The sequence below is a fragment of the Papaver somniferum genome, unplaced genomic scaffold (assembly GCF_003573695.1).
Source record: "Papaver somniferum cultivar HN1 unplaced genomic scaffold, ASM357369v1 unplaced-scaffold_115, whole genome shotgun sequence".
Classification (NCBI taxonomy): domain Eukaryota; kingdom Viridiplantae; phylum Streptophyta; class Magnoliopsida; order Ranunculales; family Papaveraceae; genus Papaver; species Papaver somniferum.
The window spans coordinates 361425-470692 of record NW_020620492.1 but is presented as its reverse complement, the minus strand read 5'-3'; the positions used below and the strand labels follow the sequence as shown (position 1 = coordinate 470692).

The 109268-nt window shown below is 35.5% G+C and overlaps 4 protein-coding genes, 1 long non-coding RNA gene, 21 other non-coding genes and 7 pseudogenes across 27 annotated transcripts; all 33 read right to left on the bottom strand.

Moving 5' to 3' along the window:
* Nucleotides 1–4502: 4502 nt before the first annotated feature.
* On the bottom strand, nucleotides 4503–10873 carry LOC113329064 (heat shock 70 kDa protein 18-like). The gene is made up of 7 exons (XM_026576034.1): nucleotides 10665–10873; nucleotides 7575–7716; nucleotides 6904–7483; nucleotides 6313–6520; nucleotides 6081–6154; nucleotides 5139–5375; nucleotides 4503–5032 (listed from the first exon to the last, which is right to left on the bottom strand). The coding sequence occupies exons 1-7, from the start codon at nucleotides 10871–10873 to the stop codon at nucleotides 4503–4505; spliced, it is 1980 nt and encodes a 659-aa protein (XP_026431819.1).
* An 802-nt stretch (nucleotides 10874–11675) lies between these two features.
* On the bottom strand, nucleotides 11676–17252 carry LOC113329010. Of its 2 annotated transcripts, XR_003349695.1 has the most exons (3): nucleotides 16993–17252; nucleotides 14993–15219; nucleotides 11676–14864 (listed from the first exon to the last, which is right to left on the bottom strand). It is a non-coding gene; the product is annotated as an uncharacterized LOC113329010 (long non-coding RNA). The 2 variants fall into 2 exon arrangements; XR_003349694.1 differs by having other exon boundaries at nucleotides 11676–15219.
* On the bottom strand, nucleotides 14948–15038 carry LOC113329316 (annotated as a pseudogene).
* Nucleotides 15613–15696, bottom strand: LOC113329328. The gene has a single exon (XR_003349835.1). It is a non-coding gene; the product is annotated as a small nucleolar RNA R11/Z151 (small nucleolar RNA).
* Nucleotides 15812–15929, bottom strand: LOC113329343. The gene has a single exon (XR_003349845.1). It is a non-coding gene; the product is annotated as a small nucleolar RNA SNORD14 (small nucleolar RNA).
* On the bottom strand, nucleotides 16037–16145 carry LOC113329311. Its single transcript, XR_003349822.1, has one exon. It is a non-coding gene; the product is annotated as a small nucleolar RNA Z103 (small nucleolar RNA).
* LOC113329317 lies at nucleotides 16400–16496 on the bottom strand. Its single transcript, XR_003349825.1, has one exon. It is a non-coding gene; the product is annotated as a small nucleolar RNA R64/Z200 family (small nucleolar RNA).
* Nucleotides 16705–16786, bottom strand: LOC113329301. Its single transcript, XR_003349814.1, has one exon. It is a non-coding gene; the product is annotated as a small nucleolar RNA SNORD25 (small nucleolar RNA).
* A 30483-nt stretch (nucleotides 17253–47735) lies between the features above and the next one.
* LOC113329315 lies at nucleotides 47736–47834 on the bottom strand (annotated as a pseudogene).
* Nucleotides 47835–48963: 1129 nt separating this feature from the next.
* On the bottom strand, nucleotides 48964–49045 carry TRNAS-UGA. The gene has a single exon. It is a non-coding gene; the product is annotated as a tRNA-Ser (tRNA).
* A 92-nt stretch (nucleotides 49046–49137) lies between these two features.
* LOC113329324 lies at nucleotides 49138–49262 on the bottom strand. The gene has a single exon (XR_003349832.1). It is a non-coding gene; the product is annotated as a small nucleolar RNA snoR86 (small nucleolar RNA).
* Nucleotides 49263–49484: 222 nt separating this feature from the next.
* LOC113329326 lies at nucleotides 49485–49607 on the bottom strand. Its single transcript, XR_003349833.1, has one exon. It is a non-coding gene; the product is annotated as a small nucleolar RNA snoR86 (small nucleolar RNA).
* Nucleotides 49608–49778: 171 nt separating this feature from the next.
* Nucleotides 49779–49867, bottom strand: LOC113329329 (annotated as a pseudogene).
* A 203-nt stretch (nucleotides 49868–50070) lies between these two features.
* Nucleotides 50071–50195, bottom strand: LOC113329319. The gene has a single exon (XR_003349828.1). It is a non-coding gene; the product is annotated as a small nucleolar RNA SNORD14 (small nucleolar RNA).
* Nucleotides 50196–50341: 146 nt separating this feature from the next.
* Nucleotides 50342–50439, bottom strand: LOC113329294. The gene has a single exon (XR_003349810.1). It is a non-coding gene; the product is annotated as a small nucleolar RNA R30/Z108 (small nucleolar RNA).
* Nucleotides 50440–50529: 90 nt separating this feature from the next.
* Nucleotides 50530–50634, bottom strand: LOC113329344. Its single transcript, XR_003349846.1, has one exon. It is a non-coding gene; the product is annotated as a small nucleolar RNA Z107/R87 (small nucleolar RNA).
* Nucleotides 50635–50836: 202 nt separating this feature from the next.
* On the bottom strand, nucleotides 50837–50939 carry LOC113329333 (annotated as a pseudogene).
* A 108-nt stretch (nucleotides 50940–51047) lies between these two features.
* On the bottom strand, nucleotides 51048–51136 carry LOC113329320 (annotated as a pseudogene).
* Nucleotides 51137–51163: 27 nt separating this feature from the next.
* On the bottom strand, nucleotides 51164–51312 carry LOC113329290. Its single transcript, XR_003349805.1, has one exon. It is a non-coding gene; the product is annotated as a small nucleolar RNA snoR136 (small nucleolar RNA).
* Nucleotides 51313–51349: 37 nt separating this feature from the next.
* On the bottom strand, nucleotides 51350–51431 carry LOC113329300. The gene has a single exon (XR_003349813.1). It is a non-coding gene; the product is annotated as a small nucleolar RNA SNORD25 (small nucleolar RNA).
* Nucleotides 51432–51977: 546 nt separating this feature from the next.
* LOC113329331 lies at nucleotides 51978–52102 on the bottom strand. Its single transcript, XR_003349837.1, has one exon. It is a non-coding gene; the product is annotated as a small nucleolar RNA SNORD14 (small nucleolar RNA).
* A 327-nt stretch (nucleotides 52103–52429) lies between these two features.
* On the bottom strand, nucleotides 52430–52517 carry LOC113329348. The gene has a single exon (XR_003349849.1). It is a non-coding gene; the product is annotated as a small nucleolar RNA snoR31 (small nucleolar RNA).
* A 201-nt stretch (nucleotides 52518–52718) lies between these two features.
* Nucleotides 52719–52823, bottom strand: LOC113329342. Its single transcript, XR_003349844.1, has one exon. It is a non-coding gene; the product is annotated as a small nucleolar RNA Z107/R87 (small nucleolar RNA).
* A 448-nt stretch (nucleotides 52824–53271) lies between these two features.
* On the bottom strand, nucleotides 53272–53374 carry LOC113329334 (annotated as a pseudogene).
* Nucleotides 53375–53474: 100 nt separating this feature from the next.
* On the bottom strand, nucleotides 53475–53565 carry LOC113329347. Its single transcript, XR_003349848.1, has one exon. It is a non-coding gene; the product is annotated as a small nucleolar RNA snoR31 (small nucleolar RNA).
* Nucleotides 53566–53631: 66 nt separating this feature from the next.
* On the bottom strand, nucleotides 53632–53729 carry LOC113329297. The gene has a single exon (XR_003349811.1). It is a non-coding gene; the product is annotated as a small nucleolar RNA R30/Z108 (small nucleolar RNA).
* An 80-nt stretch (nucleotides 53730–53809) lies between these two features.
* On the bottom strand, nucleotides 53810–53891 carry LOC113329345 (annotated as a pseudogene).
* A 193-nt stretch (nucleotides 53892–54084) lies between these two features.
* LOC113329318 lies at nucleotides 54085–54180 on the bottom strand. Its single transcript, XR_003349826.1, has one exon. It is a non-coding gene; the product is annotated as a small nucleolar RNA R64/Z200 family (small nucleolar RNA).
* A 25-nt stretch (nucleotides 54181–54205) lies between these two features.
* LOC113329291 lies at nucleotides 54206–54354 on the bottom strand. The gene has a single exon (XR_003349806.1). It is a non-coding gene; the product is annotated as a small nucleolar RNA snoR136 (small nucleolar RNA).
* Nucleotides 54355–54391: 37 nt separating this feature from the next.
* LOC113329299 lies at nucleotides 54392–54473 on the bottom strand. The gene has a single exon (XR_003349812.1). It is a non-coding gene; the product is annotated as a small nucleolar RNA SNORD25 (small nucleolar RNA).
* A 24790-nt stretch (nucleotides 54474–79263) lies between these two features.
* On the bottom strand, nucleotides 79264–88134 carry LOC113329063 (cation/H(+) antiporter 14-like). Its single transcript, XM_026576033.1, has 8 exons — nucleotides 87819–88134; nucleotides 86925–87714; nucleotides 81306–82064; nucleotides 80460–80536; nucleotides 80190–80235; nucleotides 79730–79814; nucleotides 79528–79642; nucleotides 79264–79416 (listed from the first exon to the last, which is right to left on the bottom strand). Exons 1-8 carry the CDS (start codon nucleotides 87981–87983, stop codon nucleotides 79264–79266), a joined length of 2190 nt encoding a protein of 729 aa, XP_026431818.1. The 5' UTR covers nucleotides 87984–88134.
* A 10418-nt stretch (nucleotides 88135–98552) lies between these two features.
* LOC113329062 (cation/H(+) symporter 13-like) lies at nucleotides 98553–99152 on the bottom strand. Its single transcript, XM_026576032.1, has one exon. The coding sequence runs from the start codon at nucleotides 99150–99152 to the stop codon at nucleotides 98553–98555; it is 600 nt and encodes a 199-aa protein (XP_026431817.1).
* Nucleotides 99153–99352: 200 nt separating this feature from the next.
* Nucleotides 99353–101149, bottom strand: LOC113329061 (cation/H(+) antiporter 15-like). Its single transcript, XM_026576031.1, has 3 exons — nucleotides 100848–101149; nucleotides 99734–100741; nucleotides 99353–99628 (listed from the first exon to the last, which is right to left on the bottom strand). Exons 1-3 carry the CDS (start codon nucleotides 101001–101003, stop codon nucleotides 99353–99355), a joined length of 1440 nt encoding a protein of 479 aa, XP_026431816.1. The 5' UTR covers nucleotides 101004–101149.
* Nucleotides 101150–109268: the final 8119 nt, after the last annotated feature.

Below are 109268 nucleotides of genomic sequence, written 5' to 3'. Positions count from 1 at the left end.
GGTACATCAATAATTTTTGTGGTGTTAAAGATTTTAATATCGGCAGAGTGAGGAATTGTTGCATCCTGATGGATAGCAAAATTTTGATATTCTTTTGCTATAATAATCTGCGAAATTCAAAGTCGTTCCACCTAAGGTCGGAGAACGATGAAAAATGGACACCGGGTTAACACAGTTAGCCAGTCTCAATCAACGTTCCTTGAAATTACCTACAATTGATATCGAGACATATTATTTTAAGATATCCGATTGTGTTCATATTTGAACTTTGATAAATTAATATTTCATTGACCCTAATAGACAAAGTTGGAGATTTGTCGACATTCTGTTAAAACCGTATATATTACATTTTGAATGTTGTCTTCCTTGGTTTCACCATTGATTTTTGTGGTAAATAGTTCGGCTTGATTTTAGAGAAAATATATGCGCCATATAAAATGTTGCGGCGAGCAATAAGTAGAGCTGCAAACATTTGCGCCCTTATGTGCTTCCGTGAACTTTATGGCTTGCATAATATGCGCCTATTATATGCATCAACGAGCTTTAAAAATCTAGTGTGCAATTTTCACTTTGTATATGTTGTGACAGCAACAACAAGTGTTGTGTATTTTAACTGCGCCTCGTAAATATACAAAAGTCGAGCGATAATGAGTGTTGCATTTCTTTAAATGATATTAAGAGTTAATATCAAATATTCTCGTCGCCTGAGCTATTACTAAAAATTATGAATTTGGTCAATTAAATTTGCACCAATATATGTACATATATTGGTCTATTTTTAAAAAAATGAATAGACATGACAAATGGGAAAAAATGCAATTGTGGTTTGCATATTTAAACATGGGAACCACAGTAGTTCTCGGGTTAAGTACTTAATGAGTACCATACCACCAGAAGTGGAAAAATACAGCACGGTAGCATAAGAAATGGTTTGAATAATCCATCTTTGAGCTTGTTAGAGCATTTCTATCGTTGTGACGTAAAAGACACGGTACGTGCACCTGAAGTGCCGTTTATTATAGTTAATCTCAGTCGGTCGTCTTGGCAGGACTGAAACTGATGTTGAGATAGTGTCTATGTTCACAGAACTTATTTCATAGTTTACTGATAATTTTACATGACAATGTAAATTCTTTAAATTATTCCATCTGGATAGTAAATGAGAGAGGAAACCTGATCAGTTATCTTTCCTGGGTTGTGTGTTATTATAGTATACAACACTCACTTGCTCCCTCGATAGGTGGATTCATGCGGAACTGAATATTCTGTTGATGAGACATTCCCTCCTAAGGATCAGGGGGAGAATCGACGACGATATTGGTTAACTCCAATTATGTCTCATCTAAATTCTCACACCAATAAATGTCTGAGGTGTTGGAGATTACTCCATTGCTAAATTAAGGAGGAATGCACTAGCTATATTTGGGCATAAATTAAAGTCGACCTTGCAAGGAATGCCATGAAATCGCAGCGATTGTTTCGTCTGAAAAATATTCTTACGAGAATAGACGAAAACCTGATATGCCAATCTCAGATAACATCCATATTTTGTTTGAGTTTTGACTTGATATTTCTCCAGACAAGTAGCATATCATAAATATTGGGTTGATATCTCATGAAGGAGAACAACCGCATAATGAAATTTTGCACCATTGGATTAGGATATCCTCATGCATACTCTAGAGAATGGTGTAAGATCGTTTAACTGATAATTAATTTGTTGTCGATAATGTTCAGCGTAGCTACTGAAATTACTGTGGATGTATATCCCCTTTTGCAAATGAGTTATTGACAAAGTTTATATGATTGGAAGGTACGGACCCTAGTTGGTTAGTCCATATTTAGGTGTCTTCTCCCTTGTGTATGCTTTTGGGACCTTAGTCTTAGCATCGGTTTCAAATTTGATGCTTATCAGAAAGTGTGATGAGAAAAATTACGGTCGCTTGTTATTCAGCGCCACGTTTTTGACAACGAGTTTCCACAAAAACTTAATCATGCTGAGGAAGTATGGTTTGGTAATCATAAATGACTAGACATATAACATGTGTGGTAACTGTGTATCTATACCCATACAGATTTTAAATGAAACTCTCTCTTGTTAGTCGTTGATTTTGTATCATCCAAGTGATACTATGGGCATTGGTGGTGAGTATTTTATTGTTCTTTTGCATTCATTAAATGGCTTAGTTGATTCATTCGTAAAGCATTTTGAACTTATTATTCATGAAATCATATATTGTCATGTTTTCTGTTTGAGACGTGTTATATTCCACTGTTGATACTAATCTACTACAAGATTTGCAAATTTTATGAGAAAGTCTTTTCACCGTTTTGGGGGAGGAAAGGTTGTCGCCTGAAAAACGATGTGAAGTATCCTGGTTTGCACAAAGACAAACCAGGATGTATCTTATCTGAATGTTTTCAACAATGAAAGACATGCCGAAGATTTGATATCTTCAAAAATTGCAAATCAAGTTGCTTCCTTGAAAAAATGTGAGTGTAGTAGAAAGTATGTCACTTAAAACACACCTTGAGCGTGGATGACTTGTTGATTTAAAATATTCTGCATCTCCTAAAAAGAAGAACCAGTCACAATCATTAACAGATAGTGCTCTCAAAAAGAGACTATCAAAGGAAGATCTGAATTCTCTGAATATAGTTCTCTTATTAAGAGAACGTCTTGTGGAACTTTAAAATAAGAAGATCACAATAAAACATGCGTGCAATAGAGAATTTGCGATCGTAATACAATGATTGTTGATGACATAGTCAAAGTATCTAATGATGCTGTCGTAGATGTTGTTGGTTTTAAACCACTCTCTATAGGCGAATGTCGTCAATTGAATGATTGGTCGAACTAGAAAGGATAGATCCAAGCGGAATAACGATTTCTCACAAAAATGCATATCCTTGGAACTGCATTCCGAATACTCTATAATGTGTGTCACTCTTGGCCACGGGTGAGTATCTATATTTCTGACATATGATAATGTAACCCCTAGTGGCTACAGGTGGGTGTGTGCATAGTGAGAAAAATCAAATTAAGTCAACTAATATTGGCACAAAATCTTTCACGGAAACCTGAGATGGATTACAAAGAAACATATTCCTTTTTTATGGATGCAACTACTCCTTTGATATTTGTCTGGCAGTCTTTTGAGGAGTCGACGTGCATCTAGTAGATTTGGTTACTTCGAATCTGTATGAAAGACTAGATACAGATAACTACATACAAATTCCTGATGTTTTCACCTATTAGAAGAATTACCATGTCATATGCATTTGCTCAATAAGAACGAAAGTGGTCAATCGTCTAAGTGAATGCTTATATTATCCAGGAATACGTGAACCATCTTATATGCCCATATGTTGTGCATTCACTAGATTTGAAATATACAACGTCTATTTGATTGGAACTCCTGGAGAATTCTCCAAAGCACAAGAATACTGAATGCAGGAGTTCGAGATGAATTATCAGGAAACTTCACTTCTTCGTGCCTATATAAGCGAAGTTGAAAGCTTTATTACTTGTAAACCATTATGTAAATTAGCTGTCATCCATTATGTAAATGCCTATATAAGGGGCAACGGAACAATGTAAAGAGGGTTGAATTATTTTGTAGTCTGAGAGTTATACAGAGAGAGCATATAATTTGAGAGTTAGGGTTTGTGTAAAGTTTAATCCAAATATCATCATCTTCATAGTGAAGTTGTGAGTTTATGTTTAGTATGACTTGAATAACTAGTTGAGTTGATCATTTGAGTGCACCGTAGGATTTACTGCAGTTACAATGGCAGTCACCCGTCGTCGTAATTGAACTCTGACAAATTTTAAAACTAATCAAAAACAACTACAACCATAGAAGCACTAAAGAAAATGTCTGAAAGTTGACATAATAGTAAAATGACCGGAGAAATGTGGCATTTATATATTTTGACACGAGCTGTTGACAAAACTAAGCGAACCAGCAACACTAACACTATCGGAGAGTGTTAAGTTGTAGAGTTTATAGTCTTACAGCTAAACTATATATAAATATGTATTAGAAATTCAATTACCTTTATAAGCCCAATGCATATCCTCTCTTTCCTGAGGTGTTTATTCCCTCAGGAGAAGAAATCAAGTAGCCTTAGTGATAGCTAGGTTAATTTAGAAACTCAAATTATCATTGAAACACATCTGCAGTTTATCCGACAGGCCTATATTAATTGGAAGTACTTCAAAAACTAATGCCATTGAAATGTCTTACTGTTGTTTTGAAGGGTTCACGACATTGGCAAATCACTATTTAGACCTCGACTTTGGTTGGCCCCGAGGCGCGCTTTGTGAAAGTGAAATGATGCTCTCTAGGATATTTGGCAGCTACCAGTCACCAAAACAGCATCTACGTACGTAACAAAACATCAAAGGTTCAGAGCAAACAAGCTATATCTATCTGCCAACAAATCACTGACAAATACAACCTTGAACCAACTATGCCGAGTCGAGCCATAAAGCGCGATCAGAAGAAACCAAACGATCTCAAGATTTTCTGGATTATCCCGATTTTTGGTACAGTACTGGTAGCTGCTCTTTTTAAAGGACCATTATCAGTACAACCCTGCTGGTACAACTTAGCTATGATAGGGTTGCATACATTCTGTAACTCCTTCATCTTGCCATCTGTAACTTTTGAGTGAACTAGTTCATTATGCAACCATTGAATGGCATTATTGACTGCATCCACAATTTTCTTCTTATCATCTGATGCTAGCTTTCCTTTGATATCATTGATCGTGGTCCTCATCTCGTATGCGTAATTCTCAAAGGAGTTCCTTGATTCCACCATATTCCTGTGTTCCGCATCTTCTGACTTATACTTTAAAGCCTCCCGAACCAATCTATCAATCTCAGCCTTAGACAATCTTCCTTTGCCATTGATAATAGTCATTTGATTTTTATTCCCAGTTGTCTTGTCCAGGGCAGACACATTCAATATGCCGTTTGCATCCAAATCAAAGCACACTGTATATTTAGCAACCCCACGAGGTGCTGGCGGAATACCATGACACAAACTCACCCAACAAGTTATTGTCAGTGGCTCTGGTTCTCTCACCCTCATACACGGAAATTCTTACATCATGTTGATTGTCCTCACTTGTATGATACTCCCTTTCCTTTTTGATTGGGATGGTTGTATTCCTTGGGATAATAACATTCATAAGATCTCCTATTACCTCGATACCAAGAGAAAGAGGGGTGACATCCAACAATACTAAGTCCTGCACCTTCTCATTACCCTCACCGCTCAAAATAGCAGCTTGCACTGCAGCACCATAAGCCACGGACTCATCAGGGTTGATGTTCTTGCAGAGCTCCTTTCCATCAAAGAAATCTTGCAATAGACACTGAACCTTAGAGCAACCACAGTCATGAGACGGACCAAACACCAAAAGCCAGACTAAAAGCCAAAAAAATTTGGTATTCTGGGTGTTCAAGCGCAATGGGGACGACCAGAATTTGGTGAAGCGTAACTTATACGAACGCTTGATGCGAGACGGAACTTATACTCACGTTTCTTGACCGAGCGTCTTTATAATATGCGTCTGAGTGAAACGGAGTTATTACGTGCGCCTGATTGAGGCGCAGGTATAATTCACGCCGAACATGGGACGGCGATGGAAAGTGCGTCTACTGGGACGGAGATGTTATGTGCGTCTGATACATACGGAGATAGAAAGTGCGTCTCCGTCGGGCGGACATAAAAGGTGCGTCTGGGTAGGGCGGAGATGAAAGGTGCGTCTGGGTCGGGCGTATACGTGAAGTCCGTCTGAGTGGGGCGTTTATGGAAAGTCCGTCTGAGTGGGCACAAAACTGACGCTCATATTACGTGCGCTCATAATGAGGATGTGGATGATTGAAATACACAAGATCCGGTACCTAAGAAGAAATTCAAGAGAATATGTAATTTCCATTAGCTATCATGGAGCCAATTAGAAAATAAAGATTCACAGCTGACAAGTTGTCAGCAAAGAAATTTGTTTAATTAAGAAGCTAAAAACAGGATGAATTAATCTGTATAAGCTTTTAAATATCTTACATGGGTTGGCATTAACAAGCATCGCAGCACCTCCAAAATCACAGCTAGTAGGTACTGGATTCTTCTGATAGTAACTGTTGAGTAACAAACGCTCATATTACGTGCGCTCAAAACAGACGTACATTAAAATTACGTCTCACACAGGCGTACTGGATTCTTTTGGTCCGTCTCATGACTGTGGTTGTTCTAGTTCAGGCGTAGATGCAATGGCAGAACCAGTCAAGTTTGTAACAGAACACTAGTAGCACCCCCAGAAACGTAAATCGCTTTACACCCACGGTTTGTACTAGCAATCAAACAACCTTCAATAGTAGCCATTGGTACTGAATATTCTCTCCCATCAAGTAACAACGGACCAGCAATACCAACAGACGTTAATAATACGTCCGTCTCCCGCATACGGTCATAATACATGCGCCCGGACCAGGCGCTTTTAGTAACTGCGTCCAAACCAGGCGTTTTTAATAACTGCGTCTGCTATGGGGCGTAGGTTTTATCTACGTATGGCCCGGCGGTGTTTATAATGACGCCTAACTCAAACGCTCTATATACATCCGCCCCATTATCATACGTTATTTATACGTACGCCCGATGTGGAGCGTCCACTATACTTCCGTCTGAAATCATACGCCCACTATACTTCCGTCCCACTATTAATCATTTTAGTCTGGGTTGGCGACCACATTTGGTCGCAAACCCTAATTAACTGGACTAAATATGGTTTTAGTCAGTACCACTGCGGCTGAATTTGGGACCAAATTTGGGTATAGTCCCCAAATTTGGTCATGACTGTGGTTGCTCTTAGGAATATTAGTGGACCCACCTACTAGCACGATTTCGTGAATGTTGTTCTTTTCCATCTGTGCATCTGTCAAACACTTCTCAACAGTCTCTATACATTTCTTGAACAAATCCATGTTCAACTCTTCGAATTTAGCACGAGTTATGGATGCATGAAAATCAACACCTGCATACAAAGCATCAATCTCAATCGTTGTCTGAGTAGTAGATGATAAAGATCTCTTTGCCCTCTCACAAGATGTTCTCAGCCTCCTAAGAGCCTTGGGATTTCCACTAATGTCCTTGTTGTGCTTCTTTTTGAACTCATGGACAAAGTGATTAACCATTCTGTTATTGAAATCCTCTCCTCCAAGATGGGTATCTCCAGCTGTAGCCTTGACTTCAAAGATACCCTCTTTAATGTTGAGTATTGAAACATCAAAAGTACCACCACCAAGATCAAAGATAACAACATTCTGTGAAACAACATTGGTCGCCTTTATAGTGTTTGGATTAGTCGCCTTCCTATCAAGGCCGTAAGTAATTCCTGCTGCCGTTGGCTCATTCATGATACACAGTACATTTATTCCAGCAATTTTTGCGGCATCTTTAGTAGCTTGACGCTGAGAGTCATTGAAGTAAGCAGGGACTGTGACAACAGCATCCAGTTGAACCAAGGTAAGCTTCGGCTGTTTCCCTCATCTTAATGAGAACCATGGATGAGATTTCCTCGGGTGACAACGTTTTAACCTTGCCCATGTATTTGACTTGAATCTTGGGCTTCATGTCAACACCAGCGGTGACTTTGAAAGGCCATAGCTTGATATCACTCTGAACCGTGGTATCGTTCATTTTCCTACCAATTAAACGTTTCGCATCTACATACAAAAACAAAACAAACTCAGAAAACGGAATCAAGATGCTAACTCTAAAAAGCAACGAGCTCATCTCGTAATATTGTCTAGCAATTAATTAATTAATAGAAGCGGCAAAGGTCTTGGATGTTTTTCTCTCTAGTTTTGGGATTTATTGGGTTCAATATGCTAGGTTTCAACAAAAAGAGCTTATCTCAGGGATGGCCATTTGCCCCACCCAAACCCATTCTCGTGGGTACCCGTCCCTATTGGGTAGAGTTTTACCCGTACAAACGGGGTTGAATATGTATAATACCCGAAATTAGTGAAGCGGGGATGGGATTCTAGGTCCCCGCCCCATACCCGCCCCGTACGTTCCCATTTTAAAGTTTTACATTTTTATTAATTATTTATATTATATTTAAACTAAGATATTATATTATATTATATTATAAAAGAAAAGGTAAAAGTATAAGATATCATTAATTATTTATATTATATTTAAACTAGGATTAACCAATTATTTAGAAGAAGATCTTTTACCTAGGATTGGTAATTTTGACATACTAGCATGGTGGAAGACAAATGGGATTAAATATCCAGTCTTGCAGTGTATGGCTAGAGATATTTTAGCGATTCCAGTTTCAACGGTAGCTTCCGAATCAGCTTTTAGTACCGGAGGTAGATTTGTGAGTGTCCAACGTAATAGACTTCATCCAAAAACGTTGGAAGCTTTGATGTGCGCTCAAGACTGGCTATGGGTAGGGATGTGCAACGGACGGACGGTTGCGGATTAGGGGTCACCCGCAACCAAACCGTCAAAGTTGCGGATTTGGAAAATCAAACCGTGACCGGCCCAATCATCCGCGGATTTCATATCCGCGGATTGTACGGACTGGTTGCGGATTAACCGCGGATTTGGTAAAACAAAAAGAAAAAGAAAAAGATTAGCTAGACTGCTAGAGCCGAATTCACAGCCGTAATTGTTGTCTTGAAGTATATAAATTTCCCAGCAATTATGTCTTCCGTGTGTTGATTCTGTAAGGCGGCCTGATACTAGTGCTGTAAATGCTGCGAAGGCCCAAGGGATATATTGTTCTCATCCAAGGATCTGGTGAAGTAATTCCTGAACTATGTGCTTTATAAGTGTAGCACTTACAGATATTCCAAAACAGACGAGGCCCATTAAGAAAGTCCGAGAATATTATAAGCCTCAAAGGTTCTTGGTTGCAATATGCTGCGCTTGTAAGCACTGAAAACAATGCTACTAGCATGAATTTGAACTTGACGTTTCATTGCAAGCATTCAAATAGATAGATAAGTAGGTTGCCCTGCGGTGCGGATAATCCGCGGTTTTTAAAGCCCACCCGTAACCGTAACCGCACCTCATGCGGATTTGAAAATGCATCCATGTCCGGTCCATAACTCTTGCGGATTGGTTTTCACCCGCAATTTTACGGACGGATACGGATAAAATCCGCGGTTACGGATTTTTTTCTCACCCCTAGCTATGGGATATGTTGAATGGTAATGAAATTCTCTTTTTATTGAAATGTTTTTTTTTACATTTAATTAGGGGTGTCAACGGGTCCGGGTCCTCCCGGGTATCACTAGACCCGGACCCGGACCCTACTTATAATGGTCGGGTCCGGTTCCTAACGGTTCCGGGTCCGGTTCCTAAACTTGTGGACCCAGAACCGGACCCGTTTAAATACCCGGGTACCCATCGGTTCCGGGTACCCATTGGGTCTTAGTAAAACTATTTAAAAAACCTCAAAAACTTAATATATTTCTCTTTTTGGCTTGGATTTAAGTAATTTTTATAAAAATTTATTATTATTTCTTATTAATGTACTAAATAAAGGTTAAATGTAAGAGAAAAAATTTAAATGAGTAAAATATCAAAGCTAAAACTAGCAAAAATACTTGTAATTTTGCTAAAAACATGAATAAAAGAATGAATAAACGGGTACCCGATACCCGCGGGTACCCAACGGGTATTACCCGTTTGGACCCGTTTAAATTCGGGTCCAATCGGGTAATTACCCGTCGGGTCCTAAGTAGCTAATGGGTCCAACTTTAGGACCCGGAACCGGACCCAAATATACCGGGTCCGGGTAATGGGTACCCATTGACAGCCCTACATTTAATACATCATTATGGTTATATGATACACTTTCTTATTTTGGCTAGGTGGATCAAAATTCGATGGTGAAACATTTTGGGAAGAAACTGAAGCAGACGATGAGGTGATCAACATGGAGAAAGATACTTGATAAGAAATAATTAAGAACTAAAAATGAGTGATGCTCGTTTATAGACCAATTTGTTTTTCTTTGCTTGTTTTACGATGAATTTATGAGTTTGAAATTTTAAATTATCATTATTATTATTGGTTGAACTTAGGTATTGATTATTAAATTAACTCATCATATTTGAGCTTAATGTTATGGGTAACCAGTAAAAAATCCGCCCCGTACGAGTATTTCCTATACCCGGCCCGTCCCAGATCAAGCGGGTAATGGGGAGGGTGTGGGTTTTTTTTTGAAAGGGGCCGTGATTGGGATACAAGATCCCGCCCCATACCCGCCCCATGACCATCCCTAATCTCATAGGGGTAATTTCATATGGAACCTCCTTCGGTATGTCATTTGTTGGACAATTATGGAAAGAAAGAAATAACTGAATGCTTAATATGGATGCGAAAGAAAACGATACTGAGCAGATTATTCTGGAGATCAAAGCTAACATTCTCTAATACCAGCAAGACACTGATCTATACCTTATCATGTCTTTCACAAGAATCAAGTCGAGTGGTTAACTTTTACATAACCAACTAACCAAATCTTTGTATTTTATCATACAAATAACAAACAGAAATACAAATGTAAAATGTAAAATAGCAAACATGATGATGAAATATATTAGATAATTAAATGTAAATTCTTACCAAAAAACAGTGTTGATAGGATTCATAGCAACTTGATTAAGAGCAGCATCACCGATGAAACGTTGAGTATCAGTAAACGCAACATAAGATGGAGTAGTTCGATTTCCTTGATCATTAGCAATGATTTCAACTCGGCCATTTTGCCATACTGCTACACATGAATATGTTGTTCCTAAATCAATCCCTACTGTTTTTCCTCCTCCACCCATTGAAAAACAGAAACTAGAGAAGTGATCAGTGTGGATCTCTAATTTAAATCTTAATTAAATTTGTATGCCCTTGCTAATTTCTGGATCGATCTAGAGAGTGAGATCTGAGAGAGACGGTGAAGTGAATGATTTATAGACAGAAATGCGGTGTAGCAACAGAGAACAGATATAGTGGAGTAGTACTATATTTGGGATGGGGCTGAGATACCAAGAAAGAGCACAAATTTCCTTAAGCGGGAAAAAATCGGATGCCAAGGTTGTTTTTATATTGTAGTTTGGAATTTCATTTTGCGTCCGGAAAGGGTCAAAAATGAATACAGGGAATTTCGAGGAAGCATCCTAGCTACATTTTATGAGCTTACTTGGTTGTATCTTCAAAAGCTTACTTGGTTAATAATAATGGGTGCTAAAAATGGTTCCACTCATAATCGAGCTTGTCCGTATTTGTTTGAGTCTGACTTGAGATCTGAATCTGACTCGTCATGTAGCTCGGAGTGAATCAGATGTGTTTGAGTCTGACTCGAAATCTGAATCTGACTCGTCATGTAACTCGGAGGGAATCAGATGTCGGTCTTTTTATACTAGTATTTTTGATGTCTTACTCAAGATTTAACTCAGCTCATACACCTGATTAGAGGCTATTTGAGTCAAGTATCTTTTTGTACCTGACTCGTTAGGCATATATCTGACTGGAACCAAAAAGAATTTACTAACTCTACTAATTAATAGTTTTTGAGTCAAATGTATGAGTCTGATTCTGATGTAATGACTCAGATGTATGCCCAGACGAATCAGTTGAGTTAGAAAAAGATAAACAACCTGCAAGCTGCTTCATTATTATAAGAATGTTTGGATGAACTCTCAAAAAATTCTAGAAGCAAAAATGTCAAGAAATAGGTTGGTAATTACGTTTTTTTTTTTTTGTTAAATGCAACATCAGTGGTCTTAGATTTTGTTGAAGGCATCAATATCCCAACAGCTCTGGATGTAATAGCCGGCAGGCTCCAATGTGATCGATGACAGTGTCCACTGAGACAAGGTAATCATGATTGTCAGTTTCTTGATATCTCAACCAACAGCAATCAGCATTGCTTCTTCATGTCAGTCTCCGTCTCACTGTTTCCCTCTCCTCTGAAACTGCAGCAAAAATCTTTACGTCTCTAATGATCTGATCTCCAGAGATATAGATTTTTAGACCAGCTTCAGTGTGGAGATCAGAGAAAGTGACTGCCACTCAACTATAGGCCTTTCTGATGGTTTTCCACCTTGAGATCACTGTCCAAGGAAGCTTACCAGAACTTTGTGCAAACCTCTCTGACAAATCAATTCCAAATCAAAGATAACGGCAAGAATTGAAGATAGCAAGTTAAAAGCAATTCCGACGCCTTCAGCTACCGTTTCCAGAACAACTCCCACAGAACACCTGATGATGAAACCATAGCCTGGTCCTAGATTACCTCTAGTTGCTCTACCACAACAGATTATGAATCGAATAGGGAGGCAAAGCCCAAAAAATCTGCCTAGCTTCAATAGCTTTTACCTGTCTACATCGCAAACCAAAGAACTTGAGGATTTGGAGGTCATAAGCACCATTCCACATATTGCCTTTTATTCAGCTATCACAATCTTAGTAAATGAGCAAATTTTCATCTTCACTGCTCTGCTACTAGGCTGAATTTTTTGTGAAAAGCAACCTTCTTAAGAAGCAAAGCTCTTTCATAGCACAAAGAGCAGCAGTTCACCAAACCTCGTTGAATACTGGACTTCTATGCTTGGCAAAGCTTATAATATCATTAAAATTTCCAGGCATACTCTACTGAAAAAACATCGCACAACCATCTATAAATCTCTTGACTAAAATTACAGCATCACAGCTCCAGAGAATATGATATAAGCTACAAATATCGTGACTACTAACTCAACTGACAAATAACTTAATAAGTTCATATATTATATCTCGTTTGAGTTCCAACACTCCTCAAGAAACAAGAAGACCAAGACCACAAGGGAAACTATTTTATTTTATATTAGCTTCACATGAAAACATATACCACAAGGACAATAACAACTAATGAAGCTGACTTTACAAAAAAGGTTTGACTTCAGATAGTTATCCATGCTTCATCCCTTGTATAATCAGATTGTGCAATCATCTAAACAATCACTAGAGATCCATGGTAGTCACCCATAGTCATTCATACTAATTTAACACTAATCATAAACAACAATTACAACCACAAATGACAAAAGCAGCACTAAAGGAAATATCAGATTCTAGCAAAAATGGTAAAAGAATAGGAGAAATGTGGGAATCTAGCAATATCTTTTTTCACCTGTTCGCAAGTTTTTATGTCTCCTTTGCAGCTAGATTCTGAACAATAGTAATCCCCTTTGTTCATTCAGGAATACAACAGCACATCATTCAAGAATATACAAGGAAAAGAATCACCACAACAAAAGTTACCAAAATGTTACAGACATCCAGAGAAAGAATAAAGCAGCATCAGCTCTCAAGCCCTGTGAAAGGCAACTGAGAATGTTTCTGAGAAACAAGCCTTAGATTTATCATCATAAACAAAGCCACGAAACACGTACAAAGACATTTCACATGGCGGGTTTTATATTCTATTGGAAAACATTAAAGACTAGCTATACAAGTTTTCCATCAACTATGAGGATTAAGAATGCAAGAAACCGAACTGCTCGCGCGACATCATATCCAATTCATAAACCAATTTACACATCCAGTGTCAAAAAGGCATGCGCGACAATACCAAATCCAAATCCAAAGTCTTTTCCAGTAGCAAGTACCGGGTCGACTAGAGAATATCTCCTAAGAGTAGAACATAGGTTTTACGCCGGCCTGTCCGAGCCTCGCACAACTTGCACTACGGCAAGCAACCAATTTACACATCCAGGGTCAAGACTCAATTTTGATTTTGAAAACATCAATTGTTTAAACTAGGAAGGAAACAGAAAGTCCAGAGCTAAGAACTAATGCACGCCACAATCAAATTCACATTCACACTCATCCAAAACCGCACAATCACATTTAATGCTATTTTGGTGGGTTCCATAGCTTTCGTGTGGGACCCACCATTCCCAAAAAGGTTATTCATTTTACACCGGGTCAGCCACTCTAAAAGACTGCCAGCTCAAACACCCAATAATTAACCATTTTGGGGAATGGTGGGTCCCACCCGAATGCCAAGGGACCAACCAAAAAAGTTTCATGTGAGAGGCAGGTTTTGGAAGAGTATAAATTAGAGACCTGTTAAGAGTTTACGAGAACTCCCTGATCAAAAGAAACATAAACGAATCCACAAATTTGAGGAAACATCTTAAAATAAAAGAGAACAACAATGATTTAGGAAGGAACAACAAATAAGTTCTGAAAGTAGATCCATAAGTCAAGATTTAGGCATCAGTGTGTGCAACATTCCCCTTTTAAGATCTTTAATACATGTGCATAGGATATAAAAATGAAATCAAACAGCAAAATTAAGTTAGGGCGTATCATCATCTACACTCTGAATAGCAGTATATCAGACTGATAAAGCTGGATTCATAGATTGATTATTATAAAAAGAAGGCAATAGAGAGTCAAGAAAATTCAAGGAAGAGAATTACAAAGAAAAGTTTGTAACATGTTTCAGACATCCAAGAAATGAAAACGCAGATTTTAGATAGATGTAGGGCCACTCAAACAGCTAAAGAAAATTACTTTAAGTCAAATAAATGAAAGATAAGTTAGGTTAGGTTAGGAGATGTATCCAGTATAGAGCCAATTGAATCAACTCTTGACAAAAGATACAAAGACTAAAAACTCAATAGATCTACTATACATAAAACAACTGTCACAAAATAGTTTAGCATCACTCCACCTTTGAGTGAAAATGTGCAAAGGTCAAAACTCAAAACGGTAGTAGGATTCAGTTATCTGTGTAAGCCACCCACATGCATATCCTATCTTTCCTTTAGGTGCTCATTCCTTCAGTAAAACAAATCAAGTGGTTTTAATGTAAGAAATACTTAAATACTTGCTACCAGACTGCGAGAAATGGCAATCATCACGTAGAATAAAGGAAAACCTCTTCCGTTAAGAAAAACAAAACGCACATAATAATGTTAGTCGATCAGCTGGGGAAAGCATCACCACCTCCACCTTATCATTCTCCTCAAAAAACAAGGGGCACAAGGCAATGACATTAGAAATAAGCAAATTTTAAAAAGATAATCTTCTAAAACTAATAACAAACTTACAGGCAAATTGGAGACAACCAAAAATATGTGTCTGCTCAGAATAATGACATGTCTTCTCATCTTGTCTCCAAAATCTCTCAAGTCTGACATGTGAAATATTCATAATCTGTGAAAAACCATTAACTTGTGGAAAATTCTTTGAAAGCGCCAATTTAAAATACAGTACTCCAAACACCCCCTGAGATAAGATGCTTTTCTGGTGGGTCCCATGACTTTCATGAGAGACCCATCATTCTCAAAATAAGGCAATTTATACCCATTTTATAGAATGGTAGGTCTCACACGAAAGCCATGAGACCCACCAGAAAAAGTATTTGAAGGGAGGGGGATGTTTTGAGGGTGTTCGAGTTGGCGTTCTGTTCAGAATTTCTAAAAGCTACATAATCAAAAGAAAAAATCTTAAACAAAAGGAGAGCACCAATAATTTAGGCAACAACAAAAATAAGTTTTGAAAATAGATCCATAAGACCAGATTTAGGCTCAAGTGTGAGTAACATTTGGATCATTGATAAAACCTCGCTAAAATCGGTAAAATATATAACATTTATCATCATTAGCTCTATCAAATCAATCTACTGACACTTGTGCACTCGATATAAGTAAGAACTTATCATCGTCGAAACTCTAAGATTCAAGCATATACAACAAAAAGATCACAAAGAAAGTCTATCAAAATGTTTCAGACATTCAAGAAAGCAATAAAGCAGCATTAGCTCTCAAGCCTGGCGAAAGCTCTTAGTCGGGAACTGCGAATGTTCTTGAGAAACAAGCCTTAAATTTATCATCACAAACAATCAAACTAAGAAGATGAAAACTGCAACGGTCGCATATGCCATATGTGCAAACACGAAGGCCAAGAACAAAATCTTCTGAAAGATAAAAATGTTTTTGAAAGGAAAGATGGATCAGAGTACTGGCTTGGAAAACCTCTTCTGTTGAGAACGAGATTTAAACAAAACGCATATTATAATCTTAGTCGATCAGCTGGGGAAAGGATCATCACGTCCATCTTATCAGACTCCTCAAAAACAAGAAGCACGAGACAAATAACGAGTTTTAAATACATTAGAGACAACTAAATAGTCAGCCCCTTAGATGTTATAATTGTGCTGTCATCTCAGCAATCAGTACAGGTATATGTATAATCATCTTCAGCATTTAGACTTCTACTAAATTAACACAACAAATATTTCCAATAATCAAATATATAAACATTTAATTTTAAAAGGAAATTACCAGAATCACACTACATCAGCAATCAAATTTCTGCTCAGAATAATGAAATGCCTTCTCATAGATCTTGTTTCCAAGATCTCTGAAGTCTGACATGTGAAATGTTCATAAATCATCCTTGCAAGGCTAATATTTAAAAAGAAAAAACATACAAAATTGTAGTTACACAACATCCAAATGCAACATAGCAAGAAGCACCAGATAGCGAGGGCAACAATTTGTACTGCATCACCATAATAAAAATGCCACTAGAATTGAATTAACCTAGCTACAACAACAATGTTCACAGAACAAAATGAAGCCAATAACATACAACAAAACAATCATAAAATCCATATGCCTCAGCCCCTTAGATGTTATAATTTTGCGGTCATCTCCGCTATCATTACAGGTCTATGTTTAATCATCATCGGCATTTCAATCAAGCAATTTCAATAATCATAAGATCCAGATCTCCAGTGTTTTATGCTATAAATGTATTCTCAGTTGCAACAATTGAGCAAACGAGATTATAAACAAATTATCAATAGCAACAAATTAATATTGCTTCAAGGGAACGAGTCAATCAGGTAATGAAAAAAATCCTGTCGACCAGGAAATAGTAAATCGAGAAAGAATTATACCTGTTAGTTAAGCCTCAGGAAATAGCTCAGTGAAAATGTAAGATATGATTATTCTCTTGAGGTACAGATCCAGATCCTAGTTTGATATGAAGTGAAAATCCAATCTCTTCGGTTTGTCTTAGGTTCAAACTAGGATATGGATCTTCCACCACCGCCGCCGGTTCGCCGCCATCATCTTCACAGTCACTGGCAAAAACACCACCGCGGCCGCAACGAGGAGGAGAAAAGAGAGCGGAGAGAGTTTGAAGGAAGAGAGACAAATAGTTATTAGGGTTTTCTACTTTCTGAGTTTCGAAGAATTTATAAAGGTGTTTTTAGTATTCTAGAGTATTTGACTTTATTGACTTTAATTGACCATTCTTGTTTTTGATTTTTATTTTATTTGCCATCTGTGGAGACAGTCACCTCGTTTGGTATTGGGATCTAATTCGAGGTCAGACTAGGAGATATATGAGTTGTTATTTTGATAGCGAGGGAGGATCCCCACACTCATGTTATCACATTATCTCTATTCGGAGCTAAGGTTTTGAAGATATGTTTCCTCTACATACCCACTAAAAATGAGCACATTCTGAAATACCAAACCTCATCATCTATCAATCTTAATTTAAGCGGTTGAGACTTTGTTGACTTTCCACGGCTGGGTTTCAAAGTAGTAGATGGTGGAGTTATACGTTTCGGAGTGTGCTCATTTTTAGTGGGTATGTAAAGCTTTATAAGAGAAACATATCTTTGAAATCTTAGCTTCGAATACGTTATCGTTTGGTTTTTATTCTTAAAAAGAACATGCAAAGTGTGAGATAATGTGATAATAGGAGTGTGAATGGATCCTTCCTCTTTGATATTTCTTGCCTTTAAATAATTTGAGTCAGATGCAATAAGTTAAATCCAAAAAAATTGAGTCCAATGCAGATGGATCAGATCACATGAGTTAGATAATGTGATTACAGCCAAAATAAGTGATTTATGGGCCTTGTGTCCTTCTTTTAAATTTTAATCCTATGGAAGAAGAAGAAAAAAAGTTGGTCTTGTTATACTTGTGTCCTTCTTTAATCCTATGGAAGAAAAAATAATGTTGGCTTCTAATTACCATATCTTTATCTATAATTTTAAGATTACGGCTTACGTCTTATATTTTATTGTAGGCTAAGTCAAATTCATGTCAGCTCGATCGGTCATAAAAAATCTGATTCATTTTAATCAAGCTTCATTTCTTTTGAATCTGGAAACTCTTCTCAGATATAAGGAAATGAATCAATTCCTGAGCCAAGGATCTTAAATCTCGAACGAGCAGTCGAAAGGATTCTGGAGCATCCTCATATTTAGGCATATTGTTCCTCCAATGATTCTACTACCAAGTACTTCATGTTGAGCTCTAATATGATCAGGAGAATGCCTAAGGGTTATTATGAGAGAGGAAAATTTGATTCCATTTTTAGTAGCTTCAAGAACTTTTAAGTTGTTACTCACAAACAGCACTTTGTGAATGTTCAGTTGTTGTATCCACTTGATTAATGAAGCCGTTTTTTCCTCTATTTCTTTTGTTTTTGACCCTGCAATACATTTGCATCTTGCTCCTGTAAAAGTACCTACATTATTAGATGTAATTAGTGAATAGTGACACATTATCCTGATTCTTATTTTCGTCAAAAGCTAAAGCCATGTTGATCTTAACATTGTCTATGTAAGGTATTAGTTGATCAGGTGACACTGATATTACATTACCATTAATGTTCCCTCATTATTAGAATCTATATATCTTATGCCACTATTGATGATAATTTTTAATACATTTACAATTCTATGAGTATTAGTTTTTAAATTTTTAAACACATGATCATTTCGTATTTTCCAAATACCCCATAGCAAATTACTACCATAAACTCAAGCCAGGAGTGATTACTCATATCCGTTATATCAGTCAACAAATCTTGGAACCACATGCCAAAAACCTATCTGATTACAAAGAAGAAGTATCTAGTTAAAGTCTGTACCTGACAAATTTCAAAACATGAACTCAAGCATTGGATGTTCATAGGTCTTACTACTTTTGTTTAAAAAACTATGTCTAGGAAATATAAGCCTAAAAACATCAAATTATACTTTACTTCACAAACTGAATTTTTTGTTTGTGAACTACGCAATTATTGATGTTATTGAACTCTAAGGTGCACAAGTGTTCACGAAATGGTTTTTTTGTTCGCAAATTATGCAATCTCAAAGTGTTATTGGGCACTTTGTAAATTTACTCGTGTGTTTATGAACTGAATTTTCAATTCACGAACTGTGCACTTTTGACATGTTCATGAACTCCAAAAACATACTAAGTTTGCTAACCAAGTTTTCAAGTTGGAGAACTAGTTATTTTTTGGATGTTACTGAACTCCAAATTGTTTCGTGTTTCATACACCATAATTGGTTATTCTTGAGTTAACTTTTTTGCACGATTCTTTAATCGATAAATACGTGGTGCACATTCTTCTTTGTAATTCAAGGAAAACTTCTCACATGCTTACATGGTTTTCATCCTTTGAAATTAATATATATTGAGAAATTCTGTTTGCTTGGGATCAAAGTAATTCCTAAAACACAAAACAAATTGCTCGAACTTTAAGCAATCTAGCATCTTTCATCATTATAAATAGTAACGGTCAGACATCATTAATACTAATTTACCTCAATAAATTTAACACTAATGGGAAACAACTACAACAAAAAACCTTTCAACTAAAGCTATTCGTTGGTAAAGAAACATTAAACTTCCACTAGATACGTCGAAGACAAACAAAAGCTTTCATAGCGAATATCAAATACAGAAAAAAGAAAAAAGAAAACATTGGTTATTTCATGTATCGAGAAATATAAAGGAAATGCCAGGAAAAACGCTGCTACAAGGGATAAAAATGCAAAATAATAAATAAATAACACATGTTCTTCTTTTTCTTTCGAAATATACACATGGTTCGAATGTAATCGTGAAAACTTTAAGGATAACGAAGTAACACTAAAAACAACACGATTTTTAATTTTATAACTTTATTAAACTTACAAATTTGTGTGAACTTTGCAAAACCAATATATTATAATATATATATATTATAACTTTAAGCACAATTATATCTCATCGCTATATATGGATATATTCGATTAGTGCACACTAATACTAGACTGTTGATTGATATGCAGTTGATGGGTCAATAGACATACAACATAATATTCTTCACAAATCTTTTGATAACCATGGTAATCACACCGACAGTGAAATATTTATATAATCCTTCAGGGAAATACGCAGGATACAAAATACAAACCATCTTAAATTTTGCTGTCAACAGTGAGTTGCGCATACTAGCTTGTGTTTACAATCCAGAAAAAGTTCCCAGATTCCTTAATTTCTTTGAAGCCACTAATCCAGTAACAAAAGATAGCTTTGTATGTATCTATGTTTTGAACCTTGTTAAGATAGTTGGTCCCGCAACTTCCATCCTCATCGAACACAAAAAACAAAAAAAAAGACACGGGATGGAACGTGTAATTCGTCAGAGAAAATTATCAATGCATTCAACCATTTTGAAAAACATAATTAAGGCTTCACAATCGAGTAGTATTTCACTGCCATACCACAATTCTCAATTATGGAAAACGACGTATCTCAGATAGCATTGGAAAAGAGGACGAATCTTTTGATCATACATTTCGGTGACTTAGATGATCATCCTTATACGGCAATCAACTGAACTGTATTTGTTAAAGCATTGCTTGGTCGAACTCGCATGCGTTTCTATCTCAAGCATGTTTGTCAAGTTTAGTTGTCAAAACTATATGTCTTGATTTCTAGACTACTTATAGCTAAGTCTCGGTTTAGGACAGTTTAGTGTAGTTGAGCTCCAGACTCCGTGGCGATCATCTTACGAAGACGAAGAACTACGCAAGGAACCAGTAGAAATTCATCCGACTAAAAGGTATGTGGAGACTTGAACTTATCTATCACTCAAAAGTCTATTTACTCTATCTCCTACTCTTGAGACAAAGTCGTATAAGTATGATAGTTTTCATACATACACATTTGTTATTTCGAACCGAGTTTATTCGACTATTTTTTTCTCGAAATATGTGTTGGTAAGCTTTCGCTTTAAGCACTTTTCATCTTTACGCGTGACGAAATTCATGATGACGTTTCAATCTTGAAAATAGCTTTGATGACGATAGTCGTGAATAACGATTGTTATAACATTATAGAAGAATGTTTCAATGATTGAAATTTAGAGTTGAGATTATGTAACTAACTATGGATATAAGCATATATAGTGTGTTCGCACATTAGTGTATAAATCCATGTGTCATAGACCAAGTGTGTGCATATGTGTGCATACGGTATTGGTGAAGGGGACAAGTTGGGTACACGTACCAGCGGAAGTTTTCGAACCGAAAATTTCTGCTGAGTTTGTAAGTTTGCCAACTGTTAAACCATTCATCTTAGGTACGCATACCCGTACGCGTACCCACAGAAGTTTTCGAACCGAAAATTTATGTTGAGTTTCTAAACTCAAATCCGGTAGCTATGGTACACGTACGCGTACCCAAGATGGTTATATTTCTCAAATCAGAAGTTCACGAACTTAAACAATAAATCAATAAGGAATGCAATATTTGCAAACCGTGGCTATATTGTTCATGAATTGATTCAAGTGAATCAAACTGATTTTGTTTCAATTGTGTCTATTCATAAAGACCTAAGCAATTGAACAACTCTTCAACTAATTCTTATGAGTCATTTGAACTATTTATGTGAAGAAGATGAAAGTACTCATATGGCTAACCATTGGTTAACTATTTAAGAACCCACTAAGTGTACACGTTTAGGTACGGTTACTCAAACTCAAATGAAATACATTTCATTTGTGTATGACAAGCTAAATTTCGATATAACGGTTGAAAGATATTAGCTTGGTTAAATCAGGTTTTTCATCTAACGGTGAATATTGAATGCTTTGTTACCAAGGTAACTTGGATTGCAAACCCTGATTTGAAAACTATATAAAGGAGACATCTAGCAACTGGAAAAACTAATCCCTACACCTCCTATGTGATACTAGTTGGTTTTGCTAGAGTCGATTCTCCTTTAACCTTAGGTTTCTTCTCGAGACCATGTAGGTTAACGATTGAAAGACTTAATTGGGATTGTGAAGCCAGACGAAACTACTTCTCTTGATTCCTCTCTAGTGAATCATAGTAATTCAAGTATTAAACAAAGTACATGATTTGAGAAACTTTATAGAAGGAAGAACTTCTCAAATAAGATTACTGATGTTGGCCCCTATATGTTCCGTGAGTCTCACAATTACGCTCAACATACGTGTACACGTTTTCGCAAAAGTATAAAAGTTGCGAGTAATCTCCACAAGAAAATTGAACAACTGTCTACTTATCTAAAAGGGTGTACAGTACTAACAAGAAATCCTCAACAGGAAAGTAGTGTTAGTATGGGAGCTTTTGCCTTAAATTCAACATCACCCTTTCAATGGTTTTGTGACAGTGGTTGTAGCCGACATATGACTGGAGATCTTTCGTGGTTCGTTTCTACAAGAGACTTTGAAGAAGGACCAGTTACTTTCGGAGATGGGAGTTTTTTCTACATTAGAAAGAAGGGCGCGATCAAGCTTCCCGGTGTTCCAGAAATCCATGATGTAGTATACGTCAAAGGTATGACTGCAAATCTTCTTTATATTAGTTAAATTTGTAACAAAGTCCATAGAGTTGTTTTCAATGCAAATGGATGTGACATTGTAGACAAAACTGGAAAAGTGATTTTTCAGGGAACTCGTGGTAAAAATAAATGTTATCTTCTTGATACTCAGTTTAGTAACTGTTGCAATTTGACTAAGGTGGAATCTACACATCTTTGGCATGAGCGTTTTGGTCACATCAATTATCGTCTCTTAACTAAGATCATTAACAAGGAACTTGTTAGAGGCGTTCCCAAAATTAATGCAAAGATTGGCGGTGTATGTGGTGCATGTCAACAGGGTAAGCAAACGAAAGTTCACCTAAGGATCCACTTGATTTAATTCACATGGATATCTTCGGACCAATTCAACAACCCACTGTTGGAGGAAAAAAGTACGCCTTATTTATGGTAGATGACTACACCATATTCACTTGGGTAGCATTTCTAGCTCACAAGAATGAAAATCTTGGTGAATTAATAGGATCCAGAATGAACAAGGTCGTAAACTAAAGAAAAATAGAAGCGACTGTGGCACTGAATTCAAAGACACCAAAGTATTTGAATTCTGTGATAAACTGGGGATTACTCAACAATACTCACCACTCATTACTCCTCAAGCTAATGGAGTTGCTGAAAGAAAGAATAAGAATATTCAAGAAATGGCCAGGGTAATGCTCCATAACAAAAACTTACCTCTAAGGTTTTGGGGAGAAGCTGTCTTTACAACATGTTACTTGATCAACCGTGTCTACCTACGGTCTAAAACTCTAAACACTCCATATGAGTTGTGGTATGGTAGAAAACCCAACTTACACTGTCTTAGAGTGTTCGAAAGTAAGTACTACATCCTAAAAGATCGAGAAAAAGGAGGGAAATTGGATACTAAAAGTGATGAAGGTATCTTTCTTGGTTATGCGTCTGATAGTCGTGGTTTTCGAGTATTTAATCTCAGAACCCAAGTGATGATGGAATCCGCTAACGTTATCATTGATGATATTAGTGACTTTCACCATGAATTTTCTCCTGCTGAGCTTCCTCCAACCGAGACAACTGAGAAAGTCAAAGAAATTCCGGATTCAGTTGAAGTTATACCTACTGTTACTGATCCTGATCTCTCTAGTAACGAGGAGAAAAATAATGATCAGACTGTGCATGTTGAACAAGAACGTGTCCCTCCACGACACCTCTGGGTTCAAAGAAATCATGATCCAAATAGTATCATTGGAGGAAGAGATTCTACTGCAAAGACTAGAGGAAAACTTCAAAATTTATGCAATTTTGGTTATTATCTGTCACATGTAGATTCAAGAAATATTGATGAAGATCTTAGCGATCCCATATGGGTGAATGCAATGCATGAAGAGTCAAATCAATTTGAAAGACAAGATGGATGGAAGCTTGTACCTTGTCCTCCAAATGTCAACATTGTTGGCATCAAATAGATATTTAAGAACAAGTATGATGAGTTTGGCACTATTGTCAGAAACAAAGCAAGACTTGTGGTTGAAGGATATTCACAAATCCAAAGAATCGACTTTGACGAAACCTTCGCCCATGTGGCACGCCTTGAGTCCATCAGATTATTATTAGCTCATGCTTGTTTTCTTAAGGTAAAGCTATTTCAAATGGACATCAAATTCGCTTTTCTAAATGGAACCTTAAAGGAAGAAGTCTATGTAGCTCAACCTAAGGGATTTGAAAACCCTTACTTCCTAGATCACGTCCTTAAACTTAATAAGGCGCTATATGGGTTGAAACAAGCACCTCGTGCCTAGTTCGAAAAACTGACCTCATCTCTTCTTGGGAAAGTTTTTTCGAGAGGAGGAGCTGATAAAACATTGTTTACCAAGTGGAGCGGAAAAGATGTTGTGATTTCTCAAGTTTATGTAGATTATATCATCTACGGATCAACATCGGAGAAACTTGCACAAGAGTTTCAAGTGTCTCTTGGAAAGGAGTTTGAAACGAGCAATGTTGGTGAATTAAAATTCTTTTTGGGTTTACAAATTCAACAACAGGGATGGAATTTACTTATCTCAAGAGAAATACGCTAAGGATCTTGTCTCAAGATTTGGCCTTAATAAGTCTAACCCTAAACTAACTCATATGCCTACCACTGGTAAACTGCATCGAGATGATAAAGGTGTAAATTGTTGATCAAAAACTTTATCGATCTATCATTGGAAGCCTTTTATATCTCACATCCACTCGACCTGATATTATTTTTGGTGTTGGTTGTTGTGCTAGGTTTCAGGAAAATACAAAGGAGTCTCATCTTGCAGCTGCAAAAAGGATCATACGCTATATTAATCATACTAGAGGGTATGGTCTCTCTTACAGTTTTGATACTAACACTGATCTTACTGCCTATTCAGATGCAGATTGGGAAGGATGTGTGGAAGATAGAAAAAGTACATCAGGGGGTTTCTACTATGTATGACTGAATCTTGTAGCTTGGCATAGCAAGAAAAAAAATTCACAATCCCTCTGAACATGTGAAGCAGAATACATTGTTGCAGGCTCATGTTGTACTCAACTTCTATGGATGAAACAAATGCTTGCTGATTATGGAATCAACATTGGAATAATGAGAATCTTATGCGACAACACCAGTGCAATTCGCATAACAGAAAATCCAGTTGAGCACTCAAGGACTAAGCACGTTGACATAAGGTATCATTTTATTCGAGATCTTTACGAAAATGGTATCATTAATATGGAGTTTGTGCCCTCGGAACAACAATTGGATGATATTCTCACCAAACCATTAGATACTGCTACGTTTCAACACTTACGGAAGTTTATTGGTGTCGTTCTGGTTCATTAGTCATCCATAACTCTTGCCCCTGCTCTTATCTCGAGCTTTTGGGCAATTGAGTTTGGAATGACTTGAGGTGTAAGGCTATATTGCACATTTGTTTCTAGTATATGTATCTTCTAAGTATCTTAGTCTTTTCTTAAAATCCCTCTTTTCTTATAAAAGTAAGGTCGCTCTTGTTGTTCTTTCAGGAATGACATCAAATGGGGGAGAGTTCTTTTGAACTTGCGCTTAATTTCCATATCTTTGTGGGGAGTGCTACTGTGGAATATTTGAGGAGTTATCATGTATCTTTATAAATTCCTTGATGAATGCATTTATCTTCGGCTTTATGATTTCATCTAAAAAAAGTTGATATGTACTTTTCATTGGTCTTGAAGCATCTCCGTGGAAATTTCATTAGGATCTCATTTTCGTACCTTTGCCAATTTTATTGACGAAAAGGGGGAGAATTAATATGTAGTTCACACTACAAATACACATGGTTTACGTGTTTTACGGATCATTATGTAAGGGGGAGTGGTTTTCATGTTGAGATGAAAGTATTGACTAAGAGGGAGTGATACATATCACCATAGTATTGTTGTCGAAGTTGTGATATAAGAACTTTGATACTGTGTACTAATACTATAAGTCTATAACACTGTATAACAATGATCGAGAGCTTTTGTTTTCTCATTGTTATGGCTACAAATCTTCAACAACTATGATGATGAATTGAACGTCTATGGAATCATGGGAGTACTTGGAAAAGACGAAGTTTTTGAGTATTGTTGAAGCACCAAGGAGATCAAGCATGTGAACGAGAAGCTACAAAGTTTTATTTATTTTGTAATCCATATGTATTGATAGTTTTGCCACTAAAATTGACAAAGGGGGAGATTGTTAGAGCATTGCTCGGTCGAACTCGCATGCGTTGCTATCTCAAGCATGTTTGTCAAATTTATTTGTCAAAACTATATGTCTTGATTTCTAGACTACTTATAGCTAAGTCTCGGTTTAGGACAGTTTAGTGTAGTTGAGCTGTAGACTCCATGGCGATCATTTTACGAAGACGAATAACTACTCAAGGAACCAGTGGAATTTCATCCGACTAAAAGGTATGTGGAGACTTGAACTTATCTATCACTCAAAAGTCTATCTACTCTTGAAACAAAGTCGTATAAGTATGATAGTTTTCATACATACAGATTTGCTATTTCAAGCCGAGTTTACTTGCCTATCTTTTTCTCGAAATATGTGTTGGTAAGCTTTTGCTTTAAAAAATTTTCATCTTTACCCGTGACGAAAGTCATGATGACGTTTCAATATTGAAAATAGCTTTGATGACGATAGTCGTGAATAACGATTGTTATAACATTATAGAAGAATGTTTCAATGATTGAAATGTAGAGTTGAGATTACGTAACCAACTATGGATATAAGCATATATAGTGTGTTCGCACATTAGTGTATAAATCCATGTGCCAGAAACCAAGTGTGTTCATATGTGTGCATACGGTATTGGTGAAGGAGTCAGGTTGGGTACGCGTACCAACGGAAGTTTTCGAACCGAAAATATCTGCTGAGCTTGTAAGTTTGAAAACTCTTAAACTAGTCACCTTAGGTACGCATACCCGTACACGTACCCAGGGAAGTTTTCGAACCGAAAATTTATGCTAAGTTTCTAAACTCAAATCCGGTAGCTATGGTACACGTACCTGTACGCGTACCCAAGCTGGTTATATTTCTCAAATCGGAAGTTCATGAACTTAAACAATAAATCAATAAGGAATGCAATCTTTGCAAACCGTGGCTATATTGTTCATGAATTTATTCAAGTGAATCAAACCGATTTTGTTCCAATTGTGTCTATTCATAAAGACCCAAGCAATTGAACAACTCTTCAACTAGTTCTTATGAGTCATTTGAACTAGTTATGTGAAGAAGATGAATACGATTAATATGGAAGTAATCATATGGCTAACAATTGGTTAACTATTTGTGAACCAACTAAGTCTACACGTTTAGGTATGGTTACTCAAACCTAAATGAAATATATTTCATTTGTATATGAGAAGTTAAGTTTCGATCTAACGGTTGAAAGATATTAGCTTAGTTAAATCAGGTTTTCATATAATGGTGAATATTGAATGCTTTGTTAGTAAGGTAACTTGGATTGCAAACCCTGATTTGAAAACTATATAAAGGAGACATCTAGCAACTGGAAAAACTAATCACCACACCTCCTGTGTGATACTAGTTGGTTTTGCTAGAGTCAATTCTCCTTTAACCTTAGGTTTCTTCTCGAGACCCTGTAGGTTAACGACTGAAAGACTTCATTGGGATTGTGAAGCCAGACTAAACTACTTCTCTTGTAGTTGAGCGATCTGATCTTGCCATTTTCTATCGTACGAGTTCAATTGAATAATTGACTTGAGATTATATCTCCGATAGGGAAAGATAAAAAAAAAGAAATCACAAACATCTTCGTCTCATCGTTTGTGATTCCGCAATATCTAGTTTCGCTGCCATACGATTTAGATCATTGTGAGGTGATTGATAATTCTAGGATGTTCTTCGGCAATATAAGTCCGGGTTATCAATTGGTTCCTGTTCACCTTGATTTTATCGAAAGACGGAACAAAACTCATAGGTTTATCTGTGGGAGACAAATTTATCTATCATTATAGACTTTTCTATGTGATACAGATTTGTTTATTAAAGTCTTCGACTTTGGGTCGTACCAACTCTTGGTTGTGGGTGAGATCAGCTAAGGAAATAAAATGCGTAGTATTCTGCTGGGATCAGAGACGTAAGGAGCGCAACTGTACCTTGAATCAGTGTGATATTGATTAGGGTTCAAATACAGTCCAGACCGAAGTTAGTTTGTAGTACACTAGTGTCTGTAGCGGCTTAATACAGTGTGGTGTTCAATCTGGACTAGGTCCCGGAATTTTTCTGCATTTGCGGTTTCCTCGTTAACAAAATTTATAGTGTCTGTGTTATTTCTATTCCGCATTATATTTTGTTATATAATTGAAATATCACAGGTTGTGCGTTAAGATCAATCAATTAGAATATCCAACCTTTGGTTGTTGATTTAAATTGATTGACACTTGGATATTGGTCTTTGGTACCATCCAAGTTTATCTCTCTAGTATTTGATAAAGACTTGCAGTTTTCCATTTGCTTGAGTAAAGATCAAATCGAGAGATAGAGATATTAACTATTTGATATACTTTTATCTAGGTTGAGTCTGACTGTCTAGTTGATTCTCTAGAAAGTATATTGGAGTTAGTCCATAGAGATTGCTAATCGAAATATTGGATGAGGTTGTTAGACCCCCGCTTTTTCAGTTTTAGATAAGGCACCTTGCTCAGTGGGGATTCTCTTTGACCACAAGAATAACTCGATTGTTGTTATTGATGTTTCTGTAAGTTTCCATGATTTTCATTGGAGGCCCTGACGACCGGAAGGCATTAGCATATAGTATGAGAATGGTTGATCAACCCAATTTAAATCTCTCAATTTTCCTATTCACTCATATAAAATTGAATAAAAAAAATAAAAATATGATGAATTGATAAACGACTTGTGGGATAAAATTACGAACACCGAAATCATTTTGTACAAAGAGGAAGAAGTAATAGATTATGCAGATACAACAAGTACTTAGAGAACTCTTATGACTTCATAATTGTTGGGAGACGACATGATAGTAACTCACCAATTCCACATAGACTTGATGAATGGTGTGTCTTCAAAGAACTTGGTGTAATTGGAGACCTTTTCGCTACGTCCATTTTCAAGGGTAATTTTTCAGTTTTGGTAATGCAACAATGAGACTTTACATCCGAAATTTTGGCCATATAAATACCACACAAATACTTAGTTATAGCAGGATTAAATCATTTTCTTTTATATTTGTTTTGTTTCTTTTTATAGGTTTCTTGAAAGATGAAAGTAGCAAATTACACTTTTACGTCCATGTTATTCATCTTTTAAGTCATATTTATAGTCAGTAGTTCCGCTTCTCGAGGTGACCATTACAATGACAAAAAAGAAAAAAGAGAATCCGGGTAGTTTACGTCCTTATTATTTATTTAAGGGCCCTTGATTTGACTAAATTATGATTGTATTAAGTTTTGTTCATACATGTTGTCGAACGAAAAAGTGGATGGTGTACTTGCTCACCTTTTTATTAAGTATCTAAACCATAAACAACTATTCAAGTAGTTGTGTATTTATCTTTAAAAACTAAATAATGAAAGATAAAAAAATTGTCACTACAAGAAACTGAGGATTTAGTGACCGTTTTTTAAACGACAATTTAAATTTGCCACCAAAAGCCGTTGTTTGCGACAACAAAAAAGTTTGACACTATAAAAATTTATTTGCGATAAACTCTTATAATTATCGCTAAATTTGTCGCTGAAAGTAAAATCTAGGACTAAATAATTTTTTCTCACTAATAATGTTTTTTAGTGAATATTTATGTTCGCCACGAAAAACAGAATTAGCGATGACCATAAATATTCGCCGTAGAACCTTATTTTGATGAGAAACTAAATTGTTTGTCGTTAGATATTCTTTTAATAACACCAATTATTTCTCGCAAATTCAATTTTGAGTGACGAAATCAAGTTTTGCCGTTGATCTTTTTTCGCTACACAAAATAAGTTGTCACTGGAAGCACATTTTGGGACTAAAATGTTTTCCGTCACCAATAACTTTTTTTTAGGGATTATTTTTGTTTTCCACAAAAAAATGCAATTAGTGATGACGACAAATGTCCATCATAAAAAATTGTTGATGTGAGAAACTATATCATTTATCGCTAAATAGCGTTTTAATGACATCATTTATTTCTCGCATATTAGATTTTGACTGATGAGTCAATTTTTATCAACCATTAAAAAATATAGATAAATTTTGAAATATCACTAGGATAATGGTAAATTAATTACGAAATATCTATAAGAATGGGTCCTCGCCATCCTTATTGCTCCTTGGATAAATCTGTCAGTTCGTATAGGTACGTGTTTTGTAGGAAAGAAGATTTTTAGGAGTTGCCTATTTTTAACGACCACTATGACTAGTATATAAGATAATGACCGTGTTAGATCTATACATACCTGGTCGATTACCCAGCCAGGTAGGTTGTAGCTGCACCAAACCTTATAGGTTCAAACTAGTCATAGATGTTACCTACCATGCTAAAACTTTGAAATTTATACTTACCATATGTCGACGACTCCGAGATAAAAACTCCTTCCTTACAAAGGGTATACAAATTTATATTTTTTAATTTTTTTGTTTGGCAGATGACAACTTTGTGGGCCAACAAGTCGCCCGAAGCTAACTGAGGAGTTGTACTCATTAGCATGGGGATTTGATTTTCGTGCAAATTCATATTCTGTTTGCAATGTTAATGAAGTGCGCTTTCACACTATTCAAAGGGAAGTTCGCCGGACAACCCAAAATAGTGGTTTGGTAGTTGATAGTGCACATGATGGTTCGGCAATGAACTTTTACGGTACTTTTAGCGATGTTATCGAGTTAGAGTATACGCTGGGTTATTGCGTTGTGTTATTTATGTGCAACTGGTTTGATGTAAACCCAGGGAGAAATTGGATTCGGAAGGACTATAATTTTACATGCTTAAATGTGAGCAATTTCTGGTACGAGGATCAACCATTTATTTTTGCGTACCAAGTTCGGCAAGTATTCTATGTTAATGATCACAAATTCGGATTAAATTGGAAAGTGGTTCAAAAAATGCAACATAGAAATTTGTGGGATATTCCTGAAATTGAGGACCCAGAAGAATTGGAAAATGATGATATTCATGCTGATGTTAGTGAGGCCTATCAGAGTGGGGAGTCGACGATGTTAACAACTGTTGAAGCGGACGATATTCAAGCAAATGAACTCCAACGAGACGATGATGGTGAATCTGAAACGATAGATGTAGACCTTGTAGTTACAGATGGTTCAATCTATGATGAAGAGGAGGAAGATGACACCTTGTTTGACTATACCGATGGTCTTCCTGATGAAGAGGAAATTGTGGTGAATAATGATGACAGACATTGAAGATTGGTTGGTTCAGTTATTTTATCTACTTTGAAAGTTTGAAATAGAATTTCCCTTACTTTTAAAAATTTACTTTAAGAGTTTAGATTAGAATTTCCTTTTTTTTAAATAAATTTAATGTGTTTTATTGGTCTTAGGCTCTTAGCATCAACATTACTGCTATTTTAAATAATTATTGAGATTTTCTCACATATGCGTATGTTTTTTTAAACAAACCACCGTCAACACCTTTTTTTTTTTGATAACCAATCATTTTTTTACACTACTTTCATTTTTTATTTTTTTTGTAATTGATTACCAGTCATTTTGTTAGACTACTTTCATTTTGTAAATAGGCGCTTGAATATGGAAGCTAATGATTTATCGAAATGGGAAAGAATTCAAAAATTTTTTTTTTTTTGTAATAGTAATACACTTTTTGACATCCTCAAGTCTAATGTAATAGTAACATAATGTTGTTTTATTAAAATAAAAATAATAAAAAATATAAAAAATATAGAATTCAATAATTATTATTTTTTTATCAAAAATAGGCTTACATATAACCCATGCTTAAAAAATAAAAAAAAATGAAATCCCTATAAATTAGACCCGTATATCCTTGTAACACATAAGGAATGTCATGATGTATCAAAATTAATTTTATGTGGGTGATATTATAATACATCAAAATTATTTTTTCCATCCCATATCGTTGTAGTACAGTGGTAAAGCTATTAAGTGATGTTATAAGTGACTTACAAAGATCAAAAGTCGTCAGCAAAAAATTCTATATAGATCAAAAATAGAAAATGAAAAAAGTTAGTTAGCTTTCTCAATTATAGCTACTTGAGCACAAACTCGTCAGCAGCAAATCCTATATCGATTGGAAAGGAACAAAAAAAATGAAAAATTAACTTCTTTCCGGAGCACTATGCTTTAGGGTATAGTATCCCATACAAAAACATTCCAAAAAAACATATGTTTTTATTTTTAAAGCATGGATTATAGATAATATTATTTTAGATAATTTTTTTTATTGAATTATATATATATATATTTTAATAAAGCAACATTATATTAAACACTAATTAAGCAAAGTTATATATGTCACCAAAAGAAGGATAAAACATTGACTGTTGACAGTGGGATTACAACCTACGAACAAATCACATTCCAGAAATATGGACAGACCGATATAGTTAACTCCGCATTCCGGTTCGTCTCAGCCAGGAGCATTTTCCCACATAGTTGTATATAGATAATAATGAATTATCACCAATTTTTAAAATAGAAACAAGTATTCATTCAAAATAGTAAAAAACTCAAGATCCATACAAATTTCAAAAATTACAACCAAGATTTCCCGCCCGAATCAACTGAGATTCAACCAAGTTTTCTGGACGATTCCAATTAATTCTGTCTAAATTCCGTCTCGGTGAAATTAAGCATCCTGCTACCTTGAGTGCAGAAACCAGAATTTCCGCCGAGATCTCGGCCATCTCTCACGGCCGAGATCGACTGCATTTGGCCAGAATCAAAATAGATAGCGTAAATCCAGCAATCCTTAGTTGGTAAGCAATTGTAATGCATGCGTGTCCGAAATAGATGGTAAAGTATATGACGAAGTTACATTTCCAAAAAAATCCCAACCGATGGTTATATTGTATATAGAAATATTATGAGCTAGGCTATTATTAGAATAACTCTATCTGGAATCTAGTTGTCCTTCCATATAGATAGTAAACATAATGTTTTTTGCTTATGCCAATCCTCTGAAATATCCTTTTCCAGGAAGGAGCGAGCTTGGTTTAAAATATCCTTTCTCTTAATATTAATACCACCAAGAACCTTAATTTGTCAAAACAAGATGTCTTTTAAGCTCTTGGGATAAAACCCGATATCATTCTTTATTGTCCTTCGTCCAAATTTTTTTTAGGCTGAATCGATCCATTTTAACCTTATTTGGCATAACAAATATAAATAAGTGGTGATTTTTTGTACCTCCTTGTGGAGGTTTAAGTTGGGGTGTGCCAACACCAATAGTTGAGACCACCCCAAGATGTGGCTTAGCATGGCACAACTTGTAGTTTCATGTTTTGTGCTGGGACAGATTAATCGGCATAGTGGCACGGTACAACTAGCACAACATGCTAAGGAAGGACATCATAACATGCATAAAATACTACACAACACATTTTAGAAATTTTATGTTCCTCATTTTATCTTATTTCTTTGACAGTTAATACATATACATATAATATCCAAATATCTGAAAAATATTTTCTTTACATGAAATAAATATGTCTGAACCAACACGGCACGGCTCAACACTTTTATTTTTCTGGCAGCATGTCATCTAACACGGTGCAGTGCGACACTCCTTAATCTCTGGATGGCACAAAACACAAAACAACCACCAGGCTAAGGATCGATGTAACTTCGTTTGTTGAGCCGACACATCTTACACCTCTACCTCACAGCAGGCTCCCACATAGTTAGCTAAGCTCGGTCTTAGCTGGTCGGTTAAGGAACATAGATCTCCAAGCAGCTAATTTACCTCTAAAATTGTAAAATAAAAATCAAATATGTTTGTTTGAAGTAATAAGAGAATTCTTAAATATTTTTCATGCAAATATGTTCATTAAATTGGCGAATATTAAAATATCATTCTTAACATTAATTATGTGATGTGACTAAATATATAGACAGATTTGGCAAAATGCACCAAGATGTCTAGCATCATGCATGGCTTCAATGGATGTCCGAGAACTCCGATATTATTCGAATCCGCATTCGAAATATCAAATATTATTTGAAAATATAATTTTTGACTTCGGATATCCAGATATGTTACCAATCGGATACAAGTTCGGATACCAAGATATCCGCTTCCCGAAATATCCACATATGAAGTAATATACATAAATATATATTTTCTTATTTTTCTTTATATTTATTGAAAAACACTTATAAATATTTTCATCATAATTAATTTATATTATAAGATTCTATTTTTTTACAAAATTACAAATATTTTGTTGTTTTCTTGTTTTATGGTTTTGGATCAGATAACTACCCGATTTATCCGAAGTAAAAAGACTATTCGTTCAGATTTTGAATCGAATTTGGAAAGTTTGTATGATTTTCGGAATCGAATACAGATAGTTCCCTATTCACATCCGTATAAACCTATTTACGCTCTTATGCTAGCATCTCTAATTTTTGTTTTGGTGAAAATAAAATAACCCACATATATCAAGAAATAACTGGGAAACAAAGTGGACTTTCTTAGAAACTTTAAGCCAGAGATTTTGTTTACCTAAACTTAGTCAACTGGTGGAGACGATCAACAAGACATGCAAAGATTCTCCTTGGAACGCGGATAATACTATTCAGGAAGCTTTCTCAATTCAGGAAAATTTTCCACAAGCTCAGGTAAAGTATATAAACAGAAAATATGTAACTATGCAACGGACTACATTGCTAAAGAAGCTCGAATAAAGCATCTTCGGCACATGTCATCCCATCTTCAGCAAAGAGTTTTAAAATCTAGTGTTACTGTAAAACTTTTTTAAAATAATACTCGATAATATAATAGTCTTTCTAAAATAATAAAATTTTCCAGTCACGACTCGGGCCCTTAGTGCTAAATTAATAAATTTGATAAAATTATAATATAATACATTTCAAAAGTTCTGCTTAACATTAATAGGTCCTAAATATTATATAAAATAATGATTCCATATAATTCCATTAAAAAATAAAAAATAATTTTCATACATATTAAAAAAAATTCAAATATAATTCAATGTTGGTTTGTTTTTCTCCGAAGTTCAAACAATTTTCTGTATAAAAATATTTTTTCATCGAAATTAATAAGATTTAATACTTTAAAAACAAATACATATATATCGTTCTAAAAATATTTCCGTTTATGTTTTTGAAAAGGCGAGGGTGTCCAAGCTATGCTCTAACATTTTTTTTTATCTCTTTCAATATTTTCCACTTTTAAAAATCTATTTGTATCCTAAAATATTTTATTTTTATTTTTTTAATATGAAAACTCTCGTTTTTCCCAAAGTAATTTTTTGAATTAAGAATTATTTTTTTAATTAAGTAATATTTCTTTAAAATAATAGATGTTTATAGGTGTTTTATAGATGACCTCATAAATCTCTATTATTTATAGATGTTTTACTGTATTTCCAATGCTTTTGGAAAAATGAGCTCATAAATTTCTTGTACTCTATTATTGGATTAATACAAGTTATCTTTCCATCTATATAATAAAAATAAAATAAAAATATAAGTCAACTGATTAGCCACGAGTTTTGTAAAATCTGCAACCTAAATCGTCGTTTAATGCTTTAACCAAGAAATCAAATTTTTAATGGCATGAGTCCTAATTGTTTATTTTTTAAGAATTCAATTTAGGCGAACAATAAATACTGCTTAATTTAGGTGAACAATAAATACAACAGTTGGTGTATATCTTTGCAGTTAAGAATTATTCGGGGGATAAATAAGGATGACGAATAAGTAGTTCATTGACTTCATTCTTATATATACTCACTGTGCATATACTCACCATATTAAGTTGGCTTTCCCAAGCTATATATAATAGCAGTAGCTATACACCTTACTGCTCAGTTGATTGCTTGGTTAATTAAGTAATTGATTGCTTAGTTGATTAAGCAAGAGTATCCATTTTAATAGCTGGCGAGATATTAAATTTCATTTTTATTTTGTCTTCAATTTGATACATATATGAATATTAGGAAAAATATTCTTTAACAGCTAGCAAGATATTATTCTGCATGCTTAAAACGTGTAACAGAAATGCGATGAAATCTATAACCTATTTAATAATGGCGAGGAAAAATGATAATCAATATTTCATTTATCTCTCTCGGAATACTACATCTTCTGCAACTAATACCCTTTATACTAGGCATCATACACACCTAAAACATACAATAAATCTGTATGCAAAAGTGATAAATCAAGAAACTTAGTGCAAAGATATACACCTAAAACATACAATAAATCTGTTTCAAAGTAAGTTATCATGAGAGGAAAATTCGCTCCCACTAAAATTTCAGTTGAAATGAAAAATCAAAAAAATCTGGCGCGGGATCCTTCCCGCTTGTTGTTGCAGTTATTTGAGCCTAAGATACTTATTTATAGATCGGAAACTGCTAGTCTCTATGATAAAGTTTCAGATTCAGAAAGATTCAGAAACTGTAAGCCATCTTCCTTGATTTTTTTTTAGATTTCTCCATTAGTTCTTTTTTTTTTCATTTTTCACCCTTGTTTCTCTATCTCGTACAGATTTTTTGCTTTGAATATTTTCTGATATTGTTTCTTATTTGTATTTCTGCTAGACTCGTTATGGCTACTGGCATTGCTCGTCGTGTTGTTCCTGGACAGTCACCTCCTGCTGGTTTGAATATGACAATCATTGTTTCTTTATCTTTTATTTTCTTTGAACTTGATTGGAAAAGTTTTGACATGTTTTCTCTTTTTACTGTATCATAGATTCATCAATGCAGAGAAGAAATGTGCGTGGGTTAACCCGGGGGATTGAAATATCAAGAACTATGGCTATGAATAACGGAAATAAGCTTCCCGTGGTTTTTTCTGAAATTGAAAAGCCACCTATTTGTTCAAATGCCCCCAAGTTGTCATCTGAATGTGGAATTATTGTACGTGGTTTAGCTCCTCTTCAGCATGAATCCTGGACGAAAATTCCTGAGCATTATCGAAATGCTTTAATCGAACGTATTAAGGTTTGTTAACATGTTGAATAAATTTGAAATGATAATTTCAAAGTTACATACGATAAAGTTTTCAATTAACAAGTTATGTTTCCAAACAGAGAAAGGCCCAAGAAGTGCAACTTATCTACATACAAACTTTCCATGACACCCATACTCATATGGTAAAAAATTATGATGACGAAGATGAGGTGCAGTGGATAAGCAAGGAAGCCCAAATAAGACATGTATGTTACCATGAAATTTATTTTACTTGTCCTATTTTTTTATGTTTGCTTTGATTAATGTGTACATATGCATATAGGAAAAGATGCTTGAGCTGTATCAAAAAGGAATTGCAGAGGGATCTCAACCTCCCGAGGAATTGGCTATTTTTATTGAAGTGACGGGTGCTAAGAAATACAAAAGACAACGTGTTTCTTCGGCTTCATCTTCTGATGGAGTGGTTAATGAGTTTCGTGATTTAATTGAGATATTGAATGAAAAGATCAAAAGCCAGGAGGACCAGATTTTGAAATATCAAGATGAAATCAAGGAAATGAAAGATGAAAATCAGAAAATGAAGATGATAATGCTGATTTTAAGGAAGATATGATTAGTCGACTGGGTTTTTCTCCCGCTATGTTTAATAACCTTCCCATTCCACCACAGGAGCACAATTAATGCAAGGTCCAGATGAAGTTTGTTTTAGGTTGCAAGTTTATCGTATAGTTTATTTATGTATGTTTTAGGTTGCAAGTTTATCGTATAGTTTGTTTATGTAAGGCAGTTTGTTTATGTAAGGAAGTTTGTTTTAGGGTTTGTTCGCGTTTTATTAGTAAGTTATTTTAGGTTTGCAAGTCTATTTTATGTAAGTTTGTCTTATGGTCCAGTGCCAATGTATGTTACTTTTAATTTCTATATAAGTATCAAGTTTTTATTATTTACTTGCCTTATTATTTTTATTTATTTTCTGAAACATGTTTTATCACATGTTCTTAGACATATTGTATTTATATTTTTATGAATTACTGCCAATAACTGAATTTTTTAAAAATAATTATTATCTTTAATTATCTTTGGAAAGAAATTTTCACCACTTAATCTTATTTTTAGAAACAAGGTATCCGTCACTTTGTTTTAGGCAATAAAATATTTTCTCATCAAAAATAGTTTGGGTAAGAAAATATTTTCCTTACTAAAAGTAGAATCTGTGATATTTTTCTTGGTCACTATATTTTCTCTATATTTTCTCATTAAAGATTGTTTAGGTAACAAAATATTTTTTTCATTAAAATTAGATTCTGTGATTATTTCTTGGTCACAATATTTTCTTATTAATGATAGTTTAGGTAACAAAATATTTTTCTCATTAAACGTAGATTCTGTGATTATTTTTTGGTCACAATATTTTCTCATTAAATATAGTTTAGATAACAAAATATTTTTCTCATTAAAGGTAGATTCTGTGATATTTTTTTGTTATCGTTGAAACCATATTCTGCGATAACTTTTATACTCGTAAAAAATTGTTTTTATGATAAATTAGTTTGTCGGTAAAGTAATATTTAACGAGAATTTAATTTAGTCATTATAGTCTATTTTCGGTGATAAAAAAAATATTTATCGTTAAAATTGCTTTCTGTGATGTACTGACTTTTTAGGCGGCGAATGCTTTTCCTGACGGGGATTTACCGACCACAAGATAAGACAAATTTTTTTCCATCACAAAAAATTTTTAGGGACAAAAAAAAGGCTTTCGTAACAATATAATTTCTCGGTAGACATGGTTTTTTTTGTAGTGTGTATATAGATTAGTATCATTAAGAAATTTTGTTTCGGTTCGAAAAGGGAATTTAACTAGATTTTGATGTGATGATGAGTTGAAACACAGGGGAATGTGTATAGTGCGTTCCGAACGACCTAAATATCTTTTCCGCCAGCCTTGAACCAAAATGACTTCTTCTTTCATTGAGATTTAATGTCTATATATAATTCCTTTTTCGCTTTCATTTATAAGTTTTTGATGATAAGTGCACAGTTATTTATTTTTTATACTTATGGTTTTACTTTGGATAAACTGAACATCTAGATAATGTCATGCCACATCTCAGAAAGATGTTTGTCGCTTCAAAAAAAAAAAAATCACTTGGGAAGCTAGTTGGGAAATTTTGGTTACTTCAACTTGGTTACCCCAGGTAATATGGAAAAAAAAAACTATAAGATATTGTCCTTAGTCAAATGTCCAATATTGCATATGCTATAGCATTAGCCAAGTTTTATCTTAAAAGGCAGTAAACTGTGAAATTAGTTTATCTATATATCATGTGCATCATCCTTCTTTCCTTAGGGTGTGAATCTTTTTTATCATCAAGACTAACTTGATTAGGTTTCCTGAGGGAATAAACACCTCAATGAAATAGTCTCTAGTGTTTATTACGTTCGATTAGCTATTGCCTTGAAGAAATATTTTTGTCTTCGACATGAGTGCGATGACCCATAAGTAGCATTAGCTTTGCATTAGTGTGTTGACCATATAATGTTTTAGTTAAAAAGAAAAACAATGCATAATGGAGAAAGAATTAAGAAAAACGTGAAGCAAGTGAATGAAGTTAAATATCTCTACTATCAAAGACAAGATCAATAAAATCTTATCCTAGTGCTGGAAAAAAATCAGCAAAAACAAAATGTTTTTAGCTCAAAATTAACAAAGAAATGTTTGGGTTTTGAGATAAAAAAATGGCAAGCGGTGGAAACTCAAATCTCTAGATTCAAAAACTTTCGGTATCATTTTTTCAACTATGATTTTTGGTCCATCAAAGTGAAAACTTTGTGTACGACGAATCCGAAGTTACAACAAATATAATATAAGCTCAAAAAGATCTATGATCAAGGAGAATAAAAAATAAAAATGCTAAAGAATCCATGTGTATTCAACAAGGAGTTGGTGACAATTTTCTTCCTAGAGTATTCTATTTACCTAAAGCTATAGAAGCTTGGGTTGTTCTTTGTGAAGAGTATGAAGGAAACAACGAGATAAGTAAATTATAACTTCAATCTTTTGTAAGAAATTTGAAAATCTTAAAATGAAGGATAATAAAAATGTTAATTAGGCAAGGATGTGTGGTGAAAATTTAAAGATTGAAGAAAAAGGAATTTGTGAGAAGATTAGATTTGATTACCGGAAATATTTATGTACATTGAAGTCACAAGAATTATGGGCTTATAATGTTATATGCAAAGGGAGTCACGACACTCTAAGAAGTCGACTGAAAGTATACTTTAATCCAACATCCACTTGAATTCAAAAAAATCAGAAGTGAAGAAGAATAAATACAAGGGAGCAGGATGATGCATCAATAAGTTATAAAGGAAAGGGAAAAAGCAACAAAGGATGAGGAATTTCTAACAACTACAAAAAGGTGATTCTCTACAAGCATCAAAGTATACTTTTTGCAAAATGATTGGTCATTTAAAGAAACATTGTTCAGACAAAAGCCTCGATGTTTCAATTGCAAGAAGTATGGGTATTTAGAAAAAGAGTACAAGGCCAATCAACAATCTGGCAGTGCCAAAGAAAAACAAGATTGAGAAAACTTGTTTAATGCTTGTCAAAGTATTGTAAAGACTACATAACTGAAGTGTGATTTCTAGATAGTGGTTTTACTACTGATATGTGGTGTGATAAGAACATGTTTTTTAATATGGATTCTCTAGAAAAAATGGAAAAGTGAAACACGATTCAAGCTATTAGAAGAGGTATAATACGTGTGCAAACTAGAAAAGACAACATATACATTAAATATGTACATATTATATGTTCCCAGTTTGGCATAAAATTTTATAGTGTCAGGCAACTTGTGGATCTTGATTATATAATCCAATTATTAGATAAAACACTTTTTTAATATACGACCTCTAGTTACAAAAACTTCAAGCATGTTTGGCAATCACAAGAAGGAAGTAGTTTTCAGATGTTAGAAGTAAAGTCTATTTGCATGAGAAAAAAGATACTCTTTTGTTTCTAAGAGATATTCTGATATTCATATTAATTTTTGACTTTTTGAATCAACTATCCCGGCGCCCTCTTCATCTCTAATAGATAGAAATTCTCTGATGCGAAGTCATGAAGGTTAAAAATCGTACACTAGATAGGAAATAAGTTTGTTTAGACAAGAATCTTTTTCGACCCTGACTTATCGATTTGATATGAGGCTCATGTTATATATGATTTAGAAAATACCCTTTTGATGATCCTGTTTTCATATATTACATGCGTTTGGGTTTTGTACTTTACTTCATTACAAAATTATGTACGTGTTTTTGATATCTATAGTTGATTTTCGCTGATAACGGCATAAATAACATAATTGACATCATAACGTGTTTGTGATGCTCGCGGAGCTTGTTAAGGTGCAATATAATTTTTTTTTTCGTTGAGATGGTTGCCTCGTGAAGTTGAATTAGTGATTATATATATATGAGAATCCATCCAATGGTCAATTAGCAACAATAAAATTAGGGTTGGGGTGCCGCCAGGGGAAGATGCAGTTGAAAGCAAGGGTTTGAAGTTGCTTATCTAATCTAACTGGCTTCCAAGCCTCATTTTTCTAAGGAACTTTCAAGCCTGTGTGTTTGCTTTCTTGCACCCCTGGTAGGATTTTGCTTCCCCTTAGTGAAGTTTTTGGCTCTGCTACTGAGTACTGCTTTCATAAAGAGGCAAATATCTTCTCAACCCAATCATCTGTAAAGGCATAAATATCTTTGCGATTTCTAACTTCCCAGATGGAGTTTTTTTTTTAGTTATCACAAGGCCAGAGCAAATACTCCTCAAGATCAAGGAGTTTAAGGGGATGAAAATTCTTGAAGTACTTACACTTAAGAATTGTGACCCACAACCCCTTCAGACAATGAATAAGTCTTCAAGCAGCTTTAGCCAACAAAGCAACATATAAATGCTTAAGATTGCTAAAGACTAAAACCCATGAGGCTTTACTAGGGAAAATTCTTTTCCGCGGTTTCATATAAGTGCCCTGAGATATTTTTTCCCCACCAGAAGACCCTTTGAGACTTCTCCATGACAATGTTGTTAGGAATCAAGAAAGTGTTCATGTGATAAATAGGGGATGATTTAAAGATATGTTAAACTAGAACATGTGTACCGGATTGAGTAAGTTGCTTATCTTTCTAATTCACCACTTTCTTGTCAAAATGATTTACAAGATGATTGAAGGAACCATTTCTAGGCCCATTAATGAAAAAAGAGATTCCTATGTATTTTCATCATGCCCAATCTTCTTAACCCCTTGGGTTCTTACAAGAGAAAAACAATTATTAGGATGCACTTGCTTATTATAATATGACCTTGTTAGAACATTGGCTGAAGTCACTAACGAGGCTCATGAGATTATTAGCCTTAGTATGAGAAGCCTTACAAAAAATAAGACAATCATCGTCAAATAGGATGGAGAATATATTCAGAGAACAGACATGTAAGTAGATTTAAGTACATGTGTTAGAGCATATCTAGGTTGAACTCACCAAGCATTGGTATGTCAAGTTTGGTTGTCATGTTTTAGTATCAAAACTCATCTAGAGTCGCTTGATTAAATACTAGAGTCAACTTCGTTTAGGTTAGACTAGAAAGTCTAGGAATGTTGAGACATACAAGTATTACTCCGAAGACCTGAAGAATGTGAAGAAGTAACGAACTACAACGAAAACATCATCCTTCCACTTGAGGTTAGTAATATTGACTTGAATTGTTCATTCTTAACATATCTTTCAAGTCGTGCTATATTGAAAACATAACTGCAAAGCTGTATATACTGTTTATATTGTATATGATACTCTAGTGATGTGACACGATCATAATAGTATGATCATAGTATTAAGGAATTAGACAACGAAGTATAACGCTTATCTTTTGAACTTCGTAGATACGACATCGACATAATCTTGTATATAGTGTTATGATTATGTGTATGGGTTATGGAGAAGATTTCATTATAGGAAACAATGTTTTACATCTGTTTAAAGGAAGTACGTACATTCATGAACTTGTTTCGTGAATCAAAAGGGAAATCAATAGGCTTATATATTGGTCCGACTATTCATTGCATATCTTTGGATGATCAATATGTGTGAGTTGGCAATCTTAACTCAGTTTATGTATCTTAGTATAACTGATCATGATGCCTAGATTTATGATTTGGTATGATCAGTCTTGGTAATTGGTAACCGATCCTAAGTAATCACCGTATGATGGTATGATCGATCCTTGTAATTGGTGTGACCGATCCTAGTAATTGGTGTGATTATCATAAGTGGTGTGTGACCGATCCTTGTAATTGGTGTAACCGGTCCTAGTAACTGTTGTGACCGATCACAAGTAGATACCATGTGTATATGGAACCGATCCTTGTAACTGATGCAATCGATCCTAGTGACTGGTGTGACCGATCACAAGCAGATACCATATTTAGGTATAACCGATCCTAGCGATTGGTATAACCGATCCGAACCCATGTATGTGACTTGGAAGAACCGATCACAACTAACCATTGTGCTTTAGTATAACCAATCACATAATAGTCTTGCAATATTGGCAAACCAATTCTAAACTTGTTTAGAAGTGTGGTATAACTGATTCTAAGAAAGCAAATCCATGTAAATATGAAATAAGGATTTGCAGTGAAAAGATGTCAACATACTTTGAACATGAGCAGTAACTCTTATCATTTATTGTTCAAAGATATTTCTTGGTATTCAAAGTGATTCTGTGTCGTAATAAATTAAGAATCTTTTAGTTAGGTTTTTAGTTTTATATGCTTTAATTACCAGCAATTAATGCATAGCTCTAGAAAATAAAAAAAAATAGTAATGTGCATTTACTAATTGGAGATTTTCTATTGAGAGATTTCAGAAATATTAGACAAGCATTTATTGGAATTAAGAAAACCGAATTTCGGATTTCATTGTGTATCTTGAGAATAATTTCATTTTTGGAAATTCCTTGGTGTCCAAACATCCATGGTCTATAAATACCTAAGTTTTCATTTCTAGCGAACCATCTTAAGAGCCAGGAAAACTTCATTTCTTGTGGTTTCTGGCGGAGTCGTCTATTCGGAGAGGAAAGTATCCTAATTAGGTGAAACCTCTTACAAACGCTCGTTTCTATAGACTTCTATGGGATCAAGAAGCTCAACGAGTACCGTTGGTGAGAAAATAGATAATTGTAGTGTTATTATTTTTCGACTTGATTTGATTTACTAACGGTTGTTGAAACTTTGATTGTACCTAGTTTGTCTATGCTTGAGAATCTTCACTTCTGATATAATTCACTCAGAATAGATCAAAGTATCGACAAGATCTTTAGAACTGTTGTTAGATCTTAAGAAATCTTGTGATAATCCATTGTTAAAAAAACTTCGTTCTGTGCGCGATTAATCACAAGAGATTCAAGTGGTGTTGTGCAGGTTTTGAAGATAAAAGAACATTTGAAGACGAAGAAGATTTCTTATTAGTTTTCGTATCTTGTGAATTTTTCGCACAAACCTTGATCGGATGGGATCCAACTAAAATCGATTTATCTTTGATAGATATGATAGATTATTAGTTGCGTAAGATCGACATTCTCTATATATCTCTTTGAGATCTATATTGATTAAGTGTGAATCTATACTTGACTATTTCGGTGGTTAAAGTTAGATTGATCTAACCAGACAAAGGAGTTTATTAGATTAAACGGAAGAGACTTTGTCAAAAAATTATATATATCTTGTAGCAAGATTGATTAGAGTGGTAACCAAACAGATTCTTCCTTTGTTGTTTGGAATACGATCCAAAGGAATTGTTATTCACGTGCGTGACTCTAGAAGTCAAAGGCACAGGGATACTGAGGTAACTAAGTATCTAGGGGGAGTCTGCTTGGTCTCAACTATACGAAGTTGGTAATATATTTTGTATAACGGCTTAATTCTGTGAGTATTCAAAACTGGACTAGGTCCCGGGGTTTTTCTGCGTTTGCAGTTTCCTCGTTAACAAAATTTTGTTGTGCCATTTACTTTACTTTTCCGCATTATAATTTTTTATTATAATTAAAGTAAATTGCACTTTACGTTAACTCCGCAATACTTGATAGTGATCCTATAGAATTTGGTTATTACCGAACCTATGATCAAGTAACACACTTTGTTGTCGTATTGTCTTGATCTTGTATCCATAGTCAAGCACACAAGTTATCTTGTTGTTGTATTCTCTCGATTTTGTATCCATAAACAATCACACGAAGTGTGAACCGAATTGTTTCATTGTCTCGACTCTGTCTATAGACGATCACATTCGGTAGGTTGAAACAAAAAGATTGTGGTGTATTTAGCTACCATCATTTTTTTTTAATTGGTATCAGATCTGGCAAACACGAAAAGATCTAACAATTTGTGTTTGGTGCGATACAACCTATAAGATATGAGTCTACAGGTGGAAAAGTAAAAAAGAAACAGACTCAGTTAACGTATCAAAAGATTTGGACAAGTTTCTTCATGGGTTTAATTTTTGCAAATGTTTAAAAGGGGCTTCTTCCACAAGTTCTACTTGCTCTTTTGAAAATATGTAGGTACGCTCTCAAGAAGAGGTTAAGTTAAGCCCTGTATTCACAATTGATAATTCAGATTCTGAAAAATCTTTTCATAATGATAAAGAAGATATTTATTGTGTGAATATAAAAACATCACCGCTAAATGAACTAAGTGAACAATTTCTCTCATGTGCAACTGAACTTACTCTTGCATTAGGAAGAGAAGGAAAGCTTATAAAAGACTTGTGTCGCATGAAAGATGAAACTGATTAACTCATTATTGATCTAAATACCCTAAAAGCTGATTTAGGCTCTCTCAAGATCACATCTTCTTCAAAGATACAATTCTTGGAAGAGAAACTAAGTAAAAGCATAGATCAAGAAAAGATGACTGAGATCTTAAGACAAACAGTAGCATACAAATACAATGCCTTAAAGATCTCATATGATTCTGAGATAAAGACAGTTTCCGAACGTGTCAAAAGGCTAAAAGATGAAAAGCATTCCTTGATTTCAAAATATCAACTGGTTATATCCTCCCCGGATAAATCCATAAAATCTGATTTGATCTTCCCTCAAAAAGAAAGAAGAATGACATCGAAGGCTCTCGAAAGAAATTTTCATCTTCTAAAAGAGCGTTTGTATTCTCTGATGATCCTATGACGAACTACAGACATCAGAGTTTTGCACAACATCATAAACATCATTACAGACGATGTTTTCATTGTGGAATTAAAGGTCGTTGTAAGAGATTGTCAACAATCACCTTGTTCAAGCTCCGAGAAAACAACTTCTAGTCAATATTGTAACATGAAACCTTTTTCCGAAAGAAATCATACCTAACTATGATTATCTAAGGTCAACGAGTTTTCATAAGAATCCTAATAAGGGATCTCAAAGAGTAGTAATCACAAAAGAAAAGACGATCTGAAGACTAACAACTCATGGAAATGGATACCAAAGAAGACAGTGGAACCAAACAAAAATGAATATGGCAAATTCTCCAGCTCATCGATACATAAGGTAATACCAACACATCTTGATGATAGTCATTTTGGATACATAAGGTAATACCTACACATCTTGATGATAGTCTGGTCTGTCTTATCACTACACCATTTTAAGGTTTTAGCAACCCAGATTAGCAACAGCACTGGCGCCGTTGTGAAATTTTCGTTGCTAATATTTCGCAACAGCGAAATTTCTGTTGCGAATAGCAACCGCTAGTTTCCGTGCATGCGTAGCACGCATGTGGTTGGGTACACTTTGACTTGTTTTTACGCCCAAGTCAAAGTTTGGTCAAGTCCTCCTTGTTTTTTTTCCCCACCCCTTCAGCCTTATCCGCCTTATCTTTCCTTAGAATTTTCAGCCACATTTTGTTTTTTCATTCTTTCTTTTTCGAGCTGCAGCTCTGAAGAACCCTGGTTCAACGACTTCAAACCCTTATAACTACCATCACAGGACCACCATCAATCTCTTCACTTCTCAAGATCCCATCTCAGATTCAAAAGCAAACCCTAGTCTCTTATTCAACTAACTTCTTCTTTATCAAGAGCACAAAGTCATCAGAATCAGCTTCAGATCCCCTTTCAAAAAATCGGTTGAACCACATCAACCCTAGTTCGATTTGCAGGTAATAATCGTTTTGTTATGTGTATATGTGGGTTTAGGTTTATGTTTGCTAATGAATTTCAATTTTATTGCATATCCTAGCTTTCCTTGAGGTTCCCTCAATAAAATAAATCAAGTGGTTTTAATGTAAGAAATACTTGTTACCAGACTGCGAGAAACGGCAACTATCATGTAGAATACTGGAAAACCTCTTCTGTTAAGAAAGAGAATTAAACAAAACGCACATTATAATGTTGGTCGATCAGCTGGGGAAAGGATCATCACCTCCACCTTATCATTCTCAGGCACAAGGCATAGACTCGAAATAAGCAAAATTTAAAAAGATAACTAATCTTCCAAAACTAACAAAATTTTAGGCACATTGTAGACTACCAAAAATATGCATCAACTTGTGGAAAATTCTTTAAAGCACCAATTTAAAACACTCAAAACGACCCCTCATATGAGATATGGTTTTGCCGTGGGTTCCATGATTGTCGTATAAAACTTACTCATACACATTTTCGGGAATGATAAGTCTCACATGAAAGCCATGAGACCCACCAAAAAATGCATTTAAAGGGAGGGGATGCTTTGGGAGTATCAGTTCGTGTTCAGTTAAAGAATATCTAAAAGCTACGTAATCAAAAGAAAATCTTAAAACACAAGGAGAAGGTGAATGATTTAGGCAACAACAACAAATAAGTTCTGAAAATAGATCCACAAGACCAGATTTAGGCTCAAGTGCGAGTAACATTCAGATCATTGATAAAATCTCACTAAAATCGCTAATATATAGTAACATTTATTGTCATTAGCGAAACTCTAATTTTCAGGCATATACAACAAACAAAGAAAGTCCATCAAAATGTTTCAGACATCCAAGGAAGGAATAAAGCCCGGTGAAAGATGAAAGTTCTTGGTCGGCAACTATGACTATTCTTGAGAAACAAGCCTTAGATTTATCATCACAAACAATCAACAACAAACTAAATTTTGAAAAAGCATAAATTCCTTCCTTCCATTTATCAGACAAAGAAGATCAAACTGATTCATATCCCTTGCAACAGGCAAGCAAAGGATATGAATCATCCTTTAACTGAAACCCCTCTGTTTGAGGATAAGCAATACCAAGTAACTCATTGTAAATCGGGTTTTAAAACTAAACTTACCAAGATCTGCTGAAAGAACCGAAGGCCACACATTAGCTTAAATTTGAAACCACAAAAACTTGGAAAGACGAGCCAGCATTAGTCTAGATGACAAACAAAAACACAGTGCATTCAATCTTCCTCAATGTTCTTTGGAGCAATTTATAAAATTCCCATCTTTCAAGAAATTTATAAAATTCCTAAACATAAACCAACAAAACAATCAACTACAGAGAAAATTATAAGCTATCAGCTAAAAATTATGAGTTCGTCGACAGCAGGGTTCGAACCTGCGCGGGCGAAGCCCAACAGATTTCAAGTCTGTCTCCTTAACCACTCGGACATATCGACTTTTGGTACTCAAATGTAATAATAATCAATATAAGGAAATGCATGAGAAATCGATTCATGAAGAGAGTGAGCAAAAAACTGCAGTAAAAAGAAATGTATCAACTTGTTCGAGGCCTTATTCAAAACTGAAACTTTGGTAGGCACGGAGAATCGATTATTATTATTGCCAACCTTCAATGCAAATGGAACATCATTATTAATTTGGACGACTTTGCTCCGCAAATTGGCAACTACAACATAAATCCAACACCATAAACAGAAAATGAAACCGGAGAAATCTAGTGTAAACTAAAATAAAGTTAGCACTTAAAAATCATAAACCTGCACGGGTGAAGCCCAGCAGATTTCAAGTCTGTCATCTTAACCACTCGGACATACGTAATGTAGTATAAATAATATAAATCATGAAACATTTGAACAGAAAAATGCAATAAAAGGAAACGTATCAACTTGTTCGAGGCCTTATTCAAAACTGAAATTATGATAGGCATGGAGAATCAGTTTTTATTATTGCCAACCTTCAATGCAAATGTCACATCACCAAAAACAGAAACCAAGGCAGTTTTGGGAGTATAATATAAATTAGGGCCATGTTAAGATTCTGAAAACCCCTTGATCAAAAGAAACATAAACTAAGCCAGAAAATTGAGGGAAATTAATCTTAAAATAAAAGAAAACAATAATGATTTAGGCAAGAACAAAAAATAAGTTCTGAAAGTAGATCCATAAGCCAAGATTTCAGCTCAAGTGTGTGACATTCAGATAATTGATAAAATACTCACTGAAATCCACTAAGATATAAAAATTTATCATTATCAACCCTTTTAACTTCATCTAAATATGCATTGAATATGAAAATCAAATCCAACAACAAAAAAAATTAAGGGCGTATAATCAGCAACACTCTGAATAGCAGTATGTCTGACTCTGATAAAGCTGGATTAAATAGATCAATTGGGATAAAAAAAAGGCAATAAAGATTCAAGAAAATACAAGGAAGAATTACAAAGAGAAGTTCATCAACATGTTTCAGACATCCAAGGAAGGTATAAAGCAGCATTAGCTCTCAAACCCGGCGATAGGCGAAAGCTCTTAGTTGGCAACTGCGCATGTTCTTGAGAAACAAGCCTTGGATTTTTCATCATAAACAGTTAACTACAAACTAAATTTGGAAAAACCACAAGGTCCATTTTTTGATTTATCAGAAAATGTAAAATTCACCCTCATCTGTATAATTTGACTATCAAAAGAAATTAAATCAATAAAACCATAGAAAATTCGGGGGAATTTACAAGATAACTCAGTAGTGGCGATTGTATTAGGTTCGATTCAGCCAGCGGTTGTCCTCAGCTTTGTTTCAGAAGAGGGAGCTTGTTATCCTCATTGCCATCTTATTAAAATTTCCCCATAAAATAACAAAACAAAGAAAGGAAAATCAAGATTTGTAAAAACAGAGAATTGATAAAATTGATAAACTAAGAAGAGATTGCTCAGATCAGCGGGTTATCGACACGCAAATGTTTCCTCGACAGAGAAAAACCTGCAATCCGGTCTGTTGAGCTTGATATTATGGAGTCATCACAGCAATCTCTAAATCAATAATCAATTCACAAATCAAAAATCCTAACAAAGATTCAATTTTGATTTTGAAAACACCAATTGTTTAAACTAGGAAGGACAGAAACTCCAGAGCCGAGAACTAATGACTGCCCGTTTAAACACCCAATAACTAACCCTTTTGAGACATGTGCAAAAACAAAAGCAAAACAGTAATAGACTTATTATATAAAAATCATCATCAGAATAGAAATGTTTTTCTCATCCACAGCATTGGCTTACACTGTGTAGGAAGGTGTCCTGAGATTATAACTTTAACATTTCATCACTTGATAACACGAATTAAATTCACAGTCATCCAAAACCACACACTCACATTCAATGGGACTCGCCCTTTCCAGAATCAATCAAATTTCTGAACCAACAATACATCTAATTCACTAGTGTCTGCTCAGAATAATGAAATGCCTTCTCTTGTTTCCAAAATCTCTGAAGTCTGACATGTGAAATGTTCATAAACCATCCATGCAAGACTAACATTAAAAAAAAAAAACATACGAAAAATGTAGTTACCCAACGTCCAAATGCCACATAACAAGAAGCACCGGATAGCGAGGGCAACAATTTTTATTGCTTCACCAAAAAATATGCCACTAGAATTGAATTAACCTAGCTACAACAACAATGTTCACTGAACAAAATGAAGCCATCAACGTACAACAACTGTCGAAATAATTATAAAAATCATATGCCTCAGCCCCTTAGATGTTATAATTTTGCGGTCATCTCCGCTATCATTACAGGTCTATGTTTAATCATCATCGGCATTTCAATCAAACAATTTCATTGAATCAAATACACAGAAAGGTCTAGATCTACAGTCTTTTATGCTATAAATGTATTCTCAGCTGCAACAATTGAGCAAACGAGATTGTAAATAGATTATCCATAGCAACAAATTAATATTGCTTCAAGGGAACGAGTCAATCAGGTACTGAAAAAAATCCTGTCGACCAGATTAAAGAAGCCTATTCAGTAATTTTAAACACTAATTTCAAGGAATCAAGAACAGATTAACCTGTTAGCTAGGGCAATGATGGACTATCTTGAGTTACAGATCCAGATCGTAGTTTGAGCTGAAGTGAAAATCCAATCTCTTCAGAAACATAAACAAAACCCTAACTTCTAGAAAAATCATTCTTAAAACATGAGGAGAACACCAATGAATTAGGCAAGAACAACAAAAAGGTTCTGACAATTTATCCATCAGACGAGGTTTAGACTACTGGATTAGAAGAACAAATACAATAAAAAGAAGGCAACAGATATTCAAGAAAATACAAGGAAGAGAAGTACAAAGAAAAGTTTGGCAACATGTTTCAGACATCCAAGGAAGGAATAAAGCAGCATTAACTCTCAAGCCCGGCGAAAGGCGAAAGCTCTTAATCGGCAACTGCGAATGTTCTTGAGAAACTAGCCTTAGATTTATCATCATAAACAATCAACAACAAACCAAATTTTTTTTTTGAAAAAAAGAAGTAAAAAGACCATCATTATTTAGAAAGAAGATGAAAACTGTAGGAAATTGCAACCATCGCATGGGCCATATGTGCAAGCAGGATGGACCTTCATAGCCTTTTATGAGCCATCTGTACAATAACCTAACATAGTTGCAGAAACAAAAACGAAAAAATGTGTTTCTCATTCACAGCATTGCCAATGATTATAACTTTCACAATTCATGACACGGAAGAAGAAAAAAAAATAGTGTGGAATACTAAAAGATTAAAAAAAAAATCCAAAAATCAATCCCTAATGTCAAAATTGACAGATTCAGAAGTTCACTATTTAACCTCAAGGGAAACAAATTCCTCAGATCAAGTGTTGGATTATATTATTTAACATTCATCCTCAATAAAACCAATAAAACCATAGAAAAAATTCGGGGGAATTTATAAGACAACTCAGTAGTGGCAATTGTATTAGGTTCGATTCAGCCAGCAGTTGTACTCAGCTTTGTTTCAGAAGAGGGAGCTTTATTTAAATTTCCCCATAAAAGAGAAAGAAAAAAAATCAAGATTTGTAAAACAGATTGAGAATTGATAAACTAAGAAGAGATTGCTCAGATCAGCGGGTTATCGACATGCAAATATTTCCTCGACAGAGAAAAACCTGCAATCCGGTCTGTTGAGCTTGATATTATGGAGTCATCACCGCAATCCCTAGATCGATAATCATTTCACAAATCAAAAACCCTAAAACTGAAATTGCAATATGAATTAAAAAGACTAAAAGATGGTTTCCTAAAAAGACTCAATTTTGATTTTGAAAACAGCAAATGTTTAAACTAGGAAGAAAACAGAAACTCCAGAGCTAAGAACTTACGCACGCCACAATCAAATTCACACGCATTCAAAACTGCACTCACATTTAATACTTTTTTCTTGGGTCAAATAGCTTTGATGTGGTCACCATGCCCAAAAAGGTTCTTCATTTTACGCCTGGTCAGCCACTCCAAAAAGACTGCCAGTTTTAACACCAAATAATTAAGCCTTTAGAGGCATGCGACAGTACCATCATAGCATTTGTACAATACCAGAGACATGTACAGTTGCAAAAACACCATTTGTACATTCACAGAAAAAGAATGGACTTATTTATAAATCATCATCATCATCAGAATAGATATGTTTTTCTCATTCACAGCATTGGCTTACACTGTGTAGGAAGGTGTCCTAAGATTATAACTTTCACATTTCATCACTTGATGACACAAAGTAAATCCAATCTCAATGCCAAAAGAAAAAGATAAAAAAACAGAATGGACTACTAAATGATTAAAAAAAAAACAATCTACTGTCGAAAATAGATGACAGATTCAGAAGGGCATTATTTAACCTCAAGGGAAACAGATTCCTCAGATCAAGTGTGGGATTATGGTATTTACCATTCATCCTCATCTGTATAATTGAGGATCAAAAGAAACTGAACCGAGAAAAACCACAGAAAATTCGGGGGAATTTATAAGATAACTCAGTAGTGGCAATTGTATTAGGTTCGATTCAGCCAGCAATCGTCCTCAGGTTTGTATCAGAAGAGGGAGCTTGTTATCCTCATTGCGATCTTATATAAATTTCCCCATAAAAGAACAAAAAAAAATAAATCAAGATTTGTAAAAACAGATCGAGAAATGATAAACTAAGAAGAGATTGCTCAAATATTTCCTCGACAGAGAAAAACCTGCAATCCGGTCTGTTGAGCTTGATATTATGGAGTCATCACCGCAATCCCTAAATCAATAATCAATTCACAAATCGAAAACCCTAAAACTGCATTTGCAATATGAATTAAAAAGACTGAAAGACAGTTCTCGATCAACACTCAATTTTGATTTTGAAAACAGCAATTGGTTACACGAAGGAAACAGAATCTCCAGAGCTAAGAACTAATGCACACACTTTGAAATTATCTAATCAATTAGTGTGTGCTCAGAATAATGAAATGCCTTCTCATAGATCTTGTTTCCAAAATCTCTGAAGTCTGACATGTGAAATATTCATAAATCATCCTTGCAAGACTTCTATAAAGAATAAAACATACGAAAAATGTAGTTACCCAACGTCCAAATGCCACATAACAAGAGGCACCGGATAGCGAGGGCAACAATTTGTATTGCTTCACCAAAAAATATGCCACTAGAATTGAATTAACCTAGCTACAACAACAATGTTCACTGAACAAAATGAAGCCATCAACGTACAACAACTGTCGAAATAATTATAAAAATCATATGCCTCAGCCCCTTAGATGTTATAATTTTGCGGTCATCTCCGCTATCATTACAGGTCTATGTTTAATCATCATCGGCATTTCAATCAAACAATTTCATTGAATCAAATACACAGAAAGGTCTAGATCTACAGTCTTTTATGCTATAAATGTATTCTCAGCTGCAACAATTGAGCAAACGAGATTGTAAATAGATTATCCATAGCAACAAATTAATATTGCTTCAAGGGAACGAGTCAATCAGGTACTGAAAAAAATCCTGTCGACCAGATTAAAGAAGCCTATTCAATAATTTTAAACACTAATTTCAAGAAATCAAGAACAGATTAACCTGTTAGCTAGGGCAATGATGGACTATCTTGAGTTACAGATCCAGATCGTAGTTTGAGCTGAAGTAAAAATCCAATCTCTTCAGTTTTTATTCAGTTTAAACTAGGAAAATATGGATCTTCCACCAACGCCGCCGCCATCATCTTCAGAGGAACGCCACCATCGCCGCAACGAGAAGGAGAAAAGAGAGCGGAGAGAGTTAGGGTTTTCAACTCTGGAGTCTCGGCGAGTTTAAATAGGTGTTTTAATCCTAGGGTATTTGACTTAATTGACTTTAATTGACCATTTATTTAGAGACGGCGTATCCTAGGGCATTTTATTTTGCTATTGGAAGCATAGTAGCTACTATGCAATGGTGAATTCCATCATTAATACTACTAGTTTATCACCCGTGCTACGCACGGGTTTATTTTTCACTTATGAATTTGTGGATCTATGTTTTTAAATTAATTTCATTAAAAATAAATTATATTATAAAAATTTAATAAGCACTAAACCGTTAAAACTAATAGGACATTTATAAATTTATAAAAATCCAGCGCAAATAAATTTTTTATTTAAGTCATAGACTTGCATTGCACTTTTTTGTCTTCTAAGCCGTATTTGTTCTCGCCTCAGTCTTCCTCCAAATTTTGGTACACCTTAAATTTTCAGAGCTCCTGTTTTTTTCCCATGTATATTCTTATCTCTTTTGGTCCATCAAGTCATCATATGCCTTTACTTCATTAGTAGATTTATAATTAATGTTTAGATTATAATCAAGTCTTTGAGATTATTTCAACTCAACAAAGGATCAATAATAAATGTGTAGATTTATAAGATAGAAGCAAAAAATGCACAAAATTAATCGCTTAGCCCTGAGATCGTTTAAAAACCAAATGTAGCGCCAATAATTTTTGAGAAGGAATAAATCTAAGACTAAGGGAAAGTCTTTAAACATGCTCTTATGTGTGTATAGGTATAAAAATTAGGTGAAGGACTATAAAAAGCTTAAGCTACCATTAAACAATTAATGCTAAAACAAACTTGGATGATTCTTTTCTCCCAAAATAAATAAATAAAGATACTTGGTTTTCTTATAATTTCTCATCAACTCGTGATAATGATCTTATTTTGCATAGATGTGTACTTGTACCCATATTCTGGTGATATATAGATATCATAAAGTCACATAATTGTGGACCCTGAAAATGTATATTGTGACAACGCTTCTTAGCTCGAATTGTGTAATCCTTCTGGTATGCGGTCATTTTCTACAACTCGTAAACTGGCCATCGGTTCATATGATCTATTTGCATTGTCGATCCTTATGAGTAAGAACTAAATTTAAAAAGGTAGGTGAAAAAAAGAGCCAAAACAAATACATGTGAGGCAATCAGTAAAATAAGATAATCTCGAGGGTGGAACTTTTTCAGGTTTTCCAAATCCCATGTACAAAGAATTACTGTATTTTTTGCACCCAGGATGCGAGAAATAAAAATGTTAGTTCATGTAAAGTTTAAGACTTTAAGTGACACATAAAATTAGTACAAATTTTCAAAAGAGTAGCCATAGATCAAACGATGCATAAAATTTGGATAGCTGAATGGTGTTGCTCTTTGACTAATTCTCAACTGTACCAATAGGTTTCAATTGCACTGCTGGTATTACGAAGCTACCGAAAGCATACAGTTCAAGATACCAAAAGCAGCTACATACCTTTATCGAGAGAGACAAAACACAAGCATAGTCAACTAAATAGATATAGAGAGTATGCATTCTAGTTGATTGCAATGGCACCAACTAAATAGATTCTCCAACATGGTGATTCAGCGATATCTCCATCCCCATTGAAAATTAGACACCCAAAGACAATGGAAAATCACAGACATAAAAAAATTCAGGTGAGCACCTTTGAGAAAACACGACCAGGTGAGCACCTTTGAAAAAATTCAGGTGAGCACCTTTGAGAAAACACCAAAGCACATCATCTTTCACCAGTACGGATGCAAGAAATGTTGTTAGTTAGCCTTTTCCAGATTCTTCACCGATCAGTTCATCGCAGTTGAGAAAACACGACCAGGTCATCAACTCCCATATCTACTTAACATTCAAATACGTCTTTATGTTGCTCTTGAATTATTCCGAACAATGACTGCCCCCTGAATTACTTCTGATAATGTTCTTACATCTTAACAGTCTCGGCCTTTTGCCTTTTGGTGTGTCACTTCCCATTGCTGGTGAAGATGAAAATGGGCCAACCCTGTAAATTTTTTTTTTCTTACGTATTTCTCTTCAAGTATTGTATCTGATCATAGAAGTGGAGGAGGTAATAGTTAACATTGTAATACCCTTTTTTTTACTGGTTTTTTTGTAAGCGAACCTATATAGGCGAAAACAAAAATACAGTATATTAATTATTTCAAGTATTGTATCAGATGATAAAAGTCAAGGAGGTAATAATTATCAGTGATTACCCTTCTTAGTGAACCTACAAAGGCGAAAACAATAAATACAGTATATTAATTAATTTTGTTTGATCTTATGATTCAAAACCCAAAATATGTGCAAATAACCAAAAAGTAAGAGTGTTTTTTTTATACATGAAAGCAAGTAAGTGTGGTTATAAACGCAATCTTTAGAGCATTTCTGGTTATTAGTTAGTCGCGAATACAACCTAATATTAATCATCTCAATGATAAGTTGTCACCCATCAATGCATAGTCATACAAAAAATAGAAAATATAATCTCTAAATATTTTCAAATAAAGGAAAGTAAATGTCTAATAATTGATCACTTTTAATGCATTGGTACCTTGCATGGATTTTAAATAAATTGAGTGGCTCGCGTAGCATAAACCTGTAAAACCCTAGGACGAAAGTTTGTTATTTATTCATATAGAGAGTAACGTGCAAAAGTACAGGAGGATCTACCAAAACATATTAAAACTCAAATGAAAAAGGAAACTTGCAATTGCATAAAGGTTCAATAACTCTATATATAGATGAAGGTTTAATTACTTTATGCAGCAAGGCTTGAATTAACAGCAGAAAGAAGAAGATTATTGAGAGAGTTATTGAAGTCAACAAACTGTTAAGCTCCTCAGGTTTGACACGCAGTTTTCTTCAATGTAATTGTTCTCCCTTTCTTCACCATTAGCATACCTTGAATAGGGCGAATATTTGGTAAATGACTAAGATTCAAACATTAAAGACAATTAATATTATTTCAGCTAATATACAGATCGATTAATCCCAACTCCCTACATAAGAAGGTTTCATCAGGCCTTAAAAAACAAAAAAACAGAAAACAATCATATGAACATGATCACTGTATGACCATCCTTGAATACTCTCTCTCATGCTCTGCGAATCGGCGATTGTAACTCAGTGAAATTTTCAATTCTCTCTTGTTAATCTGCGGTCTCACTTTCAATCATTCTATGATTTTTTGCTAACTTTCTCATCATCATGAATCCATGTTACTGCTCTTAAGAAATTATTGTGCTTTCTTTTAAATTTGCATTTCACATTTTTTGAAAAATCTTTTAATTTTAAAATGGTTTTCCTGCTAATGTTTTCTAACTAAACTTTGATCTCTCTAATGTGTTTATAGATTGTCTTCTCCATCATGGTGTTTGTCGTATATGTAGTTGTGATTACAGCGTTTGCTCTGCTAGCTAAGATGCTTTTTGGAAACACAATGTTTATAGTGATTCATCATCTTGAGAGTTACCAACTCAGTCATTACCGATTCGTTGACTATCACAGGAATTTCCAAAAAAAAAAAAGAAGCGGAAAAACAGATTTTTCAAATTTCAAAAAAGTCATAGAGTTATAGGTAACGGTGTCCTTATATTCCTCTGCGGATTAATAGTTCTATATCCTGTTTCTGTTTTTAGATTATCTGGTCATAACTTCCATAGATATTCCAGCCAAAAAATTAGCACAAAAAATCTTTTATCTGGAGTAAGTAACCCCAATCCTCTTAAACCATCACCATATCATAGTCAATCCCAGAAAGACCTAAACTACATAAGAAACCTTCAAATTTTCAATACCATCATGGCTGCAGAAACTGATAGACAAGTGGTGGACCTTGCTAGAAGCAGGCTACTCTCCAATTGGATGAAGACTCGGATTCTGAGAACCAGCAAGTTAATGAAGAAGAAGTTGAACAAGAAGGAGACTGGAATTTTTGCTTAGTGGGTATGATTATTATGGAAGAAGGCAAGATGGGTTTCAAGGAAGTAAAAAGGAACATCAATTTTACCTGGTCTTTCATCCCTGAGGAAGATGTCAAGGTGGCAGAGATTGATGATAACATCATGGTTTTCAAGTTTAAAAGTGAAGATATAAAAAACAAAGTCTATATGACTAGACCATGGAGTATCAATGGTTATTTGGTCATCCTTCGTAGCTATGATTCTGAGGTGTTATATAAAGAACTTGATTGGAATCATCAATATTTCTAGATCCAACTCAAAAAACTTTTACCAGAACACATGAATCCAATCTCAGTTACAAAAATAGGAAAGCTAATGGGAGAAGTTATAGCAATAGAACCAGAAGATGTTATTCCTGTGGACAAAGAAGGGGTTAAGGTATGTGTGGTAATTGATATCAATAACCCTCTAAGAAGAGGTGTCCCTGCTAAGACAAATGCTGGAATCACCAGATGGATAAAATTCTTCTATGAGAGACAGCCTCATAACTTGTGTCCAACATGCTATATAATCAAACATACAAGAGGTGCATGCTATGCAACAGCTGATTATCTAGTGAAAGATCATAACAAGCCATACTGGCTGGGTGAAAATAAGGCTTCTGGAAAAAAGAAGATTGGAGAAAGGAAGGTTTTTGACACTGTACCTATTATTCAAAAAAAGAATGAGACAAAACATACTCCTTTTATCCCCCCAAAGATGGTATTCTTATTAGCTATGGTGCTGATCTATCTGCAATGAATGGGAACAAAAATATGGATACTAGAAGTGGAAAACGCCCTAGAACTGAAGAGGCTGCTGACAAGGAAGACAATGCTGCAAACAACTATCAATACCAAGCTCAAAATAACTCTCAAGATGATACTCAACTGGAAACACAAGCTGCAGACATAATCCCACATACTGAGAAGCAATCTGGCAACACTAATGGGGAGACTAAGGTAACTACTCAAACTTATCTTTTACCAATTCATAAATTGCATTGTTTTGTTTACTTTATAGAGGAAAACAGCCTGCACTGTGTTCAATATTGCATAAATTTTAAAAATCTGCATAACAAAATGAAAATCATTTCCTGGAATGTGTGTGGTTTTGGTAACAAGGATACAAGAAATCATTTGCATATGCTTATCAAATCTCAGAACCCATATATCATCTTCTTGATTGAAACCAAAAACAAACAAAAAAGGATGCAATATCTTTTAGTCAGATACAAATATCCCAATATTTCCTATTTAGAATCAATAAGTTTGTCTGGAGGTTTATGCATCTTATGGAAGGATAAAATTGATCTTAAAATTATTGATATGCAACTGAATATGATTAATTGTCTGGTTAAACTTGACAGTCAAAATAACTACTCTATGTTAAATTGTCTGTATGGTGCTCTTAATAATCAGGAAAGAACTGATCAATGGAATCTTCTTAGTAATATTAGGGTTGTTCACAACAACCCTTGGATAGTTATAGGAGATTTTAATTTTATTCTTGACAGAAACGAAAAGGAAGGTGGTAATGTCCCAGATCAGAATGTTATAGATGCAAATAAACAACTTATCCTTAACAATAATTTGTTTAGCATGGCCTATATGGGAAATCCTTTCACTTGGAAAAATAGAAGAAGTGGAACTGAGTTGATTTTGGAGAGATTAGATAGAACCCTTTTATCATTTGATTGGGCTCATATTTACCCTAATGCTGCTCTTTATCATTTGTCTGTTGTAGGCAGTGATCACTGCCCAATCATGCTGTTAACTTGTAAGCAGGGAAGCAACACTAAGAAGCCTTTTAGAGTGAATACGGCTTGGTTTAGACACTCTAGCTGCTCTGAACTTATAAAAATTGAATGGAAAAGTCATACTAATGGGTCTTTTCCTTTTCAATTTGCTAGCTGTCTCAAAAATACTAAGTTAGTCTTAGGCATTGGAATTATCATCATTTTGGTAATATTCAAACTCAGATTTCTAACATTGAGTCTCAGTTATGTCTTATGACTAGCACTGGTATTTCTCATAATGATAGCAGATTTGAAGAGATGACAAAAAAACTCAAATACTGGTATGACATTGAGGCTGATTTTTGGAAGCAAAAAGGTAAGGATGATGCTCTCTTGTTAGATGATAGGAATACAACTTATTTTCACCAAAAAGCAAATTTCAGGAGACAAAAAACTCAAATTTATTCTCTTCAATCTATTACTGGGATTTGGTTGGAAGATAAATAAGACATAGAAACTGAATTACTAAGACACTTTAGTAGTATGAGTAAGACCTCCAACCCTCCTAACTCTAGAGACTATCTCAGTAGTATGCAAGCTAAAATTGATGATTCTGACAATGCTATGTTAGTTGTTGTTCCTAATGCTGAGGAGATTAAAAAGGTTGTTTTTGATATGAAGCCATGGACTGCTCCTGGTCCAGATGGCTTCCCTCCTGGTTTCTACCAGTTGATGTGGGAACTGTAGGAAATGATGTAGTAAAAATGGTTCAATCTTTTTTTCACTCACATCATCTCCTAAAACAGTTAAACCATAGTTTCACTTCTCTCATTCCTAAGATTTCTTGTCCTAAGAGTGATGTAGACTTTAGACCTATTAGCCTTTGTAATGTGTCATACAAAATAATCTCAAAATTGCTAGCTTCTAGGCTAAAATGTGTGCTTCACAAGATTATTTCTCCTGCTCAAACTGCTTTCATGTCTGGTAGATCTATTCATGATAATATCATCATTGCACATGAATTAATTCATTCCATGAAAAAAACTAAAGCTTTAGATGGTTATGTTGCGATAAAACTAGATATGTCAAAAGCATTTGATAGAGTGGAATGGTGTTTTCTTATTGACTGTCTCAAAAAATTGGGTTTCTCTAATGATTGGTGCAGTATGATAGAACAATGTATCACAACTGTCTCTACATCCATATTGCTCAATGTATCTCCAGGTAGTGTTTATATGCCTCAAAGAGGCTTAAGACAAGGTGACCCTCTGTCACCCTATCTGTTTATCTTATGCATGGAGTGTCTTTCTAGAAGCTTGATAATTGCTGAACAAAACAATCTTATTCATGGTTATAAAGCTAATAAGAATTACCCTTCCATATCTCACTTGTTTTTTTGCAGATGACTGCCTCATCTTCATAAAAGCTAGGTGGTGGGCCCGGAGATGCGTATAAAATTGAAGCGAAATGAAAACGGGGGCCTACAGTAATACCGCAAGTGCACGGTCGTCAGTTGTAGCTCGTGCAAGTACGGGTCGATCCACAGAGACTGGGTGTGTTTTGGAGTTTTCTAGCTATTTTGGGCTCTAAAATGCTATTGTTGGGCTTTGGGTACCAATGGATTTTGGTAACCAATGGGTTATGATTGTGCTTTGGGCCTTTGAGTTCTTTGGGAATGAACTGGGCTTTAGCTTTAGCCTATCAGTACACTAGGCTTTTGGAGAGAACTGTGGACTGGGCTTAACAGTTCACTTGTGAACTGGGCTTGGTAGTGAACTAGGCTTTGGTTTTAATTTGGGCTTGGGATGTGATTTGAGCCTTGGGTTGAGCTGGGGTTTCACAGTGAATTGGTCCTTAGCTTTTTGGAGTGAACTGAGCTTTGGGCTCAGTTGGCTGGGCCTTTAGATTAGCTAGGCTTTAGATCTTAACCTGAACTGTGGTCTGGGCCTAGGAGAGGAAGCAGCAGCAGCAGTGGTGACTTCTGCAGCATCAGAAGCAGTGGTGCATAGCAGCTGCACAAGCAGTGGAGCAAGAGAAAAGAAAGCAGTAACAAGAACAGGAGAAACACAAGAGAAGAAAGAGCAAAACAGTGTGAACAAGATAATGAGTAACAAAACAGTGAACAAAAACAAAACAAAATGGAACAAAGTGAAAATGACACAAAGGCAATTAGCCTAAGGCAAAGAGTGAAGAAAGAACAGGGCACAAAAATGACATGGCAAGATCCTAGGCATACAATTAGAGTGGGAAGAAAACCAGTTTGCTCGCAGTCACTAGTGAGCACTAGTTTCTCCCCACTGCTCAATCAATCCAATGCTTCAAAGGCTTTAGCCTAACATTCGCCTAACATTCACACAAAACAGTTATAAAACAGCTATAAAAACAGTGATAAGAAGCCACAAAAACAGATAGATAACAAAGAAGAGCAGGAAAAAAAGGCTAGGCAGTGGCTGTTTTTGGTTAAATCCTTGTCCCTAATGGAGCTAGGTGGAGGTTCTAGCCTGCCTATGTTCCAGGGCATACATAAATGGAATAGAAGGAGAAGAAGCTTGCTAATGAGCACTAAATTCCTCCATTTCTCAATTAGCTCAATTTACAAGAATTATAACCTAACATTCCACCTCTAACAGTGACTTAAGGCATGATTAAACACAAAACTAAGCCTAAACAGGCACTAAACATGACTCATTACCCTAAACAGTGAATTAAAACAACATCAAAATGAAATTACAACATAACTAAACACTAAACATAACAGTGATTCAAACATGGAATTAAACCTAAACAGGATACTAACATAACATTTGCACAAAATCAAAACAATTAAAATTGAACTGACCTAACATATAACATGAAATTAAAATTAAACATTTCTGAAAATTAAATTGATTCTAAAAGAACTTCATTGAAACTTAAACCAAACAGAAATAACAAAAAACAATTGAAATTGAATTAAATTAAGAACCCTAAAATTTTAACAGTTGAAATTGAAATTGGAATTAAACCTAAAATTGAAATTAAACCTAATTGGTAACTTGGCTAGTCCAAGAACACCCCTAACAGTGATACCCAACCCTCAATTTATACCCAAACATTAAAATTAGGGTTTCCCCCAAAATTCCCAAAAATCCAAAAAAACAGTGAAATTAGGTTTTCTATTTTACCTAATTCGATTGGACAATCCGAGCCCATGCTTCTTTTCTTCTCTCTCGGTCCTTCTCCGCCTCCAATTGTGATCTATAGCCTCATCTATTTCATCAACTCTTCACGCCTAGGGTTCCAGCGAGAAAAGGGGCGTGATGGGCTGATGTAATAGATGGCTAGAGAGTAGGGGATGATGATGATTGAGACAGAGGAGTTGGTGGTAGAGAAGGTGGAGTTGTTGATGGAGAAGGTGGTGGTGATGGAACTGGTGCGGCAGGAAGGTGGTGGTACGGGTGAGGGAGGAAAGAGAAGGAGGATAGAAGAAAAGATTAGGGTTAGGTCTATTTTGGGTTTATATATGCTAGGGTTATTTCGGTGTGAGTCGGTACAGAAAAGTTTGATGTATCGCAAGCTGAAGCCTTAGGATATGGAGATGGTAGGTGGATCGGACGGTGAGATGGAACAGAGTTTGTAGCAACTGTTGGATGTAAAATACAACGAAGTTAACGGTGCAAGATTAGGTTAGGTGTTGTAGTGTTGATCGGAATCATCGGGATTTGATGCACAGGCCTAGAAGCGATCGTTGGATTCAACTACAATCTAATCTGAAGGCTTGGAATTTAGGCGCTGTGGTGTTTGGCAGAGACTTCAGATTTTGATGCTCTATGAATGAGCGACCGTAGGATGATGAGTTGGATCCAATCTGACGGCTGAGAATGGAGGCGGTTTTGGTTATAGAAAATGGGTTTGGGTAAGGGTTTTGGGCCTTGGGTATGCCAAGCCCATATCTTCTTTAAGAACAATTCTTCCTTCTTGAGCCCATTCCTAGCTTTTTGGTCTTGTGCGCACCATTCTTTGCGGCTTCCTTGCGTAATTTCTTCCGGCTTTTCACTACTCTTCAGCTCTTTTCTGCTCCGCAAGTCATCCAGACTTTATTTATTACCTAAAAATGCAAAATTAAGTAAGAAAAATATTTATTCTTGAAAACAATGAAAATACAGAATATGGGATAAAATGTAGAATTAATGCACAAAAGATGAGTTAAATGCCAACAAAAAGGGATAAATATATACAATATTTGGCACTCATCACTAGGAAGAAAGATGCTAGAAACATGTCCACTTTGATTGACCAATTTAGCAAATTTTCTGGTCAGGCTGTGAATTTTGATAAATCCGCTATAGCTTTTAGTTCTAAGGTTCCAACTGCTGTGAAAAATGATATTGCAAATATCCTTAGAATAAAAAGAATGTCTCTGAATGAGAAGTATTTAGGAGTTCCCCTTTTACTTCAAAAAAGAAAATATGATTATTTTGTCCATCTTCTTGACAGTTACAATGGCAGGCTTGATATTTGGCAATCTATTTTCTTAGCAGCACCAGGTAAGACCATTATGACCCAATCTGTCCTAGGAAGTCTAGCTAGTCATCATCTTGATGTATTCCCTATGCCTAAAGAACTGACAGACAAGATGGATAACATACATATGAAATTTTGGTGGGGAAAAAAAGAAAATGTTAATGGCTACTACCATAAAGGATGTAATGATATTTCTTTACCTAAAGAACTAGGTGGCCTCAATATAAGAAAAACAGATTTGTTGAATTTGACGTTGTTAACAAAGCTTGCTTGGAGATTTATTACCAATCCTGATGAACCATGGGATGTTATTATGAAGGAAAAATATTTTTATGCTGTTAATCCTTTAACTGATACTGTGAACAAACAGGGGTCTTGGATTTGGCAAGGCATATGCACAGGTTTGAATATAATTAAAAGACACTACATATGGGAGATAGGTGATGGTACTTCTGTGCAAATTTGGAAAGATACTTGGATTCCAAATATGCACAAACCTCCAGATAGTCATTTTATGTCTTCTAATATGAAACTGTGAATCATCTCATTGACCAAGACTCTAAGTCTTGGAATTCTGATATTCTGAATGCTTTGTTTGATGAAGATACTGTTAAAAGGATTACTGACATAAGAATTCCTATTGCAGGTAAAGATAAGCTGAGATGGGAGCCTTCCAGCAATGGAATGTTTAGTCTAAAATCTGCTTACAATGCCATCTTGAATGAAAACTTAGCTACCAAGCCAACTAAGCACAACTTAGAAATATACTGGAAATCCTTTTGGAGATATAAGTTACCTCCCAGAATACAATACTTCATATGGAAATTTCTACATGGTTGCATTAATACTAAACATAGACTTGCTAGGTTCACTAAACATAAAGATAGTAGGTGTGCTATTTGTAATGGTAACCCTGAAACTATTCAGCATATGGTCTGACATATATGGGATTCTGTTGACTCTAGATTAACTACTATCCTCCAAGGGCTAGACTTACAAAATTGGATATGTAGTTTCTTTCTAAAGGCAAACAATTCTATGTCCAAGGATTTTAGTCTGTATAAGAGTGCTAGTTTTATATTGTGGCTAACCTGGAAGGCTAGATGTGACATTGTTTTTGATAATAGGCCTTTTAACAGTAACACTGTTATAAACAATATTGTCAGGCAGATTGAGGACTGGAACAGGGCTAAAAGTATGCAAACTAGTAGCAACAATAATTTGAGAATAATTGATAAGCTATGGAAGGCTCATATAGATGATATATACAAACTGAATTTTGATGCATCTAATATTGATAAAACTGTATTATCAGGTTGGGGACTGATCTGTAGAGACTCTGCAGGAAACAGCCATTGACTGCGAGGAGGTGCATCTCTAGCAATTTATTCAGAGCAAGCTGAAGCGCAATCTCTCCTAGAAGCAGTACAATGGGCTCACAGTAAGGTATGGAGAAAAATTCACTTGGAAGGAGATTGTCAGAATATCATAGCAGCTGCAAATGGGAAGGCTACAACAATTAAATGGACAACGTGTAATTTAATCCATGATGCATTAGTTATCTTAAGTTATTTTGATTCCTGGGTTTGCACTTGTACCCATAGGGATGCAAATCATATTGCTGACTCTATAGCAAAGTATGAAAGAGCTCAAACAATTTTCTTTTGTTGGTTTTATAATGTGCCTGTATGGATCAATCTTCTAATTCAACAGGATAAAAACAATATGTAAGCTTGCTTATCAATATATTTTTTCTTTCCTATTAAAAAAAAGAACATGATCACTGTTCAGTAATGAGAAATTGAACAAACCACTATTTACTGATTTAGCAACAGCTGAGGCAAAAATAAGTGCAAAAAAGCATCATTTGGACCTGGGGCTGCGAAACAAAAAACAATTATGGTGTTTGATTTATATTGCAACGATATTTGAAAGAATGATTTTTATTTTTCTTTTTTTTTTTGATATTTAAAATTGCAAGAATGAGTTTGTACCTTGATATTGTTTGAAGTATCATGTATGCGCAGGTATAACATCCATAACAGACGCATGATATGAATGATCTGAGGATACCTGCAAAACACACACAACGAAAGTAGAGCTTTAACAAAAAAAAACCTTAAATCCCAAGAAAACAAAATCGTAGAAGAGAGAAGCAACGTGGAAAACTGTGGCTTTTGGGCGAACTTTATATAGAGAGACAACGTAGTGTAAATTCCATATGAAACAACTCTATTTTAGGAATAATATTAATCAATATCTAAATATTTCCTTAATTTTCATATTTCTGGATCGACAAATTTACTTCTTGCACTATATTTTGGACAAAAAATATTGAGTTTTTTTTCACAAGGCTTACGAATAGAATTAATGTTTTTTTTTTTTATGGAGTGGACGATATAAAGAGAAATAATATCTAATTGAATGATCAAAATATCAATGGAAAAAAAGGAATCTAAAACAAAAACAAACATCATGCAAAGAAAAAAAATCACCCAAAAAATATCACCGTGCAAAAAGAAAAATCACCTTGAAAATATTTCTGATTTTTCTGGGTGTTAGTTTGCAGCAAAGCCAAAAAGTCCTGATTTTTTGGGTGTCCAGCACCTGCAAACCAAAATAACCACCGTCATTTTTATCAGCAAAAATGATAAACCCTAATATTCAAGAATAATAAACCCTAACCGTATGTAAAGAAAAAAAAATTATCGGGAGAACGATGAGATCCCACCCTTGTTGCAGCACTTTATATAGAGAGCATCATGCCAAATTTTACAATTCTACATAACGACGAAATAGGAAAAAATTCCCGGTTAAGTTAACAAAATCTCATATAAAATAGGCGCAATTAATTAGTAGCCATGAAATAAAGATTATAGAAATCGTGAATTAATTATTAATCATGAAATAATATTATTTTAATAAGGAAAATAATATGTTAGATTTTATTTATATTTTCTATGTTTTTTAATTAATTATTAATTATTAACCATGGAATAATATTTTTTTAATAAGGAAAATAATATGTAAGGATTTTGTTTACATTTTCTCTGTTTTTAATTAATTATTTTACCATGAAATAATATTTTTTAATAAGGAAAATAATATGTAAGGATTTTGTTTACATTTTCAATATTTTTTTAGTTATAGAAAAAAACAAATTAAGAAAAATAATTTTTGGAAATCATAGTTTCTTGAGTGCTTGTTTGTTTTGTATTAGCTCAATTTTTTGCTTTGTATTAGTTTTATTTAAATCATAATTTTTGTTCCGAATCATTCATAAAGTACAAATTACTAACAAAAATCCAACTGTTGTGCAGGACCACCAACAAAGATTTGCGGAAAAGAGATTCATGACCGGGCTAATCAAGTTTTGCAGAATAGAGATTTATGACGGGCTAATCAGGTTTTTTTGAAATTTTATATCTTCTCGATTTAATTGATAGTTTGAGGATGTAATTAGGAAAATAACATTTTTTGTGTATGTAAACGGACATCGGATAACCATTCGATTTATTTTTTCATCACGTGATGATCATTCGATTTATTTTCTCATCACGTGATGATCATTCGATTTATTTTTTTGATTATCATGAAGAAATCGTGATTTGATATATTATTGGCATGTTAGGAGATTTTCAACATTTTGTTATGCGAGGAAAGAAGAAGATTTTTCAAGATTTACTTATCTTATTTTTAGAAAAATAATATTTCTTTAGTTAAAATTCAATATTTTATTACTAAAAAAAAGTAAATGGTGGGGCCAAAATCAATCAGAAGCTAGAATCAACCAGCAGCGAGAATTAACGTGGAGCTCCGGTGAATGAGAACACTTTAAAAAAACTGTATTATTATATAGAGAATTCTAGCTGAATTGGGAAGTTGGTCTGCAAAGCATAACTTTTATTCAAACCAGCAGTAATGCTTACGGAATTGCTCTTTCTTGGACTGTCTCAACATATAATTTGGATAAAATTAATTTTGATGTTGCATTCATTAAAGATTCTGGTGCTTAAGGATTTGGACTAATATTTCGGAACATTTCAGGGATCCGCAATGGACTGCGAGGAGGATCTGGTAAAGCCTTAGACCCCGAACAAGTTGAAGCTAGAGGCCTAATTGAAGATGTATTGTGGGCTAATAAACAAGGAAAGATTTCAATTCACCAAGCTGGAGACTGCAGCAATGTGATCAATGCTTTGAATTCGAAACTATCAGCAATAAAGTGGACTACTGCAAATTTAATGTTTGATGCATTAATAATCCTTAGAGGTTTTGATTTCTGGTATTGCTCTCATGTCAAAAGAGAAGCAAATAATTTAGCAGACAAAATTGCAAAAAAAGCAATGTCTGAAGACTTTTCTTCTATTTCAATTACAAATTTGCATGATTGGATAAATGTTTTACTCCAACAGGAAAAAGACAATTTGTAGTTCCTCATTCTTATTAATATATATATATGTCATTTCCTATTAAAAAAAAATTCACCCTTTTCCCACATAGTCCGTTTCACGAAAATAAATGCAGGATATAAAATTCAGCATATATTAAATAATAAAGTACATTTTTTTGGGATGGTTTATGGTCGAAATTAATAAATACTAGGTGCTGCGCCCGTTCTTTGCATGGGATCAAACTGTTCCATCTGTCGACTAAACTGATGCATATGACATGTCCCATTTTGTATTAAATAAATTATCATAACAAAAATATTTTCATTGCATATTGCAATTGCCAGGACAATCTTAAGAATTTTGACATATATGAGTAGATCACTCTCTAATTGGATTCCCTCTCATGGTGCAGGCTAACTATATCCTCGGGCTTTGCAACTGCCTCATTATTGCACAGATGTTATGATTCTGTCATTGCTAAATTCCATCTTCTTGTGATGCTGGCTACACAATAAACCATTACCAATTTCCAAGTCATATCGCTTTTGAAGCTACCTGTCTGCTGCAAAAATGCTACATTTACGCCATTAGTGGATTCCATCTCTTTATGAACGATGCGGCTTCGCATTCTCCTGATTTCTGGGTAATATTCTAATAAAACCAAATTAACTTGAACAAAGTCATGAGAAACCTTTCACCTTGGCGAGATATACTGCTTCGAGTCTAAATAGAATGTGTTCTCATCCTGTATCATCTACTCTTGGGATGAAATTGAAACCCCACCAGACAAAACATCCACCACCCTCTTGTTATGAGAGTCAAATATGGCAAAGGACAGAGCCTGACGCCAATAAAAAGAAAGAATTTGTTTTATCAAATATCCTATGCATGCTAAAGTACCGAGATAGTAATTATTTCACAATATGAGCCGACCAACCAAGGCATCCCAATAAAAGATAACCTTAGATCCATTATGGCAGGCAATATGCTTGTATAAAAATAAAGGGACATTGTTGCATCTGCAAATTGGTAGAGAATGCAAAATTTTTTAGCAAACTAATTGTTCTAAGCATGAAGTGTAAGTCCTACAGAGAATCAGCCACTGAATTCTAAAGTCTCATGTTTATGAAATTAACCTTGACCAATAACCAAACCAGAAGGTCGAGCTTAAATGACCCTGCTTGTGAAATTTAAGGGATTCAAAATTTGAAGCATGAAGTAAAAATAATAGGTAATAAAACTTATTAGTCCTAATATTTTTGTCCCAAGTAAATCCCAAGTATTAGTCTCGTCATAGGAGATCACCACACTTGCAATAAAGAGGAAGTCATAATAGTACATCAAATTCCAAAAATTCATATCAGCTAGAATATTCAATGATTTAATAAGTTGTAATACCATTTTTCTCTTGAACCCATTATTTAACAATATACATTTTGTTTCATTTTTCTTCTATTCTCCTGAAAAACAAAATTAAGTAGTCAATATCTTAGTAATTCAGTGTATTCCCTTAAAACTCAAAACAAAATTTTCTCTTAGTTTAACTAATAATCTTGGATTCCCATAGGATTTTAAGAAAAATCCTAAATCGATCTTAATATATCTATATGAGGATGTCTTTGATATTCGTGTACAACAGAGCAAACACTAAGGTCCTTTGTACTCCACAACAAATGTTGTGGTTCCCGTGGAATCCGTGACCACCATTTTCAGTCGCGACAATTGAAGTAACTTGATTCATCTGATATAGTAAATCTGCGGTACTGTAGAGTGAATACTATGCTCTGTTGTGCTCCTCACCAGATGTTGTGGTACCCGTGGAATCCACGACAACCATTTTCAGTCGTAAATGGACCAATTCAAATAAGTATAAGCATGCTCTTGGTTGTGTCACATAATCTACATGACACACTATATGACAGGAAAGATTTTCTATCTGCAGAAGCTCCTAGATGCAAGATGCACATCCTATATATTCGTCTGCCTAGCTTTTTCATTTCGCAATGCATGTCTAGCCGTCGGTTACCATAAAATTTGGTAGTTTCTTTCATGTTGGTTATAGCTTGTTTAAGATTTGTATCGAGCCATCCCTATATGACACTAATCATCACATTCATAAAATTTATGACTCCTATTAAACAGAAGTTTTCCGTAACGTAATGTGAGAAAGAATTCACGATTAAAGTATGTTTACCTGGATCGTTGTGTCATCGCCTTGATGTACCCAGTCTATTTCACATGTATTATTCTTCTCAAATCAAAATCAACATAAATTAAACCCATAAAGAGCTAAATATTAAAAATCGTTTATGAATGAACCCATTCAAATAAAAAGGAGATAACTTTCCTACATATAATATTGAAGCCATATATCTTATATTGCACACAATATCTTCCCGTTATCGGTATGTTGGGTATAGTAGAGAAGTTTTTGTTAGAAGTTGTCGATGTTTTAGGAAGGTTCCTGAATTTTTTAGAATCATCTAGGTGTTTCCTTATTTTGGTATAGCTAGAGGTTTCCTGTTTTAGATTAAACTCAAGGTTTCCTTTCTTAGCTATATTAGGCGTAATTTTCCGATCCGTCACAGTTGGTATCAGAGCAAGTTCAGATAAATCTAGGGACTGTGCAGAGTGGAATTATTAGCGGGTATTTTTACTTGAATAGAAACCTTAAAGTTAGAGAGTTGGAAACTTTTGCGCGGAAATAGTTTGTAATTGCTGTGTCAGTTACTTTGCGAATCGAGTTAGGCTTGTTTTAACTACTGTGAGTTTTCCTGGCTTACATGGCACCCCACTTCCGAGTTGATATCCGGAAGACCCTTCGGAACGGTAGGCAGACAGTGGGACTGATCATCCCACAAGTTGGAAAATGGACAACAGTGTGCATTATTGGTCCGACTAGCTTACCACTTAGGAGTGGCAACCTAGATGACCGTTAAGGACGGGAGGCAACTGGATTGTGTTGTTCCACACAGTACTGATCTAAGATCTTTTCATTTCTATGACATCTTCAACCTTGTGAATCTTAGGGATTCCTAGGTGGTGGTATGAGACGCCATCTAGGATACCATGTTGAGATATCCTTTAGGCAACTGGCTAATTGATATTCTTTGTAACGTTATGTACTCTTTTTGGAAACCTGACTATGCGGGATGGAACGTTTACTGTGAATGTCCTAATTGATGTTCCATGACAAACTGAAGAAACCTTGTGCTTTCAGAGCATCTGGTATGGGACTGTTGCTCATGAATCCATACAGAAGAGTTTTCCGCAATAGTTTTTGTTTTGAATTTCGGGGAAGAAATTCTTTAAAGGGGTGAATGATCTAACACCCGTGTTTTTATCATGGCACATTCTCAAAAGATGCTCCATGGAATGAGATGAAGCTTAATCTGAAGTTATGTTGCGCAGAAAAACGAACACTGGCCTAGTCCAATACGATGCCAAAATGGCTCATTATGTTGGGCATATTGGTCAAGGACAATGATGTAGTTTTTTAAGTGGTAAATAAAGTTCGTTCAACTCGTACTTGTGTAGACTCAATTTCAGACTTAATAATAGAAAACAATAAAAATAAAGAAAATATATACACAAGGTTTGTCACAATGTCGAGAGATTACTGAGACTCAGGATTTCACCAAACCTCATACCGTGTGGTTCAAAAATCAATTCTTAGACAATTATAGCTCTTGTTTATTGACTCTAATTCTTTCCCAGGGTAGATTTTAAAAAGATTAACTGCAAATCACTAGCGTGATGCATCAAAAGCACTTAGACCAAGCATACATCATCATACGACTTCACAACTAATTAAGAAAAATCATAAAACGATTAAATTAATGCAAAAATCATAAAACGAATTAAATATAATTACCACACGTATGACATATGGCTCCCTCCGTCATGCCAGTGTTGGGGTTTAGCTCCTCATATTAATCATGATCTCAAAATATGCGTTTATTGCTCAAAAGATGATTAAAAGAGTGAAAAGTAATAACACATACTGTTTGCAACAGTGTATTGGTGTTGCAAAACAGCTGTTACAATGGAACTGTTACAGAAAAACTGTTGCTTTGTCGCTGATTTTAAGACCCTAGAATAAGACTGCCCTGAACAGCTTAATGTTCTTCAGCTGTTAAACAACGACACTTTTCTGCGACTGTCTACCGAGCGTCAATGTTCTTCAGCTGTTCTTCTTCTTCAACAGCAGCAGCAGCAGAAACAGAGTTTGGTAAAGCTCTGATTTCTTCTTCTCTGGCTCTCCTTAGGTTCCCAAACTCTCGGCACCTCTTCTATATGACCCAAGACATCTATTTATATCAAAAATACCGATTAAATCTCTCCCAAATCTTCCAAAATCTCTTTCCTTCTCTTCACGGCCAAGTTGCAACAATTTCTTGTTTTAAGATTTCTACGCGTTTCTGAGCTTTCCTTTTTATTCTAAACTCTTCCTTAGATAGATACAAATCTTTGGGAAGGTTTACAACGTTTTAATCACTCTAAAATTCCCTAAAACAGACCACACACGTGACTTTCCATATTTTCTTGTTGTGAGCCCATTCTAATCGATTTAAACACCCATATCAGATTCCTAGACCCATAAGGAGTCTATCCTATGAAAATCAGAGGTTTAATCGACCTCAAACTCCTTCAAATCACGATTGCCAAAACTGCTCTTTAACTGTACTTTTTTCCCGCCAAAAACCTGATTTTTGAATGTTGAAGATGGTTACCCCTTATCCAAAGTAGGGGTGCGATTAGCAACTGCCTGGAAATGGGATGCCCCTTAGTATTTAGGTTACCCCTTATCCAAAGTGAGAGTCCGAATAGCAAATGTCCCCCGGGTGCTTTCCGACAACTTTTCGAGCCAATTTTTTCCAAAAATGTTTATTGGCCAAAAATACCTACAAATAAATAAAACACCATAATAAGTACAAAAATGAGCCCTAACAACATATAGAATCGAGACAAATCGGACACAAAAATGTGTCTATCAGCCAATATGGCACCAAGAGGGTGTAAGCTGTAAGCATATTTTCCTAAGCCTAATGTTTCGCAAAAGTGGTGCTTTTCGGAGGCATAGTGGCCAAGAGCCAATATTGCACCAATTATGATGCATTTTGTGGGTTATATTAGCCAAAGGCCAATGTCGCATCATCATGGTGCATTAAGTCAGTTGGGTAGATGGCCTTGAGCGTTGCACCACGACCATTGTGCATTATACAGGATTTTGTCCTAGAGCCAATATCACACAACAATTGTGCATCAGGCCAGAGCGGGCTGACCGAGTGAATGTTGAGTAATCATTGCGAAGTAATGCAGTTGGCCTATGTGGTAGAACAAAAACTCAGCAATCATTGCCGGTTATTCAGGAATACATAGCAACAACCATGAATAGTGAAGTAAGCACCTAAAAAATGGTACTTGGTGAATGTCAATCCACTCCCATTTTCTAAGATGTACAAATGTCAATAACACATATAAAGGGAGGGGCAGTTGGTTGAAGGTGCATCCACGGACTATGCGCCAAGTAAGCTTCATAGGTTATCCAAAAGAGTATAAATGATGCTTAATTAGGCCTAATTTATAGCTGCGTATCCTTGCCAATAAGTCATATGATATGAACGAATCATTATGACATGCCGCAGACTCGGTAATGCGCAACCTTTGTGCATATTGACGGATCAGCCTATACAGACTTGGCCATTACCATTACTGCTTGACCACGGCCTTGCAAACGATTTTTCTTAAGATTTTTTACTTTCGAGGATGAACTACGGTTTTTGCATGATCCCTTTAGAATCAGGAAGGGTATGTAGGAAGCCGCAATGAGTTGCAGCATTTCCGGTCCAGCACTTTGTTTCTCGTATCGTCTATTTGTGAGATGGTTGCGTCATATTGGCCTCTCATGTCATCTAGCTTGGTATTGCAATGCAATAAATGATTGTGGCCACACTTGATGAGTCTATTTGCATGACGTTCACTGGATGTTCATACTGCCTATCAATCTACACGAAGTTGGCATATGTATCAACTGCGAATTGGGCATGGTAAAGAAAGTAAGCTACCTCAATACGCAAGTTAGCGGAGCTTGCATAATCCTAAGGAAAGTATGGCATGATCCTGATTGATGCACCCTTAGCATGAGCAAGAAAAGTGCATGCTTTCAGTAGTGCCTAAGCTAAGTCAAAAGGTAGAATTAGGCCGTTATATCCTATACGCAAGTTCAAGGCATACTCTATGCTTAGAAAGGACCCAATAGCCAGTAATGCATGCACGATGCATAAACCATCCTCCATGGCTTTAAGCCCCTCGCAGAAAATTGATAAGTTGGAATGATGTGGAAGCTAAGTTAGCCACAACATACGTCACGAGCATGCTTGCAAGGAAAAATGAACGTGCATTTTCATAGTTTTAAGGCCATGTTAGTAGCATTAGCATGGTGCATCAGGGAAGTTCTGGCCTGTCACCTTGGTACGCTAGGTGTAATTTTTTCGGTCCGTCATAATTAATGAGCTAAAATTCCAACATTCAACTTCTTTTTCACATAGTTATTAAAAATTCAACAGCTAGGGTGATTGTAAGGTTGGGGTTTTTGGATTGTTTTCCTTCTATAAGGTTGTAGTTATTCTCATATACGGTAGTTTGATACTTCATACTTGATTTGTGGGGTCGTAGAATCAGTACAACAAGTATTGGAGCAGTTGTAGAAGAGTTTTTTATACAATCAGGCTATGTTCACACCTGTGGTAGATTTGACTTCCTAACATGATGGTTTTTCGTACAAGTTTAAGGTCAGAATTTGATCTGTTTTGAAAAATTGTGACTTGTACAATTTATACCTTAAAACTTTGAGAGTATGTGGAAATGTATAAGTGAGAATATATATGATTGCGATGGTTTCTTTGATTTATTCAGAAACTATAAATACACATCTTTCCCAAAGGTGATTTGTATTTATGAAATCTGATGGGATTCAAGTCTCGTATGAGTGAAAGGTTTCATAAGAGAATTTAGTCTTAAACTATTAAGACTCATGTGTGTCGTATTTTTTTTCCCAAAGGTGATTTGCGATGATAGAGAGTCTATTTTTTTTTTCGTTTTTAAGGTAATATGGTTTTGCTTATTGACATGCTATTTAGTTGAGTTATGCCATAGGTGTATAAAGTGATAATAAGCATGTGCGTGTTGTGTCGATCTGAATTTCAGTGGGATTGTGATGTGTGGTTTATAATGTTTATTCCATGTTGTGTTTGAATTTGAAACAAAGAAATTCTCTCGTTCTTGTAAGGTTTTTATGCTTATAAAAAATGATATCTGGTTTGAGACATCTGGTATCATGTTCATCTGAAATTAAATGTGAATGTGATAATGTTTATGGATTTATTATCATGTTCATTTCCTTACTTTTGTAAGATGTATATGCTCATAAATTGTCTCTGGTATGAGACACATGGTTCTCGTTCCTATAAAGTTCTTGGTCTCATTAGAACACGAGCGTAATGCTTAATTCGAGCAAGACAATTGAGATATTAATAAGGAGGGTATGCGGCTGGCTTAAGAGCATATATTATGCTGCTGTATGGCGTAAAGCTAAGATAAAGTTACAAGTGCAGTTCAGTTTTTGAATAAGGCTAATCCAAATGAAGTTTTCAAGTCAGCTTGCTTTTGGTATAAAATTTAGAAAACAAAAATATTTTCTCTTTTAAAAAATAAAATGTCTTACTTGGGAAAAATAAGCCGTCTAGTTTTTTTAATTGTACAATCCTTTTGAACGCAAAGGGTAAATATCTATAGTTGAAGGCTAGCATACTATTTGACTCGAGTGTGCTACTAGCATTAAAATTTTTTAAAAATGTTTTGATGCTTAAAAAAGTTGGAGATGTTAGAATTTTTGTGTTTTGCTACAAATCTCGATTAACTTAAGGTATAATCATTGTTTAAGTTATTTTAAGTCGGATTAGTCATAATCCACAGTAAATTTTTTCTTTTTTATGGCATGTTTATGGTTTAATCATGCTTTAATGATTATGACTAGCTTAAGGTTAATGCTAGATAAGGTTGAAACTAGCATGGCATGATTCTTTTCCTAGGAGCTTTACAACGTATGCAAAAGGCGTAATCTAACTCATCATGGAAAGGTTGGAGTGATATGTGGCAAGCAGGACTAGGACTCACTTCTAAGCTCATATATTTTATAAAGGAAAATTTGTTTTCATCTATCAAGAAGTAATGCGAAGAAATAAAAGCTGATGATAATTCATGAAAGTTATTAATGACTTAATGTTGTATTTGTTCTATTAATTTTCTTGTTGTTCAATCTGTTTTATGTATGTATTATATGTGGTGTTCTTGTCATATACGGTGTTATTTACCAGAGTCGTAGAGTATGCTACTACTAGGTTCAAGCATAACTCCATCATGTAGTTAGCTTTATATGAAGTTTAGCGCTAAAGCATGAAGGTTAATGAGCTAAAATTTTGATAGTTTATCCTATTTATCTACCAAATTAAAGCTTAGATCTTCATCCTACATTGACAAGAAAGGAAGGCACTCATTAGCCAAAGAATAAAATAGTGAATCAAGTTTCTATATTTGAAGCTAGAAAACTTAGGTAACGTTACAAGAGTAAACCCACACCACACTCAATTTAGAGTACGATGCTTAGTTGGATATGATAGACATTATTCCAGTGCAGACAATTTTTATAACTACCGATTGGATTAAGCGTCGAGAGAAATCTAGGGATTAAATTAATAATTTCATCTTCGAAGAAGAAATCTACAAAACCAAACAAAAAAAAGACCTAATTTGAAACTCATGTTGTATTTTACATACCTAAAACCATGCATTTATATCACTACAAAACAGAAGGGCTCTTGGGACGGTCAGAAAACCGTCCCAAGAGGCAAAAATCCGTCCCAAAAAGGTACTAGGGACGATTTTGTTAGCGTCGCCAGATCTACGGTCACTAATACTTCTGGGGACGGTTTGGGATTTTAGGGACGGATAAATAAAAGCCTCAGTAATATTTTTTGGGACGGATGTGGGGATGTAGGGACGGTTTCATAGTCCGTCCCAAATGTATTTCTAACGGTCATATAATAACTATTAGCAACACCTGAAAGGCGTTGCTAAATTTTGAAATATTTTAAGTTTTCTTTTCAGTTTCTTTGGCAGGATGCCTATCCCTTTACCCTGTTAAACATTCATTCAGATTCCATTTTATCCCAAAATAGATTCTCATTCATGAAATCATGTTGTTGACAAAAAAGATTCAGTCATTTACACTACCAAGTCTCATACAAAAAAAAAACAATCTGAAAAACAACCTAAAGGTGATAGTTTCAGACTACAAAAGTTAATCCACGCTGAGATGAGTTGACAAGAAACCACCAGTATGCAGGTTCCTTTGCAGTGGGCACAAGAGATTTAAGGTATTGGTCGAAATTCTGCAACAAACCAAAGTTAGTAAAAATGTCATCGATCGATGTAAAGCGGACAAAGAAAGCAAAGTATTAACCAAACAAATTGCATCTTAACTTATATACTTGGTTCATGTTTACTCTTAAAATAAAGTGTAAATGAATAAACCAAATAGGGCAATGTTGTGTGCATTACCACACTTAATTTCTTGGTGTATCTCTTCCCGAGGAGGGTCCTGGAGTTCAAAATACAAACATACCAAGTTAGTTTGTCGGTATGTGGCTAAGGTCAATCAATCTAACCAACGACGTCCATGAAGATGTAACCAATTTGAAATATTAAATGATGCAGTGTACTGTAATTCACTCTCATGCCTCCACCAAAGAACTTCGCATTTCCTACACAGAGGGTTGTTACTTGAGGAATTAATTCCCAGTCGTCCCAATTGGCCTAGAATGTTTAAAGCATTTAATGCATTTGTTAACATCTTACAACCTAAACATTGGCATTTAGATCACCTTCCATGTGTAAATAGCTAATTTTAGAGCATCATATACTGACCTTGATCCTGAGGTCCCGATTACTGTGTCCCATGAAGCTCCTCAATGCACCAGTAACATAGCAAAGGTTCCCAAATTGTTTGTACTTCGATGCGTAATATCCAGCCTTTGCACTCCTATAGACTTCCACAAAACACTAGGGTGAGTTGTTCAGTAAATACTAAATGTAGCTTTCTCAACTTGATCAAGGAAGATGGCCTTACAGGTGAACATCAACAACATTAAGAGAGTAATGAGGTTCTCCAGTTTCACCACTAACATCCCCAATATCTATTCTAGTCCTTAAACCTAGAAACACATAATTGTAGATGTTAAAAAAGAAAAACACTATACACGTAACGATTCTTTAGCAAAGCTTGTGCCATATTTTGCCTGGTCAAGAATGAAAGCACATAATTTCTCAAACTATTAGAACATAGAAGATAAAAGGTGTAACACCTTTAGATATATGTTGTACGACTTCATGTGGGTCATTTTTCCTGATAAAAGAAACCATAAATATTCATATCATTCGACGAACAAGGGCTAATTGCCAATTATTCAAAGTGGGAGAAGCAGCAACCAACCAGCCAAACGTTCTGGCAAAATCAGATCCAGTACCTAGTGGAATAACCTACAAAACACATGTTTATAACAACTGCTTAGGATGCTTATGAAGAGTACCATCGCCTCCAACAACAACCACATCATCAGCTCCCTCCCGTATAGCCTGCATAAAATGCGAAGCAACAAAATGAAAAAAATGTAAAAAAGATAAAACAATTTTGCGGCTCATTCAAATCCTAGTATCCCAAATCATAGCTCAGAGAACAAAGAAAAGAATTCTCACCTCCCTTGTAATGTCAATGGCATGAGAAGAAGCTCAGGTCAAACACTTAAAAAAGTACAAATTTCTGAAAATGTTAAAACAAAATTGTTACCCAATTCAAGTACCCTAATTATGACTTCTCCATTAACCACCAATTTCACTAGAAGCATACTAGTGCAATGAGCTTCATCAAATGAATTAGCTTTAACAAAGAAGGCAATACAACAAAACCAGAATCAAATGAATTCTAAGAAACGAAAACCAAAAATTTCTTCAAAGTTTCAACCCTTGAATCCTAGCAAAACTCTACCCTAGATTCAATAAATCCTGCATTATAACAGATTCAAACTTATCAAACTCAATCAATAAAATTCTCCAGTTGAACAAACGAATAACATATTCAACTAAAAATCGAGCAAATGATTCGATAATACACTGCGATTTCCCGAGAACAACCTTAAATTCTTCGCTTCAAACAACAGATCGAAAAAAATTCAAAGGGAAGGAGAATGAGAATGAGATTTTTACCCAAGTTTGCATAATGAGTCCGCTAGATGTGAACGACTTCGCGGAGATGGAGATGAAAGTGAAGATCGATTTCACAAAAAGAGATCTGGAATTGAGAAGTTTCTAAAGAAAAATCTAGGTTTAATTTTAGGGATTTCAAAACTGGTTTCAGAAAAAAAGAAAGAAGATGAAATTATAACCATGAGAGAGAATTGGTAGAAAAATTGTCGAAAACTAGTGGACCAGTAATGACCGCTACAATGTGGCTATCCCAACTACTACTTTCTAGGGACGGTTTTTCAGAAATGGCCATCCCTAGAAGCCTTGTGTTTTGTAGTGCATCGATGTACGTCATAATAAAAACTGTAAATACACTCTGCTTCTTCGGTTGGTACTTGCATCAACAAAAGATATTTCTACTCTAAAAGCCTACTACTGTTGTAATACCAAAACTGAAAAATTACCATCGAAAGTAGAAGTACCGAAAAGATCTCCAATAACACCAAGTTCTTTGAAGACACACCATTCATCAAGTCCATGCAAGATTGGTGAGTTACAATCATGTCGTCTCCCAACAATTATGAAGTCGTAAGAGTTTTCCAGACATTTGATTTTACTTACTGTATCTGCACAATCTGTTACTTCTTCCTCTTTGTAAAAAATATTTTCGGTGTTCATAATTTTGTCCCACAGGTCACTTATCAATTCATCATCTTTTTTTGTTTTTTTGTTCTGCTTCATATGCGTGAATCGAAAAACTGAGAGATTTAAATTGGAATGATCTGCCGTTCTCATACTATATGCTAATGCCTCCCGATCGTCAGGATCTCCGATGAAAATCATGGCAACATTATGACAACTTACAGAAACATCAATAACAACACTAGAGCTATTTTTATGGTCAAAGAGAATCCCTACCGAGCAAGGTGCCTTATCTAAAACACTTCGATTGATTGCCCGATAAGGATGTTCGTCTAACTCACCGAAAGGAATGATCACAAGATTCGTCCTCTTGTCAAATGCTATTTGAGATACATCGTTGTCCATGCTTGAGAATGGTGATATGGCAGTGAAACATTGCCCAATTGTGAAACCCTGATTCTGTTGTTCGAAGTGGTTGAATGCATTGATAATTTTTTCTGACGAATTACGGGTGCGAGCCTGTGTAGATTTATTATTCTTTTGCTGTTTGTGTTCGACGAGGATGGAAGCTGCACGACCGACTAGCTCAACAAGGTGCAAAACATATAAACACACAAAGCTATCTTTTGTAACCGGATTGGTGGCTTCAAGGAAATTGAGGATGCTGGGAACGTTTTCTTGATTGTAAACACAAGCCAGTATGTGCAGTTCACTGTTGACAGCAGAATTTAAGATCGTCCGTCTCCTGTAGCTCGCGTACTTCCTTGAGGGTTCATATAAGTATTTCACCATCGGCGTGATAACCATAGTTATCAAAAGGTTTGTGAAGAATATTATGGTGTAAGTTTGTTGGCTCATCAACTGGATATCAGTCGACAAGTAATAGTATTAGCGCGTGCAAAACATATCCTTATATATCAATCAGGCATAAGTACAATGTGACTAACCTCAGCTTCAACCATTATCATTGAATACCACATATGGAATATGCCCACACAAGTTAAGAGCAGACCGAGACAAAAAGAGTCCAGAATAGCCATCTCTCAAAACTAAACACAAGCTCTAATCTTGCTCATATGATCAACCACAACTTTGGTGATCATATATATATAGAACTATGAATTCCTTTTCCTAGTCCTATTACCTTATTACATGTCTTTCCTTTTCTTAGAACTAGATGACTTCTAATTCCCTTAGGATTACATCAATTTCCTAATCTTGTCCTAACCAGCTTGTTAGTGACTTCTATGTTGAAGTTTAACCAACATTCTCCCCGTTAAGCTTTAACCTTACCCGTGACATATCTTGTACTCCAATCAATTGTCTCATTTCTTCAAACTTGATCCGAGCTAATGCCTTTGTCAATATATCTGCTTTCTGCTCAGTTCCTGGTATGTGTTCAACGTTAATGACCTCCTTCTCGATGCATTCTCGTATGAAATGATACCCTTTTGTGAATGTGTTTCGTCTTCCCATGAAACACTGGATTTTTAGTGAGTGCAATTGCATACTTATTATCAATCTTGATGAGAACTTTTTCAGGTTCTCTTCCTTTGATTTCACCCAACAGTTCTTGAAGCCATATTGATTGTTTAGCTGCTTCTGTTGCGGCCATGAACTCAGCTTCACAGGATGAGAGGGCTACAGTGTCTTGCTTCTGTGAACACCATGTAATAGGTGCTTCTCCTAGATAAAATATACGACCAGTTGTACTTTTTCCATCATCTTGGTCAATATTATGACTGCTGTCACTATACCCAACAATTCCTTTTGATCCTCCTCGACCATACTTCAATCCATAGCCGATTGTTCCTCTTAGATATCTCAATATCTGCTTTATTACATCACCATGAGACTTGCGTGGACTCTGCATATAGCGGCTTGCTACTCCCACAGAGAAAGCCAAGTCTGGTCTTGTGTGTAACAAGTATCTAAGGCATCCAACATTTCTTCTATAACTCGTTGGATCAATCTCAGCTTCTTCTTGTGCTATTGTGCCTTTGAAACGTTAATTCCAAACTCCATTGGTATCTTAGTTGGATTACAAGTTTCAAGCCCTGCTTCTTTCAGAATTCTCCTTGCATAAGCTTCTTGTTTAATCTGAATCCCATCTACTCCTTGATGGACTTCCATGCCAAGGTAATAAGTGAGTTTTCCAAGGTCTGACATCTCAAACTTTGATGATATTTCTCTCTTGAACTCACTGATCACCTTAAGGGAGTTTCCAGTCAAAAATAGATCATCTACATAGACTGCAATCACAAGAAGCGTTCCCTTTTCTTCTCTTCTGTATACTGATGTTTATTTAGAACACTTAACAAATCTGATTTCTCTTAAGATTTGATCTAACTTTGTATTCCAGGCTCGAGGAGCTTGTCTTAGACCATATAGAGCTTTTGATAACTTATAAACCTTATGCTCTTGTCCTTTTACTTCAAAACCGTCTGGTTGTTCAACATACACATCTTCTCGCAATTCACCATGTAAGAATGCTGTATTAACGTCTAAGTGGTGAATTTCCCATGAGTTTGATGCTGCTTCTGCTATTAAGAGACGAATTGTCTCTAGTATAGCAACTGGTGCGAAAACTTCATCAAAGTCTATGCCTGATTCTTGAACGTATCCCTTAGCTACAAGTCTTGCCTTATATTTGTTGACAGTACCATCAACATTCCGTTTTATTTTGAAAATCCACTTAAGACCAATCACTTTTACCCCACCTGGCTTATCAACAAGAAACCAAGTCTTGTTTCTGTTGATTGAAATAATTTCTTCTCTACATGCTTGTGTCCATTTAGTCGAGACCTTTGCTTCCTGAAAATTCCTTGGTTCATCATTAACAGAAAGTAGCATTATCTCACATTCTTCTGCAGCTTGAAGAACATAATCCTCTAGATATTGTGGCTTTTCTATCTGTCTTGTTGATTTTAGCAGTGGAATGGGTTGAGTTATTTTATCGATCTCTTCTTCTTCTTCTTCTTCGTTATTCTCAGTGTTTTCATTATTCTCTTCTTCTTCTTGATTAACATCATTGTTTCCATTGGTATTGATGATTATGGGTCCTTCGCCTTCATCAATTACTTGACCCCATCTCATGTGAAACATTCCTGGATCCCTACTTGGTCCATCATTAGTTTCTTTCCAGTTCCAGTTTGCTTTTTCATCGAATACCACATCTCGACTCACTATCACTCTTTTCGTTGTTGGATTGAATAATCTGTAGGCTTTGGATCCAGGCTCAATTCCTAAATTCACAAGAGTCTGAGATCGATCATCCAGTTTCTTAAGAGTTGCAGAATCAACTTTTGCGTATGCTTTGCAACCAAACATTCTTAAATGATCTATGTTTGGTTTTCTCTTTCGCAAACTTTCATATGGAGTCATGTCTTTCAGAGCTTTCGTAGGTATCCTGTTTATTAGGTATGTGGAGTGTCGTACAACTTCTCCCCATAGATAATTAGGTACCTTCATAGCCTTTAAATAACTTCTTGTCATCTCCATTAGAGTCCTATTTCTCCTCTCCACCACTCCGTTTTGTTGTGGTAGCCCTCAAACCATCTTGTTCTGAGACATAGTTTTTAAGGTTCTGAAACTTATGTGTCCTAATCTTGCATGCCACTTCCATGTCTGATCTTCCAGTCTCATATTCAGACACAATGGCCTTCCAATCATGAGACTTATCTTATAGAGTCTATTCTGTGAGCGTGAGACTCTAACTAAAAGTCTTCCACTTGGGTCATGAACTGTTAGATAATCTTGTCGCATTCTAACATCACATCCAACTTCTGTAGCTTGTCCTAAACTTAGAATGTTGTTTTGTAAGTTTGGGATGAAGTAGATGTTTGTGACAAGCTTCTGTTCTCCGGTCTTGCTCTGAAATATAATTGATCCTTTCCCTTCAATTTCTACAGAAGATCCATCCCCAAACTTCACTTGTCCTTTGATTTTCTCACTGAGTTCAGAAAAGTAGTGTCTCTTACCAGTCATGTGATTGCTGGCTCCATTATCTAAATACCAGATTCCTTCTTCTCCATCCTTTGATTCGTAGTTCTTTGGTATTAGGTTCCCTTCGTTTAAGAATACAACTTCGTGCATGAAAAGAGCTGTATCTGCTTCCCTTGTTTCATTCTTGTTTGTTTCTTCCATCTTTTGTATTCTTTCAGGGCATACAGAGGAGAAGTGTCCTGGTTTATCACATCTGTAACAAATAATGTTTGATCTATCCTTCTTTTCTTTCCTTTGGTTTTGATCATTCTGACTTGTTGTTCTATCTTATGAGTTAAACCTTCCTCCCCTTCCTCGGCCTCTGTTTCCTCTACCACCTCTTCCACAACCTCTTCCTCTTGTCGCAGAGTTTTGTTGGTAAGAGTTTGTGTACAAGAGTTTTCCTTGAGTTTCTCCATTGTTTTCTTCATCAAGGATTCTTTTTTCATATGCTTTCAATCTTCCAATTATATCTTCATAGCTAGTCTTCTTTAAATCTAAGACTTGTTCGAGAGAAGCTATGATATGAATATACTTGGATCTTGGTAAACTATTGAGAAACTTCTTTACCAGTTTATCTTCATCAATGAATTTTCCAAGTGACGCAGCTTTTGAGGCTATCTCTGATAGCTTTCCTGCAAAGCTATCAATAGTATCAGTGTATTTCATCTTCACTCTTTCAAATTCAGACATTAAGGTTTGCAGACGGGCTTCTTTAACTCGATCAACTCCGAGATTACGTGCCTTTATTGCATCCCAAATTTTCTTTGAAGTTTCCTGTTCACCAACTTGTAGAACAAGACATTCTGGTATTGCTTGAAAGAGTAATCCAATGGCAACATTTTTTTTGTCTGGGTCCAATGTACCAGGATCAATTGTTTCCCAAACTTTGTTGATTTTCATCAGTACCTTCATTCTCATGGCCCATACTGTGTAGTTTGTGGCGTTGAGGATTGGAACTTGTATTGATGGTGGCGTGAACTGTTTTGCACCCACAATGGTGGTTTCGCTTTCCATGGCTCAGAAACAAGCTCTGATACCAATTAATGGCAACTGCAAGATGAAACTTAGCTTATATAAAGACAACTCTCTTTAGTGATGTTTAGAAAATCTCTCAAAACTAAACACTAGCTCTAATCTTGCTCATATGATCAACCACAACTTTGGTGATCATATATATATAGAACTATGAATTCCTTTTCCTAGTCCTATTATCTTATTACATGTCTTTCCTTTTCTTAGAACTAGATGACTTTTAATTCCCGTAGGATTACATCAATTTCCTAATCTTGTCCTAACCAGCTTGTTAGTGACTTCTGTGTTGAAGTTTAACCAACACCACGGGTAGAGGGAAGCCAACGTTACTACACCAAGCTTCACAAAGTACGAAAGGAACACCATTGTCACCACAACTAAAAAATCTTTCCAAATGAATTTGAATGCACGTACGTGATAACCTCCTATTATGTAAACTGGTGTGACGAGCACAAAGGTAACAAAACACTCGAGTTTTTTTTGGACAGCTGCTGCTATAGGTGACCCAACAGGTACTGTTAGTCCAACTATGAGTGGTCCAAGCGAAGGGTCTATGCCAATGGACTGACTACAAAATGAAACTCCCAGAACACTGATAAGAATCGAGGAAAGGTAACCTTCATTCAGAGTTTTTCCTTCTAGAGTACTTTTATTCATCCATGACATTACTGGGCGTAAAAAGAACACGATGAAAATCACTAAGAGAATTTTACTTAACCACGATAATAACAACATCTTGGCCTTCAAAATAGCGACTTCCATAAATAAGGTGTAGGTGTACTCAAACAACCAACTGCTCATTCCAGTTATTATCGAAATGGCCAGGCCTAGACGACCAATCTTGGAATTGAGGAGGTTCAAGTCAGCAACGGCACAAGCAGTATCATAGAAGGAAGAATAAGTCACTGACAGTGCAACGTATTCGAGAGAATCACTCATATTATTTTCTAGGTTACAGGTTTTTCGTACTACGCTTTTAACAATGCTATTAAAAAGTAAAGGGATGAGGAAAGTGCAGAAACCTATGACGATGGTTGATCTACTTGCTTTCGTAATCATGTCCATGTCTGTCTTGACTCCAACAAGGAATGCAAGGAAAACACCCCCAACGCTTTCGATAACTGACATTAAGGCCATTCCTCCTGAATCACGAGACATGTATTGAAATGTTTCCGTACCTCCCAGCAACGCCGGGCCTAAGACAATACCAGCCTGTTACATGCAAAAAACATATATGTACTGTTGTATTTAAATACTATTGAAGTTATGTAATCTTAAAATCTAATGAATGAACGGGAGGAACAAGGAAACCTTACAAAAACTGATGAAACAAATTCAATCTGGTCTAATTGACCAAGGTAAGCGTGGAAGCTTCCGGCGAACAATATACAAAGGCCGATCTGCACCGTTAGTAAAGGAAAGGAACCATGCTCAAACATTCCTTTAACTGGCTGGCAGTTGAAACCTGGTTTATCATTCATCCTGTTTTCTTAACCTTCAATCTTGTTTTCTTATATATATCTTCTCCGTTTCTCGGCACCGATCACTAATATACAACGTATGGTAACCGGGCGCTGACCTCGTGCCACCCAGAATCATCAAAGTTCACCATGTGCTCTCTCACTAAATTTTCTTTTCATGGTTGAATTGGATAAAAGTAAGAAATGTACAAAAGAAAAATTAAGTTTTCAAAGACAAAGTACTAGCCTGGTTTCTTTGGAAAATGTAGGAATGGATTTGATTGCTAGGGCAAGAATAATTTGCGGGGAAGTGAATTAATCTGACCAGATATAGTAACCCAGTCATTACACTAGTTTGTAGCTTTGACCATTGCAACAATATGTTATGCAATCTCTAAAGCTGATTGGGTCGACATTCGATCAATTAATTTCTATATGTTGCTGTATATGTATACTTTCGCTGTATAGTATGTGTTGGGTGCAATAATCAAAAACAAAGAAAAATCAAATAAGCAAAAGTTATTGATACTTAGCTCCTTTATAATGGAAGTGATTGCTTTGACGAAACGAACAAGCTCCCCGTATCTCCGTAACAGTAACAAGGCAAAACTTTGGAAAACAGAGTGAGTCACGTGTTCAACACGCTGTCCTTAAGACATTAGCGCCCGGCTACACTCAAGAGTGATGCTATAGCCCTCACAGGACGGATATCTCCAGCATAAAACACCCTAATACACCTACTACTAGCATATGTAGTAGATGCTCAACTTGAGCTTGACAACTCCGAAAAAACCGTTAAGGAAAATCGCGAATGCTTAAAAAAACGCTATAAAATATTTTCCCTTAGGGGTCCCTCTAGAATATAGAGCAACCCCTTTCCCATGATTTTACAAAAGTAGTGAATTTCTTTATATAATGGAATAAAACAATTTAAGAAGAGGAATTCCCCGATGTGGGACTAAAAAGCTTATATAGTCTCTTAAAACAACTAAAAAGTGGAAACTCCACAATGTGGGACTAATAAGTTTTTCATTCACAAATAAAACAATAAATTAATTTTATTTAGTTAAACACATTAAAATAATAATTAATAAATATTGTTCCAACAATCCCCCACATGAATGAAAACCTCAATAAAACATGAAAAACACAGATAAATCTTGGTAAGTCAACACCCAATCACCATGATCCGGCTTGATCGAACAGACATATGGAACGTCTGTGTGTTGAAATCATACTAGTCATTTCAATGTCCTCTCCTTCACACAAAAATGTGTTGACCCCAGGGTCATACTATGGATTGCAAAAATCATATAGTATAGAGAGCTTTCATCTTTAGCTCCTCACAAGTGAGACTAAAGGTTCCTTTCAAGAAAGTGAAAAAGCATGAACCAGTGAACACTTAGTGACCCTTAGGTACTAAGTTCCAGTAATACCAAAACCATCAAAAGCGAAAATCATATAAAAAAGGCAGGAAATACCATTTTAGGCAGAGGTGTCCATGAGGTCTTGAACCTTTGCTTAGTGAGATATTACCGGAATTACTTGCTAGAGAAAGTGAACTATGTCTTGAACTCCTAGCGTTTGATGTAATTCGCGATAACAATCACGGATGATATCTCCAAGGTTGCTGCCAAGCTCGTGCCGTTTTGTCCGTTTTGGCCCTGGACGTATCCTGTTTCTCAGAATGCTCTAGAGAATTAGCTCATATTCTCAGAGGAAGCGACCCACTTCCTCATTCAGATAGGTGAGTTTCCAATAAAGAGTGTTACTGCTACACCCCACTTCAATCTTAAATTGAAACTATAGAACTCATTAAGACTTATTAAAAAGTCATCCTCCACATGCAGTCACACTATCACGTCTACACCATAGGGAAGGGACAGAGAATGAAAATCTCTGATAGTGTTTACCTTTACCCACCACAAATTAGTTGTCTCATTCGAAACCTTGATCATGGGATCTCCATTCAGCAAGGTTGAGTATCCTTCATGGCAAGTTTAATATATGAGCTTAAGCCCCAACCCCCTCGATGCATTTTTAACTATCTCTTTGTACAAACCTTTCGTCAAAGGTTGCGCGATATTCTCCTTGGACTTTATCCAATCAATGGAAATAACGCCGATTGAGATTAGTTATTTCTTAGCTTTAACTATTATAGCTTGGCTAACACAATGTATAGATATAGCTGGCACAGGCCTATGCCAAAGAGTAATGTCTTCTAAAAAGCATCTTAGGCACTCGGCCCCCTCTCATGCTTTATCTAACACAATACTCTCAGATTCCATAATGAATTGAGCGATATGTTTGTTTGGAAATCTTCCAACAACAAACCCACATGTTAGAGTGAAACCATATCCACTCGTAGACTTAGACTCCTCTGAGTCAACTATCCGGTTTGCATCATAAAGTCCCAAGGACAACAAGATACCTTTCATAAATCAAAAGAGTATTTTAGGTACCATAATACTCTACTCAGTGCATCTGAATTCTCTTGCTCTGGACTACAATTATATCCACTTAACTTACTCATAATATAGGCAATGTCTGGACTCTTACAGTTCATTAAATTCATCAGACATCTATAACTTTTGAGTATTCAAGTTAAGATACTCCACTACCCTTATTTTTCTTGAGACTACAAGAATAATCGTACGAAGTACAAGCATGTTTACAATCAGACTGATTGTATCTCTTAAGCACAACTCAACATAATGAGAACGACTAAGACTTATAAATGTTTGATTATCTTCTAATCCTCATACCTAAGATTACATCAAAAGGGCCCAAGTCTTTCAAGTCAATGTTCTCATTTAGTGCATGTTTTTAGTGGAATTGATCACATCTATGTTTGTATCAAGCATATCATCAACATACAAGCATACAATTACACAGACATCCTTAACAAATTACTTGTAAACATACTTATCAGATTCATTAATTTAAATCCACTATCCATTATCACATGATTAAATTTTCCATGCCACTGTTTACGTGCTTATTTGAAAACCATACAAAGATTTTTCAAATTACAAACTTTGTATTCACAACCTTTCACTACAAAGTCTTCAGGTTGATCTATGTAAATTCTTTACCTAATTCATGGTTTTAGAAAAGCTGTCTTAACATCCATCTGATGTATCTCTACGTTCTTTATGGCAGCAATAACAATTAGTATCTCAACGGAAGTAATTTCCGTCACAATTGAATTAGAATCAAGGAAATCTACACCTTCTTTTAGTTTATAGCCTTTAGCTACCAACTTAGCTTAATATTTTTCCACAGTTTCATCTACCTATCGTTTCCTCTTAAAGACTCATTTACATCCCATGGTCTTACAACCTGGAGGTAAACTAGCAAGCTCCCAAGTCTGGTTCCAACGGACTGAGTCCATTTCACTAAATGAAGCTTCTTACCAGAATGGGGTTTCAGTAGATATCAAGGCTTCTTTACAAGTCTGTGGCTCAGACTAAGCTAGGCATGTTATGAAGTCGGTTTCATAAGAAGTCTCAAGTCTAATTATTTTACTTCTCTTAGGCTCAACATCAACTTCATCTTCCTTTAAAATAAGTTCTGACTATTTGAAATAAATCTAGGGGATCAACAACACATCTCTAATGAGGTACAGGTTTAGAATAAACATGTTCAAAGAACTCAGCATCCCTAGATTCCGTAATAATATTCACACCAATGTCAGAAAAAATCAGAACACACAACCAAAAATCTATTTGTAGAAGTATACTCAATATACCCTATACGAAAACACAATCAACATTTTTGGTTTCAATCTAGTTCTTTTAGGAAGAGGAATTACAATCTTAGTCAAACGCCCCCCCACACTTTGACACATTCATAAGAAGGTCATCTACCGTTCCATAAACCATATGGAGTTTCATCTGATTCTTAAAAGGGTACTTTATTCAGGATATACTAGTTAAGAGGACTGCCTCCCCCCACAAGGCCGCAGGTAATCCTGAACTAATCAACATGGAAATTATCATCTCCTTAAGGATACGGTTGTTATGTTCAAGGCTTCTAATTGGTTTCCAACTTCAAGTTTATACATCTTAAGGCTTCTAAGGCGTCATCCTTATCCTAAGCAAGTATACAAGATAGTACCTCGTACAATCATCTACGGAAGTTATAACCATCTTTTACCACAGTGGTTTTGGGTTGAACTCATGTCAACTAGGCCTAACTGAATTAATTCTAAAGGCTTAGAATTACTCTGAACATTTGTGCTAAAAGATTTTATAGCATATTTTGATTCTTCACAGATTTCACTTTTGTGTTCAAAATCCAAACTAAATTTGGGTACGAAGCCTATGCTAGCCAGTTAAGCATTGACTTATAAGTTTACGGTTCCAAGTCTACCACGTAAAACAATCAATCACACAAAGATATCACAAGAATCAACTACGTTCACATCATCAGTTTTTCCGTTAAGCTTATATAGACCCAAAGTCCTATAACTCTTGCTTAAAAAATCACTGCCTAGTTACAACAAGTTTTCCAGATTCAATTAAGATCTTAAATATTTTTCCATCTACAACAGAACAAGATACAAGATTTTCGCATATGCTCGGAACATGAAAACTTCATTCAATGTGAGAATATTACAGATATGAGCTTCTGCTCGACCTTTTCCTTTTATGCAACCTCTATTGCATATGAGTTACTCAATAAGAGTTTCTCGACATCCCCTATCCTATGATAGGAGGTGAACAGGTCTCTGTTTCAACAAACATTCTTGGTGGCTCCAGAGTCCACCTACTGGTCTCTCACATTGGTTATTAAAATAACTTCCGACATCATGCCACCAAACTCGTTCTAGTTTGTTTCAACTAAATTAGCATTAACTTTCTACTTATTAAGGTTTTTATGTTGTCTACAATTTACTGCCGCGTGGCCAGGAATTTTACAAACATAACACTCACCCTTAACTAAAGTAATTCCGGATTCAGGTTTACGAAATATACCTTTATCATGAAGACCATGCTTAGAGTTGCGTTCGATGTTCTCACCTTTGCCATCTTTGGAAGATTTGTTTCCAACCACATGCGGCTATTAGCCATGTCCCTCGGAGATGACACCTTTATTCACAAATCACAATTCCAAATCAGAAAGTAAAATATGAGTTTTGAAGATAACATCTATATATACAAACTTCGTTTGAATCAGCGTTTCAAAAAACTCATGGTTACCCCACAAAAATTAATTTAGTTAACAACAATTTTCTGCTCGTCAGAATTTTTCAGAAACGTTTTTCTGTTTTGTAAAATATCAAAAAAATACTTTTACAACTCCAAAAATTCTGAAATTTTACGCGGGTAACTATCAGGATGTCTACTACGTTGTGTCAAAAGGGTTCATCGAAATTCCTTCTAGATTAAAAGATAAAATTGAAACTCTACAGCTGACCAGAAATTCGTTTTTGTTTTTTCACTCCACAATTAACATCCATGATTCACAAACCAATCAATCGTTTTCGATTATTACAAATACTAATGTCTTAAGATTGTTGGGTGCAATAATCAAAAACAAAGAAAAATCAAATAAGCAAAAGTTATTGATACTTAGCTCCTTTATAATGGAAGTGATTGCTTTGACGAAACGAACAAGCTCCCCGTATCTCCGCAACAGCAACAAGGCAAAACTTTGGAAAATAGAGTGAGTCACGTGTTCAACACGCTGTCCTTAAGACATTAGCGCCCGGCTACACTCAAGAGTGATGCTATAGCCCTCACAGGACGGATATCTCCAGGATAAAACACCCTATACTAGTAGTAGTAGATGCTCAACTTGAGCTTGGCAACTCCGAAAAAACCGTTAAGGAAAATCGCGAATGCTTAAAAAACGCTATAAAATATTTTTCCTTAGGGGTCCCTCTAAAATATAGAGCAACCCCTTTCCCATGATTTTACAAAAGTAGTGAATTTCTTTATATAATGGAATAAAACAATTTAAGAAGAGGAATTCCCCGATGTGGGACTAAAAAGCTTATATATCTCTAAAACAACTAAAAAGTGGAAACTCCACAATGTGGGACTAATAAGTTTTTCATTCACAAATAAACAATAAATTAATTTTATTTAGTTAAACACATTAAAATAATAATTAATAAATATTGTTCCAACAGTATGCACATATTTTAAGTAAATTGAATGTTCACTTTTTCTTAGAGGATTCTCGTCTATATTCACAATGACATGATTACATGGTCCTAGTGCAGATGGACTGATATATGTTGTGGTGTACTGCCAATGCTCAAAACTGAAGTTTGTTTTGTAATTAGGAAGGATAGTACAGAGATGTGATCGACAATTACATGAGCTAAATGGTGTCATATCCTTCCGTCGATCTTAAATAATGCGTCCCAATTTGATTGTTTAATCTATTACTCAATTGAAAGCTTAGATCTTCATTCCGCATTGCACAAGAAAGGAATGCGTTATCTAACCAAATAAGAAAAAAGTGAAGGAAGAGTCTATTTTTGAAGCAAGAAAACTAAGATAACATTAAGGGAAATTGGGAAAATGCCTCAATATAGGGTATAATGTTGGAAATCTGCCCCAGCTTTAAAAATAGTCGGAAAAATGCCTCATTCGGTTAACTTTGACATACAACTCAGTTAAGTGACAGGCGTAACACCATCATCACCGCTAGAACCACCACCAAAACCGCCGCCACCATCTGAACCTTAACTTTGAACTCTAAATCCTAAATCATGAATTTTGAGCTGAACCCTGAGTTTTGAAGGGTATATTTGTCTTTTTCTTTGTGTGTGTGAACTCACACATGTGACTTAACTGAGTTTTTTGACGGAATTGTTGGGGCAGATTTCCAACATTGCACCTCATAATAGGGCATCTTCCCAATTTTCCCCAACATTAATCTACACCCACTTTTGAGGATGTGACGCTAAGTTGGATGTGCCATGAGTCCAGTGAGGACAGTTTTTACAGCTAACGGTTGGATTAACTGTCAAGATAAATCTCGGGTTTAACTTGATAAATCATCTTAGAAGGAAATCTATAAAACCAAAACAAAAAATGATCTAATCTGCAAGTTGTGTTGTATTACATACCTAGCTAGAACCATTTACATCAACATACGTCATAATCAAAAGTGCAGATGACTATACTAAACATCCTCCTCATCCTCAGTTGGTACTTGTATATCGACAAATAATTTTTCTACAAACGCCTACTGTTGCATTACCAAAACGGAAAAGATCTCCAATCACACCAAGTTCTTTGAAAACACACCATTCATCAAGTCCATGCAAAATTGGTGAGCTACTATCATGTCGTCTCCCAACAATTATGAAGTCGTAAGAGTCTTCCAGGCATTTGATTCTACTTGCTGTATCTGCACAATCTGTTACATCTTCTTCCTTGTAAACAATGTTTTCGGTGTTCATAATTTTGTCCCATAAATAACCTATCAATTCATCATCTTTTTTTTTTGCATTTTGGTTTGGCTTTATATGCGTGAATCGAAAAACAGAGAGTTGTAAATTGGGCTTATCTGCCATTCTCATACTATATGCTAGTGCCTCTCGATCATCAGCACCTCCGATATAAATCATGGCAATATTATGCAAACTCATGGAAACATCAATAGCAGCTCCAGAACTATTTTTGTGGTCAAAGAGTATCCCAACTGAGCAAGGTGGTTTTTGTAAAATATTTCGGTTGACCGTCCGATAAAGATGTTCGTCTAACTCACTGAAAGGTATGGTCACCAGATTCGTCCTCTTTTTCATTGCTATCTGAGATACGTCGTTATCCATACTTGAGAACGGTGATATTGCAGTGAAACATTGCCCTATTGTGTATCCTTCATTCTGTTGTTCGAACTGGTGGAAGGCATTTATAATTTTATCTGAAGAATTACGGCTGTTGGCTCGTGTAAATTGTTTTTTCTTTTGTTCTCTGTGTTCAATGAGGAGGGAAGTTGCACGACCAACTAGCTCAACGAGGTGCAAAACATATATACATACAAAGCTTTCTTTGGTAATTGGATTAGTGCTTCAAGGAAATTGAGGATGCTGGGGACGTTTTCTTGATTGTAAACACAAGCCAGTATGCGCAGCTCACTGTTGACAGCAGAATTTAGGATGGTTTGTCTCTTGTAGCCCGCGTACCTCCTCGAAGGATGATATAGATGTTTCACTATCGGCGTAGTTACCATTGTATCAATAGATTTGTGAAGATCATTATTGTGTAAGTTTGTTGACTCATCAACTGCAATCAAACGTTAAAGTTAAAATATAAAGTTAAAATATTAGTGGTATATATATCAGATGCTAAGTGCTTATACTATGTAACTAACCTCTGCTTCAACCATGGCCATTAAATACAACATGTAGAATATCCCGTCGCAGTTTAAAAGGAGAGCGAGACACAAGGAATCCTCTATAGGCATCCGAAAGTAGAGGGAAGCCGATATTACTACAATAATCTTTGCAGAGTAAGCAAGCAACATCATTATCTCCACAACTACAAAACTTTCCCAAATGACTTTGAATGGCTGTACGCGATAACCTGCTATTATGTAAGATGGCGGCAAGAGCACAAAGGTGTCGAAGCACTCGAGCTTTTTCTGAACAGCTTCTGCTATAGGTGACCCAACAGGTACCGTTAGCCCAATCATAAGTGGTCCAAGAGAAGGATCTATGCCAATGAACTGACTAAAAAATGAAATTCCATAACGCTAAGAAGGATGAAAGAAACATGACCTTCCTTCAAAGTTCTTCCTTCTGGAGTACTTCTATTCATCCACGACATCACTGGCCGTAAAATGAATAAAATGGCAGTTATAATGAAAATTTTACTTATCCACGACAATAACAACGTCCTTTGCTTCAAATGAGTGGCTTCTAAATATAAGGTGTGTGAAAAATCAAAAAACCAATTGCTCAATCCAGTGATTATCGAAATGGCCAGGCCTAGACGACCAATCTCCGAGTTGAGGAGGTTCAAGTCAGCAACAGCACAAGCAGTATCATAGAAGGACGAGCAAGATAGTGTCAGTTGAACGAATCCGAGAGAATCGCTCATATTCTGTCCCATCGTGACAGTTTTTCTTATAATGGCTAAAATAGCTGTATTAAAAAGTAAAGGGATGAGGAAAGTACAGCAGCCTATGACCATAGTTGATGTACTTGCTTTCGTAATCATATCCATGTCCGTCTTCACTCCAACAAGGAAATTGAAAAAAACTAACCCAATGAAGGAGATAAGTTCCATTAAGCCCATCCCTCCTGAATCGCGAAACAGGTCTTGTAATGTTTTTGTACTTCCCAGGACAACCGGGCCTATCACGATACCAGCCTGAAACATGCAAAAGACATTTCAAATACTATCTGAGTTACATAAATTGATACCATTTTGATGACAGAATAAGAAATCATTACAAAGACTGATGAAACATATTTAATCTGGTCCAATTGACGAAGGAAAAAGTTGAAGGTTCCGATGAAGAAAATACAAAGGCCAATCTGCAACATTTCAAAAGAAAAGGAACCATGCTCAAACATTTCTTTGGTAGGCTTCTGGCATCCGAAATCATTCATCCTGCTTTCCTAACCTTCAACCTGGTTCAATATTTTTTTTGTTTCTGCGTACCGAGCGCTAGAATAACGTTTTGTAACTAGGCCCTTACCTCGTGCTACCCAGACTCATTAAAAGTTATTTACTATGAATTTCACCATTTGCTCTCACTTGATTGCTTTTCAATATGGTTGAATTAGATAAAAATAAGAACAGTAAACAAAAAAAAAAAAAAAAACAAAAAAAAAGGGGTTTCAAAGTCAAAGTAAAAATGTAGGAACGGATTTGATTACTGGGACAAGAATGATTTGCGGGGATGTATATTAATTTAACCATAAGTATCCCATTCATTTCACTAGTTTGTAGCTTTGACTATTGCAATTAAATCTTATACAATCTCTTAAGGTGACTAGGTCACTATTGTACGTGACACTCGATTCCGGTTTGTACTTAACTCATTAATTAATCCCTGGATCCGTCTTTATGTTTTCGCTGTGTGCACACATTTTTTACAGACGGTCTTATTCCGAAAAATATCAAGACAAATTTTGGACCTCGGAGTGACCTCGGAGTGTCTTGCCATTGTGTGCACAACGTAAACTCCTTCCTCTCTACTATATGCAAAGAGACACATGACTTGTCCATAGGGAACAGTTCATTTTTGTAGTATTATGTTGGGAGTGTTAGAGGATTCCGGTCGATAGTGACAATGACAATGATCGCATGATATATCGTAGTGTAGAGGGACTGATGCAGTTGTAGTGTACATTGGCAACGGTAAAATCTATAGTTTGGTTGGTGTAATTAGGGGATAGAAATGAGCATTGGAATAGTTAAATGTCGGGTTTAACTTATTGTTTTCATCTTTGAAGAAAAAATCTATAAGATAAAAAATTGACCTAACTGCAACTTGCGTTGTACATACCTACCTAGAACCATTTACATCCGACGTCAAAATCAAAAGTGCAAACGACTGTACTACATTATGCTCGTCTTGTATCGACAAAGAATTTGTACTAATTTAACTAAAGACCTATTGTTGCATTACCAAAAGAGAAAATCCCCCTTGAAAACTAGATGTCGCAAAAAGATCTCCAACCACACCAAGTTCTTTGTAGACGCACCATTCATCGAGTCCATGCAAAATTGGCGAATCATCTTCATGTCTTCTTCCGACCAATATGAAGTCGTAAGTCTCTTCCAGGGATTTGATTCTACTTGCTGTATCTGCACAATCTGTTAGTGCTTCTTCAATGTACTCAATATTTACGGTGTTCTCGATTGTTTGCCACAACTCATTAATCAATTCGTCATCTTTTTTAGTATTTTTATCATCACGTAATTTTGTATGTGTGAATCTAAAAACCGAGAGCTTTAAGTTGGGATTATCATCGGCCATTCTCATACCATATGCTAATGCTTCTCGATCATCGGGTCCTCCTATGAAAATCATGGCAACACTGTGGCAACTGCTTATGGAAGCATCAACAACAGGTTTCACCCCATCTATGTGGTCAACGAGTATCCCCACTGAGCAAGGTGCCTCATGCAAAACACTTTGGTTGATTGCGCGAAAAGGATGTTCAGCTAACTCACCAAAGGGTATGACCAACAGATGTGTCCTGGTTTCCATTGCTACGTGACACACATCATTATGCATGCCCTCGATCGGTGATACTGCAGTGTAAGCTTGCCCAATTGAGAAGCCTGGGTTCTGTTCTGCAAAGTGATTGAAGGCATTGATAATTTTTTCTGATGTATTACGGCTTTGACTGCGTGTAATTTTCTTTTTCTTTTGTTTATGTCTAACGAGGACGGAAGCTGCGCGTCCAATCAGCTCAACGAGGTGCAAGATATAGATGCACACAGTGCTATCTTTTTTGGATTAGTTGCTTCAAGGAAGTTGAGGATGCTTGGAACGTTTTCTTGGTTGTAAACACAAGCAAGTATTCGAAGCTCTTCCTTGACAGAAGAGTTCTGAATAGTTTGTCTCTTGTAGCTTGTGTACCTACTCGAAGGATCATAAAAAAATTTCACTATAGGTGTGCATACCATCGTTATCAAAATACTTGTGAGAAGCATGTACGTGTAAGTTGGTTGGTCGATAAACTGCATGGAACCAAAGGTTAATACATTAGAGTGGTATAATTAATTACTATATGCCGGGAAATACCAACCATATCAAGAATTTCAAGTAAGGAAACGACTTATTACCTTCTCTCTATCCATTGAAATACAAAATATGAGGTAAAATATGCCAGCACAGTTTAATATGAGACCGAGCAAGAAGGAGTCTTGAATAGGAAACTGGCAGTAGAGTGAAGACAACATTACTGCAATAATCTTCGAAAAACAAGCAAAGAATATCATAAACTCCACAATTACCCAATTCCTTAACTTGGATTCGAACTTTTGTACTTTATAACCTGCTACAATGTAAATAGTTGGCATGAGCACATAGGTAACGAAGCAGTCGAGCTTTTTTTGAACAGCTATTCCCACAGGAGTCCCAACAGGTACCACCAGTCCAAGCATAAGTGGTCCGAACATCCCGTGTTGCCCAACGAACTCGCTGTAAAATGCAACTCCCAAGACAGTGCTAATGATCACGGAAACATAACCCTCCCTCAATGTTTTTCCTTCTGGAGTTTTTCTATTCATCCACGAAACTACTGGACGTACAATGAATAGGACGAATATCAACAAGGCAAATTTACTTATCACTGAAATTATCAGTAATTTTCGCTTCATTGCCATGAATTCAGCTATTAAGGTGAGTCCAAAAGCGAACCCCCAACTGAACAACCCGGTGATTATCGAAATGGCCAAGGCTAGACGACCTATCTCTGAGTTGAGGAGGTTCATGTCATTGACGGCACAAGCCGTATCATAGAAAGAAGTGGTAGATACCGCCAGTGAAATGAATTTGAGAGAATCGCTCAGTTCATTTTCCATCGTAATGGTTTTCATGATCACGACACTCAGAACTGCATTGACGAGTAGAGGGAAAATGAAAGTAGAAAAGCCTATGATGTAAGTTGTTTTTCTTGCATTCACCACCATATTCATGTCTGTTTTCACTCCAACAAGGAATGAGAAGCACGTCAACGTAATAAATGAAATAAGTTCGACTAAGCCAAGCCATTCTGAATTCTCCGCTATCGCTTGAAAATATTTCGTGCTACCCAAGAATGGACCTATGATCCCTACCGCAATACCAGCCTGAAACAAGCCTCATTCGTGTAAGCAAAAGAGGTAAATTCATATACTAGAATTTGTTTGAATTTTAGCCGATAAAAAAAGAAAAATCAAAACAAGGAATCCTTACAAAGGCTGATGAAACATATTTAATTTGGTCCAAATGACCAAGAAGGACGTTGAAGATTCCCGTGAGCAAAATAGCAATGCCTATCTGCAGTTGTAGAAAAGGAAAGGTAGCATCCTCGAATATTCCTTTACTGTCTTGACACTGAAAACTAACCATCCTGTTTTTCTAACCTTCAATTATCCAGTTGAATAATATATCCTATCGATTTTGTGTGCAGCACGATCACCTGTAGTACTAGCAACTAGGCCCTGACCCTCATGTGTGCATGCACCCAGCTAGACTCATCAAAGTTAAAGCTCTCCATTTTTTTTGGCTTAGCTGTATTTTCTTGGTTGATTGGATTACAGAGAAAAGGGAAAGAAAGAAGAAGAATTGAGTTGCAAAGAGAGAAAATACAAGATTAGTTTTTGAGAAAATGTTGGAATGGATTTGAATGCTGGGATAAGAAAAATTTGCGGGGTAATGAATTGTTCTAACCATAAATATGTCCCATGCATGCATTTCACTAGTTTGTAGCTTTGACCCAAAGTCTTTTGCATCGGTAATAACTAAAAATAGGCTGGTAATTATTTCAGCAATCAGCAGTCACCCTCCCTCTCTGTATGAGAAAACGAAAACACTCCTAGTACTCTAGAGTGTAGTCCAATACGCGTCATTCAAGCCATTGATCCTATATAGCTTTCGTATGAAATCCACTGTTCTTTGAGTTAGAGTTAAGACTGTGTCTTGCATGGGTTCAAGAGCGTTCAATTCCATGAAAAAGTAATAAGCTTATACTCCAGTAGTTACTAATCAAATGTTGACCCGTTGACCAGTATAAACCTGATTCAGCGGCTTATTTCTTCGTTTTTATGATGCCCGGCAACAAATCCGAGTCACTTACGATTGCATGCAGTCCAGGGCATTCATACTTTTGGATTGCGTGGTCCAACATATGTATTATTTAGTTTAATGCGACATTGTTAGCACGTCCTCATAAGAAGAAGGCAACTGGTTCATTATTTTTCCATTTTGAACAAGACCAGAGGGAAATTTATTCATTAAAAAAAAGAAAAACATAAAATAAGGGGCGGAAGCCGCAGAACCAAACCCCCAAGAGATGAAATAAGCTACAAGAAAAAAGCCAAATGGTTTGTTGGTAGATTTTGCATTCCTTCAAATGCAAATGCGATTACAAATACTCTTTTTTTATTTTGCCAAAGAACTTTAATTTCTCAAACTGATTTGTTTCCATACAGACATTAAGTAAACATCAACTCGCTCTCTTCCGTATTTTCCTCAGATAGAGTCCATCTCCTTTACCATGGAAAATTTTCAACAAAGACTTGCACAATTATCCGTCGAAGTATTAGAACATGTAACTGCAAACCCTCTGACTGACATCGAGAGTGGCGACGTGAGAGGATCAAAGAACAAAGATTTATCCAAGAAAGGAAGATTAATATTGGCTGTTGCAGCTTTTGTATTCTCAATATCATCTTTGTTCATCATCATAATAAAGCTCACTGGATACCTTCATCATCACGAAAAACTCAAGTAATCTTATCTAAATCAAATCCAGTTTTCATTTCATTATTATATCTCCCCATTCGTGTTGGGCTAAAACCATGCGGAAGCGATTTGCACAGCTACACAGTGATACTCTAAATATTACAAAGAACACTAGGAAAAAAAAGAGACGAGAATTTAACGAAGTTGAATCCTAGGAAAAAATAAGAGATTTATATATTATGGTCGAAGATAACATATAAACTAAACCCTAGAAGAATTTTTTTGGTGTGTTTTTTTTACTTTCTCTAATAGGCTATTTATACTAGTTATTAGGTCTCCTATACATTGAGTTTCCTAAAAACTAGGATCAAATTAGCCGTCTCCAATTGAGTATCCTATAAACCAGGACTCAATGACCGACTACACCCAATGACCGACTTCAAAACAAGCCTAAACTTTAGGACCAAGTATGTGAGTTTAAACAAACTCAAACTCTGTAAGTACTTTATATTTTTTCATTTCATTACATCGGTTGCTCTTAATATGTGTCATGCCAATCATGGACTCACGGGGTTTTGGAATTTCGAGGTGCAGGTACATGTTCGCCATTGACATCATTTCCACAGTATACACAGGTTTTCAAGTTGCACGCAAAATCATCAGTTAACCACCGGAAAATCTCTGTTTGATGAGCGCACCACTGGATTTATCAATTTTTTTTTGAGATCTGGTTAGAAATGGAGACATTGTTGAATGTGAATATCTGGTCTAGTTTTACAAGGGGACTGTTTTTCTTATTTTTGTTTGTTTATGGCTAACTTTGCAGATTATATCATACTTGTTAATATCTGCTGCATCGACGGCAGTTGTCAGTCATGATATCTGGTTATTACAAGCTCCCTCTGTTAAATACTAATACATAAGGAGACTGACGAATCGGGGTATTTTATCTTGAGCAAAGCCAAATTCAGTTTTGTAATTTTCACTTTCTGTGGCATCTCTTATGATGTTTTTGTGAATGTTTTCTTTTTTTTTGTTTTTTTTCGGCATGTTTTCGTGAAATCTTAGGATTTGTTTGTCACCGAACATATAAATGTTGCTCTTTATTTCCATAGATCAAACACTATCCCACACAGTATCTTGTAATCAATAATATCCTCATGGACCATACTTATAATCCCCGCTGGCATAAGATTCCATCAGTTAAGCAATTTCAAAATGATTTTTAGAATTAAAACTAAATAAATCTACTTTTGATGAGACGGATAGTTTATGCTCATGACTTTTAACCAGGGGCGAATCTACACTGTCCTACTGGCCCCCTACATTTTTGGAAAAAAAGAAAACCGAATGTAATTTTCATTAAAAATTGAGTGATTACCTGTCACACAATCTTCAAATTAGTGTTTACACGCAAAGAAAATCAAAATATGTGTTTACACAAATACCTAGGTAATTATGTATTTATAACCAAATACAGGATCGTTCTAGACTTTTAACTATGAAAAGATCGTTGTGTAAACACTATTTTGAAGATTCTTATTTGTCAAAACTAGTCATAAAAATTCAAGGTGACCAAATTTGTGGTACAAAAACCCCACTCAAATGTTGGGATTTATTAGAATTCCATCTTAAACTAAATTGATACAAAAATCTCAAATTTTAAAAAATTGCTACAAAAACCCTAAATTTCAAAATTGGTTTCCTCAAATTTTATAATGAAATCAAAAATTGGTTTCGTCAAATTCTATTGGGTTTCATCAAATTTTATGATGAAACCAAATTGGTTTTTTGTGGATGGATAGTGGCACCTTTGAAGTTATAACTCGCGGGTTGTATAAACACCTATTCCCTTTTTCATTAAAACCTGTGCCCCCACGATTCAAGTACCCGGATTCTTCGCAAACTACCACTACAAAATAGGTGGCTTCTAGGGACGACCATTTTTCCAAAACCGTCCCTAGAGATGGTTATTTGGGACGTTCATGGTCTGACCGTCCCTATAGGTCACGGGATAATTAATTTAAAGCTATTTTTAGGCCGTCTCTAAAAGAAAGTATGATAAAAAAGTATTAGTGACGGTAGAATAGGGGACGGACACAAAACCGTCACAAATGTTTTTTGGGACGGTTTTAGGGCTTCTTGGGACGCTTTTTGGCCGTCCCAAGAGGCCTTCTATTTTGCAGTGTACTAATCCTTATTATGCGGCCATACCCAATTGGCCCAATTCTACGGACTACAAGTTTTTTCTTCCAAAAGCTAGTTAACTACTGAACTGCCTACAATTAAGGATTAGTTGTATATAGAGTTCCTATTTTTTACTGGAAAAAAAAACATAAAGAAAAATGCTACAAACTAATTGTAGTGGTTTTTGTAAAACAAGTAGAAATTTCGTCTTTCAAATCGTTTAATGAGTGCATAGAAAAATCAAACAAATAACAAATAATGTAGGAACTAGGTGAACATCTAGATCCTAAATCTCAAGTTTATTCAATCAAAAAAATGTTGATGGGCAGTTCTTTTGCGATTTTAATTCATATTTGATACGAAATTCAGAATTGCCATGTTTGCAGCATACCATATTCCTTAAGGCTTCAAAGAGAAAAACTAAGCAAATGAAAGTTGGGGGTTTAGGAATGTGTGGTTGGAGGAATGTGTGTAAGCCGATTAAAGTTGGAGGGTTAGGAACTAGGAATCTTAAAGTCATGAACAGAACTCTTCTGCAAAAATGGTGGTGGAGGCTAGGTAAACAACAAAAAGCTTTGTGGGCTAGGGTTGTAAGGATAAATATGGAATTGTTGGTTGGACATAAAGAAGTTTCGCTTGGGTTGGTTGGAGGAATGTGTGTAAGCCGATAAAGTTGGGGGTTTAGGAATTAGGAATCTTAAAGTCATGAATAGAACTCTTCTGGAAAAATGGTGGTGGAGGCTAGGTAAAGAACAAAAAGCTTTGTGGGCTAGGGTTGTTAAGGATAAATATGGAATTGTTGGTTTTGGGTGGATGACTAAACAACCTAAAGACAAGCATGGCGTGAGTCTATGGCGGAATATCTATTCACTTTGTGAAGATTTTTTCAAGCAATGTCAATTCAAGATCGGCAAAGGGAACAAAATCAGACTTTGGGAGGATAAATGGCATTTAGATGGATCTTTATGTCCTAGGCTCTATCAACTGTCCACTAACAAAAATGTTTCCATCTTGAATGCCCAGCAAACTGTGGAAGAAGGGTTGCATTGGGACTTGGGGTTATTACAAAGAAGACGGTTTTATGATGCTGATATTGAAGAACTGGCTACTCTTATGTCTATGTTGGAGTCTATTTCTCTCGATCCTATGGAAGAAGATCAATTGATATGGTTTGGGGATAAGAAGGGTATTTTCTCGGTCAAAGCCACCGCCATCAACAGTACAATGAACAACTTCCCCAAATGGGCCAAATCTAAAGTTTGGTCAAGAGCTTGGCCACAAAGTGTGGGTTTCTTTCTTTGGCAGGCTTCCCCGAGTAGACTTCCTACTATGAACAATTGAAACCTGTTTTGAGGCATACTCAAATATTTTGAGGCATACATCTGTCTAAGTTCGGCTGACACCCTCAAATAGTTGAGGCATACATTTATCTAAGTTCGGCTGAAAAGTTATCAGCCGAACCTTGAATTATCAGCCGAACCTATGCAAAAACATAGGTTATCAGCCGAATCTTGAGTATGCCTCAAAATATGTTTCGAACAATTTGCATAAAAGAAATTTTGGGCTTGATCAATCAATTCTTTGCAAGCTTTGCAGCAGTTGTGAAGAATCCGTAGACCATATTTTACTACACTATTCCGAGGTGGTTAGAGTTTGGAAGTACTTCTTTGATGAAGCCAAGATACCCTTTTCTATGCCAAGTACTGTTTTGGATTTTCTTACAAGGTGGAAATGTTCTAATTTTCCTGAAACAGGTAAGCAACTTTGGCGAAGGCTTCCGACGGCTGTAATGTGGGGTGTGTGGAAGGGAAGAAATGCTCTCGTTTTCTCGAATAAGGCCTTCAAAATTCAGGATATCATCAAGGAAATTAAATTTAATGCTTTCCATTGGTCTAAAGGTACTGCTTGTTTCAAAGGCATTGACACTTCTCTAGTTATTGCTGGATGGAACCAATGTTTTGTTACTCCTCACTAATGTATTCTTTTCTTTTGAGTTGTTTTAGCCCTTGCCGTCTGTAGAGGTTGTTGTTGTTCTTTTCTTGCCTTTTGGTAGTGGTTGTTTGTATTGTTCTTTTCGTTCTTTAATAAATTTCTTGTTTACCGGTCAAAAAAAAAAACTAAGAATAATGTTTAGAGGTCATTCATTTTTGCATAAGAAGATAAGCGACTAAATTTTTTTACTTTACTTTAATATTTCATTTTTTCTTCGTTAATTACAGTAGAAACTTATAAATTAATGTTCTTGGGACCACCAAAATTTATTAATTAAGCGAGATATTAATTAACCAATAAATTAATATCTTATTAACTTATAGATTAATTTATTATCACATAATTATTTAAAATTATTTCAAAGAACCGTTAGGAATCCTTGTCACCAGCTGGACGCCAACAACCTTCTGTATGACAATACCTAATCTGTGAAAAAAGAAATTACACTTCTTGACGCTAACATCAAACCTAGACAAGTGATTGTGCAGTCTCTTCAAAAGGTCCACAAAATCCTCATTATAGAATATTAAATTCTTCAAATTATTCTTCAATCTCCCATTTTGCTTTATTCTAAACTTCGTTCAACATATAACACAAGTTTAAAAAGTTCGAATTAACAGTTAGACGATGATATTGCTCAAAACTTACAAAATTTGATCGAAAAATTCGGTTATCGAGTTCAGTGAATGTTATTAGTCCTCAATATTTGGAAGAAAATGAAGCTACACAACTATTGACTGATGAAGAAATAATAGAAAACGCTATAGGAACTGATAGAGATGGGAAAGAAGATGAAAGTTCTATAATAGATCCCCCTTCATGAAACGAGGATGTTAAAGCGGCAATCACTTTAAATAATTTCTCGCTGGGCTATGAAAAACAACACCAGAAATTCTTACGATGATAGGAAAAGTTAGAGAATATATTCAATGTAATATTAATTTTAACAGAAAACAGACGACAACTGAATCATTTTTCAAGAAATCTTCATAAAACATTAATTTATTGAATATATATATAGTGAATTATTAATTTATTTTGCATATGGGGTCTACATAAGTAATTAAAAATGTGTTATTTTATTATTTTTGCGAATTATTGATTTGGCACGTTGTCCCCGACTAGAGATCGGTTGAAAATATTATTTAAGAGAAATTATTTTTGTGTTGTAATCGATTAATATTTATATGTGAATGGACCTTACACTTAGTTTGATCAGATTTTGCACTGGTGTTTGATTTAGTTCTTTATTGGCATATATGAAAGATTTTTCCAATAACAGTTCTAGTTATAGCTCTCAAAAATCAGTTGCGTCCCCACTAAATTTTTGTTCTGGATTTGCCACTGCTTTTAACATTGACTTTGCTTCTCGTATTGGAGCACCTTCGAATGCCGAGCATCCCTCAATTACAACTTCGAACTCGGACAAAATACCATTTTGGTTCATCTTACAGCGTTTTGGGTTTTGGATAACTTGGGTCTGACTTTCGTAGCAAAGTCAATAATGAACCCCTTAAATTGGACTAGCCAAATAGTTGTGTTGTCAACTCATCCCTATTCGTGATTCTAAGAAAAGTGAGGAAACTTCATTCTTGCACTCCAAATGGAAGGAAAATTCTACAATTCCTATCAAAACCTTATCAGTTCTTGCTGTCGTCGGTATCTTATTTACGGCAGACGTTTGGTTGACTGTCATGATGTCACCTTAAATGACAATTCGACCCCAAATTTTCTATAAAATCAAAATGACACAGACAATTTTTCTTTTCCTTTTCTGGCAATATATTGTATGCCTTCCAAAGTTGAACCCATTATGAAATACCACTTTCAAAAGCAACTGTTAGTTTTAACCATTGATTTTCAAAGAGATAAATGGTGTGTTATACATATCGCATCTTTGGCAACAAATCTGAATCACTTATAATTCCGCACTACAGGTTTTATTTAGTTTAGAGCAGTGCTGTTCCGCACAGCTGCGCGGGACAGCTTGATAAGCAAACAACTACCTGATTGTCCGATCATTTCACAAACCCGTTAAATTGGCATCCATTTAGTTTTCAACTTAAATACAGCTGCCACACTTGGTATTATTAAAAGTAGTTCCTTATCTTATTTAACAAAGAGCAGTTTTGTCCCCCACAGGACAGCTTAATAAGCAAATACGTTCTCAATCGTTGGATGGATTCACAGACCGTTAGATTGAAATTTACTTTAGTCTTGCAATTAAAATACAGTAGGCAAACTTTGCTGATTAAAAATATATCCTTTTGATTTATAAACGTTTTTATTTGTATCCTCTTCTTTTGTTTTTAGCATTCGTGGCTAAACAAAATCTCTGGATTTTGAACCAACGTGTTTAGGATATCCCACCATTTTTCTTTTTTTACTTAATAAAAGGTTAAAATTTTATTGGAAAAGAAAAAAAAGAAAGATGAGAAAAGCCTAGGCGGTACAATCCGGGAGGCTAAAATGTCTGCCCAAAGCAAGGTGACAAGAACCCGAAAACCAAAAGAGAACTAAATCGACAATTTGCATACAAAGTACGCAAGAGTCGGAGCTACGAACAAAAAACAAAGGAATCGCCAGTGCGAAACACAGGGGCTAAAAAGGATATCCCACCTTCATGAGTTAAATCTGCACATAAACTAGCATGGTACCAAATCTTTATATACCAGGTGTTGTTTTGGTGGTAATCAATAAAAACATGCTTTGAGAAAGGATGGAAGTCTTATGTCTACTGAATGTTTCATT

Excerpts from the sequence above, each read along its gene's own strand:
- LOC113329064 (XM_026576034.1), bottom strand. The coding sequence starts at position 10,873 with ATGGGTGGAGGAGGAAAAACAGTAGGGATTGATTTAGGAACAACATAT. Across the intron at positions 7,484-7,574 it reads CCGAGGAAATCTCATCCATG|CGTCAAGCTACTAAAGATGC; the intron begins GTTCTCATTAAG and ends AATGACTCTCAG. Across the intron at positions 5,376-6,080 it reads GCTTGTTAATGCCAACCCAT|ATTTCTTTGATGGAAAGGAG; the intron begins GTAAGATATTTA and ends GTCTATTGCAAG.
- LOC113329063 (XM_026576033.1), bottom strand. The coding sequence starts at position 87,983 with ATGAATGATAAACCAGGTTTCAACTGCCAGCCAGTTAAAGGAATGTTT. Across the intron at positions 80,537-81,305 it reads CGGTACTTCTACTTTCGATG|CTAATTCATTTGATGAAGCT; the intron begins GTAATTTTTCAG and ends TCTTTGTTAAAG. Across the intron at positions 79,643-79,729 it reads AATGTTGTTGATGTTCACCT|GAGTGCAAAGGCTGGATATT; the intron begins GTAAGGCCATCT and ends GGAAGTCTATAG.
- LOC113329062 (XM_026576032.1), bottom strand. The coding sequence starts at position 99,152 with ATGGAAACCAGGACACATCTGTTGGTCATACCCTTTGGTGAGTTAGCT.
- LOC113329061 (XM_026576031.1), bottom strand. The coding sequence starts at position 101,003 with ATGGTTAGTTTTCAGTGTCAAGACAGTAAAGGAATATTCGAGGATGCT. Across the intron at positions 100,742-100,847 it reads AATATGTTTCATCAGCCTTT|GCTGGTATTGCGGTAGGGAT; the intron begins GTAAGGATTCCT and ends GGCTTGTTTCAG. Across the intron at positions 99,629-99,733 it reads TTTCAATGGATAGAGAGAAG|TTTATCGACCAACCAACTTA; the intron begins GTAATAAGTCGT and ends GGTTCCATGCAG.